General features: G+C 35.8%; 6 protein-coding genes across 6 annotated transcripts; 4 read left to right on the forward strand and 2 right to left on the reverse strand.

The window, feature by feature from the left end:
• The first annotated feature begins 35103 nt into the window (after nucleotides 1-35103).
• On the forward strand, nucleotides 35104-36279 carry LOC109610110. Its single transcript, XM_020028028.1, has 3 exons — nucleotides 35104-35201; nucleotides 35569-35834; nucleotides 36026-36279. Exons 1-3 carry the CDS (start codon nucleotides 35104-35106, stop codon nucleotides 36277-36279), a joined length of 618 nt encoding a protein of 205 aa, XP_019883587.1.
• A 4593-nt stretch (nucleotides 36280-40872) lies between these two features.
• On the forward strand, nucleotides 40873-42026 carry LOC105252873. Its single transcript, XM_011260498.2, has 3 exons — nucleotides 40873-41076; nucleotides 41406-41691; nucleotides 41788-42026. The coding sequence occupies exons 1-3, from the start codon at nucleotides 40873-40875 to the stop codon at nucleotides 42024-42026; spliced, it is 729 nt and encodes a 242-aa protein (XP_011258800.2).
• Nucleotides 42027-42917: 891 nt separating this feature from the next.
• Nucleotides 42918-69360, reverse strand: LOC105252871 (probable ATP-dependent RNA helicase kurz). The gene is made up of 17 exons (XM_011260496.2): nucleotides 69001-69360; nucleotides 67630-67806; nucleotides 67242-67538; nucleotides 66773-67118; nucleotides 66325-66560; nucleotides 63791-64142; nucleotides 61688-61928; nucleotides 61434-61611; nucleotides 61056-61288; nucleotides 58496-58716; nucleotides 50364-50609; nucleotides 50083-50272; nucleotides 44799-44939; nucleotides 44503-44706; nucleotides 43465-43683; nucleotides 43293-43390; nucleotides 42918-43125 (listed from the first exon to the last, which is right to left on the reverse strand). Exons 1-17 carry the CDS (start codon nucleotides 69007-69009, stop codon nucleotides 43049-43051), a joined length of 3465 nt encoding a protein of 1154 aa, XP_011258798.2. The 5' UTR covers nucleotides 69010-69360; the 3' UTR covers nucleotides 42918-43048.
• Nucleotides 69361-76840: 7480 nt separating this feature from the next.
• On the reverse strand, nucleotides 76841-87497 carry LOC105252872 (deubiquitinase DESI2). Its single transcript, XM_025415018.1, has 6 exons — nucleotides 87128-87497; nucleotides 79610-79812; nucleotides 78090-78162; nucleotides 77936-78029; nucleotides 77719-77860; nucleotides 76841-77650 (listed from the first exon to the last, which is right to left on the reverse strand). The coding sequence occupies exons 2-6, from the start codon at nucleotides 79733-79735 to the stop codon at nucleotides 77474-77476; spliced, it is 612 nt and encodes a 203-aa protein (XP_025270803.1). The 5' UTR covers nucleotides 79736-79812; nucleotides 87128-87497; the 3' UTR covers nucleotides 76841-77473.
• Nucleotides 87498-103700: 16203 nt separating this feature from the next.
• LOC112639833 lies at nucleotides 103701-104411 on the forward strand (the record flags this gene model as incomplete). The annotated part of the gene is made up of 2 exons (XM_025414997.1): nucleotides 103701-104140; nucleotides 104219-104411. Coding segments are annotated over exons 1-2 (633 nt in total), but the record flags the coding sequence as incomplete, so codon positions are not given.
• Nucleotides 104412-113691: 9280 nt separating this feature from the next.
• LOC112639853 lies at nucleotides 113692-114456 on the forward strand. Its single transcript, XM_025415022.1, has 2 exons — nucleotides 113692-114270; nucleotides 114336-114456. Exons 1-2 carry the CDS (start codon nucleotides 113782-113784, stop codon nucleotides 114408-114410), a joined length of 564 nt encoding a protein of 187 aa, XP_025270807.1. The 5' UTR covers nucleotides 113692-113781; the 3' UTR covers nucleotides 114411-114456.
• The last annotated feature ends 29723 nt before the right edge of the window (nucleotides 114457-144179 follow it).

Below are 144179 nucleotides of genomic sequence, written 5' to 3' on the forward strand. Positions count from 1 at the left end.
AGTGAATAATTAACAAAACAGTAATAAGGAATGGCTCATTATTAAACAATAAATCAGTCGTCAGTGATAAGCGATAATTTGACTGAGATTAATAATTCCTTGCAGAGACTTTAGTTCGCTATTAATTCCAGGAGAAGCGAAAACGAATCATACAAATCAAGTAGAAACGACGATTCACAATAATTTCGAACGACATACGAAAACGAGAAATACAATACAATTAATTCTGGCACGAATAATGTAACGGAATTCTGGGAAAATATCTGCTTGAAGTCGACAACTAATGCGAGAGCGCTACGACAATTTGGTTGTTTATCCGAGCCCGTTTTTATGGCTGGAGTTCGCGGGACCGAGCGAGACTTTACGGAATACCAAGGATTTTCGGCACGAAAATATTCGCGGATAGTAATCAAACGATAGTGTAATTTCGGTAGCCAGATCGACAACTTATCGCAACGGAATTTTCCCCGCAATTTCCTAGTTCGCGAAACAAATCGACAGCTTACTAATTCGACAACATAAGTAACCGAAGATACTGAATACTTTTGCGAAAACGGATCACGTATGCGATAGGCGAACGATATTCTCAAATTTCGATAGCCGACGGCAGACGGAGAATTTCCTCCGCCGATGTTTCGCCTCTTTCTTCCGCGCAATCCGCTCAAATTTCACTCTCACTATTCTGACGAGTATCTCGCACCGCGACCCATTCGGCAGATACAAATTATCGTTTATCACGCGCTATTCGACGGCGCAATAAACCTGACGAAGACGCAAATATTCTATGATCCTTTATTACGCTCGATGCAACCGCATAATAGGCGCGACAATGACGCAAATACTTTCATGCTCACACTACAATACAATACCAGAAACTCTCATATGCACTCTTAACAATTAACGACGACATACACGCAATTCGACATCAAAATTCGCCCTGAGATACGTCACGGGATATTCTACGCGGCAACGACAGCGGTACGACAACACGGGCGGTATTCGCTTTCGCGATCCTTTCGCGGTCGATATTCGACGGTCGATAGCTTCGCGTAAAGAACACCCGAAACCCGGAGAGAGATGAACGTTGCCTTATCAATTTAACGCCTACGTTACGAGGGTCCTTCCTCGGTCGCTTGCCTCCGGTCGCCCGACAAATTCACGAAATATCACCGTCTCGGCAAACGGCTCGAGCGGTCGCGAAACACGAAAAAGATGGCGACGGCGGCAGAACGGCCGGCACGCGGACGAAATCGCGTACATGGCTTACACAAAAGATGGGCAACCTCACCGATAACGCTTCCTCCTGCAGGGGATGGTCCTCGGCCTCGTCCTCAGCTCGGTTATCTCGATAGCGGCGACAGACAAAAGGCACACTCGACACGACAATCAACTAAGAGAGCGACTACTCGCTGTTAGCGCCCGCACCAGAATGATCCTGGGATCTCGCGGCCCAGGGTCGATAGCGGCGTCAATGACCGCTTAGTGGAGTGCGCAGCCCCGCGGCCAATCAGGATACGGCACGCAAGAGGTCCTAGCGCCTCGCGAGATCCGCGGCGCTTTTAGCGCTTCGCGCGCAATTAATTTAATTTGAATTATTTTATTGCTGTCGCGGGCCTCTGTACAAGGGCCCGTTGGAGGCTTCGCTGTCGTTTGTCCTCCTCGGAGGGTAGCGTTGATCGGACTTCCGTCCTCCACTCTGGGACGCGGGCGAATTCCCCTGGTATCGTCCTTTCAAGCGCTATTATCTCCTCCGTTCGCTGTCGTCAAGCGTCTTGCTGCAATCTTCCTTGATGTGCTTCCGGTCCTCCGGATCTTCTCCGGCGAGGTGCCCGTTGTCGTTTTGACAAACAAACAAAAATTCGATACAATTAATAAAAATCTTAACAAATTAACGATAGCGCTCGTCTCTCCGGGGATTTTTGATAACGCTCTCTCGAGATGGATTCTGGCGCGGCCGCTCGGCCTGCGCCCCGTAAAATTTCGGGGCGGATGAACGCGCTACAGGACGGCAACGTCACAATATATATATATATATATATATATACATATATATAAATTATTTATTTAATGCTATTATCTTTGCAGTAAAAACAATCGAAACAATCGAGATAGAAGAAGATGTGGAAAATATTAAAGAATTAAAGACATTAAAGAATAGAAAACTTTAGAAAAAAAAGACGGAAAAGGAAAAGTATAAGTAATGATTTACTAGCTAAGTTGAATAGTAGAGAAGAGGCCAAAGAACGCAGACATCTTGAGAAACAAGCAATTCAACGTGAAAGTATAATTGTTTTGAAGAATGGCATGAACGAGTTACTGAAAAAGCTCTGAGTCCAAGAAATACCTTAACTTAGAAATCTTCATCAACATATTAATTACAAGACCAAATGTTATATTACGTTTTAAATATTTTCCACTAGTTGAACCTGTGATATTCTTCGCTACACTAACTGTGATTTATGTATTACCTTCTCTTGTCCGATGGCTTCAGGACAAGCAATATACATTAAAAATATCTGTAAGATTAGAACATTAAGTACAAATTAATTAAGTATAAAAAGAAGTATAATTTTTGCTAAAGTTTCATCATAGACTATTGACTAGTAAAAGGTCAGGGACTTAATGTTATATTCTTTGTAACGATGCACCCCGTGCACCCCCTTAGATGCAGCGTATTCCCGGCATGCGATCCGCCGGAAGCTGCCACCCGGCAGAACATCCGCCGGGCAGAGGCAGGGGCGCAGTGCGCCCACATTTTTAAACTGTTAAAAGAACAATCCGAATACCGCCGAGCGTTGCCGACGGGCCTCGATCCGGACCGGCGAAAAAAAACCCGCGCTCGGCGCGCACCCCAAACCCCTCCAAGCGGGCCTCCAACCGTACCGCTTCCCGTAACCCGTTCGGAAGGGGTAATACCGCCGCGCGCCGGCGCGGGCAATTAGGCCGGTATAAAAAGGGCCTGTTCGGTGTAATAAACACCCTTTTTCCGATCCGCTGTCATCAAGAGTAGCAGCTCCGAAACCTAGACCGCTCCGAAAATTAAATCTCGCTTTTAGAAAAGGAGGTAGAATGAACTCTTCCTCCATCGAGTGCTCTCGATCTTCAAAGCCAGATCACTCCATCCGATCTTAATAAAACCGACCGAGAAACAAGGAATCAGAGAGAACTCCAATTCCGTCGAGAGATCTCGACTACCGGTCTAAAATCCGACCGCCAAAACGCAAGTGCATCCTCACGGGGTAGAGAATAGAGCTGCCTCGGACGAGTCGCTCTCGCCGGCACTGCGTTCCCGCAAAATCCATCCGCACGGGACTAATAATTTAAATCCCACGAAATCGCATCTATTAAATTCGTGGAACCTAGCGTACTTAGAAAGAAGCGCATTAAAAACAGGGCTTTCCCGGCGTACGGGCACAAAAACGATACGCGCCGCGTCGACGGTCATTGACCGCGCCCGAACCACAACAACACGGCGTAAATACCATTTAAAGGTATTAATACGATCGACACAACTTATTTCCGATATCCATATTATCGTATTCAAGCACTTCGGCTTTAATAATTCTCTCGCGGCACGCTACGACGTGCATCCGCGACACGATTTTAAATTGTAATAAACAACAACTTAGCGCCTCGCGCCGAATATCGCGCTCACGCCTAATTGCACGCGTTTCATTTATATACACGCGCACACACACAAACCACCACGCGCACATACACACTGTATCCCAGACATTCAATAAACTTATTTATTTTTTTTCCTTTTACACACGCTCTCGTTTATTGCAAGACCTCGAACCCGGATTTCCGATCCCGCTATCTTATACCGAATCACGCGGAAATCGACCTGTGACATCTTTTTATTTACACTCTCAGTATATTACTTGTTTTCATAATCTGAAAGTTTATAAATATTTTTATATTTAATTTAACATTTTATGTTTAAATACTACAATCTACCAAAGCCGATAATATTAATAGCATATGATATTCTTCCGGCTGTAATACAAAAAAATAAAAGAAACAACATTCTACACTACTACGAATTAATCAAAAAATTACTTGACCGTTATATAGTACAAACTATTAATAAAATTTTTAATGTATACAAGTCAACAAAATTTTTTAGTAATTTGTAGTAGTGTAAAATTTGCGTATTTATTTTTTGAACAAATATCGAGTTTTTAAATAGCGAGTTTTTGTTTTAATAAAACAATGATACAATTTTTTCATGTTTTATGAAATTTTATTGAACACTGCCCAACTCTGCACATATATATTGCGACGTTTATTTCAATTAGATTCAAAATGAATCGCGACACTCCTCGAGATGTTGGATGGGAGCGTGCGCGGGGGAGCGAAAACGCCGTCAAAAAAAATAACGAAATTATTATACTCGCGTTCTTAGGAACAGGGATGGAGGACGTTCTCGCGCAAGCCGCGGCGGAGCGGAGACCGTATCGATATATCGAAAAGCTGGGCGTCAGATGCGGTCTTTCACGCATCAGTTTTCGCGAAAAGCCGAAAGACGTTAAAAAAAAAAGAACGATAGCCTGCTTCGCCACGGGCCGACCAACTCGCCTAACGGTAGAGGGGAGGGGTTATTAGAGAAAGTTAATTGATTATGCGAGTCTTCGCGGAATTAACGGACGACAGACAAAACGACAATCGGCAACCAAGCGAGACGAACACTTAAATAAATTACGCGATTTGAACAAAAAAAGATAACAAGTTTATTACTAGAAAAATAAAGTAACACTACGAGTGAATAATTAACAAATCAATAATAAGAATTGGATCGGTTTTGAACAATAACTCAGCAAACAATAATAAGCGATAATTGAACTGAGATTAACAATTCCTTACAAAGACATTAGTTCGCTATTAATTTCCCGAAATGCGTGAACAAATCATACAAATCAAGAAACGACGGTCCACCATAATTTTGAACGAAATACGAAAGCGAAAAAGACAATATAATTAATTCTGGCACGAAAATTGCGACGGTATTCTGAGCCAGTATCTGCCCGAATCGACAACGAAAATGAGAGCGCTAATACAATCCGGTTGTTCGCCGGACTGAGCGAGACTTTACGGAATACTAAGGATTTTAAGGCACAAAAATATTCGCGGATATTATTCAGACGATAGCATAATTTCGGTAGTCAGATCGACAACTTATCGCAACGGGCTTTCCCCGCAATTTCCTAGTTCGCGAAACAAATCGACAGCTTACTAATTCGACAACCTAAGTAACCGAAAATACTGAATACTTTTGCGAAGACGGATCACGTATGCAATAGGCGAACGATATTCTCAAATTTCGATAGCCGACGGCAGACGAAGAATTTTCTCCGCCGATGTCTCGCCTCTTTCTTTCGCGCAAACCGCTCAAATTTTACTTTCAATATTCGGGCGATTATCTCGCACCACGACCAATTCGGCAGATACAAATTAACGTTTATCACGCGCTCTTCGACGGCGCACTAAACGTGGCGAAGACGCAGATATTCTATGATCCTTTATTACGCTCGATGCAACGGCGTAATAGGCGCGACAATGACGCAAATACTTGCACGCTCACACTACAATAAAATACTAAAAACGCTCAGACGCACTCTTAACAATTAAAGACGACATACTCGCAATCAGACATCCAAAAATCGCCCTGAGATACGTCACGGGATATTCTACGCGGCGACGATAGCGGTACGACAACACGGGCGGTATTCGCTTTCGCGATCCTTCGCGCACGTGGTCGATATTCGGCGGTCGATAGCTACGCGTACAGAACACCCGAAACTCGGAGAGAGATGAACGTTGCCTTATCAATTTATCGCCGACGTTACGATGGTCCTTCCTCGGTCGCTTGCCTCCGGTCGCCCGACAAATTCACGAAATATCACCGTCTCGGCAAACGGCTCGATCGGTCGCGAAACACGAAAAAGATGGCGACGGCGGCAGAACGGCCGGCACGCGGACGAAATCGCGTACGTGGCTTATACGAAAAGAGGCGACCTCACCGATAACGTTTCCTCCTTCGGGGATGGTCCTCGTCCTCGATGCGGTCTCTCGGCAGCGGCGACAAACACAGAAAATTCAACACAAGATAATAAAGAAACGGGGCGACTTAGTCTCGCGAGCGTCCGCTCAGAATGATCCTGGGATCTCGCGGCCCGGAGTTGATAGCGGCGTCAATGACCGCTTAGTGGGGTGCGCAGCCCCGCGGCTAATCAGGATACGGCACGCGAGAGGTCCTAGCGCCTCGCGAGATCCGCGGCGCTTTTAGCGCTTCGCGCGCAATTAATTCGATTTGAATTATTTAGTGGCTGTCGCGGGCCCCTGTACAAGGGCCCGTTGGAGGCTTCGCTATCGTTGTCCCCCTCGGAGGGTAGCGTGGGTCGGACTTCCGTTCCCTTTCCTGGGGCGCGGGTGAATTTCCCCGGCATCGTCCTTTGCTAATCGTGTTCCCATGCGCTACGATTTCCTCCGTTTGCTGTCGACGAGCGGCTTGACGCAATCTTCCTGGAGGTGCTTCTTGTCCGCTGGATCTTCTCCGGCGAGGTGCTCGTTGTCGTTTTTGACAAACAAACAAAAATGCGAGATAATTAATAAAAAGCTTTACAAACTAACGATAGCGCTCGTCTCTCCGGGGATTTCCGATAACGCTTTCTCGAGGTCGATTCTGGCGCGGCCGCTCGGCCCGCGCCCCGTAAAATCTCGAGGCGGAGGGACGCTCTAAAGGACGGCAACGTCACAATATATATATATATATATATATATATATATATATATATTGTTAATTACAAATTACATTTTTTTGTTCGAAGCAATTATGTGTTTTCTTCACACGAATTGATTCTTCTCATTATTTTGTACATAAAAGTATTAAGGTAAAATAATCGAAAAATGAATATTTTACAAGATATTTTACGGTTTATGTAAAATTAAAAAATGATTTCAAGCCTCATAATTTGGAAAGTATTTAATGAAAACTAACATAATTGTAGTGTTTTGGAGAGCTCTTGAGATGAGCTACAAGAATATGCAAAAGCATATAAGGTGTCCCATTTAAAAAGTTGGAGCTGACCTTCACGTGACCTTCGGGTGGCTCTTCAAGATTAAACTAATGACACCATCATATGTCCCCCTTGAAACCATACAACTTTTGTCTGAACAATTTTTTTATATTCGGCTTACCAACGGAGTTATTCAGGTGGCCTGTTTTAGATGCCTCACACTGTATATATATATATATACAGGGTTGGGCAAAAGTCCGGAAACGGTCAAATATCTCGAAAAGGATCAACTATAGCGAAAAATTGTAAATAGCAAAGTTGTAGGGCTTAAAAAAATGTACCTAATGATGACTAAAAATTTTACTTTGAGTGGAGTACGAAGATCGTATAAAAGTCAAATTGAATTTTTTAAATGGAACTGCCTACTTTTTATTGCATATTCTTATAGCTGACCTCGAGAGCTTTCCAAAACACTATAATAAAATATTTTTCCCTCAAGCATTTATCGAGTTATGAGGCTTCAAATCATTTCTTAATTTTACATAAACCGTAAAATATCTTGTAAAATATTCACTTTTCGATTATTTTACCTTAATACTTTTATGTACAAAATAATGAGAGGAATCAATTGATCTAAAAAAAAACACATAATTGTTCCGAAGAAAAAATATGTAATTTGCAATTAACAATTACATATTTTTTCTTCGGAACAATTATGTGTTTTTTTTAGACCAATTGATTCCTCTCATTATTTTGTACATAAAAGTATTAAGGTAAAATAATCGAAAAGTGAATATTTTACAAGATATTTTACGGTTTATGTAAAATTAAGAAATGATTTGAAGCCTCATAACTCGATAAATGCTTGAGGGAAAAATATTTTATTATAGTGTTTTGGAAAGCTCTCGAGGTCAGCTATAAGAATATGCAATAAAAAGTAGGCAGTTCCATTTAAAAAATTCAATTTGACTTTTATACGATCTTCGTACTCCACTCAAAGTAAAATTTTTAGTCATCATTAGGTACATTTTTTTAAGCCCTACAACTTTGCTATTTACAAATTTTCGCTATAGTTGATCCTTTTCGAGATATTTGACCGTTTCCGGACTTTTGCCCAACCCTGTATATATATAATATTACTCGAGGTTTCGATACAATTCTCTACATAGAGCATCGCGTCGCGACTGTTAGCGATTTCTCTATCTTCCATTCCTGTAATTTCTTCTCTTTCATTTTGTACATCATTCATTCCTTCATTCATATATTCATTCAATAAATTATCACTACTATCTATACATACATTATGCAATACACAGCAAGCTATAACTGTTGCAGGTATTATATCAACTCTGTTGATGGCAAGATATTTTAGTCGTCGGAATCTTCCAAACAATAAAGCAAATGCTCTTTTAATTGTTTATCTAGTTTTCGACACTGACTCATTAAAATGACGTTGCGCTCTCGTTAAATTTCCTCGATCAATGTATGGAGGAATACACCACTTTGAAACCGGATAAGCTTTATCTGCTAAAATAAATTCATTCCCGGGAAAATATTTTTTAACATTTTCACATATTAAGTGATATATATCAGAATTTCGAAAAATTCTAGCATCATGAACAGAGCCGGGGTAACCTACAAAGCAATCAACAAATTTCATATCAGAATCACACATTGCTTGTAATGTTATGGCGTATTAACATTTACGCGTATTATAAACGTCTGGATTTTTCGAGGATGCTTTTATTGGCACATATGTTTCATCAACTACTGCAACATCATCAATACCGGCCATTGCTTTAAATTTTTCTTTTATTGTTACAAGTTCTTCTTGCCTTAGCCAACAAATAACTTGAGACGATATAATATTTAAAATACCAATTACACGCTCAAAGCAAGCGAACAAGGTGGATTTGCTAATATCAAGTCTTTCTCGAACAGACCTGTCCACAGAAATACAGAACAATACTTATAAATTATTCAAATTACAACTGTTATAATAATACAAAAAAAACTATTATAGTAGTACACAAAAGTTGGTAGAAAGTTCGGACAACTAGGAAGTTTCCCGAAATTGCGGAAATAACTTACGATTGTAGATTTGTTATAACTTGTTTTATTAGAATAATTAATACAAATAATTTTTTATAGATTTTTTTCAGATTCCTATTCAGATGATTTATTATTTAGAGCAGATAAGAAATATTTGTATTATTTTCTCAATCGTTGTGACAAATTAGATAGATATTTATATGTATATTTACACGTTCAAATACATACCGATAAGAATCAGGAGTTGCTAAAAGCCAAATCACTGAAAGTAATTGCTTCTCTACTGACGTTGTTGGCCTACCAGTGTTCAAATTATTTTCCAAGTTTGGACCGAGAATTGTCAATAAAACTTTAAATGCGGTACGTGTAATCCGAAAGTGAGATTGGAATTGACGATTTGTATAATTTGATACAACTCTCTCAATATATCCCTCAATACGCTGTATCTTTTTCCTTTTAGCGAACTTCTATAATAAACAAATATTATAATATAAAACATTCTGCACAAACTAATAATAATACACATAACTAACCTTAAACTGCAATAACTATAACCTTTAATAATTCTGTAATTCACTATCTGATGAAGATGTTTCTGAATATTCACAGTCTTTTATAAGTTGTGTCCCCATAACTATTGATTGATTGATTGATTGGTTTATTGTCTATCCCCTCAGGGTTTACAAGGCGCTTTTACAGGGAGCGTTCCCGAATTCTTTACACCATAATCCCTCCAGTTTTTCCGACCTGGCCATTTTGCGACCCTTACATTCTAAAACCCTCTCCCTCCCCTCGAACCCTTACCTCCTCTTCACACCATCCCTCCCCCCTATAACCCTTTCTTTCTCCCTCTCTCTGCCTCCTTTCTCCCAGTCCTGCTTTCTCCCGTTCTTCCTCCTTTTTTTCTCTTCCTTCCCTCTGCTCCTGTTCTTCTTTTCCTTCCTCCTTCCTATCCTTCTCAGTGTTCTTTCTGCGTCTTTCTCCTTCTTCCTCTATCATTTGGTGCTCTCTCCTGTACATCTCTTTCCTGGTAACATACCTAGCAAATCCCTTGTGCCCTTCCTCCTCTCTCCTCCACCCTTCTCTCCGTACCCTCCTCTCTCCCCCCCTCTCCTCCTGGCCCTCATTCCCTCTCTACCATCCACCACCTACTCTTTTCCCTCTCTCTCCTTTCCTAACTCTCATCGCTCTCTCCCTCCGTTTCCGTCTCCACCTTATCCTCCTTCCACTCATTCCTTTCCGTATCCCATCCCCACGCTTTTCCTCCCCCACCCATATCCTCCTATTCGTCATTAATACCACCCTCCCTTTAGTCCTCTCTGCCCTCGCCCTTTCCACTAATTTCCACCTAACCTTCCTTTCCTCCATCGTTAGATCTTCATCTATCCCTATTCCCCAATTCCTTCTTATCTCTCATCCCTTTTCCAATAACTCCTTCCTGTCCCTCCGTTTCCCCATCTTTGCTATTAAAACTACCCCAGCTGTCTCCCTTCTCTCTATCACCTCACTCATTTCAACCCTTCTTCTTAGCTCTTCAGCCACAATTCCCTCCTTCTCTCTTCCGTACTTCCCCCTTCTATTCCTCTCCACACCACGTTCTTCCTTCTTTCTCTCATCATCATCTCCTCCTCCCTTTCCCTATCCCTCCTCTCTGTCTCTGACTCCTCTCTCTTCTCTCTTTCATTCTCTCCTTTCCTCCTCTTTCTCTTCCCTTCATTCTCTATCTCTCTCCTCTCTTCCTTTCTTCCTTTTTTTTTTTTTTTTTTTTTTTTTTCTCTTCTTTCTCGTTCAATTACCTCTCTTCCTCTCTTGCCCCTCTTCCTTCCTCTTTGTACTTTACTTCCTCTCCTCTCTTCTCTTCTTCCCTCCCTTCGCTGGCCCTTTTGCTCTTCCTTTTTTCCTCTTCTTCCTCCTTCACCATCCATCACTAATCTTCCTCCCCCTCTTCACTTCCCCTACTTCTTTCCCCCCGACTTTCTCCCTCCTCCTCTTCTCTCTTAACCTCACTTTTCCCTACTGTCCTCTCTATACTCCCCTCCCCCCTCTCTTCCTCTTCTTCTCTTCTCCATCCGTCACTCTTCCCTTCCCCTCCTCATCCTTTCCTCTTCCTCCATCGCCCCCCTCTCCCCCTTTACCTTTTCTTCCTTCCTCTCTTGCTTTCCCCCTTCCTTCCCTTCCCTCTTTTCTATCCCTCGTGGATTCGTCCACTCTTCCTTTCTTTCCGTGTTGCACCTCCACATTCCTTTCTTCCTCCCGTACTTTCCTTTCCTCTTCCGCTCTCCTCTCTTCTTCCCTCCGCTTCGCCTCCCTTATTGCGTCATCCTCTTCTTTCCTCTCCTTCCCCAGCCTCCCTCCTTTCCAATCCGTCCACTACTCTCTTCATTACTCCTACCAACTCCTCCACCGCTCTTCTTATTCCTCTCAACTCCTCCATCACACCTCCACTTTTCACCGGGTTCATCATCCTTGCCACTCTTACTTCTAACTCCACGTGCCTCTTGGCTCCGTCATATCACTCTTATCGACTTAACGATATCTCGATCATTCTTCCCTAGGGGCCGTCCTCTCACGCCATCTACCCTCTTTGCTCCACATTTCATTCCTCTATCGATCCATCGATCTTCTATTCTCACGCCCTCTCCAGTCACTTCTTCTCCTTCCTTACTTCTATTGCACCGTTCTCTTTCTCTCGACTTCTTCCTCCTACCCCTCCTCTCCACTCTCTTCCTTACTCAGCACTTTTTCCCATAATTGATCTCTTCCATATTTTCCCTCCTATTTTTCCTCCGTCACTGCCTCCATGTCCTCCTATTCCTCTACCCCTCCCCTCACTTTCCTTCAACTCTTTCTCCTTTTTATCACTTTTATCCACCTCATTTTCCTATTCTACACCACCTATCTTTTCCGACCTGTCATTCCTCTACTTAGCATGGCCGAACTCCCGTGTCCCCATAACTATTGCAGTAGCAATAATTATATATTTTTTTTTTAATTTTCTGCCATTTTTTTGTCCTTTTTCTTCAATTAAATGGCATTGATGAGTACTCGTTATTCAGCCAACACATGGTTCTCCCATTTTTTCTCAATCTTTACCCTAATCGTTCAGGCAGTTTTCGTTTCTCATCGACTGCTATATTTACCCAGGTGCTCACGTGACATTTCCTCGACAAATTAATCTCTATCCCGGGGAATAAGTTTCCGAACGTGCCCTTGATCACCAGTTTATAGCGTATATGTAGCGTGTTCGTTTTTATCTCTTAGCCGGGAGCGTTCGAAAATCAGCCGCAGGATTGATCGTTGAAAGAGGGATACGCTTGAATCACAGAAATCGTGGTAATCTATGTACAGGTTTATTTTACACGTCTATTTACATGGCCCTGAAAAGGGCCGTTGGTATGTAGGCGTTCGCGATAGGTTATTCGCGGAGTCGCTTTCGTAAAAAGAAGGAGACCCCAGGAGCTGTTGTTGTTCTCGTCCACTTCGTCTTTATGGCTCGTCTCTGGCTCCGTTTATGTTGCCGTTGTGCTCGTGGACGTCTCCCGTCGGAGTCGGACTGAGTTCCTGGTCACCGTGTCGTGGGTGTCGGTCGCTGACTTGGAATCGGCTGAAGGACAGGGTCTCCTGCAGGTCCGTCCACTGAAAAAAGGCAGAGAAATAGGCCTCGGAATGTCCACGATCGGCGGACATGTCGCGATCCTGAGTCACGTTGTAGCAGCGTGGTGGCGGTGGGCGGTCAGTCAATGGGGCAGCGAGCAACAATGAGATTCCTCCAGCTGGCGGTGGAGAAGTACTGGCCTGGGGGGGGGGGGGGGCTCACTGGAGATTGGGGTAGCTGTTAGAAGTGTCAGGGTGTGGGAGGAATACTCGGGCGGAGCTGAGCGATTTCAGCTGCGGGCCGGTCTTTCGCCGCCCCCCGCGCCCGCCCCCCCGCCCGCGATGAGACACCTCCGATTAGACACAGTACAATTGGACACAACTGGTTTTGATTGGCTAATCGTGCTTGATCGTGCTGGTTACCCTAGGCATCAGTTGATATGATTGGTTGTGTCTAATCGTACTGTGTCTAATCGGGCAATTCCCCCCACGATTCCGGGCCGGGGGAATCCCCTAACTACTCGCACCACCGTGCGCGTGTGGGTTGCCGTACGGGCGCTCGGCGTTGTACGCTAGTACGCCTTTGTGGCGTATGGCAGAATGCCACAGTCGAAACGACCGCATGGTGTAGGCGCAAAAACCGAGAGACTTCATATCATAATAACAAACAACAAAAAATTCTTTTAATGATGTTACCGCAGAATAATTAGGATATGCAACGGAAAGCATATGAAGCAGTACTCCCCTGTATTATAGAGTACAGGCGGACACAAAAATACGCACGTAGAGACAAGGAAGCCCCCATAAAACCGCAACAAAAATACACTTAAACCCATTGGAAACGTCATCGCTCGGTCGTACAATGTTGCTCGTCATGCCTGAACCTCCAGATTCCTCAGATATTGTACATAGACAGATTTCAAAATTATAAGAAAGAAGGCAGAGTGACACGCACAGTCACATGCAAAGGAATAAAAACAGAAGAAAGAAAATATGAAAAAAATTACGTATAGATGGAGAACCGGGATAGAGTCAAAAGATGGCAAGCCAGAAAGAGAGAAAAAACAGGAGCAAAATTCAAGAAGCAAGAGAGAAAGGCTGGCGTGAAACGTCATCCATGAAAAGTCACGAAGGACTGTGCGACAGTAAGCGAAAGAAATTTCTAGCCAAACGGGAAAAGGAGTGGGAAAAAAGGGGGGGAGAACAGGGATGAAGCAAGAATAAAATCATATAAAGTAGAATCACTCCGAAGAAAATTTTTTTAATGATGGGCAAATAGGCTTTGTCTAAATTATCAGTGTCATTCTGAATATTCAAACTATTGTTATGACAAGTAATGTGGATCATTTCTGAGATGATCCGTCTTAGGAAGGAGGGATCTTCATCTATTCTTTCTATTCTTACGTCATCCCAGTTAAACTCATGGCCAGCAAGTCTATGATCAAAAACCATATATAAAACCATATATAATTTTTTCTTTCCTAAGTTGATATCTTATGTTGGTTGGTCCTTAAAATATGGCCTGTGTTTCTATTGTAATTTGATCTCAATAATATTTCTCAATATCAGTAATATTTCTTTTGTTATTGCCAATAATATTAAACTACAATTCATCTCTCTATCTATTTCATAAATATAATATAAATATAATAAATATAAAAATAAATATGTATATATATACAGGGTGTCCCATTATAAAACATCCACGCAAATTACTCCGAAGATAAGGGTGATAGCAAAAAATGACCTTAACAAACGTTGTAGGATTAAAAGGGGGCCAACTGAGGGTGACCTTGACTTTGACCTCGCAGTTGATTTTCAAGGTCATTTGAAGGTCAGAGTAATTTTTTAAAATGGAAACCCCTACTTTTGACACCGGATTCGAAAAGAGCGGGAAATTTTACGTCAGAAATGATATTTTAAATTTTTTTGTGTGACCTTGAGAAGGTCAAATCAGGGTCAAATGTTGAAAAACTGCTTGCTGACTGTTTATTTAAATTTATGGGCGAAATAAACGTTATAAAGGTACCTTTAGCAGGTAGATCAAGCTCAAATGTGCCAACGACCGTGACCATTTTGACCTTGAGGTCAATTTTCAAGGTCATTTAAAGGTCAGAGAGATTTTTATAAATGGAAATCCTTATTTTTGACACCGGATTCGAAAAGAGCGGAAAATTTTACGTCAGAAAAAGTATTTTAAAGTTTGTTGGTGTGACCTTGAATAGATCAATTCAAGATTAAATATTCAACAAGCACTCAAAAGCTGTTGCTTACATGTGCTAACCTTACTTTAGCTTTAAAACCAGTAAGTATCGTAAGCTGTAGGCATCGAAGGGAGCCAATTAAGAGTGACTTCGACTTTGACCTTGGAGTTGATTTTCAAAATTATTTAAAAGTCTTCGTTTGTCGAAATAGGAACTCTTATTTTTGACCACGGATTCTGAAAGAGCACAAAATTCTGCGTTCAGGTGTGTGACCTTTACTAGTTAATTAAATTAATGTTAATCAAGTTAATTGACATTAACTTAATTAACATTAACTTAATTAAGATCAAGTGTTTAAAACTTCATTATTTTTATGGTAAGGCAAGTTTGTCGATGATCCGGCCACTTAAGGCAAGATTGGGAATGACCCGGCCACTTAAGGCAAGATCGGGAATGACCCGGCCACTTAAGGCAAGGTCGGGAATGACCTGGCCACTTAAGGTAAGATCGGGAATGACCCGGCCACTTAAAGCAAGGTCGGGAATGACCCGGCCACTTAAGGCAAGGTCGGGAATGACCCGGCCACTTAAGGCAAGGTCGGGAATGACCCGGCCACTTAAGGCAAGGTCGGGAATGACCCGGCCACTTAAGGCAAGGTCGGGAATGACCCGGCCACTTAAGGCAAGGTCGGGAATGACCCGGCCACTTAAGGCAAGGTCGGGAATGACCCGGCCACTTAAGGCAAGGTCGGGAATGACCCGGCCACTTAAGGCAAGGTCAGGGATGACCCGGCCAGTTAAGACAAGGTCGGGGATAAGTCTAGACAGTTGAAAAAACATTGAAAATTCCACGTTTACATGTGCATTTAGTCATAGAGTCCAAGTGTTTCAGTCACCATTTAATGAAGAAAATGCTCAAAAGTTTCACCATTTACTTGTTGATAATATTCTATTCTTCTTTCAAAGTTCCTAATAGTATTTAATAATACTTGACGTGGAATATTTAAGCAGGCTTGCGTAACCCTTTGAATCATGTCAGCTCTTGTAGTTGGTCTGTTGCGGTAGACTGTATTTTTTAGATAGCCCCATAAATAAAAGTCTGGAGATGTCAGATCTGGAGATCTTGGTGGCCATGCTATAGGGCCTCCTCTACCAATCCATCGGTTGTTGAACCTTTCGTTAAGAAAATCTCTGACAATTCTGGTATAATGTGGAGGAGCGCCATCTTGTTGTAGCCACATCCTGGCTCTTGTATGAAGATCAACATTTTCTAGCAAAAGTGGAAGTTCCTCTCTGAGCAACTGTAAATAAGTGTGTTGAGTTACGTTACCTTCAAAAAAATAAGGTCCAATTAGATATCCGTTAACAATGCCACACCATACTGTTACACTCTAGTGATGCTGATGATCAACTTCTTGCATCCAATGAGGATTAACAGGAGACCAATAGTGGCAATTATGGCGATTCAACATACCAGTACTCTCAAATGTAGTCTCATCACTAAAAAGAACATCGTTGAAGAAATTTTCATCATCAGTAATTTGTTGCGTTGCCCATTGGCAAAATGTTATTCTCCGTCGATGATCTTCCTCAGTTAAAGCTTGATTTAAAGAAATGTGATAAGGATGATAACGCGCAAGTCGTAAATATTTACTGGCCGTAGATCTTGGAATGCCCATTGTTAACTCGATTTCGTGTAAACTGACGTGAACATTTAAATGTACCATGGCTAGAACAACAATAAAGCGAGGATTATTTTCATAATCGTGTTCATTCAGTGCCCTCTTTCTTCGAACAAAATTTCCTTGTCGACCGCGTAGTTCAATGTCACGTATTACCGTATGATTAGGATGTTGTTTTTGAAGGAATCGAGCACGATACAGTCTTGCTGCCTCTCGATAGTTTCGTCGACATTCTCCTAAAATAAGAAGAATGTCAATAATTTCATTAGCAGTGTAGTCAGGCATTTTTTTAACGATAATAATGATCGCAAAAAAGAGTTTCAAATGTATGAGAACATTTTTCAACATACGACAAAATAAATTAGATGTTATTATATGTACATACTATCAAGCGACGGTCAATATTGGACGGTATTGGACGGTCAGGACAAGAATAAGAATAAGAGATTTCAGGCTTTGAACTTCGATAATTCAAAAACGGCATTGCTAATAATCCTTGTTTCTTTAAATGTATTTCTAGCATTATCCTGCACTGTATCCTAGTTTTTTAAAAAAATCGAGCAAGTATTATTGTCGTTACGAATTGATAAATCACTTGAGCACACGTCTTTCCTATACCTTACGTGTTAAAAGCTACTGAAACGCGTGAAGTTTCACGTGTGAGTGTGTGTGTGTGGAGCAAGATAGGCTCGCCGGGAGTCCAGGTTCGCATAAATAAAAAAACACGATTTTATGTTATAAATGCATGATAACTCGAATTCGGTATTGCTATTACCCTTATTTTCGGAGTAATTTGCGTGGTGGTTTTAAAGCTAAAGTAAGGTTAGCACATGTAAGCAACAGCTTTTGAGTGCTTGTTGAATATTTAACCTTGAATTGATCTATTCAAGGTCACACCAACAAACTTTAAAATATTTTTTCTGACGTAAAATTTTCCGTTCTTTTCGAATCCGGTGTCAAAAATAAGGATTTCCATTTATAAAAATCTCTCTGACCTTTAAATGACCTTGAAAATTGACCTCAAGGTCAAAATGGTCACGGTCGTTGGCACATTTGAGCTTGATCTACCTGCTAAAGGTATCTTTATAACGTTTATTTTGCCCATAAATTTAAATAAACAGTCAGCAAGCAGTTTTTCAACATTTGACCCTGATTTGACCTTCTCAAGGTCACACAAAAAAAATTTAAAATATCATTTCTGACGTAAAATTTCCCGTTCTTTTCGAATCCGGTGTCAAAAATAGGGGTTTTCATTTTAAAAAATTACTCTGACCTTCAAATGACCTTGAAAATCAACTGCGAGGTCAAAGTCAAGGTCACCCTCAGTTGGCCCCCTTTTAATCCTACAACGTTTGTTAAGGTCATTTTTTGCTATTACCCTTATCTTTGGAGTAATTTGCGTGGATGTTTTATAATGGGACACCCTGTATATACTTATACAGGGTGAGGCATCTAGAACAGGCCACCTGAATAACTCCGTTGGTAAGCTGAATACAAAAAAATTGTTCAGACAAAAGTTGTATGGTTTCAAGGGGGACATATGATGGTGTCATTAGTTTAATCTTGAAGAGCCACCCGAAGGTCACGTGAAGGTCAGCTCCAACTTTTTAAATGGGACACCTTATATGCTTTTGCATATTCTTGTAGCTCATCTCAAGAGCTTTCCAAAATACTACAATTATGTTAGTTTTCATTAAATACTTTCCAAGTTATGAGGCTTGAAATCATTTTTTAATTTTACATAAACCGTAAAATATCTTGTAAAATATTCATTTTTCGATTATTTTACCTTAATACTTTTATGTACAAAATAATGAGAAGAATCAATTGGTGTAAAGAAAACACATAATTGCTTCGAACAAAAAAATGTAATTTGCAATTAACAATTACATTTTTTTGTTCGAAGCAATTATGTGTTTTCATTACACCAATTGATTCTTCTCATTATTTTGTACATAAAAGTATTAAGGTAAAATAATCGAAAAATGAATATTTTACAAGATATTTTATGGTTTATGTAAAATTAAAAAATGATTTCAAGCCTCATAACTTGGAAAGTATTTAATGAAAACTAACATAATTGTAGTGTTTTGGTAAGCTCTTGAGATGAACTACAAGAATATGCAAAAGCATATAAGGTGTCCCATTTAAAAAGTTGGAGCTGACCTTCACGTGACCTTCGGGTGGCTCTTCAAGATTAAACTAATGACACCATCATATGTCCCCCTTGAAACCATACAACTTTTGTCTGAACAATTTTTTTATATTCGGCTTACCAACGGAGTTATTCAGGTGGCTTGTTTTAGATGCCTCACCCTGTATATATATATATATATATATATATATATATATATATATATACAGGGTGAGGCCCTGTATATATATATATATATATATATATATATATATATATATACAGGGTCTACCAAAAGTGTGGAAACCCCTAAATATCTCGGAAAATATACGTTTTACAGAAAAGTGTTTCCAACAAAAGTTGTAGGGTTTAAGAAGATCTATATACTGATTCTATCAGTTTGACCTTGGATGGCGTCGTCAAGGTCAGGTCAAGGTCACATTGACTTTTTTAAATGACACCCCCTACATTTGATTGCATATTCTTATAGCTTAATTCAAGAGCTTTCCAAAACACTATAATAATGTTCATTTTTATTAAGTACTTTGCGAGTTATGAGGGTTGAATGATAGAGTAGCGCCGGTATTAACATTATCCAAGGTGTACTACATGGAGGTTACTCGCTCGGATTTGCATCTGTTGTGTGTGTGATCCAGCTAACTAAGGCAAGATCGATTCCTCAACATATCCTCATATTTCGCTGAAGTCAAATTGCCAAAAAATTGCTCCATAAAACGTGTATGAAACGTCTCGTTAGTTCCTTCATTTACCGCTATGTGACGCACTACATGCAGTCTAACTCGCATTTAAAATTCAACTAAGAATGTATGTAATGTAATTTCTGCTTGCTCAAAGCTGAAGTTAGAAGGTGCTCGTTCTTTGATAGCTTTATACATTCTTAGTTGAATTTTAAATGCGAGTTAGACTGCATGTAGTGCGTCACATAGCGGTAAATGAAGGAACTAACGAGACGTTTCATACACGTTTTATGGAGCAATTTTTTGGCAATTTGACTTCAGCGAAATATGAGGATATGTTGAGGAATCGATCTTGCCTTAGTTAGCTGGATCACACACACACAACAGATGCAAATCCGAGCGAGTAACCTCCATGTAGTACACCTTGGATAATGTTAATACCGGCGCTACTCTATCATTCAACCCTCATAACTCGCAAAGTACTTAATAAAAATGAACATTATTATAGTGTTTTGGAAAGCTCTTGAATTAAGCTATAAGAATATGCAATCAAATGTAGGGGGTGTCATTTAAAAAAGTCAATGTGACCTTGACCTGACCTTGACGACGCCATCCAAGGTCAAACTGATAGAATCAGTATATAGATCTTCTTAAACCCTACAACTTTTGTTGGAAACACTTTTCTGTAAAACGTATATTTTCTGAGATATTTAGGGGTTTCCACACTTTTGGTAGACCCTGTATATATACAGGGTGGGGCATTTATCTTGAGACAAGATAATATCTCGATTGGAGTCGATTATTTTGAAAAAAGTTTTAGACAAAAGTTGTAGGATTTTTCCCGGGCAATCCGACGGTGACCTTAGATTTGACCTTGGATAGTCATTTGAAGGTCACATAAAGATTAGCTTCAATTTCTTAAATGGAACTCCCTATTTTTCATTACATATTCTTGTAGCTTATCTCGAGAGCTTTCCAAAACACTATAATTAAGTACCTTTTTATTAAGTACTTTTTGAGTTATAAGGCTTGAAATAATTTCTTAATTTTACATAAACCATAAAATATCTAGTAAACCATTCATTTTTCGATTATCTTACCTTCATACTTTTATGTACAAAATAATGAGAGGAATCAATTGGTGTAAAGAAAACATACAGTTGTTTTTAAGAAAAAATATGTAATTTGCAATTAACAATTCCATATTTTTTCTTTGAAACAATTATGTGTTTTCTTTACACCAATTGATCCCTCTCATTATTTTATACATAAAAGTATGAAGGTAAGATAATCGAAAAATGAATGGTTTACTAGATATTTTATGGTTTATGTAAAATTAAGAAATTATTTCAAGCCTTATAACTCAAAAAGTACTTAATAAAAAGGTACTTAATTATAGTGTTTTGGAAAGCTCTCGAGATAAGCTACAAGAATATGCAATGAAAAATAGGGGGTTCCATTTAAGAAATTGAAGGTAATCTTTATGTGACCTTCAAATGACTATCCAAGGTCAAATCTAAGGTCACCGTCGGATTGCCCGGGAAAAATCCTACAACTTTTGTCTAAAACTTTTTTCAAAATAATCGACTCCAATCGAGATATTATCTTGTCTCAAGATAAATGCCCCATCCTGTATATATATATATATATATATATATATATATATATATATATATATATATACAGGGTGTATCAGAGCGACCGTATCAGGCTGGTATTTCGAAAAATACACATTTACTTGAAAAATGTTCCGAAAAAAGGTTGTAGGACTTTAAGGGGCGCATTACATAGCATGGTTAGTGTGATTTTAAGCCTCATAAATCGAAAAATACTCAATGAAAAAATACTTTATTATAGTGTTTTGGAAAGCTCTCGAGGTCAGCTATAAGAATATACAATCAAAAATAGGGGTTTCCATTTAAAAACTTTTAATTGATTTTTCCGTGTCCTTAACAACACTATCCTAGGTCACACTAACCATGTTATGTAATGCGCCCCTTAAAGTCCTACAACTTTTGTTCGGAACATTTTTCAAGTAAATGCGTATTTTTCGAAATACCAGCCTGATACGGTCGCTCTGATACACCCTGTATATATATAAGTATTAATAAATATATATAAAATTAAAAATTTTATTTATATTTACTAAATATGTATTATATTAAAAATTTTATTTTATTTATATTACATGTATATTGAACTTGTTATCCCAGATAGTACACATATATCCAAAGGACCTCCATAAGATGATCATTAAGGATATTGAGGATATCCACAAATGATCCGTTTTACATTCTTCGGACATTCAGTGGACGTCCGTGATATATCTGTTTATGAAATTGGTGGACACACTTTAATCCCTAAATAATAATATAATTTATCTATTTTATATAAAATTGTACATAAAAATTTCATATAATAATTTTATTTATATTCGCATATTGCATTTTACATTTTAAATAGGTAATGAACAGATTATTTTTTTTATTTGCCGGACATTTACTTGTCCGACTTATAAAATCAATTTAATATCTGAAACTCTGAGATCAGAAATTAAATTGAACAGCATTGAGATCAGAAATTAAATTGAACAGTATATATTTTTAATCTTATTTGTTACTCTTTGCAAACTTTATATAATTCTCATAACTAAAACTTAAATACGAGAAAGATAGCGCATCGCATGTCGCATAGCGGTAAACGAACGAATTAATCCTTGCGTGCTCGCGCGAAACTTGACCAGGATCGGACATTTTGTGAACGTCCAAATATTGACCGTTAACGGATGTTTCGAATCGGATGTACGATGAACAGTCATTTCATGTCCATGAACGTGCGGACATAAAATGGACAAAAAATGAATGTCCATAAAATATCCTGTGCTGCTGTTTGGAATTTTAAATAGATAACGAATGGATAATTTTCATTAAGTAGCCAGACATTTATTTGTCTAACTTATAAGATCGATTTAATATCTAAAGCCTCTCTATTGAGATTGTATCAGAAATTAAATCGAAATAATATTTCTAATTTTATCTGTCACTCTTTGCAAACTTTATATAATTCTTATGATGAACTTTATAGAATTTTTAAGACTAAAACTAAATACGAGAGAAATACCGATCATAACGGTAAACGGACGTATTGGATAAATAAGAAAAAGAAGAAAGAGGAGTGAAAGCGAAAAATGACTCTTGTGCTTGCGCGCTTTACGCAGTGTTTGGTCATTGGGAGGGTGGCGACAGCGCATGCGTCTAGTAATAGCGCAGTAGTTTAAAATTGTTATCGCTTGAGTCCGGTCGGTCATACGCGCAATCTTAGTCCACGATTTGTTTTATATTCTTCTATCCAGTGCTTTTGTTAAAATCTCAATTCGATTTGTACGATCCGGAATATAACATTATTTATCTCACTGTGTGTGCCAAGTTTCTTTTACGCGAAATTCCCGAATTCCACCCTTTCCTAATACTTGTTCTTAACAGGTTATGGGTCCAGTATCGTGGGGCATTTTTCGGAAGTAGTGTCGTGTCGTGTTCGAGTGACTCAGGTCAATGCACTACGATAGAAAGACACACACTATTTAGTTTATACGTTTTTTGTGTGTAAAAGGAAAATTGGTCAAGAAACACAAGCAAACAAAAAAAATTTCGGATGAAATGACGACTCGCAATATATCAAAATTCGATGGCAACGATTTTAACACATGGAAATTCCAAATCACAAGGCTATTTATAGCGAATGGCCTGTTGGAAATCGTCGACGGTACGAGGAAGAAACCTGAGAAAGAAACACAAATAAAATTCTCGGAACACGAGAATGCAAAGCCATGTTCCTGATCTCTTCGTCAATCATTCATAACGTGTGAAACAGCTAACGAGATGTGGGTAAGACTCGCAAAAATTCATGAACAAAAATCGGCATTAAATAAGTTCATTCTGAATCAAAAATATCACGAGTATTGCATGGCACTTGAGGATTCTGTTGTCGAATACTTTACAAAAGCGCAAAATCTCGCGCAACAACTAAGGGACATCGGCCAGAATATCGATGATGTGTCGATAATGGCAAAAATTTTGGGAAGTCTCTTACCAAAATATAACGCATTCAGGACTGCATGGATGAAAAAAGGCAAACGCTTGATAATTTGATGGAAAGACTCATCAAAGAAGAGAGTCAATATTCCGTAGACGACGATGCTGCAAGTGCTCTTACCGCAATGAAAATGAATAAAAGAAAAACGTCAGAAAAAAAGAATAACTTGAAATCGCCAAATCAAAGCAAGAAAAAAGATGACAATCAATGCAAAAAAAGATGGCCACTGCTACTACTGCGGAAAAAAGGCCATACGCTGGAAAATTGCAGGAGCTGGTTTTAATCCAAGAATCAACCGATTGTAAGTAAATAAACCTCGATGAGTATTTGTAGTTAGCTTCTTATTTTCCTCATTTAGTCTTAGATGGAAATAAGCATCAGATAAATCTAGTTGTGACAAGATAGAACTTCCTCGAAGTTTTGCCATAAGTTTCTCTATACCTGGGATTGGATAATGCTCCGCGTTAAGTGCGTCATTTAATCCTGTTGAATAGTCTGCACAAATACGTATTTTCCCATTTGCTTTGTGTGCAACTACTATGGGAGCAGTCCATTCCGAAAAGTCGACTGGCATTAAAATTCCATTCTTAACGAGTCTATCCAGTTCTTCATTGACTGATTCTTCTAATGCGAGTGCGATTGAACGTCATGAAATATGTTTCGGTTTCGCATCTGGTTTAAGCCACAGATGTACTATCATCTTGGTGCATTCAATTGTCGAACTACTAAAAAGTTTGAATTGTTTATGAAGTGACCATTGTTTATGAAGTTACCATAATCGTATTTATCATTTGCAGATTTCCGATGACTCCTGTGTTATAGGTAATTAAGCCAAGTTCATCTATTACTTGAGAGCTAATTAGTGCAGTTTCTGAACGATCAAGTACGATGACTGGTGCTTTTATCATATAATTCTTGTAGCCAAGTTAGGCGTTAAAAAATCCTTGGTATGCATTGGCTGTCCTGAGACATTAACACATGAATAGTAAGAGGTTGGAGTTTTGGACAATCGATTCGTGTCCAAGTTTCTCTCCCGATCATGATTACGTCCGCCCCTGCCCGCATCCAATTGCATTTTCAATGGCTTGTTATTGATAGTAATATGCACGAATTTGCGATACCGATGTCCTGTGCCTAGAACACCTTGTATATGACAGTATTTATTTTATTTCATTGCTTCGAGCAAACTCTAGCAATATGTCCCGTTTTCTTGCAAAATCTGCATTCTGCTTTCTTAAAAGGACATCCCGTCTGTGTTTTGCGGAACCGCAGCCATGGCGACAATGTAGTAGAATTTGTCTTTTTTGTAATGCAGTGTAGTAGGATTTGTTTTCTTTTCGTAATATATACTTTTTTTTTAGGTGAATTCTTCGTTGGTTGGTTGACCGCGTTGATTTTTGAGAAGCGTTGTCCTTCAATGTGCATGACGTCAGCTGTGCGGTTCGCATGTGCGTAGCAGATTTTTCTAATTAAAAGTGCAGTTTTTCTTCTGATGTAACCTTGAAAAGGTCGCTCCGTGTAGTAGGTGTGATCGCTTAGAGCGAGAGCCGTTAGTAGAATTTTGAGTTGATCGATATTAAAATTATTGAGCTCAAAGGCATCTACCAGAATATTTATTTTGAGTATTTCTAGCCGTTGCGGGGAAGCACGAAAATTGAGAGCTTTAAAACGACGTTGAAATAACGTTTTATTATCATGGAACTGTTTTTTAAGATGTCGCATGAGATCTTCTAAAGACATCTCATGCGATTTCTTTGATGATAAACGATTGAGTAATTGTTGATACTCGGCATCTCCGAGAACATGAAGAAGTAACTCTTTAATCTCTGTCTCGGTTAAATCCTTCGCTCCTTCCGCAAAAATGCTTCTATGTCGTTCAAACCATAACGTAAAGGTTTTAACCCTTGTGTGCGCACCCGGTTACCCGGGTGCCCACCACTGCTCATTTTTGCATGTAAGTGGATTAAAAATGAAAATTTTGCTTTGTACGCCCGGATCGTCGTTATTTAACTCATTTTTAAGCAAATGGTGCATTTGGAGATTTTTAAGAATTTTTTTAAGCATAAATAATCTAGTTTAAAGTATACATATGCCGCGGACGCACCCGGTTACCCACCATAGAAAATTCAATTTTGAGTGAACTATTAGCTTTTTTTATTAATTTATTTGATTTATGCACGTGAAATGAGTTGCGTAATAATAGAATACATGAAAATTTATGTAAAAAACAAAAAAAAACATTTATTTATTGCATTCTATGCACTTGGCAAAAGTTATCGCATGTTCATCGCAAATAGGCCTATCACATTCGGAGCAGGTCTTTCGTGTTTTCCTTCTCTTCTTAATTGTTTGTTTGTAACAAATATGGCAGGAACCGATAACTTTCTTCCTTCCTGATGCATCTCGTTGAACTGACGGACCTGGATCAGCCTCCACTGGATTTACTGGCCGACCGATTACACTTTCAATAGCGATCTTGGTGCTATAATTTCTCATTATTTGCACGTTATGATATCGATCCTCAATCATTGGCGTTGCAAGTTCTTCGCTCAATTGGCGTAGAAATAACCGTCGCTGGTTGGTTTTTTTCGGCAGCATCTTATTATTTTCATAATAAATGAAGTAGGCAGCGAGTGAGGCAACGTCTAATATGTTGAAAAACATAACTACCGGCCATCTCAAAGTGCGACGTTGTGTAGTGTATCTACTAATCATTTGGTCCATCGTGTCGACGCCAGCTTTATATTTATTGTAATATGTGATAATATGGGGCTTCTTCTTAGCATCATCGCTCACAGCCATGTCGGAATGCATCGTTGATATTAGAATAATTGCTTTATTCTTCTTCGGTACGTAGGAGCACAGCTCACATCTATTCAGACCCTTCTTTAGATGTAAGGAGGGGAAACAGCTGGCTGCCTGGCAGCCTTAGTAACCGCGCGCTACCTGCGTCGACCTCGAAAATCCTGTTTTCTCTTACCTTTGTACGAGCTACAGCAGGCCAATTTATTTACAAATGCTTCGACCTCTCATTTTTTATGTTTATTTACTGAGATAAACTTTAAGGAAATCATTTCAATTGCATAAATATTGAAAAAATTGAAAAAATGAGAGGTGGGCACCGGGGTACCCGGGTGCGTCCGAACGTTGGTAAAGTTGGATGCGTACACAAGGGTTAAGATCATAAATTGTAGGATCATAAACAAATTTACCGAGCTATGTAGCCAGATTTGAAAATTGTGACGATTTTGCACTATCGTCCATTCTCAATATTCGATATGACAGTATCTTCGCCATCTTTGCTTTTGTGATTCACCGATCTGATGTAATGTCTGCTCCCTTTTGCGCAGTTTCCGCTAGCGCTTGAAATAATCGTTCCATTTTCTTGCAGGTTCAATAAGCCGCAGCGCCAATTGTTGTGTTTCTTGTTGATTTTGTATAATGTCTAAGGCCGTTATTGCCTTATTATGTTTATATCTTATATCCGTATGTGCCTTATTATTATGTCTTCAATACGCGAACAGTTCGAAGTAGTAATAGAAGATCCAAGCACGTCGTTTATGCTTTGTTCATGTCGACCACACCCATGCTTCTCCGACGGTCCGTCTCTCGGTCGATCTTTTAAAAACGTCTTCTAGTTGACGTGTCGTGCGAGCAATCGTTCGAGTGATTCTCTGAACCCCATCTGGTGCAGCTGTCCTTGGCTAAGAGATAAGCCGGCCGGCGCAACTGCCTGGCGCGATGATCACATCCTTTATTCTAAAAAATATATAAATGCATCGTCAATCAGTAGCGTAGTGCTTAGCGTCTGTCAAAGGACACAATATACCAAACAGTTTGGGTCGTTGGTCATCAGAGAATCCATAGCAATAAAGTGGCGAACGGCCTGACAAAGCTAAATACCCTCGACATCTCGGCTAGGCAGGTCGTCGACGTCCCTTTCATCATAAGCAAAAATTCTTATCAAAAATTCTCTAAGACAAGAATGTCTGGTTTCGTGGAGACAGATTCAGGGCTGTCACCAAGTCAAACTTTTACCTGAACCAATCCTTTTCTTAAAGGACGGATAAACTCCTAACTATGAGTAGAAGAAAACTCAATGTCTCTATTGGTTTACGGGCTCACGGGCCCTCCGAGCCTATTTATTTAATCTCGACTTGGCTGAGCGAAAAAATTGCCGTTTATATGGCGAAGAAAAAGAGGGCAGCATTCACATCCTATGTCACTGCCCTGCTCTTGCTCTTAGGAGATACAGATTCTTATGTTTCCAGAACCCAGCGATCTGCGAAACGTGAGAATGGGCGATCTACAATGATCTCTCTTTCTTGTAAGGGCAAAGTTGGATCGTAGGCATAACTTCAATCAACTACGGGGGTTATAGAAGAACTTTTAGATCTAAGTGACAATAGGGACTAACTATCGACATATAGAATGGAATGCTGATGGAAGGGAAAGGGGAGCCGCACGAGTAGAGTGAGAAGCAGATAATATGAGATCACGTTCCGTCTCTTTCTAATAAAGCCTGATTGATTGGTAAAAAATCAGCAGTACTGACGCTATGTCAAAACGTGTCTCGAGCCAAACCATAGCCAAACGGGACAGAAAACTAACTGGCAGTGCAGTAACATCGACAATCCGTGTTATAGCTTGTACAATGATTAATTATTGTATTTTGTGCAAGCGGAGTACTAGAAAAGCCGAAAATGCATCTGTTACTTTTCACTTGTAAATATATTGGAGGTTGACTATACTTCATCATGACTAGGGCTCTGTTATGGTATATTATGCTCCTACTTGGAAAAGAGACAGAACATGATCTCATATTATCTGCTTCTCACTCTACTCGTGCGGATCCTCTTCCCCTTCCATCAGCAGTCCATTCTATATGTCGATGGGACTAACCTAGTCCCACCCGTCTTTTATTACTACTACTATTATGAGTTTATTGAAACTGATCATGTACTTTGACGTAATCACATACGAGTCTTGTCTGAAGGAATATGTACCTATACCAACACTGCATGATTTAAACATAACATTACAATTTTAATATTTTGTAGTATCAAAAAAATTAACAGAAGATTTAACTAACTGAATTCATAGTAAAAAAATACATATTATAGATTACTGTTAAATAAATAATAATATATTAATATTATAATATATTAATAAATATGTGGCGGTACACACCACACGAGACCCAGTAATACGTTCCGCAATATAGCGCGCCGGCATCGAGTACCAAGCATCGCCTACGCGGCACGCGCCATCCTTGCTCTCATGTGAGCCAAAAGCACGCGAGCGGCTACTTACAACTGCGTGCCGAGTACCGGTCACTTCCCCTAGGCGTCGCACGCCAACTTTGCTTTTCCGTGAGCCAAAATCAGCTTACGGGAAATATAAGAAGGACCCCTGCGGAACAAAAATCATCACCCATGCATTATTCACATAAATCGTCAAGAGCAGCAAAAAAGTCGTACGAAAGAAGACCACCAAGCAACACCACGACGGCCAAGGAGAATGAAACCTTCTCATATAGAAGAGATAATCTCAAGGAAGAGGACGCAACCGGCTCCACTACAATCGGGGACAACCAGGAAGGTCAATGGATACAGGACGCTAGGAGCCCAACTCCCCGTAGCACCCTTACCGCCACGAGGAACCACTTCGACGGTCAGAGGTAGCTCCCGACTTGGGAAGGGTCTCCAAGACTTCACGCCACGCACCAGGAAGATCATCCTAGGAGTCCGGCTCCCCACGCCTATCATTAAAGGTGTCAGAAAGATCATATATGACCCTTCCTTAACGCCAAACAAGACGTCTAGGAGGGCATCCCAAGACCTCCAGCCACATTATCAACACCGTCAATCCTCGAAACGTCAGGAGGGCAAACAAAAAACCTGAAGATATACTCCTGCCGGCAGAGCAAACGATATCACCATCGCCTACCGTTAACGCCGGTTACCGTACACGAGCTGGCGACGATACCGTGGTATACTCCGCCACGCTTTTCTCCGAGACCATGATCGCCAGGAGACATCCAAGTACCAGGTATAGGTAACCAGTACACAGGCTCCCGCGGTTACCAGGACTACGTCCACGCAGACTTCTGTCACAGTACATACAATAGCGCAACTCTGGCAATTTCAGCGTGGGTAAAAAAGAACTGCACATGCGCGGACTTAGTATGCAACCAATTACGACAATATCCTTCTGTCTCGATTGCTCTCTCTTTTTCTCTCTTTCTAACTTATTATACACCACGGTCTTACATACAGGTCTGGAAACTTCGGTGGTGGGGGAGGTCTCACTTAGTGTGTCCATATTTCGGGAGTTCACGGCTTGCCTGTTAGGTTCGCTGCAATCTAGAGCAATGCGAGCGAGATAGACACAGATAGAAGGCAGTAGTTAGTCTCTCTCTCGCATTGCGACTTCTAGATCGCAGCGAACCTAACAGGCAAGCCGCGAATTTCCGAAAAACGGACACACTATGCGAGAGTCCCCCACCACTAAAAAAGGCCTGAGTTTCCAGACCTGTATGTAAGGCCGTGTTACAGGGCGAGACATATGACATACACTATACATCGGAACATATACTATACTGAGTGACTGATCTGAAATTGTATATTCCAAATGAGTTACCCAGTATAGTGTATGTTCCGATGTCAGATGTCTCGCCCTGTATTGTGTTGTGGCGACGCTAGTCGTTAGTTGATTACAGAACAGACAGACGAGTGAACAAGAATCAGAATAGCCAATCACGAACCAGGACACCAAGTCGCTGCTGCCACGGGACGTAGCAAGCAATATATAATAATAGGTGGAACTTCCGGATAATATAAAAATAGCATTCTTTTCACGAGTCAAAAAAATATAATTTTTAATACCTTAAAGAGCGCGTATTGTGACCTTACAGCATCCTAGTTCCCACAGGAGAGAATTGGTGACCCCGACGTGATCATCGACGCTATACGGATTCAGTACGACACGTACAAGCGCAGTGGACAAGCTTTACCGTTGAGTGCCTTTGTTGGTACGAGGAAAAGCGCCAAGCGAAACAACCATGACCGTCGTTTTGTTGATTCGTCACTTTCTCGCGCACATCGTGCAAGCCGCGATCCTGCAGTTTTTCGATCCGAACCACCCCGGACAAGCGAGTGCGGGAAAGCTTGAAAAACATTTTACAGCCGAGAAAGCCCAAGCATCACGTGGGCTAAGCAACCGGCTCGCCATCTTGCCTTCCCGTCTACTCCCCGCGCGCACAGTTTGTATACGAAAACATTCTTTCACGCATGAGTGGGATAAGTGGCATATATCCGAGAGAGCACGGCATCTCGGCGCAGCTTTACTCGCGCTAGGATAACCGCGTGTCAACGACCGTGCAATTAAAAACGATTTCTCTCCGGCGACCCATCATACCGACTGAACACTCACCGACCCGCGGAAGGAACAACGCCGCTGGGAATAACACCGTCGATGGTGCTCACGGTCCCTCAGGCGAACAGTCAGGTAATCGGAACGAGCAATCCGGACGAAATGTCCGGGCAGGCGACCTCATCGACCTAACGTCTCACGAGTTGCTTCGTTGCGGCCAACGCGATCCGGACGACCCCGCGGCCCAAGCATATGTGGTTCGAGCAATCAAGACGTGCACCTTTTGGCGCGACCACGCGAAGACATGGTTCAATCAATTGGAGGCCAAGTTCCGAGCTCACAATGTCCGATCTGATGACTTGAAATTTTGCCTTGTTGTAGACAACCTAAATAAAGATTCCATACTGGAAGTCGCAGATATCATTGAATCATCACCACTCACGGACAAATATACCCGATTCAAGGAGATGCTCATCAGCCGCCTCACTGACTCGGACGAAAAACGATGGAGGAAGCTGTTGACCGACATCGAACTCGGAGATCGCAAACCATCACTCCTCCTCCGAGAAATGAAGCGTCTGACAGGTAAGCGACGAACAATTATTACAGCAGTCGACGAACAATTATTACAAACCTTATGATTACAGCGCATGCCACTCAGAGTGCAAGAGATCCTCTCTGTCGTCGAAGGCGTTGGAAAAAATGGCCGACCTAGCCGACAAAGCCATCAAGCGGATCCCCTCAACGGCAATCAACATTCAAGCAGTCACAACTGAGTCGACGGCAGGAATAACTACTTCATCCGCTATCGAGAAATTCACGCAAAAAGTCCAGGATCTTCTCACTTTTGTAAAACGAGACCGTGGTTTCAGATCTCAGTCAAGAAGAGAACGAAATCGCTCACATAGCAGGTCACGCACTAAGACCGACACCAATAAATATTGTTATTTTCACACAAAGTTCGACGCCAACGCAAAGAAGTGCACCCAACCTTGTTCATGGACCAAAAAGCTGACTGCGGCGGCAGCAGCCGACTCGAAAACTAACAGGGCCGTCACATCGGGCGGTACATGACGGTCTCTGCGGAAGTAATCGCCTAATCGTCACGGATAAAAGAACCGAAATACGATTCCTCATCGATACTGGCGCTGATATTTCTGTTTTACCCAGAAGATTGTCCAACCGAAACTGTTTGCCGTCGACGTTTCAACTTTTCGTCGCCAACGGTTCAATCATTGATACCTTCGGAGAAAAAAGGATGAATCTCAACTTAGGATTCCGCCGAGAATTTTCGTGGATCTTCGTGATTGCCAACGCACAACCCATCATCGGAGCCAACTTTCTCAGACTTTCGGCCTCCTGATGGACATTAAGAAAAAGCGGTTGATTGACAACATCACTGGCTTACATCGAATTTGCCAGAAAATTCATGACAACCGTCTCACCAGCATGAGTATTTGCAATAACAACGACTCTTATGTTGATTTACTGCGAAAATTTCAGGAAATAACCACACCAAACAAAACCGTCAAGGCAGTCGAAACCGGGGTGATGCATCATATCGTCCCGCAGGATCCACCCGTTGTTGAACCGATGCACCGGCTTCCACCTGAAAAATACAAAGTCGCCAAAGCCGAGTTTGACAACATGCTCGTATCAGGTATCTGCGAGCGTTCCAGCAGCTCATGGGCCGCACCCCTCCACCTAGTCTAGAAATAAATCGGGTCAATGGAGACCATGCGAGGATTACCGCCGTAGAGATCGTGGTTCCGGGGAAATACGTGGTGGAGTGTACCACGGTATCGTCGGGACTGGAACAGGCTTCGCTGAGACCACAGGTGGTAGCGGCGTGATCGGTACTGAGCGGAGGACGGCCTTGGGTCTTTCGCAGGCCCTCTTAACGCCCCGTGGTTTGAAGACGTTGCTGGCCAGTCTTGGTACGCCCTCCTGGACGTCTTAGGCTCGGCGTCAAGGTAGGGTCGTAGACGATCTTTCTTACTTGTTGGGAGACGTAGGAATTCGGACCCTTAGTATGACCTTGCGTGAGCGAGGTACAAAGTCTTGGTGGTCCTCCACCAGTCGGGAGCTACTTCTGGCCGAGGTGGTCCCTCGTTGCGGTGAGGATGCCACGGTAGTTGGGTTCTCGGCGCCTCGTTACTTCGTCTGCCTGACTGCAGTGGAGCTGGTCGCGTTCTCTTCCTCGAAGTAATCTCCTCTACGAGAAGAGGCTCGTCCTCTTTTGCTGCCGTGGTTGTCGTCTGCTGGTCTCTTCCTGGATATACTCTTCTACTGCTGCTGCTTTCTTCTTGATTGATAGAAACGAGAGATGACTTTAGCTCCGCGAGGGTCCTCCTTATATTTCCTGAATGCTGTCTTCGACTTACGGGAAAAGCACAGTTGGCGTGCAACGCCTAGCGGAGATGCTCGGTACTTGGCGCGCAGCTTATAAGTAACCGCCGCGTGCTTTCCGTTTGCGAGAAAGCGAAGTCGCCGCGCGCTTGCGAGAAAGCAAAGTCGTCGCGCGTTTGCGAGAAAGCAAAGTCGTCGGGCGCCGAGTCAGCGCGCTATTGCGAAGAGACACTTCCGATTAGACACAGTACAATTGGACACAACTGGCTTTGATTGGCTAATCGTGCTTGATCGTGCTGGTTATCCTAGGCATCGGTCGATATAATTGGCTGTGTCCAATCATACTGTGTCTAATCGGGCAATCCCCATCGCGAAACGTATTATTGCGTGTGGCGTGTCATCAAATTCCAGTCGCCACAGCAGATTTCTTCTACCATTTACATGGTTGCAAAGTATTCTCAACGCTAGACCTCGTGCGAGCGTATCATCAAATTCCAGTTGCACCAGAAGATCAACCAAAAACGGCAGTCATAACCCCTTTCGGGTTATTTCAATTCAAGGTCATGACCTTCGGGCTTCACAACGCTGCCTAAACGTTTCAACGTTTCACAACGTTGGACGTTACTCGAGGATTGGATTCATGTTATGTCTATATCGACGACATCCTCATCGCGTCAAAAGACCATGAAGAACATCGCAAGCACTTGCAGACTCTATTCGAAAGACTCCAACGTTATCAAGTCACGATCAACCCTGCCAAGTGTCATTTTGGAAAATCATCCGTCAATTATCCGGGATACCAGATCGACAAAGACGGATTACGCCCGTTACCAGAACGCGTAAAAACCATTTAAGACTACCCTCAACCGCAAACAATCGCAGAGCTTTGTCGTTTTCTAGGCATATTCAACTTCTACAGACGGTTTATTAAAAATGCTGCACATACTCAAGCTTCACTTAATCAGTTCCTGCAAGGAGTTAAACGAAAAGACAAACGCCCAGTTCTTTGGACTTCTGAATCACTACAAGCTCTCAACGAATGTAAACAACTGTTAACCGAAGATGCTTTACTGATTCATCCTCGCGAAGGAGCGAACCTTGTGCTCACTACCGACGCTTCGGATACAGCAATGGGCGCCGTCCTGGAACAAGAGAAAGACAACACGCTTCAATCACTAGGATTTTTCTCGCGCAAATTCACAGCTGCGCAGAAAAATTACAGCGCTTACGACCGCGAACTTACAGCAGTCTACCAAGCAGTAAAGTATTTTCGACCTTTAATCGAAGGAAATACGATATTAAGAACAGACCACAAACCTCTCACGTTTGCCTTTCAACAGAAATCGGACAAAGCCACACCTCGCCAATGGAGACAATTGGACTTGCTTGGACAATATACGACTACGATCATCCACATTCAAGGGTCGAAAAATAACGTCGCAGACACGTTATCTCGTCTCAACATTTTAAACCTATCCACTGTAGTGTCCACCGCAGATATCGCCGAAGCTCAAAAAAAAGACAGAACTACAATTCATTCTTCAATCGGACATGGCCCTCCAATTAAAAAATTAAGAGTTGACGATTCAGAAGACACAATTTACTGTAACGTCTCCATAGCCGAAATCCGACCTTACATGCTACAGCCGCTCTATCGACGGATTTTCGACGTCGTACATAATTGCTCTCATCTCAGCGGACGCGCCACGAAGAAAGTAATACAACAACGCTTCGTCTGGCCTAATATGACAAAAGACATTATAGAACACTTGTCTCGCCTGCCAGAAGAGCAAAATTTCAAGACACATGCACACAGCTCCCGATCCCCGCAGGTCGTTTCCAACATATATACATCGACATCGATGGACCAATGCCTACTTCAGATGGATACAACCACTGTCTTACAATGACCGATAGATTCTCGAGATGGCCAGAGGCAGTATCCATCGCATCTACCACAGCCGATGACATAGTCAACGCAATCTGGTCGCCTTGGATCGCCCGGTTTGGAAACTCATAAACTTATAGAATAGACTGGCCCCTACCATAAGAGGCAGCGTTGAAAGATCTAAAGGACAGAGAGATGATTCCGGGTATCTTTGTCCTTCTCTTTTGTCTCGTGGTGGAGGCACTGATGGGATGAGTGAAAACGAAGCGAGCATGCGTGTAGGAGATGAGGGGAAAGCAGTGTGCATGTTCGCTTCGTTTTCACTCATCCCATCAGTGTCCCCACCACGAGACAAAAGAGAAGGACAGAGATACCCGGAATCATCTCTCTGTCCTTTGGATCTTTTAACGCTGCCTCTTACGGTAGAGGCCAGTCTATTTTATAAGTCTATGTCGGAACCCCTCATACGGTGACCACCGACAGAGGATCACAATTCGAATCTGCCATCTTCGATTCATTCATTAAATTACTGGGCTGTTCGAGAGTTCGCACGACAGCGTACCACTCAGCTTCCAACGACATCATCAAACATTGGCATCGATCGCTAAAATCAGCCATACCTTGCCACACCAACCAACAATGGACTAAACTACTTCTAGTTGTTTTGTTAAACTTGAGAACCGCCATTAAGGAGGATATCAAAGCCTCAGCAGCGGAAATGCTTTACGGAGAAAGCCTCAGGCTCCCAGGCGAGTTTTTACTCGATCATCGAACGCTCAATCGGACGTCATCACCTTTTGTGCATAACTTAAAAGAACACATGAGGACCGCACGACCTCAACCAAGCACCTCAACCAAGCACCTCAACCAGCACATCACCAAAAAAGAAAGACTTTCCTTTTCAAGAATCTCATCACTTTCTCACACGTTTTCATAACAGTTGATAGCACCAAAAAACCACTGCAGCCATCCTATGAAGGACCATATCCAGTTTTTGATAAAGTTTTCAAAGTCGCAGTCAAAGGTCAACTCATCACGGTATCAATCGAAAGGATTAAACCAGCCTATTTGGAAAATGGTACAAGGGATTCAACGGACCCTAACTTAGAAGCAAATCCTTCTACATCATCAACACCTAAGACCTACCTTGGTCCCAAAACTAAGAAGACTGTTACCTTTCCTTCTTCTACTTAATCTCTGAAAGGGGGGGTGATGTGGCGACGCTAGTCGTTAGTTGATTACAGAACAGACAGACGAGTGAACAAGAATCAGAACAGGCAATCACGAGCCAGGACACCAAGTCGCTGCTGTCAGGAACGTAGCGAGCAATATAGATGGAACTTCCGGATAGTATAAAAATGGCATTCTTTTCACGAGCAAGGTCTATTTACTACATTGTGTATTTGAGTCAAAAAAAATATAATTTTTAATACCTTAAAGAGCGCATATTGTGACCCTACAGCGTCCTAGTTCCCATAGTGTGTGTATAAAGATTAGAAAAAGAGAGAAAGAGAGAGCAAGCGAGACAGAAGGATATTGCCGTGATTGGTTACACATCAAGTCCGCGCATGTGCAATTCATTTTAATCTACGCTAACATCAAAGGTGCCGATAGAGAGTTGTGCTACTGTATATACTGTGCCTCTGTACAAAGATCGCGCCCACACAGACCATCACCAACACCAAAACGGTTAAGATCCAAAAAGGCAGCAGACACAGAGTCCGGATCACCACAGGAAAGAGAGCGCAATTTTTTTAAGATGCATTTTCACGTGCCGCTGAAACTGATCATTTGAACGATAAAAATGATCACGTGACGACTTTTGTCGCTAAACTATTACAGCGACAGTTTGTGCACATGAAAAAAGATTGCAGCGATAAAATTGTGTTGTAGAAAGCAATAATGGTAGTTTCTAAAAGAAGAAAATATTATAAATGAATATCAAATTATAATAAAATAATTCGACGATAACGTCAAATACAATTTGAAAATGATATCGTTTTTATTATATTACTATCGACATATCAGAAATAAAAAAGACATTATTGAAAAAAAAAATTTTGAGTCGCACCATTTTTTCAAAATCATGATCAATATGGATTTTACAAAGCTATTTTACCGAATGTGAGATTAGAAAGTGCAAGATTTCTGAATTATTTTCGTATTTATGTCATCAATGCAACTGGAAAATTTATTACATTTTTATTTTAGTACATATAATTAATACAGCATGGCAGCACTGTCAGCAATGTTATGGCCGCTCCCTAGTAACTTTGTACCGCGCACATGCGCACTAGCCCTAACGAATAAGAATATGTTGTTAGAGAGTCATATCTATATATAGATATATGCTGTGTTCTTCTCCAAAGATTAGTTAAGTTAAGTCGTATGTAAGTTGGTGAGAGAACCTGTTGTTGGCCTGAATCTCACGATCATTTTTCGGAGGTGGCCATTTAAACCTAAAGAAGAAGAAGAAGTTGGTGAGAATAAAGACTGAATTTTATACCAAAAAGGCATCCTTGTCTCGACCCAACCAAACGATATACCTAGGGTAAAGCACTAACCTACGCCACATAAATTGGTGATCCCGACGTGATACGAGCACGGATAAAAACAGAAAAAACAGCGTGCAATCACTACTGCGCATAACGTCCACAGCAGAAAACATCTTAAAGAAACAATAAGATGCCGATAGATAGATCACCTACAAGAGGACCCGAGGTAGAGAACGGCAGTGCATCTGCTAGTCGTCCCAGCGGCGATCAGTCACTTCAGAGAGACAGTTCCAATGGAGGAGTTTCGCTAATATCCTCTCGTCATGTGGAACTGCCGCCATTTTATCAAGCCGATCCACGCTTATGGTTTACCCAGGTAGATCTAGTATTTGCCAATTTCAATATAACTTCAGACACAACAAGATTCAGGTATGTCGCCACACAATTATCCGGAGAAGCACTACGTAGCGTGTCAGACTCCGTCCTTAACCCGCCAACCGAAAATAAATACGAGAATATTAAGCGACGTGTTATTTCCACATACGACGAGGGAGACGAAGCACGTCTCCGCCGACTACTCCGCGGACACGAGATGCGAGATGAAAAACCAACAGCTTACCTCCACCGTCTGCGAACTCTCGCCGGAAACCAGTGTGGGGACGCCGTCATACGTTCATTATTCCTTGAACAGCTGCCAGAACCCACACGAGCAATACTCGCAATTTCAGACACAAGTGATCTTCAACGCTTGGCAGAGATGGCTGACAAGGCACTTGACGTAATAAGGCCTACGGTAGCAGCAACCCAGATTGTCCCTACGAAAAGCTCAAGAGCGTATGAGAACTCAGGTACGCAACCCACATTAGAAGAGTCACTTAATGCGCTAACTTTGCAGGTTGCCAAAATACAGAAACAATTAAACCGCACCAAACGATTTCGTCGCTCTCGAAGTAGAGGAAGAGAGACTCACACTAGAGCCATCACTCCTACGCCAGACTATGCAAACAAATCTGAAATGTGTTACTACCACAATAGGTTTGGTGCTATTGCGAGAAAGTGCTAAACTCCTTGCTCATGGTCCGCAGGAGCCAAGTCGCAACAGGAAAACCAGTAAAGTCTCTATATATAGAGGCGGCTACGGGGATTAACGGAACGTCAAATCGCCTCGTAGCCGCCCCATATACGGAGACTTTACTGGTTTTCCTGTTGCGACTTGGCTGGAGAAGTCAGATTAAGACTTAACCTTAAACTGCGCAGAGATTTCGATTGGCAGTTTATTATAGCGGATGTACAACAGCCAATATTGGGTGCCGATTTTTTGAAACATTTTAAACTACTCGTCGATCTCGACAACCGTCGATTAATTGACTCGGAGACTGAGCTATACGTACTGGGAGCAATCACAACGTGCAGTACTCTAAACCTAACGAAAATCAGTCACAACAATTGTTTTAAAAGCATTCTGCAAGAATTTGATGAAGTCACACGTCCAATCAGAAGCCTAGAACCCAAACACGGTGTACAGCATCAAATAATTACTACTGGACATCTAATAGCAGAGCGTGCTAGACGTCTATCGCCAAACCGTTACAAAGCAGCTCGCGCTGAATTTCAAAGTCTCATCCAGCAGGGCATCTGTGAGCCATCCTCAAGCCCATGGGCCTCTCCATTACATATGGTCAGGAAAGCTGATGGAACCTGGAGACCGTGCGATGATTATCGATGGTTAAACAAAATCACAACACCTGACAGATACCCGGTTCTTCATTTACACGACTTCACACATCGCCTGCATGGATGTAAAATTTTTACGACGCTAGACCTAAACAAAGCATTCCACCAAATTCCGGTAGCACCAGAAGACAGACCAAAGACTGCCGTCATCACCCCATTTGGTCTGTTTCAGTTCAACAAAATGACCTTTGGCTTGTGCAACGCTGCGCAAACATTTCAGTGCCTAATGGATATCGTACTCCGAGGAATAGACTACGCATTTTGTTTATATCGACGACATCCTAATTGCATCCATTACACCAGAGCAACACGCAATACATGTACGCGAAATTTTATCACGACTGCAGCAACACGGATTATCAATCAACGTGGAGAAATGTACCTTCGGAGCAGAGAAAGTCCGTTACTTGGGATACATAATCAATAAGGATGGGATCGCCCCTCTCCAGGATCGCATAGTCGCAATCAAAAACTACCCAAAGCCCAACACAGTGAAGGAACTACGTAGATTTCTTGATTTCATCAATTTTTATCGCCGAATGCTTAAAGGTGCAGCACTTTATCAAGCACCACTTCATAAGCTCGCGAGTGTTACAGGAAAAAATGACAAACAGAAGATATCCTGGATACCAGAGACACAAGAGGCTTTTAAACAATGTAAGAGACAACTAGAAGAAGCCACCCTCCTTGCGCATCCAAAAGAAGGAGCACCACTAATTTTACAAACAGACGCCTCAGATACGGCGATCGGTGCCGCCCTACAGCAATTTCAAGGAGATAAGTACGTACCCTTGAGTTTCTTTTCGCAAAAATTAACAGAAACACAAAAGAATTACAGTACCTATGATCGTGAGCTTCTAGCAATTTACAAAGCCTTAAAGTATTTCCGCCATCTTGTAGAAGGTCGTGAATGCATCATAGCAACGGATCATAAGCCATTAATATATGTCTTCCATCAAAAATCGGAACGAGCATCTCCGAGACAGTTGCGACAATTAGGTTACATTGCTCAATTTACTACTCACCTAATTCGCCTACCTGGGAACAAAAATACGGTTGCAGATGCGTTGTCCCGCATCCAAGAGATATCCATGCCAGTAATCGTTTCAACTGAAGACATCGCACGCGAGCAATTAGAAGATGAACAACTTCAAGACCTTATAACATCATCAAACCTACAGCTACGCAAGCTACGTTTGGACGACTTCGAACACACTATACCCAGCTAGCCAAGCTTGATATGACATATTCAGCAAACAAATGCATCGCATGTATTATTATATATTTGCAGTATACTTGCTGACATCGAGATACAATGCGTTACGAATGCAGCTATATGTCTGCTTCTACATGCAATCAATTAACGAAGCAAATGGTCTGCAATATTGATATTACATTGTCTACACAAGCTTACGTTGTCAGCAATATGCTGACATGTTGCAATTAATTTTTTTGTTATTAGCACATGAATTCATGTGAGTTCAACGTAACAGACATAATGCTGTCTCACCTTGTCTCTAGTTTCTTAAAATTAGTTGCTTCAACAATTATTGGCAACATGACAGCAACCTCATTGCATTTGGCTATCTGGGTATATTGTGATGTTTCCACTAGAGAAATACGTCCATACATACCTCGAATTCTACGTCGCAGCATATATAACACCGTACATCGCTTATCGCATCCAGGAGTTCGAGCCACCAAGGAGTTAATTGCGCGTCGGTTTATCTGGCCGAATCTCAACAAAGACATCGCAGAATGGGTGCGTGGCATGCCAGCGCGCGAAGATCCAGAGGCATAATAGAAACCTTCCGGAACACATCCGAATTCCGGATAGCAGATTTTACCAAGTACACCTCGACATCATTGGTCCACTGGCACTGTCTCACGGATACAAATTCTGTCTGACCGCAATAGATAGATTTACCAGGTGGCCAGAAACCATCCCTATCAGAGACACTAATGCAGACACCATTGTAAACGCATTCTACGCAAATTGAATCTCCCGTTTTGGCGCTCCAGCAATTGTGACCACAGATCGCGGTTCTCAATTTGAATCTAGAACGTTTCAGGCTCTCATTCGGTTGATAGGTATACGTAGAACCAAGACCAGCTTACCATCCCGCCTCCAATGGTATGGTGGAGCGATTTCATCGTTCTCTCAAATCAGCCATCCGCTGTTACGCAACTATCGAATGGATAGACGTCCTTCCTACGGTCCTGTTAGGCTTGCGAGCTAGCGTGAAAGAGGACTTAAAAACTAGCGCAGCAGAGCTAGTCTATGGAACCCCCATCCGTCTCCCAGGAGAATTTTTTATAGACGAGGATCCTCCAGAAGACCCACAAATATTTATCGAGAAATTACGCGAACGCATGCGTAAGATATGTCCCACACCAGCAGCACATCACATTAATTCAAAGGTATTTAATTACAAAGATCTTTTCACTTGTTCACATGCATTTGTTCGAGTAGATGCAGTCAAAAGGCCTCTCGATTATCCGTACGAAGGCCCTTATGAGATTGTGGAAAGATTATCTGACCGAGTCTTCAAACTCAATATAAAAGGAGAACAAGTAACAATTTCAACAGAAAGACTGAAACCGGTATATCAAGAAATAATACTTGCAGAAGATACCACGCAGCATACATCAGCTCAGCAGCCTTTAAAAACATACCCTCCAGCGAAGAAAAAGGTCACTTTCACATCCTAGACAAGTCTAAAGGGGGAGTACTATGGCCGCTCCCTAGTAACTTTGTACCGCGCACTAGCCCTAACGAATAAGAATATGTTGTTAGAGAGTCATATCTATATATAGATATATGCTGTGTTCTTCTCCAAAGATTAGTTAAGTCGTATGTAAGTTGGTGAGAATAAAGACTGAATTTTATACCAAAAAGGCATCCTTGTCTCGACCCAACCAAACGATATACCTAGGGTAAAGCACTAACCTACGCCACAATGTATCAGCGTTTGACATATCGTTTGAGCGATAATGCTTTGTAGTTGAACCGATCTAAACTACAAAATTGTAGCTGCTGGATTACGAGCGACAAATCTGTCGCTTCAATATTTGTTCCAGCGGTATGTGAAAATGCACCTTTATATTTACGCCCGTTGGGACTCCCCCTATAGACGTTCTCGCTACCAAGGTTCGTGGGAGAGATATATAAATACTCTTCGCACCCCACGCCTTAATGTATATTAATTAGATACAGAATAAATGTTCTTTTTTACCAATCCTACCGTGTAATCAATAAGTAAGAACCAATCATACTCCCTGCAGTTCCCTACAAATATATTACTATATTAATAAATATATTACTAATATATTATATTAACTATTTTATAATATACTGTTTTTTCACATTCTTATATTTAATTTACAATAGTTTACAAAGTTGACAAGATAACAAAGTTCATGTAAATATGATGTCAATACGTAAACAATTCATGTAAACATAATTTTGAAATTTACGGTATAATCCTGGTTTTTTCAAGTTTATTCAATAATTTTATACATTGATGATAACAGTTCGAAATCGCATCAAGATGCAAAAAAATGCGAGTAAATTTAAATTTAATCATTGACAATAGATAAAATTAAAGGCACCGATTTAATTTACATATCTAATACAATAATTAAGATACATTTTATCATTATATTATAAAAAAATTCATATATAACAAATACTAAGAAATTATGTAGTTACAATCTTAATATTATGAATTGTATTATAAAGGTGGCCATAAAATAGCTATTTCTGCGTGCGCTGATTCCGGCAGCCATTTCTGATAGGGTACTAATAAGACTGAAATTAAAAGATTTCATATTTAATCAAATATGTTTAAGCAAGTATTCAGTAAGCAAATATGTTTAAGACTCCGGCATCTACTTAAAGTATAAGATCATTATATATGACGATATATCAGAACGAAGATTACTATTAAAATTCTGAAAATTCACATTTAAACTCACATTTCTTATCTGTACTCCACATTTGCAGCAGTTTATCCTTGGACATGATTTCGTACGATAATAATGCTTGTACTATTGCTTGAGTGCGTGGTATTAGTCTGGAGAAGTCACAGAATTAATAATCTGTTTAATAGACATAAAAAAATATAAAATAATAACTATATATTATTACTTGGCCCAAGATTTAGTGACGCTGCTCGGTGTCGTTAATAATGATGGCACAAATCGTTTCAATTTAGGGCATATTTGACCTTGTAAGAAGAAAAATGTGAACCACTTGATACCATCCATTGTCAATGGATGCTCTATATCCATTAATGGAAGTTTCCACCCTGCTCTTCCAAATGTGCCGCTTACACGACAAATAATTTTTCCTGTTTCTCGATCATACCTGTAAATGATTAAAAAATCTCAAATACAATTATTTTTATATAAAAAACATTCTCTAATTTACATTTTAAAAAATTTATTTTTTCATTCCTCTTTCGTTCATCTCTATCTTTCATATAATTGAAATGTAATTCCAATATTTCAGTTCGATTATCTTTCTTTCGGTATAAATTTGTTTTTTTCACTTGCAGATTATTGCTACACAGATATCATATAAAATTATGAAATATAGATATTACAAGAATAAAATTCAAATTTTATTTATTGTAATACAAACTGTTATGTTTATGTTAATTTATTGTAATACAATATTAACAAAGTAAATGAATAAAATTTACATAAGCATCTTTGCTAAAAAAATTTTTTTAATTATACTATAAAAATGTCTTGATGTTGCTCGTATTACAAAAATTTCGGAGTGCACAGTGCTAGAGAATTTCATTTCTTGCACTGTTTTTTTACTATGTTTTCTCACTATGTTTGCCACGCAAATATGCTTATAGTGAAAATACAAATAAAAACGCAAAGTGCGCATTTTTATCCTGTGCAGAAGCATACATATGTTACATTACATGTTACATTCCATATTTGTAATAGAATAAAAAACAAATTAAGTTTTTAGAATGAAAGCTTAGATAATCTTAAAATAGAAGAATATTATTATATCAAAAATCATATAATAAAAATAATTATAGAAATTAGATGAAAAATATATAATATTCGATAATATAATAAATACAAACATTTTAGATTATGTAGATATACAGTTGGGAAAAAATGATAATTGTAATAAGACAAATAACAATTATAAGAAGAATACCTTGGTGGTGGATCAATCAATGGTTCACTGAGGTTGCACAATGTAGGTGCAAATTTTGGTAACCATTCAGGTTCTATTGCTGTGACATTTCGCATATAAATCTTATTTGTTTCATAAAGCTCTTGGTAAACTACCCAATCCGGACTGGTTTTCCATAAGATGCATGAAGAATGCATGAATATAGGTTCCTCCATTTCTGCTGTTCTAAAATGTAAAAATATAATAGAATAAATTGGAAATTATTTTGAATTAATTAAAATATTCATAATAGTTAATATACTTAATAGTTAACATACTTATAGGCGTGCTTCCACTTAATTTTGTTGTGATCTTCTTTTATCTCATCAAATGACACCTTTTTCGCGATTTGATCCGCCATACCCGCAAGAACTATCTGACGGAGTAATTTAGCTTCGATGTCAGTTGGTAGCACCATTCTATAAAAATTCTTTCATATATATACAGGGTGTCCCATTTTAAAAGTTCCACCCTCATAACTTTTTAGGATCAATGTTTGAAGGAAAATGACTCGGATAAAAGTTGTATGGCTTGAAGGGGGACATAAGATGGTGCCATTAACTTGACCTTGAAGAGTCACCTGAAGGTCATGTGATCATCTCCAACCTTTTAAAATGTAAAATATCTAGTAAAATATTCATTTTTCGATTATCTTACCTTAATACATTTATGCACAAAATAATGTGAGAAATCGATTGGTGTAAAGAAAAAACAGTTATTTTTATGAAAAAACATGTAATTATTAATTGCAAATTACATATTTTTTTCTCGAAACAATTATATATTTTACAAAATATTTTACGATTTATGTAAAATTAAAAAATTATTGCAATCCTTATAACTCGAAAAGTACTCAATGAAAAAATACTTTATTATAGTGTTTTGGAAAGCTTTTGAGGCAAGCTACAAGAATATGTAAAAGTATATAGGGTGTCCCATTTAAAAAGTTCGAGGTGATCTTCACGTGTCCTTCAGGTGATTCTTCAAGGTCAAATTAATGGCACTATTTTATGTCTCCCTTCAAGCCATACCACTTTTATCCGAGTCATTTTCCTTCAAATGTTGATCCTGAAAAGTTATAAGAGTGGAACTTTTAAAATGGGACACCCTGTACACACACACACACACACACACGCACACGCACACGCACGCACACACCCGTGAGAGGGAGGGAGGGTATTTTAAAAGGATTATTGAAATATGTAGAAAATAAGAATTACAAAAGTATATATATGCGCGCGCGCGTGTGTGTGTGTGTGTATACAGGATGTCTTTGAGCACTTCATCACGCACTTGTAAGGAGATAGAGCGTAGTAAATTAAATAAAGAAGTCCTATTCCATGTAACGATTTTTGCAATAATAATAGAAATATTAATTATTAAAATCGGACGAATGAGAGAAGTGCTCGAATTAGCATGCAGGCAACGTCTAGCACAACTCACTGTCAGACGTTGCCTGCCGGGGCGCGGCAATATATACAGGGATATTTATATCAGAATATATAATATAGATTTTATAAATTAAAAAAAATTTGATAATGCAAATTTAAAGAAACACAAAATTGATCAAATTAGTTATATTTTAATATTGCAGGTTGCATTACGAGAAAAAAAAGTTCAAGGAACTAGGATCGAATCTTGGACCTGCAGCATAATAGTCTCAGGCTCCTACTGCCTTTTCGATAATCGGTCAAAACTCACCGGTATACAAGATACCGGTATTTTTTCGATCGATTTTCTTCGAAAACGACTTAGCATTGGCCTCTAACATTTTATCCGAGTACTTTTTAAACAGAGTACTATATTGCAATAAAGTATAATTTAATTCGGTGTTCCGAGAATCGTGCTCTTCCCCTGTCAGTTGTAATGTTTTAGTAAAAAAAAAATTACTTTTAATGTTACTAAAACAAGATAGAATGTAATAAAACATTTATTTTGTAATATTTTTTATTAAATTATTAATAAAAGCAATAAATTTATTTTAAATTTGCAAAACCATAAAAAAATTTAAATAGAAAGATTTTAAAATGCTTAAAATGAAAAAAATTTTGATTTCTACTATATTTATAAATACAGCTAAATTTATACTCTTTTTATACTTTCAATTTTATGTTTCAAAATTTTAATATAATAATTTTAAATTTAAAATTCTTCTAAAAATGCATGAAATTACAAGGACAATTATTTGGATTAGGATATAGAATTATTTAAATCACAAATTTCATGGTACGGAAATAGTTAATGATATCATTGATTAATTTTTTAGGAAAATGGAATGGTTGTGATTAGCGCATGATCATTAACCCTCTCCTCCAGCGATAATTATAATAAATAAATTATAATTATAAATTATAAATTTATGTTATCCAAATTTAATATACGAATATTGATTGATGACTGAAAGTTGAACATTGAAATTGATGTGAAAATAGCAAAGATGTGCATTGTTTGAAATAAAATTACATTTAAAATAGAAATATAAAATGTAAAATATCTATTTTATAAAATATGTTTTCATAAACCATTTTACATTTTTATTTAAATGGTTTTTATTACCTGCTTTTTTTTATTTCAGATGCATTTTCTTTGCAAATTGTAAAAATTAATTAAGATATACAGAAAAATCTTCCACTTCTTTATGTCCGAAAAATGTAATTCTTATTTTGATTTACAAGGGGAATATCAGGTAGTGAGATCACGAATTTTGACGAACTTTAAATGTTTTAGAGTTAACCCTCCCCCCCACTATTTCACAGACAAGTGGCATGATGCAATATTCAAGTATTCACGAGAAATCTGCATTGAAAATTTTGTGCGCCTTTTATACCAAACATATTTGAAATGTTTGGAGGTAGGTAACCGTAGCGGATGAGGAATCTGACAGAAACACGATATGTAAATTTTTACAAAGTGTACATTTAACATAAATTAGATGGAATCGTCGAAGTAAAAAAATTATTATTTTTATCATTGAATTTAATTTTTTACATTAATAATTATATTAAATATAATTATAAAATAATATATATACCGAAGAAAAAATATGTAATTTGCAATTAACAATTAAATATTTTTTCTTAAAAACAACTGTGTGTTTTCTTTACACTAATTGATTACTTTCATTATTTTGTGCCTAAATATTAAGGTAAGATAATCAAAAAATGAATATTTTACTAGATATTTTATGATTTATATAAAATTAAGATATTACTTTAAGTCTCATAACTCGAAAACTACTCAATGAAAAAATACTTTGTTTTGGAAAGCTCTCGAGATAAGCTACAAGAATGCAATAAAAAATAGGGATTTCAATTTAAAAAATTCAATGTGACCTTGATATGAGCTTAACAACTCCACCCAAGGTCTAACTAATATTCCTATCTTCTATCCCCCTTAGAACTAAACAACTTCTTTCTAAAAAGTTTTCTTCTAAAACTTGGTTTTGAGATATTTGAGATACTTGGTTTGAAGATATTTGAATGGATGGATTAAAATGACCCACCCTGTATATATAATATATTATAATTATTATGTATATTTATAATTATTAAATATAATTTATATATGTGTGTGCATGTGTGTGTGCGTGTGTGTGTGTGTTAATTATAATTATTAATATTATAATTATTAAATATAATTATATTCTTAATGACCATTTAAATGTGATTTTGGAGATTTTTGTTAAATATCGATATTAATCAAAATGATATTATTCGTACGATTACAGACAGAAATGCGGCGTAAAATGTATTAATATAAAATGTGCATTAATATAATTATTAATATAAAATATTATGTTTAATGATAAAAATAATAATTTTTCCACTTCAACGACTCCATGTTGCCTAATCATTCACATTAATGTATATTTTGTAAAAATTTACATTTAAAAAAGTTAGAAAAAAGCAGGATTTTTCGAACCTGCAACATACATTGTTCCCGTTCGCTGTTTCATCCGCTATGCTAAGCTTATTACCCACAAACCTCTTAAATATGGTATTAAAGACGCGTGAAAAACTTTCAATGCAAATTTTTTTGTGAATACTTAAATATTGCATGGTGTCACTTGCCTATGAAGTAGTGAGGTTAGCTCTAAAAACATATTTAAAGTTCGTTAAAATCCGTAATCTCGTTACTCCGTAATACTCGTTGATATTCCCCTTGTCAGTAAACGATTTTTTAACGGAGGAAGAATTTGAATGAAGTACTAAATAATTTAAAACTTCCGTTTTTTAAAGAAATAGATCTGTAATTTTTGAGCGAATGTCAAATCTTTGAAGCCGATAGCCGAAGCATACAAAATTTACAGGGAGAAAAAATATATACTCTGGAATGCTGTTGCCTAAATTAATGAGAATCATCAAAATTCTTTCGTATCTGAAAATGGAAGATCTTAAATATTGCAGGCATATAATTAAAATAATAGATAAGAATTTAAGACAGCAGTTTAACTAATTTTTGCTTTTCGAATCAACAGCAAATGATGCCATTTTGGCATCAATGATTCATCCCTTCTTTAGAATAAAATAGGTACCGAAAGACAAAAACGAATATGTAAAAACATTATTCTTAATAGAAATAAGATAATTGAAACAGAATAAAAATAATAAAATAGTAACACGGAAAAATGAAAAGAAATAAATAATATTTTATGTTCCAAGATGATTCATTAGATTTATCATCCATAGTAAGACAATAAAAGATTTGAAAGACCTTCATTATTTAAAAGATGGAGATACATTACTTTAATGTTCAATGTTAAAATCTTATCCAACATTGAAATATTTCTCAAATTCAACATGCTTCCCGAGTTTAGCGCTTGCAGAACTTTTCTCGTATAGTGATTTAAACTTATGAAACTTTATGGAAGGAAAATGGAAGATTCCTTTTTTCAAAAAATGCATCATGTTCTATTTCTAAAGAGCATAATATACGACAAATATTTTTATAATTCCAAGTTTATGTAAAAATTAAGAATGAAAAATAATAATAAAAAATATATAAATAAAAAAATAAAATTTAATATAAATAAATCTATGTAAAAATAGAAAATAAATTATTTCCATTTTACGAAACCATTTCAAAAATAGCTATTTTGTATTTCCTAGTACAAGTGAGTCTAAATCTATGTTGCATTTTGTATTTTAAAATGTAAATATTTCAATTATTTTGCATTTTCTATTTCAAATGGGTTTAGACACCCATTTTGCACATCTCTGGAAAATACAATTCAATAAATATTTTTAAAATATGAAAAATAATGCTAAAAATAACTGTTAAATTTTCTATCGTTGCCGTTATTAAAAAATGTAACTTACATTACTATTACAGTTACAGAAAAAAATGCGTTATTAGTACATTTCCAAAAAAAAAGACTATAACAATAACGATATTACAAGTAACACGTTACTTCCTAACCTTGATAAGCATATAATAAATATAAATAATGAGCAGAGCAAAAAAAGAGAAATTTTATCTGGAAAAAGTTGATCCAGAATAAAAAAAAGTTCAAAACATACAAAAACTCTAAAATAGAAAAATTCGATTACATATGATACATACTTTGGATCAATACTTAGATTTAGATCAGAAATGTTTAAATTAATTTCATTAGTGAGTTGCTGCCTAAGTTTTCTGATCTCAGCTATAGCTTTGTATCTTAAGCCAGTTTTTTCACAGAAAGAGAACAGTTTTCTTTTAAATTCTGCATACTCGGCACATCCGATAACTTTTATCAGAACCATTAGATCACCTGTATATAACAAAAATCCATATTTTTGTATTTATTATATATAGTATGTGTATGTGTTTAACAGTTATAAAATAACCTCGAAATTACATACCAAGAAGTAAACTATTGCCTGTGCCACTCCAGCAACGACGCATTGATAGCCATTTATGTTTAACCGAACTTTCTATACCAAATGTCTCTTTGAGCACTTCTTGAACACTAAGAGCTGCTACCATGCATATTGTATATTTTAATAAGTTATGTTGATGTGATAGTGCTAACATTTTGCCATAGCGTGGGATAACCGGAAATGTGGCAATACTACGTCCAAGCAATGTCACTTTTGCACAGTACAACTCTAAACAAATGAATTTATTGAATCTATAAATATATTAGACAATACAGGGTGTCCCATTTTAATGCCCCACCCCAAATAACTTTCTTATTTTTAATTTTAGAAAAAGATGTTTCAGACAAAAGTTGTATGGTTTCGAGGGGGACATAAGATGGTACCATTAATTTGATCTTGAAGAGTCACATGAAGGTTACGTGAAGATCATTTTCAATTTCTTAAATGGAACACCCTATATATTTTTGCATATTCTTGTAGCTTATCTCGAGAGCTTTCCAAAACACTATAAATAAACATTTTTTCATCAAGTACGTTTCGAGTAATGAGGCTTGAAATCATTTCTTAATTTTACATAAACCATAAAATATCTTGTAAAATATTCATTTTTTGATTATCTTACCTTAATACTTTTATGTACAAAATAATGAGAGAAATCCATTGGTGCAAAGAAAACATACAGTTGTTTTTAAGAAAAAAATATGTAATTTGCAATTAACAATTCCATATTTTTTCTTAAAAACAACTGTATGTTTTCTTTACACCAATTGATTTCTCTCATTATTTTGTACATAAAAGTATTAAGGTAAGATAATCAAAAAATGAATATTTTACAAGATATTTTATGGTTTATGTAAAATTAAGAAATGATTTCAAGCCTCATTACTCGAAACGTACTTGATGAAAAAATGTTTATTTATAGTGTTTTGGAAAGCTCTCGAGATAAGCTACAAGAATATGCAAAAATATATAGGGTGTTCCATTTAAGAAATTGAAAATGATCTTCACGTAACCTTCATGTGACTCTTCAAGATCAAATTAATGGTACCATCTTATGTCCCCCTCGAAACCATACAACTTTTGTCTGAAACATCTTTTTCTAAAATTAAAAATAAGAAAGTTATTTGGGGTGGGGCATTAAAATGGGACACCCTGTATAATTAGACAATATTCCATTAAAATAATAATATGTGAACAGAATGTCTCATGAAAATTGCCAACTCTCGTAAGCGGATAAAATGCACTAAATTGAAGAAAAGTCAATTACTATTTTGCAATTTTCGCAATAATTATTGAAATATTAATTTAAAAAGATTGACAAATAAGCGTGTATTTCGCATGGCTAAACTGTGAGATGTACGTTCCAGATTGTCAACATCGGCAGTGTTGCACGGCAACGAAAAATTTGGCTGTGCGTATCCTGATTTTTGTCTTTTCGTTGCATATACACTCGCTGCTAATCTCTAGAGCTAATCTCATATATTCTATAGTCGTGCGAAATGCACGCTAGACAATCTTTTGGGTGTTCTTTCGAAAAGGACACTTCCGATTGGGATAAAAAACTTTACACTACATAACTGCAAGAGACCATAGAAGTCAATTGTCAAGATCGCACATATGAGTTTTCACTTGATTAAAAATGATAAATAAACTATTACTCAAATTAATAAAAATCTAGAACAAACAGAAAGCCTCAATGAATTTGACCTTGATATGATAACCCTTCGAGGTAAGAATCCATTCAAAGATTTTAGCCATCGTTGTTTATTCAAAAGTTATTAATAAAAAGTTTTATAAATAATACTAGGACTGTGAATTAATTTTGAGGGATTTACAATAGATCGCATAACTTATGCTACATCGCATCGGACACTTCTGTAACTATATTCATGTCAAAGCTCTGTCATTTACTTTACTTTTTGTTATGGCTTTACTTTTTATTATGTGTCATTTTGCTGAAGTGTAAACAACATATTTTTTTTCAGCTCCGTCGAATTACGAGCCAACAAAACACCATTTGCGGGAAGTTTTTCTTTTCCTGTTTAATTCAAAGAAAAGTGCTGCTGAAAGTCATCGAGTGCTGTTGGAAACTTACGGTGAATATACTCCATCAATAAAAACGTGTGAGTATTGGTTTTGACGTTTTAGAAGTGGTGATTTCGATACAGTTGACAAAAAACGCCCTGGTCAACCGAAAAAGTTCGAAGATGAGGAATTGGAAGCATTACTCGACCAAGATTCATGTCAAACGCAAGATGAACTTGCTGAATCGTTGAATGTTAATCGCACAACAGTTTCCAAACGTTTAAATGCACTCGGTATGATTCAAATGCAAGGAAATTGGGTGCCATACGAATTGAAGCCGAGAGATGTTGAACGGCGATTTTTCACGTGCGAACAATTGCTTCAACGGCAAAAAAGAAAGGGTTTTTTGCATCGTATCATCACTGGCGATGAAAAATGGATACGCTACGATAATCCTAAGCGTAGAAAATCGTAGGGTTATGCATCAACATCGACGGCAAAACCGAATATTCATGGTTCGAAGCTCATGCTTTGTATTTGGTGGGACCAGCTTGGTATTGTGTACTATGAGCTGCTTTAACCGAATGAAGCCATTGGTGAACGCTACCGAACACAATTGATGCATTTGAGCCGTGCATTGAAGGAAAAACGGTCGCAATTCGAGCAAAGACACGATAAAGTAATTTTTCAACATGACAACGCTCGACCACATGTTGCTCGTGTAGTCAAAAAATACTTAGAAACGCTGAAATGGGATGTTTTACCCCACCCGCCATATTCACCAGATATTGCTCCATCGGATTACTACTTGTTTCGATCCATGGAACACGGCCTGGCTAAGCACCGCTTCCAATCTTACGAAGATACGAAAATTGGATCGATTGGTGGATAGCATCAAAAAATGAGTTGTTCTTTCGACGCGGAATCCATATGCTGCCAGAAAGATGAGAAAAAGTAGTGGCTAGCGATGGACAATATTTTGAAAAATAATAATGTACACAATTTTTCACAATAGCCTTGAATTTACAAAAAAATCCTTCAAAATTAATTCACAGTCCTAGTATATATTTTTTGGACATCATAATTCCAAACCCATGTGGGGGAAACCATACAATAATAGAAATGTCGAAATCTAATTTGCGTAATATTTTTATTTATATCTTTTAAACCAGTGCTCGGAATATTAGTTGCCCTTTTCGGGCCGAGATCTGAGGCGATGCCTACGATTCCCCCACTACCGCCCGCGGCTAGACGGCCGATCCGCCGATTGCGCGCAACACTATGGCTGCGTTCGCTTTGTACGCTTACGCGCTGTGAGCATCATTCTGTCTTTATTGCACATCGAATATCAAACGAAGATAGAGCGATGTTTTCAGCGCTAAAACCGTCAAAACGAACGCAGCCTATGTCTCAGCAGCGTCCGCCAAGCATCCTGTTTCGCCAAATCGTCACTAAAATTTTCGTTATAAAATAATTTTCTTTTTATAATTCTTTAAATACTAAAATTTGTATTATTATAATATATTATACAGGGTGTTTCAAATCATTCGTATCACCCATTTAAAAACTAGAGAAGTGGTTATTTAAAAAAAGTAAAAACATTTTCTTTATAAATCGGGTGCGCTCCATCGAAATATAATTATTTCGGAGAAAAATATGTAATTTGCAATTAATAATTACATATTTTTTTTTTTAAATAACTATGTTTTTTCTTTACACCAATCGATTCTTCTCATTATTTTGTACATAAAAGTATTAAGATAATCGAAAAATGAATATTTTACAAGATATTTTATGGTTTATGTAAAATTAAGAAAATGTAAAATTATGTAAATTATATAAAATTATATAAAATTAAGAAATGATTTCAAGCCTCATAACTCGAAAAGTACTTCATGGAAAAATAATTTATTATAGTGTTTTAAAAAGCTCTCGAGGTAAGCTACAAGAATATGCAATAAAAAATAGGGGCTTCCATTTAAAAAAATGCACTTCCGATCTGAATCGCCTATTTCCGGCTGGAACCAGAAATTGAAAATATCACCATTCGATGGAGCGTACCCGATTTATAAAGAAAATGTTTTTACCTTTTTAAAATAACCACTTCTCTAGTTTTTGAATGGAGAAAAATCAAAATAAAGAAAATGAATTAATGAAGATAAGATATGTAGCTTGGTGCAGGAATATTTTATATCGTAAAAGATCCTAGGTCCTAGAAAATCGCATTAAATTTTTTGGTTTCCTCTTCCATTTTTATATATTTCATATCTTACGATATAAAATAATCCTGCACGAAGCCACATATCTTTGAAATGATTCTTATCTTCATTATTTTTCTTTATTTTGATTTTTATTGGAATAAGCCTACTGGGGAAACCACTTAAAAAAAACGCATCTTTAATAGTTCCTCATGAGTGATGTGGAAAATTATTATCTCTCAAAATTAATATATAATAATTATTATACAGGGTTTACCAAAAGTGTGGAAATCCCTTAATATTTCGAAAAATACGCATTTTTTTAAAAATGTTTCAGGCAAAAGTTGTATGGCTTGAAGGGGGACATAAGATGATGTCATTAGTTTGACATTGAAGAGTCACCTGAAGGTCACATGAAGGTCACATCCAACTTTAGGCGCGTTTTCGTTTTGCTACCACGAACAATCAGAGGCAAACAAGACCGTTTTCGTTTCTGGTTGTGACATTATCGATGCAATCACGTGAGCCGTGGTAGCTGCTACCGCGCTGCCATGGTTTCGAAGATGATAGTGCGGTTGTGGTAGGTTGTTTGGCACGAAGTGCGAAAAGAGAATAACTGTAACGGGTCACCCACTCTTCATTAGCAATTATTCCTATTTTGAAATGAGTTATTCTATCCTTCAAAAAAGAAAGGACAACCCTGCTTGTGGGTTGTAATTGACAAATATTCACAATGTGTTATCAATCACTTCCATTATACAAAATAACACAGATAACCTCACATTTGGATCCATCATAATCATGACACATGAAGCAAACCGCTAACGCGTTTGCGCATTGCCTGCTCGAAACGTTTTTATTCTCGATTACTATTTGTGACATCATATCATCAAACACGAGTCAACCGCTTGTAGCGAGATAGCAGCAACGAAAACGCGCCTTTTTTAAACGGGATACCCTTATGCTTTTGCATATTCTTATAGGTCATCTCGAGAGCTTTCCAAAATACTATAATTAAGTTAGTTTTCATTAAGTACTTTCCGAGTTATGAGACTTGAAATCATTTCTTAATTTTACATAAACCGTAAAATATCTAGTAAAATATTCATTTTTCGATTATCCCACCTTAATACTTTTATGTACAAAATAATGAGAGAAATCAATTGGTGTAAAGAAAACAATAATAGTTTCGAAGATATAATTAAATATAATTAATAAAATATGTAATTTGCAATTAACAATTATATATTTTTTCTTAAAAATAACTATGTTTTGTCTTTACACCAATTGATTCTTCATATTATTTTATGCATAAAAGTATAAAGTAAGAAAAGATAAGATAATCAAACAATGAAAGGAGACCTTGCTCTGATCTTGACGATGCCACTCAAGGTTAAACTCATAGCGCCAGTAAATAAATCTTTTGAAATCCTACAACTTTTATCTGAAACATTTTTTTCTGAAATGCTTAGTTTTCGAGATATTTCACCATTCCAGTACTTTTTATGCACCCTGTATATTTATATTTAACTTGTAAAAATAGATATTTATTTACTTTGCGCTCCAATTATCATATCTTACCGGCTCTTGCGAATTTTTAATTATTAATTTAATTATTTATTATTTAACTTGCACTTTATTACTTATCACTACTCAAAATGTTAATGACACATGCCATTAATATCGCAAAATGTCGCTAGCGTAATCTTCTGTCGAGAGTAGGAAACGTACGTTTTTTCTTTCTGTGTGTACATGTGCGTTGATAACGGTGATGATAAAGAGGTTTCTTAATTGAAAATTTTCATATTTCGACTTTGCGTCATGATATCTCCATTTATCACGCAGCAAAAATAAAGATATTTTCTTTATACAATTCAAACTCGCTCTATCGATTAAGCCTAGTAAGAATTCGATTCATTCAGCCGTTATTGAAATCCAATAATCTGAGTTACTCTCAACTGTCCGACTCGCATATAGATACACGGAGTACCTCGCTAATACTTCGCATGAACTTGGCGCGAGACACTAAGTTTGTTTTTTATTCCTGCACTGACTGAACTAGTTCAGAAAGGGTCACTAAAGCATTTTTTATTCCAGAACTGGTGTAACTGATGTTGTTCGTTATTCCAGTATAGCTGAACTGAGTGCACGAGTTCATTGTACTGGCTGACCTAAGTCTGGAGGTAGAGTGAGCAATGCAGAGCATTGTTTTTTATTTCTGCACTGATTGAATTTTCAAATTTCAGTTCAAATTTCAAGCAATAAAATAACTGTCAAAATCTATCAAATGTAAAAATCTTAAAGATTAAATAAAAAAGATTTTATAGTATCTAAAGATATATAGTATAAAAGATTTTATAATATTTAAAGATTAATATCTCAACATCTTATATAGAGTGTCTCGTTTTAAAAATTCCACGCTCATGACTTTTTTAATTTTGATTGTAGAAAAAAATGTTTCAGACAAAAGTTGTATAACTTGAAGGGGGACATAAGATAGTGTCATTAGTTTGACATTGAAGAGTCACCTGAAGGTCACGTGAAGATCACATCCAACTTTTTAAACGGGACACCTTATATGCTTTTGCATATTCTTATAGGTCATCTCGAGAGCTTTCCAAAACGCTTTAATTAAGTCAGTTTTCATTAAGTACTTTCCGAGTTATGAGGCTTGAAATCATTTCTTAATTTTACATAAACCGTAAAATATCTAGTAAAATATTTATTTTTCGATTATCCTACCATAATACTTTTATGTACAAAATAATGAGAGGAATCAATTGGTGTAAAGAAAACACATAATTGTTTTGAAGAAAAAATATGTAATTTGCAATTAACAATTCCATATTTTTTCTTTGAAACAATTATGTGTTTTTTTTACACCAATTGATTCCTCTCATTATTTTGTACATAAAAGTATGAAGGTAAGATAATCGAAAAATGAATGGTTTACTAGATATTTTATGGTTTATGTAAAATTAAGAAATTATTTCAAGCCTTATAACTCAAAAAGTACTTTATAAAAAGGTACTTAATTATAGTGTTTTGGAAAGCTCTCGAGATAAGCTACAAGAATATGTAATGAAAAATAGGGGGTTCCATTTAAGAAATTGAAGGTAATCTTTATGTGACCTTCAAATGACTATCCAAGGTCAAATCTAAGGTCACCGTCGGATTGCCCGGGAAAAATCCTACAACTTTTATATGCAAAAGCATATAGGGTGTCCCGTTTAAAAAATTGGATGTGATCTTCACGTGACCTTCAGGTGACTCTTCAATGTCAAACTAATGACACTATCTTATGTCCCCCTTCAAGTCATACAACTTTTGTCTGAAACATTTTTTTCTACAATCAAAATTAAAAAAGTCATGAGGGTGAAACTTTTAAAATGGAACACCCTGTATGATTAAATAGAGTTAAAATATAATTAAAGTTAAAATCGCATTAAATCAATCGTTAACCAATTACAAAAGGTAATATTTGATTAATAGTAAAATAGTAAAATTTAAAAATTAATAGGTATAATAGGTTAAAAATTTATAGCAAAATTATAAAAATTAAAATTTTTTAAAATTTATAATATAAACATTTTCATAATTTATAATATAATTAATATTATATAATATACGAATAATAAATAATAATATTATTAATATTATTTTATTTATTTATATTTATTTATTTTATTTAATATATGACGCCATGTTACTCTTGCACTTCGAGCGTTTTTTATTCCCGCCTATACTCTCAATTCTCGCTTGCACTGATTCAGTGCAAGTTCAATTCTTCAGTTCAGTCTAGTGCAAGATTAAAAAAACAGACCTATTGTCGTGTCTCTTGATTTAACAATTTTATAATATCTAAATAATAACAAATAACTGTTTAATTACCTTGTTTTTTCGGAACTGATTGCAATGCTCCAAGTACTGTAAGCCGTTTTTCTGCAAACTTCAATTGTACAATATCCGGTGGCGTAGGAAATGGAAAATTAACGACTTTATCTATATTCATCGCCTTCATTTGTAATAACAAATCATCCACTGGCTTTTTACATATTTCTGATTGACTATATTCTTCAAATTGGTCATTGTACACAGCCGATGAGTATAATCTATACAAGAGAAAGTTTTATATATATATATGAAGATTTCAAAGCAAGAAATTAAATTCACAATATGAGAGAGGGGGATAGGGGGAGAGAGAGAGAAATCTAGTTTAAATAAAAAAATTTCATAAAAAGGGTTAATATTTGAAGGGTATTTAACTTTTTTCATTTGATGAACGAGACATCAATTATAATCTTGTATATCTAATACTTAATATTAATTTAATTAATTGTAATAAAATAAATTTGCAATACACAATTATATGAATATTTAATTCGGATATTAATGGTATATTAATGGATATGGTTGTGCATCGATTATTCAATAGTGATTTTAACCCTTTTAGGAGCACATTTTTTATGTGAGATCAACAACAAAGATCATGATGGTTTTATAGGTTTTTGGGGTCACTGATTACGAATCTGGCATCATAACTTCAAAATTCAAGTTGGCGGATTCAAGATGGCGGATTATATCTTAGAAATATTGTCTCTCTCAATTGAAAGCCCGAAAAAGAGTATTCCCAAAAATCAAGACTCGATACAAAAAAGTGACCCTATAAAATTCTCAATACGTAATTCCAGACAAAAATAAAAAATACATAAAGCGTGTTAGCATGGAAAGCCAGAAGAAATTCTATAATTCATGGATTTTTTCTCAAAAACTACACATCTAATCGAAAAAACATCAAGAACTACTTTCTTCTTCAAATTATATACAAAATATGATAAGATTTTTTAAAATAGAAAATTATCAGATTTTAGATGTTATCCGCCATATTAGAGCCGCCATCTTGGATTTCCAAAATCTGAGGCCGACATTGTGATCAGAGACCCCGAAAACCTATATATGTGCAATTTGGGGTTGATTCAACAAGACCTGTATTCAAAACTGATTTTTTTCCGAAAAAATAGTGCTTTTTTCATATTGATTATTTATTAATTAATTATTGTCAACTCTCCAGTGAAAAGTGATGGAAGATTACAATATATAGGTAATCAGAAGTCTAAGGAACTTGATTGCATGCATATAACTGTCGTAATACATTCATAATGAGAAAGATACTAAAGATAAATAGGTGTATCATATATGATACATCGTCCCTCAAAGGGTTAAGACAAATGTGCATTTCTTTTCATTGGTGTAGATTATCAAATAGCGTTACGAATATCTATTATAAATAAGAATTGATAATAAATATATAATTTGGTTAAAATTTGTAAAAAGTCTATTTTAATATATTAAGACATCTTTATACATGACGTTTCAATAAAAGTGAGCTCTCGTGAACATGTAGAGCAAATCAAAATAATCCTACATATTCTTATAACATTTTTTTTTGCAATGCACCTTTACTGAGACTTATATCTTTAAAGTTAAAATTTGGAAAATATTTTTCTTAAATACTTTTATATTATTCTGTAGATTTTTACAATTTGTAATAATTTTTTTATATTAAGTAAAGATCTATAAAAACATATAGCATAATAAATTTCTTCATATATTGAAGAATCAAAGATAGATCACCTATAAGCCTTCTATCTTGTAAAATTTTGAAGCTGGTACTTTTATTTTATCTTGAAATATACTTCCACACACACAGATTCTCTATATTTTTTTCTAAAAAAAGAATACTATTGTTTCATTTCGTCAAAACTATTTTCAAGATGAACACATTTAATTGATAATGATAATAATAAAATGATGTAAGAGATGCAAAAAAATTTTTATGGGAACTTATGAGATTATTTTTATCTATTCTACACTTACAAGAGAGATATACTCTATGAGAGATCCATCTTTATGAAAACATCTTCTATATGTATAAAGCATTCATTTGCAAAATAATAATCACATGAAAACTAAATCTTATACATATTGTGAGAAGATTTTCCATATAACAACAGAAGAAATTTCCTATAATTCTTTTTATTTTATAAAGCTATTACAATTCTGTAACTTTTAACGACATATAATAATAGCAATATCATCGTTAAAATTACAGAATCGCATATTAGTCCTTTATTGATATTATGCTAAATGGTAATGTAAAAAGCAAGAAATCACTATATCTTTTTTCTTGTAAATTACACTGAAATAATAAGTTTTTTTGGATGGAATCGCGCATGTTTGATAATATGAATTAGAAAAATATATCAAAAATTTTCTTTTTTAAATTATTTTTTTATCTTAAATTTAAATGAATAAATAATTGTAAATTTTGATCATAAGATTATTTTCAGTGAAATTAATTATTATATCCTTCAAATTGAAATTAAAATTTTTCATATTTGAGTTCGAGAACTCTTTCTAATATATATGATATTTAATGGTAACGAGATACCTGTAGCAATGACCAGGTCGAGTTCTTCCAGCTCTGCCAGCACGCTGTTTGGCTGATGCTTTGCTCGTATAGCAAATATGATATGTGCTCACACCAGTCACTTTATCATATAGTCTTGTTTTACAACGCCCACTATCTATAACATATCTGATATTGGGAATTGTCAACGATGTTTCTGCAATATTAGTGGATACTACGCATAAACGACATCCTTCTGGTGGCAATTCAAACACCTAAACTCATTAAAAAATCAATTTATTATTAATTTAATTCTAATTGCTACAATTTAAAGAACATTTTATTGTAATTATTTCATATGCGTGATAAATATAACATATATATATATATATATATATATATATATATATATATATTTACCTTAGCTTGTTTATGACTTGGTAAAAGAGAATAAAGAGGTAGAACCCACAATGGTTGTGTATTTGTCATCAACTTAAAATCAATAATTTCATCCTCATCTTCATCTTCGTCTAAATTATCTCCATCTTGTACATTGATTAAATCTTCATGTGTGTCATCAATAAGAGTTGTCGAATAACTAAATATAAATGTTTATAAGATAAATTTTAGAATAATATGAAAGATTAGAATAATTATAATATAAATATACATACTCATCAAGATTAATAGTCGGAAATATAATTTGTTTCTTTCTCCTCTGTTGATTATGATGTGCTTCTTTAGCATCAAAATCATTATCGGAATCATCATTATTACTATGTTCATTATTCGTTTCTTCTTTCAATGATATTTCGTTTTTTTCAGAATCTACTAATTTAGTTTTAAGATATTTATTTTTCTTTAATGGAAATAATTTACGTAATTTACGTACGATCATCTGTACCTCTTGCTGACCTGCAATTAATAAGTTGAAAAAATATATTAGTATAAAAAATGTATAATAATAGATATACATGTATATAACATGTGTGTGGGGGAGGGGGGGGGGTGTGTGTGTGTGTAATAAAAATATATAAAGAGAATGTCTCATTACTATTATTATTATAAAAATATTATTATTTATCATAAAAATATTATTAAATTTATTTAAACTATATATACTTATTATAAAAATATTACATTACATTAAATTTTTTTATTTATACATATTAACTTATTAAATTATTATTATATTTATAATGTATAATAGTAGTGTCCATTTCTTTCTTATAACACAAAATTACACACATATAAAATCTTTATATTTTTATTACTTTGTTTTTTGTTTTGTATTTTTATTATTTTATTAGCCATCAAGAGACACGGTAGTGTCTCGCGCCAAGTTCATGCGAAGCATTGCGCGGCACTCCGTGTATCTATACGCGAGTCGGACAGTTGAGAGTATACTTAGATTATCGGATTTCAATAACGGCTGAACGGATCGAATTCTTACTAGCCTTAATCGATAGAGCGAGTTTGAATTGTATAAAGAAAGTATCTTTATTTTTGCGCTGCGTGATCTATTAACGGAGATATCATAATGCAAAGTCGAAATATAAAAATTTTCAATTAAGAAACGTCTTTATCATCATCATCATCATGGTCGTCATCAACGCACATGTACACAACACATAGAAAGAGAAAACGTCCTTTTCCTACTCTCGACAGAAGATTGCGCTAGCGACGCTTTTCGATATTAATGACATGTGTCATATGTGTCATTAGTGACATGTATCATTAACCGCATTTTGAGTAGTGATAAAGTGCAAGTTATAAATAATAAATAATTAAATTATTAATTAAAAATTGGCAAGAGCCAGTACGGTATGGTAATTGGAGCAAGGTAAATAAATGTATATATCTATTTTACAAGCTAAATATAAATATATATAATATATTAATTATATATATATATATATATATATATGTAATGTATATTATATCTACTTATTCTATATATATTTTTATATAATTTTTAAAAAAAGGTAAAAAAAGGGCGCCAAGTTCATGCACTAATTGTATCCAACTGTCATATTGTCTACAAAAATAGTGATATAAAAAAATTGCGCCAACTAAGAATAAAAATTTGTACAAGATAAATAGTAAAAAAAATTTTAATTAAAAAAACTTGGCACTGCCAATAAAATTGGCATATATTCCAATTAAATATGTTTAACAGCAAATATAATTGCTGGACATTTATTATTAATTCTCTTAAGATCTTCTGGATTTGTAAATTTAGACTTTTAAGCTGAACAATATATTAATAAAATTGGCAGCGCCAAGTTTTTTTAATTAAAATTTTTTTTACTATTTATCTTGTACAAATTTTTATTCTTAGTTGGCGCAATTTTTGTATATCACTATTTTTGTAGACAATATGACAGTTGGATACAAGTGCATGAACTTGGCGCTCTTTTTTTACCTTTTTTTAAAAAGGTAAGTTTTTGAGGATTTATATATATATACATAGAATGTGTATATGTGTGTATATGCGTACGTGCGTATGTGCAATCGTGAAACAATAGGGTCTATTCTTTTTTGTTAAATTGGCTGCAGTTCAGAATTTATCTCGTTCTTTTTAACGTGAAGTAAAAAAAATAAACTCTGAACTAATGCAACAGTTCAATTAAAAAGAATAGACCTAATATTTTTATTTTATACTTGTGAGAAATATAAAAGTGAAGAGTAATATAACTGAGTAGTAGTTAGAGTTGAGATACAGAATTATTTTTCTATAATGTGTGAAAAGATAAATAAGAATTTCATATACTTACCTGTTAAAAAAATTAATATACCACCTTCTGGTAGACGAGTATGTATTTTGATTGCTTTACGTAATGTTTCATTGATATAATTTTCGTTTGTTCTTCTGTTGAAATGTATTGTTACAGGAAATTGTCGTGTTTCAACTGTAATTACTGGCGGTTTTGTTTTAAACAACTTCATATTCTCTACAAATTCCTCCACACGCAATGTAGCAGACATAATTATCAATTTCAATGAATCATTGCGTTTATTGCGAAGCGGAACAATCCTTGATAATAGACCAATCAGAATATCGGTATATACGCTGCGTTCGTGTGCTTCATCGAGTATAATGACAGAATATTTTTTTAATAAAAAATCCTATAACAAAGAGATTATGTAAATTATTTACATTATTTATATACATAAAATGCTAAATTTATTTATTTTCAAAAACATAATTTATTATATAATTCACGGCAAAATGCAGAATAAAATTCTATTTATAATTTTATATATTGTCTCTTAATGTATATGTGTATTCTTATACAGGGTGTCCCATTTTAATGCCCCACCCCAAATAACTTTCTTATTTTTAATTTTAGAAAAAGATGTTTCAGACAAAAGTTGTATGGTTTCGAGGGGGACATAAGATGGTATCATTAATTTGATCTTGAAGAGTCACATGAAGGTTACGTGAAGATCATTTTCAATTTCTTAAATGGAACACCCTATATATTTTTGCATATTCTTGTAGCTTTCTCGAGAGCTTTCCAAAACACTATAAATAAACATTTTTTCATCAAGTACGTTTCGAGTAATGAGGCTTGAAATCATTTCTTAATTTTACATAAACCATAAAATATCTTGTAAAATATTCATTTTTTGATTATCTTACCTTAATACTTTTATGTACAAAATAATGAGAGAAATCCATTGGTGCAAAGAAAACATACAGTTGTTTTTAAGAAAAAAATATGTAATTTGCAATTAACAATTCCATATTTTTTCTTAAAAACAACTGTATGTTTTCTTTACACCAATTGATTCCTCTCATTATTTTGTACATAAAAATATTAAGGTAAGATAATCGAAAAATGAATATTTTACAAGATATTTTATGGTTTATGTAAAATTAGGAAATTACTTCAAGCCTCATAACTCGAAAAGTACTCAATAAAAAAATATTTTATTATAGTGTTTTGGAAAGCTCTCGAGATAAGCTACAAGAATATGTAATGAGAAAATGTAGGTTCCATTTAAGAAATTGAAGGTGACCTTCATGTGACCTTCAAATAACTCTTCAAGGTCAAACCAATGGTACCATCTTATGTCTCCCTAGAAACCATACAACTTTTGTCTGAAGCATTTTTTTGATTTTTCATTATTTTCCGAAATATTTGGCTGGGGAAATTAAAATGGGCCACCCTGTATATATAGGATAGGCCATTTTAATTCTACGCACTGAAATATCTCAAAATCCATAAGTTTAAGTCAAAAATGTTTTAGACAAAAGTTGTATGGCTTGAAGAGGGACATAAGATTGCCATTAGTTTGACCTTGAAGGTCACGTGAAAGCCTCCAACTTTTTAAATGGGACCCCCTATATACTTTTGCATATTCTTGTAGCTGGCTCAAGAGCTTTCCAAAACACTATAATAAAGTATTTTTCCCTTGAGTACTTTTCGACTTTGTGAGGCTTAAAATAATATCTTAATTTTACATAAATCATAAAATATCTAGTAAAATATTCATTTTTCGATTATCTTACTTTAATACTTTTATGTACAAAATAATGAAAGGAATCAATTGGTGTAAAGAAAATACATAATTATTTTTAAGAAAAAATATGTAATTGTTAATTGCAAATGTGTTTTCTTTACACCAATTGATTCCTCTTATTATTTTGTACATAAAAGTATTAAGGTAAAATAATCGAAAAATGAATATTTTACAAGATATTTTACAGTTTATGTAACATTAAGAAATGATTTCAAGCCTCATAACTCGGATAGTACTTAATGAAAACTGACTTAATTATAGCGTTTTGGAAAGCTCTCGAGATGACCTATAAGAATATGCAAAAGCATATAGGGTGTCCCGTTTAAAAAGTTGGATGTGATCTTCACGTGACGTTCAGGTGACTCTTCAATGTCAAACTAATGACACTATCTTATGGCCCCCTTCAAGTCATACAACTTTTGTCTGAAACATTTTTGTCTTAAACTTATGGATTTTGAGATATTTCAGTGCGTAGATTAAAAGGGCCTGTGTGTATATGTACATATATATATATATATATATATATATATATATATATATATATATATTGTATTTGTATGTATTTTACATATTCAATTGTTTTCTGCATTACATGACATAAAATTATGGCTGTGGTCGGAAAGACACTCTGAATGCTTTGTTCTATATTCCATGAGAATAAAGATAGAATGATGTTTCAAAGCAGTGCAGTCTTGACCGCAGCCTATAAATAAAATTTTGTCTCAAATTTTGCCACAAATCATTTAAAGTTTATTTCACATATTACAATGTTGTTACTTACATTTTGAATTTCTTTCAGCAAAACACCATCAGTCATATATTTGATCTTTGTTTCTTCAGTAACATTTCCCTCAAAGCGGATTAGATATGAAACCTGTTTTTCGGTAAGATTCATTTCTTCAGCTACTCGTTTGCTCATTGACATTGCTGCTACTCTTCTTGGTTCAGTTATTCCAATTAATTTATTTTCAGCATATCCAGCTTCATATAAAAATTGAGGCACTTGTGTTGTTTTGCCTAAAAAAATATATATACATATATATACATATGTACATACATATATACATATGTATGTATACATACATATATATATATATACACACAAATGTAAGTAATTTAAAAAATATACTTATAGCCTAAGTTATTATCTAATATTAGCAATATTATTATTTAGGAAATTAGTAATAACTTTCTTATTATAATTATTCGTCAAATTTAATTTTACTCACCACTTCCTGTTTCTCCAGTAATTATGGTTATTGGATTTTCATTTATTGTTTCAACTATTATTTGTTCTTCTGTAACAATAGGTAGTTTTAATCTAGTTGCTTGTATCTCTGGCTTTCTATTTACAGGTACAAAAACAGTAGATGAAGAAATTTTAGAAATAGCTGTTTGCTTTCCTACTGATTTTTTAGATTCCTGAGATTTAGCTGGAAGTATTTTCTTTTGCGTATTTTTTAGAAGATTCTCATTATTTTTTTCATTTTCCATAGAAATAGCAATATTGTCAGAAACATGTGTTTTATTTTCATTTTTATTGTTACAATCATTTTCATTGCTGCTATCACTGGACTAAATAAATATTATGTATTACATTTATAATTATATTAAATATTTAACATATTTACAATTATATTATTTTTTTATTTCTATCACAATTTGACAAATTTTATCACTTGATTACTTGAAACTTACTTCAAATCCAATCATATTTGAATCAAAAGTAGTTTTGTTTTGTTTTGCATGGTCCAAACTAATGGTAACTAATCTTTTCTTCTTGCTACCTTTGATAGAATTTGCACAAAAAGTTGCCTCTGTTATATCACTTTTCTCTATTTCATTTTTCTTACATTTTAATTTTGAAATAGGCATTTCTAATTCTCGAAAATGACGCTTTAAACCTTTATTTTGCAAAGATGTTAAACTTGTATATTGTTGCAACTCATCTGAAGATGCTTGTAATTTCGCCAAATCTTCTAACAATGTTGTTCTCTGTGTTGTATATAAAATTAAAAAAATATCTTTTATAATAAATATGTTTAATTTCTTTATTTTTACACATAAAAGAGTACACATAAAATACCTGTAATTTCTTCTTTTTTCTCTCTATTATGTTTTCTAATTGTTTCCTACGTTTTTTTGATAACAACTGAGTTTTTACTTCCTTATTTATGTTCTTTGTTTTTATTTTTTTTGAAGGTAAGACAAATGTATTACAATTGTCATAATCATCAGCACGATGCTCAATATCTACCACAATCTGTAATATGTTATATTAATATATTTAAGATAACATTAAATAATCTGTATGATAATCAATTAACTATGTGGAATTTCATAAATTTCAAAAAAATGTTGTATACATATATATTTTATTAAATAAAATAAAAATATAAAATAAATATTCAATTTTTCATCCTATTTTTAAAACTCTTTTTGATAAAAACTTTATTCTTTTTTTGAAAATATATTTATTTGTAAAAAATTTGTGTAAAAAAATATATATGTATGTATGTATAAAATATACAGAGTGTATGTATCTGAAATGATGCACTAAATTTTAGGAGCATATTCTAGAAATCAAAATAGGACTTTTTTTTCTTATGAACATGGGTTCGCCTGTATATGTTATATATGTGCATACATATAAGTTATAGTCAAACTATATAATTTAAATATATATTAACATGTGTTATATATGTGTGTGTATATATATATATATATATATATATATATATATATATTTGTATATTTGTATATAAAAATATGCTATTTATATAACATGATTGTTTTTGGAAAATAGGAAATGATAACATGGATCGAAAGTAGAAAATGATGAGTGATAATGAAAATTGCTTTATGCAAAAAATATTATAAATTTAGATCTTTTATAAAATCTCATCTCATACATGAAAAGTAAAGTTGTAAACTTGCTAGGATTATATAAATAATATTTAAACAATTATATTAATTACATGCTACTTTGTACAAATTTATAATTTTTCATAAAGACCTATGCACTATTTTTTGCCTTCCATACAAACATGCCTTTGTAAATTATTTGAATGCTATTTCCATCAAAGTGCACGTTTATATTCCATTATTTAGACATTTCATCAAAGTGTTATTTAGAACTGTTGATTATTCTTTTTGTACGAGCGAGGATGATTTTAACTTTTTTAAACCTTTTTTTTGCAAAAAAGACCATTTTAATAAATGTATTTTCATCAAATTTGAGCAAAGTGGATTAAACATTTTTCAGCATCATTTTAATAGCTGATAATTTTGTTCATAATGTCAATTAACGAACTTAATTATTGTGTTTTTATATAATTAATATCTTATTTATCTATATACATTATCCGAACAGGTAAATTATTAAAATTTCTCGAAATCAACGAGAAAATATTCTATATATTTATCAAAAAATAATTATAATTAAAAATAAATTTACCTCCTTCATAGCGAATTATTGATTTTTATATTTACGGCAGTCCTCGATTTTCAATTATAAACTTTTTTTTTTATTATTTTACAATTTACAAATCCAAAGTAGATGTACAAAATACACACTGCTTAATACACGTGCTTTCCAGTAATGGGTCTATTCGTTTTAGCTGCATTGCTGCACTAGTGCAATTAGTTAGAGTGAAAGAAAGTATGTATGTCTTTTTCTAAAGGCAGAAGCATAAGGAAATTGATTGGTCCCCAAGTGTATGCATAAGAAAATGAACCAATCAATTTTTTTATGCTTATGGTTATGCGCTTATGCAAAAGTGTGTGCTGCGGCCTTAACTTATTGCACTAGTACAGCAGCTAAAACCAGAGAGAAGACTGAGAGGGGTCACGCTGCCCTTTTTTAGGGAATGCTTTTTGCCCGCCATAAAGTGGCGCTAACTGGATCCATTTTACGGCCAGCGGTACTACGTGGCCGGATCCATTTTTCGCTGCCACGGTAAAACGACCGATTGGTTCATGTCCGTGCTAGATCCATAATTGTGGATCTTAAAAGTACGAAACATATCATACATTTATTAATTTTTATTACATATTATTAACAGCGCGTGATCTTTTTTTACTTTAGCACATATTATATAGTAATATATATGTATATGCGTGTATAATATATATAAAATTAAAATGCTTATTTTATTTCACATAAAATTTAATGTTTTAATAATTTCAATAAAAGTATTTTAATAAAATATATATGTGTATATTACTCCAATAATAAATATTACCAAAATGAAAAAAAGATCATACGCAATAATGTTTCGTACTTTATTTTGAGATTCACAATAATTAATGAATCTAGCACGAACATACAGTCGTTTTATACACTTATATGTATATGTATATGTATATGTATGTATGTATGTATGTATGTAATATATATATATATATATATATATATATATATATATATATACATATAGTGTACGCGGAAGTATGTGAACAAGCGAGAAGGTAATAAAAGGGAGCGAAATGGCAATAAGAGTGAGCGAGATAGGAATAGAACAAGCAACGAAGACTCGAAAACCGAGTCTTTCTTGCAGTTTGGCATACTATTTCTCTCTCGCTCGCTTCTGTTATTGTTTCACTCGCTCTTACGTACTCATATACTGTCATATTCATCTCGTTATCAAGCCTGCCGCTGGCAAGCAACCGGTGACAAATTGTGAGAAATAAATTAATCATTTTAAGATATATTTATAAGGGTATGCGAATAATTTTCATGGAACAATGAAAATTTTGCAACAATGACGACAAATTTTAAAACAACATCAAACGCGGTATCAATCGGATAAATGTAGTTAAATATATATAATCAAAATTTTTATTATCAGACCAATTAAAAATTATTCGATTTATGTCGTGTTTGATATCATTTTAATCGCAAGAATCTCAATAATTCATTTAAAATTACTTTCATATCGATAAAATAAAAAATAGGAGTTTCAGTTTTTAGTTTATAATATCGTAAATTGCGAATGGATAGAGGAAATGAAGAAGCCGATTGTAAGAGACTTCGGAATTCTTTGATGATAGGTCATTTCGCTCGCTCTCGATTTCGCTGTCACTCTCGCACTTGACAGGTTGTAAAGATAAGCGGACTCGGCTTCCTCGCGAATGTAAACATCTTATAAAGTAAAAACTGAAACGCCTATTTTTTATTTTATCGATATGAAAGTAATTTTAATGAATTATTGAGATTCTTGCGATTAAAATGATATCAAACACGACATAAATCGAATAATTTTTAATTGATCTGATAATAAAAATTTTGATTATATATATTTAACTACATTTATCCGATTGATACCGCGCTTGATGTTGTTTTAAAATTTGTCGTCATTGTCGCAAAATTTTCATTGTTCCATGAAAATTATTCGCATACCCTTATAAATATATCTTAAAATGATTAATTTATTTATTTCTCACAATTTGTCACCGGTTGCTTGCCAGCGGCAGGCTTGATAACGAGATGAACAGTATATGACAGTATATGAATACGTAAGAGCGAGTGAAACAATAACAGAAGGGAGCGAGAGAGAAATAGTATGCCAGACTGCAAGAAAGACTCGGTTTTCGAGTCTTCGTTGCTTGTTCTATTCCTATTTCGCTCACTCTTATTGCCATTTCGCTCCCTCTTATTACCTTCTCGCTTGTTCACATACTTCCGCGTACACTCCGCGACAACGATTCGTTCCGCCTCTAACCAATCAGCCACTGCCATGCTGCCAGCTGATTGGTCACTTCTACGCTCCCCTTGCCCCGCGAGAGAGGGGCCGCGGAACAAATCGTCGCGCAGTGTACACTATATGTATATATATATATATATATATATATATATATATATATATATGTATATATACATCTTATAATCTGCACTCAACAATGTAAATTGCAATAATTCTCCAAATTGAGTAGTATCCATTTGAAAATAATTTCGAAAACTCAAGTCTTCCAACATTAATATAGGTAAAGTAATAAAATAATAAAATCCATTACGGCGACGTTGTTGAAACAATTCAATCACCCAAATCCTTTTTTTTTATAATGCCGCTTTTCTTTCAAAATTTTATTAGCCCAAATTACAATTGCACTAGCTGCTGCTGCAATTGCAACTTTTTGTCAAAGTGTTTCGTAAAGTTTCAATATTATGTTTTTAAATGGTTTTCTCACATTTTCTGTGCCATTGATACAATTTTTGATTATATGACATTTTTGATTATTAAACTCAAAATTTAAATTAAACTGTTAAAAGCTCAACTCTGCAATATTATTTTTAAGTTATAATTTGTTTATGTACTACTGCTGTCTTCCTTAAATGCCCTGTTGACATGTGATCTTGCCGGCCAGTGCTGCTGCAGCTATTCCTTTTCATGAGCAGCAAATATGCTTTAGTGAATTTTGATCACGTGACTGATTTGCTGCTGCTGCATGCTGCGTATAAAAAGACACCTTTACACTGTAACAATGGCTGTGTTCAGCAAAAAAAGCGCTTTGCAACTGTTGTAAAATTCGTAAATCTGATTGGTATAGGCTCTTAATTTTGGCTAAATCTAAGGGCATACACCAATCAGATTCACGAATTTTACAACAGTTGCAAAGCAGCTTATCTTGCTGAACGCAGCCATCAGCCGCATTCAGCAAACTCAACAGTTGGGTAACATTACTAAATTTTCCGATGTAATTCGACGCTGATTGGTCGGACCTGAAAGTAGAAACCAATCATATTCGATTGCTACTTACCGTTAAGTCCGCTTAATGCGACCATTGGTTGTAACATTTTACACTGGTTGAAAAATGCCCAAAGAAAGTAAAGCCCTTTGCATAATGCTAGGCAACAGGCAATAGAAATAGGGAATAAAAACTATTTACTAATAAATATGAGGAACAGAAAATATTCGCCATTAGGAGTAAAGAATAGATACTATTTCTGTTCTTATTGCCTGTTGTCTAGCATTGTGCAAGGGGCTTTACTTTCTTTGGGCATTTTTCAACCAGTGTAAAATGTTACAACCAATGGTCGCATTAAGCGGACTAAGAAGATATATTTCCCTTTTTACCCATTCTAGAATCGTTGCAATCGAATCGAACATTCGTCGTGCGATCGCGTACTAATTATGCACATTTGTATATCGCTGTTTTTAGATCATGAAAGAGAAAATGATATATTTGCACTCTAATGTTGGCTTCACTTTTCAAGCAGTATCAGCAATGGGTGCTTTCCAATTGTTTAACACATCTTAACACAAACATACACAGGAAGGCACAAAGTGTAGCGATGTGCACGACTCAATTGGAACAAAGTTAATGTGCGACTTTCGAGTGGAGGGTTAGGATTCTTCATAACCATGTCCATCTTGATATTTTTTAATCCATGCTGAGGGTGATAGCATCGATATATAAAATGGATTGACCATTGCGTGTAGACAGGCGTCAGCCCGCGGTGAAGAGAGAGATACTACATGCGAGGCCTATGTCTGTCTCTTTTGCTAGTATCTCATTGGTAATTTTGCATAATATTATATAATATATAAATAATATATAAATAAAATATATAAATGCATATTATATTAATATATAAATATGAATGAAAATTTAATCAGTAATATATCTAACCTGCAAATAATATGCAAAAGAGACAATTTTATTTTATTTATTAAATATAATAAAAAAATTAATTGTACAAAAACTCATTAATTTGAATTACTTACTTCAATGATACTTTTAATATTTTTATTGTCCATTTTTGTATTTGTATGGTGTACTTTAATGGTTGTCTTTTAATTAAAAAGGATAAAACGAAAAGAAAATTGCCAACATAATCGCCGTCAGTCTGTAACCGCATATTTCATTTGTCCCTAGAAAACAGAAGGTTACACAAGTTGACTAGTAGCCCTCGAGCTGAGTACGGATGTGTAAAGTTGTGTCGGCAGTTACGGCAATTGGAACGCGACTTGTGTCGCCGTGTGCATAAAAGTGTCTAGGGATATCTCAATTGGAAAGCACCCAATATATGCTCTCTGGGTGTTTACGACAACTAATCGGATCTCTGAACGGACTGACCAGTGGTACTCAGCGATAGACTTCCTAAATTTTCCTAGACTAATCCGGATCAATGTTGTGTCTCTGGAGGAATCGAATTAGATTAACAGTCATCGAAAGAAATTGCGTTCAAGCCGATCGAAAAAATTGTGAAAAACATCATAAGAAAATATGGAAGGTACTTTATTATTCTTTTAATTAATATATATTTATTTATCAAATATGTATTAATAAACAAATGTATTTTACTGGAATAAGATGTTTTCTATAAAATAAGAATAACTCTAAACCTCACTTTATTTTAATTATTAATATAATAAACAATATTAATTTGCAAAATAATACTAAAAATAACAAAATGTATGTATGTAGCAATAACTAAATTTTACCATGAATTTCTTATTTATCTTGTAATTAATTTTTGAAAGTTTATCAATTAAATATGTAATATGTGAAGTTTTTATTCGTTACAATATTACTTAGACTTTTCTTATTTAGAAAACATACATAGAAAATAATAATAAAGTATCTTCTATATTTTCTTATAATGTTTTTCACAATTTTTTCCATCAGCTTGATCGCAATTTCTTTCTGACTGTTAATCTAATTCGATTACTCCAGAGACGCATCATTGATCTGGATTAGTCTAGGGAAATTTAGGAAGTCTATCGCTGAGTACCATTGCATCACGGATCCGATTAGTTGTCGTAAACACTCTCTTGTAGTGTTCTGATCATAGACATAGGCCGGTATTCATAGTCCGATTTTATATTTAAGATTGTCTTAAGTCTGCTTCGAGGTTAATTTAAGACCTCCTTCAACCAATCAAATAGCTGCGTAGCATTTCAAGCTCGAACTTAAGACGATCTCAAATATAAGATCGGACTATGAATACCGGCCTAAATATAGACCGAGCATCCATTGTATATAAGCGTTAAGCATACGAAAAGAAAGACAAAAGATGTAAGATGAGTTTCTTTCTCTTTTTAATGCCGGAGAAGTCGGGAGCACTTCTCATCTCCTCGCCCCTCCATGACGAACCGGCGCGAGGAGATATGGAGAAGTGCTCCTCTCCGGCATTGAAAAGAGAAAGAAACTCATCTTACATCTTTTATCTTTCTTTTCATATGCTTAACGCTTAAAGGTGCGGCCTCATTGACGCTAAAAAGTAGCGTCAACCATTGGTTGAACAAAGAGGTAAGTATACTTACCTCTTTGTTCAACCAATGGTTGACGCTACTTTTTAGCGTCAATGAGGCCGCACCTTAAGACGTCTTTAGATGGAAGCGTTTAGCGTCAAGCGTTGAGCGTCAAAAACACGTGCGCAGCACCCTTGCGCATAATTCTAAACAGGCAGATTCCAGCATCTTGACGCTAATACAATGTTTAGTAATAAAAATTTAATAGATACCGTAGAGATAAGTAGATTGTATATTCTTCATAGAAAATGTATTAATATATATAATATATAATAGATATTATTATACAATATATATTATAGAATTGCGCGATTAGCAACGTAGTACAACATAACCAAACATAGAAGGAATAATTGGCATAAGTATGTCTTCTAAACATATATTATTACAACATGAATATTATTTATTACAATATATTCTTTGTATAAGATATAACGTGTGGAGTGTGCACGTTGAAAATCAATAAAAACAATATTTTTAATCACGAATGCATGAAACATTGGCATAGGCACACTGCGCTTGTCACACTTTTCGACGCTTTAACGCTCGATGCTCAGACGCTCCCATGTAAAGGCACCTTTAAGGTGCAATTTCATTGACGCTAAAAAGCGTCAATGAAATTGCACCTTTATACAATGGATGCTCGGTCTATACTTACTATGTCTATGGTTCCAATATTCACTAATTTACGTCACGTATACTATAGATTTTCAGTATTGGCAGTTTATGTCGGAACCATTGAACTATATAACATACTGGAAGCCGCGCTACCATAGAAAGTGGCCGATCCAGCCTGTTAGACAAGGAGGCGCTAAAAGATGATGCGTTCTTTGTTTCTCTAATTCTTCTCGTATTACAATCGATTCGTCTAAAGTTCTCACACCATAGTAGATAAAACAAAACTGTATGTATGTACTATCTTAAAATATATTTTGCCTCTGCATTGATTGATCAGATTAAATGTGCAATCAATTCATATTTTGTATTACAAAAATTTGAACAAATACGTATTATTTGAACAAATACGTATTACATTGCACATGCTACATTTCTTTAGACTAATGTTTTCAGCTCAGGTAATATGTAAGACAAGGACAGCATGACAACTTAGCATCTGTCTCTCTCGGCTCGGGAATAATAAACAAAACGTATCTTTGCGCGGCTTCCAGTATGTTATATAGTTCAATGGTCGGAACGCACATGGACGTAAGAAATACTGGACAGAGTGTATTGTTGCGGGGGTGAAGCTCAAAGGGTGAGGGGAAAGAAATGTCTACTGCAACGGAATATGAGGCATGTAAGATGGCGACGGATATTAATTTCACGAAGTGTGATATTTTTGAATTTCTTAATATTCAAAAATGATTCGGAATAACACAGCGATTTCAGATGATAGATGATTTCACGGAATCTCTCATATTTTATTCGATTTACGTCCGTGCGACGTGAAAATAGATCTAAATCTGATGCATCTAAGATGGCCGCAACAATAAACCCCTTACCCCTCAGATTTCACTCCCCTCGTCTAAAAGAGTACTTTATGCTCTGTCCAGTATTTCTTACATCATGGGAACGCAATCTTTATACGTATATAGTATAGCTACTTACATTGTCAATACAGGTTGTCACTTTCCACATGCATAGTAAACATAATGTACATAACGAACATAACGCTCTATATAGCCTCAACTCTAATATAGATAATAATATAGATCTGCTATTAACCTATTATATCGATTTGTTTTTGATTGAATTTATAGACTAAGAACAGATGAGAAAATACGTATGTATTACAAACTTGAATATGGAAATTTCATGTGATATTATTAACTTCAATTACTTATAATAAAAAAAACATTAACATTATCCTAGTAGAATTTCCGATTCTAATTCATTTTCAGAATATGCTATTTAAAATATTTACAATAAAACATTCTATACAAGATATAAAATCTATACATGTATGTGTGTATGTATATATATATATATATATATATATATATATATATATATATATACATACACACACACACACACATACATACACACATGTATAGATGTGTATACACACACACACACACACATGTATAGATGTGTGTATACCCACACACAAATTATAGAAAGTAATTAGATCATTAAACATTATTGCATATTTCTTACATATAATTTATACACACACACACACATTTATATATGACGTTCATTCATCATACTTTAAAACTTATTAGTGCTTTACAGCTTCAAATATGAAATAAAAACTTTTGTAAAAAAATTAATTTTAGTAATTATTCTTTTCTAGTATAACAAGTTTTGTTTTCATTAACATACAAGTTCCTTGTGTTATAATTTGAATTTATATGTAATCTATTCATTATGTAACTATAGTATCTTGACTGTATTATTCAACAAAGAACACATGCGACATTGCAGATTGCCATCTTAGGAGATGTGTTGCAACAAAGGCAATCTTTTTAGTACTAATTGTTAGCAGTCGCATTCAAGTGTACAATATCAAATTTGTACCTTGCTTTGACGGTTTAGTTTCTTAGATTTTCAAATCTTGGCAAAGTCATAGCTCTAATTAATATTTTTTCCATCCATATTTAATATTACCTAGAATGTATAACTTCTATGGTATTTTAGACCGTGCATTTTAACGATATTAACTAAATGTTACAATGAAGTATCCGATGGTGGTGTACTTTCGTGATGACTAATTTGACTGAGAGAATGTTGCAAAGCATCAGGCGTTAGCCATTCCTTTGGTAAACAACGTTGTAGAAAGGGTACACATGAACTGAAATATGCTAAACGATTTACCCAACCAGGTATTTCCTGTCCACATAGAATCTGAAATATATTGATTTTCATTATATTGTTTATACTATATATCTATGTTGTTAAGAAAAATAATATACCAGTGTAAACTGACTGCTGAAATGATTACAATTTTTATTCATCAAATGGTAACGGTCCCCTCTAAAATCTTTACCTAACTCTGTAATAATTCTTGAAACATCTTCTTCTGTGAAATCTGTATATCCAATATGAACAGATTGTCTATAACATAACCATATAATACACTACAGATTTTAATTTTAAAGAGTATCTTTATATAAAAAATAAAAATTGTACCTATATCTAAATTGTTCGCCTAATTCTTCGGCTACCCTTGGTGTGATTTCAAAAATACCACTTCTTGGTTGAGCATGACCACCATATGCATATTCTATAGCAGAAATACATTTCAAATTCCTATTTCATAATTGATAATTTTTCAAATATATACCTGTTCCATATATTTCCACTCCTGAATGAAATACACCAAGACCAATAGGTGTAGTATATTCATTTATCCAGTACTGAAATAGAACATCGAGAACATATATATATACAGGGTGTCGCGGTTATCTTCCGTCATCTTTCAAAGACAGATTCCTGGGATCATTTGAAGACGATTTTTCCTCAGCGAAAATGTCAATGAAGGCCATCATTTTTTGCATGTTCCTGATTTTTGTCATCATATATCTTTGCAATTAAGTCTTAAATTAAAATTCCACTAAAGTAAACTCTATTTAAAATTAATCAACAAATGTGGTTTTGTTAATATTTTATTTCTACAAAGCTTAGTTTACGAAAAACCCCTTATTTCCAATCACTTATAATTCGAAAATTATTAGTGCCTCGACATCTTCGTTGAGGAAAAATCTTCAGATGATTCCAGGAATCTGTCTTTGAAAGATGACAGAAGATAATTGGGACATCCTGTATGTATATATATATATAATTCAGATATATATATATATATATATATATATATATACATATATATATATATACACAGAGTGTTCTTAAAAGGTCTTGTCAAACTTTAACCATAGATGCTACGTATCAAAATAAAGCAAATATCCATATAAACATTGATCCGGAAATGCCCCCTTTCTGAGATAATACAGGGTGAAGTCACGTATCTTCATAGGCCTATTTGGCTCAATAACTGTAGTAATGATTTGCATTAGATAAGCTCTTGCTATAAGATATTGCTTTGTTTTGATCTGTGGTCCACAGATTCTGACAGTAAAGAAGTTTACTGTACGTATTACGTTAAGTACGTGCTCACTATTGCTGCTCATGATAGCCACTTTGAACATCTTATCTGCAAATCATTACTACAGTGATTGAACCAAATAGACCTAAGATACGTGACTTCAGCCTGTGTTATCTCAGAAGGGCGGCATTTCCGGATCCATGTTTATATGAACATTTTGCTTTGTTTTGATACGTAGCATCTATTGTTAAAGTTTGACGAGACCTTTCAGGAATACCCATATATATATATATATATATATATATATATATATATATATATATATATAAGGGTGGCTCTCATGACTAGAAGCGCATGCCACCATCATATTTCAAAGTCTATCCACCGCTCCCTTCTCACTCACTGCTTCGCCGTGCGCTATCAAGATACAGTGAGACCGCCTTCGCTGCTACACGCTTCTAGCCACGCATTGGTCGATCTTTTTTAATTAAAATCTCGAAATTTTACGTGGTTTTTGTAAAATAATAAAAGATTTTTTAGTTCAGTTTAACGAGATCTATTTATGGCTTTACTTTGTCCCGAGATACCGAACAGCCTGTGTATGTATGCGTGTGTGTGTGTGTATGTGTGTATATATATATATATATATATATATATATATATATATATATAAACTAAATTTATAAAAATTAATAAGTAATAACAATAAATAATTCTTAATAATATTTATTTGTTGTAATATGTTGAAAATGATAGCTTACCATATCATAAACATTAAGAATGATTGGCTCACGTGCCATTTTTGGAATCAATTCCTCACTATCTTGTGGATAACCCAAACAACTGGGAAAAGAGAGATTACAATTAAGGCCTGAAGAAAACATCATTGAAGGATCTTTGTAATCCACAGAATATAGTTGATTATTAATATCCTCTCTCTTTTTTTATTTCTTTAATACACCTCCTAACAAATAAATACAATCATATTATTTCATAAAACTTCTAAATATAAAAGATTATAATTATCAAATTAAAATTTATTAAATATTTACATAAATAAAAAAAAATTATATATTTTGTTTTGTTTTGTGTTAATAAATGAAAAATATTGTAAAATAATTTTTTTAATTTTTACATATTTTGAATAGGACATTAAAGAAATATAATATATAATATATAATATCATATATTTAAATATATATTTACATTATTAGGTATATAAAATATTATATTAAATATTACATATACTATACACATACACACAGATATATATATATATATATATATATATATATATATATATATATATATACAGGGTGAGGCATCTAAAACAGGCCACCTGAATAACTCCGTTGGTAAGCCGAATACAAAAAAATTGTTCAGACAAAAGTTGTATGATTTCAAGGGGGACATATGATGGTGTCATTAGTTTAATCTTGAAGAGCCACCTGAAGGACACGCGAAGGTCAGCTCCAACTTTTTAAATGGGACACCCTATATGCTTTTGCATATTCTTGTAGCTCATCTCAAGAGCTTTCCAAAACACTATAATTAAGTTAGTTTTCATTAAGTACTTTCCAAGTTATGAGGCTTGAAATCATTTTTTAATTTTACATAAACCGTAAAATATCTTGTAAAATATTCATTTTTCGATTATTTTACCTTAATACTTTTATGTACAAAATAATGAGAAAAATCAATTGGTGTAAAGAAAACTCATAGTTGTTTCGAAAAAAAAAATGTAATTTGCAATTAACAATTACATATTTTTTCTTAAAAATAACTATGTCTTTTCTTTACACCAATTGATTCCTCTCATTATTTTGTACATAAAAGTATTAAGGTAAAATAATCGAAAAATGAATATTTTACAAGATATTTTACGGTTTATGTAAAATTAAAAAATGATTTCAAGCCTCATAACTTGGAAAGTACTTAATGAAAACTAACTTAATTATAGTGTTTTGGAAAGCTCTTGAGATGAGCTACAAGAATATGCAAAAGCATATAGGGTGTCCCATTTAAAAAGTTGGAGCTGACCTTCGCGTGTCCTTCAGGTGGCTCTTCAAGATCAAACTAATAACACCATCTTATGTCCCCCTTGAAACCATACGACTTTTGTCTAAAACTTTTTTCAAAATAATCGACTCCAATCGAGATATTATCTTGTCTCAAGATAAATGCCCCACCCTGTATATATATATATATATATATATATATATATATATATGTATGTATAATATAAAAAGTTTATGTAAATATATATATATATATATATATATATATATATATATGTAAAAATTAGGATCAAATGTAAACGATATGTTAATAGGTTGAATAAGTAAAGCTAAGAAAAAGTTCATATAAACTTATATCCGAAAATGCTTTATTAAATAATTATAATCTTTCAAAGATTAGTAGCCAATTTTGTTTTTGTATTAGAAACTTTATTAAAGTTTCTAATACAGACAAAAGTTACATACATACAAAGTTTCTAATACATACTAAACAGAAACTTATTAGAAACTTTATTAAAGTTTCTAATAAGCTTCTGTGAAAAACTTTATTAAAGTTTCTAATAAGCTTCTGTGTTTCTAATATAGCCTTAGGCTGTGTTTACATCATGTATACTATAGATTTTTAGTACTGGTAGTTTATATCAAAACGCAACTTAAATAGACTTGCTGACTTGGAAACAAATAACTTTCAGTTATTATTTACATGTCTTAATGTATAGAATCTATAGATTTCTATCACATTTATTTCTATTAGATTTTAATATGTTTAATAATATAATTTTAATTTAAATTATTGTGAATTTATTTTTACAATTACAGTGAATAACTGTTTTTTCTGAATAATATGCATAATATTGTTAGCAATTCTGCCTAACAAGAGTTATAAATACAATTTTACTCGCTTATTTTTGAACATTTAATTTTGAAAATTTAACTCTTTAATAAAGCACTTTTAAATATAAGTTTATAGAAACTTTCTTTATTTATTTCCATTAACATATAAAATTTAATTCTGCTCTTTATGGATATCTGATATATTATATTTTAATTATTTACATATAAATTATAATTATAAGTAAATTCATTATAATTATAAAATTAATTATAAGATAAATATATTAAAATCATGTATGAATATATTATTATGTAATTTAATTATTATATGTAAACATATTTAATATTATATACATTTTATTATTATATATTTTTATATTATTTTAATTATTATATGTATATTTAAAATGTAATATTAAGATGTTTTCTATATATATTTTTCATTATATTTCTTTAACTCAAATCAATTAACCAACCAAATCAGTTTTGAAATCAACTTTTCTTTAACAAAAATATCAAATTAACATTTTATTTTCTATTGTAGTTTTCTAATCTTCAGTATCGTATATTTTTATAGTTTAAATTTTATTAAATCTTATTTAAAATTAGTTATAAAAAATAATAAATCTTTAATCTATTTATTGCATACTTTATAGTCTTTAATTTATAAAAACGTTTTTCTTCCAATCACTTAAAAATTATTAATGCGTTGATATTTTTTAAGGAAAAATTAATATCAAAATTAATTAAAAAATATATCGTTAAAAAATGATGCATAAAAAATAGGATATTCTGCATAAATATTCTGAATATAATACAGAAGTATAATATCCCAGGTAGCAAGTACACGTCATTTTGACACGTCATTTTCCAAACTGGTCATTTATGGTCAAGTGTCATCAAAATGACTAATTTGCTACATGACTTTATATTGACGTCTTGATATAACATTATTTTGACGTCATATTTCAATCATGAACTGACAATTATTATATTATTGATGTGATTAGTTAGTACATCGATTCTATAAAAAAATCTTTAAAAATTTTTTATATAAAATGACTTTCGCGATCAGACTTTAACAATTTTTCTTTCAAGATATGCATTTATCTGTGCACGACTCATGTTGCTTAACCACTCAAGTATTCATTAAATTAGTGCACAGTGAAAATATTAGCTATATCAATTGAGTGCAATTAAAGTATCGAAAAATATATTTTTTTTATAATACAGTTGATTGGTAAAATATATTTTTATAAAGGCAACGAAAGATATTATTTGTTAAAATTTTACATGATATTAGATATAAGTTTTTATTTATGTTTAAAATAATAATAACAAATATAAAACTTATGACCTATTTTCTTACCATATTTGCGTTTTCCAGCGTTTTCGAATAAAGCAGTTTAACCGATCTAGATTCTTCTGAAGAATAGAATAGCTGTAATTGTTCAATGATGCTCTCAAATAGGTTAATCTGCTTTATTTGACAATGCTATTAAATACATTATTATGCTAAGAAAAAGATGTCAAAATACATTTTACGACGTCAAAATGTGGTACATGTCATGACGTTAAGAATCTATGACATACGTCACTTTTACGTCATAAAAATGTCAATTCGTGATGTCAAGAATAGTCAGTGAATGACCAATTTGAAACGTCAAAATGACGTATGCTTGCTACCTGGGAAGATCTAGTAAATAAAAAGCAATATTGATAGTTCGCAATTTTGAACTGCAACAAAATGGCATAAATAGTGTCCACATTAAAAACTTATGTTTCGTTGATAAAATCTGCTGATAATAGAACATATTGTCAACATAACAACTTAATAGTAGCAGAAATTGAGCAATCTGCCAATATAGATTTATTAATGTTATCAATGTACCATTGACAAACTTATTATATTTATTTATTGTATTTTTGCTAGCATTCTGTCAACACATACACACACATATACAACATATGATAGGTCTTGCATCGATTCTTTATATATGTCTTTTTGTTAATAAAATTAAATATCTTAAAAAAATAATGTTAAACTATTGCTATCATTTTAAAGATTGCTATCAATTTAAAAAATATTTATTAAAAGTATATTAGAACATGTTTAAACATATTTAAAATATATCATTTTTGTACTAATGCTAAACTAATTACAATTATTTAACAATAAGAATAGTTAAAAATTTCTCTATTATTCTTTTTTCTTCAAATAATTTTTTGATACAGATATAATAATATGCAGACACAAATTATTTATACAATTAATATTTTGTTTCATATATTAACATACTGAAGAAAATAACAATTATAAATATGTTTGGAATAAAATTGAAAAAAAAAACATATTTTTGATTAAATATAGTTTTTTTAACATAATTAATTTTTATATTAATAATAATATATTTTCATATAAATATATTTTTCATTAATATATTTTATAAATTAATATTTTATATATATATATATATATATATATATATATATATATATATAAGTATAATTCTCCAAAAAATATTAATTAACTCAGTCTTCTATTTTATTTTTCTAATAGACATAATTATTGATTTTCTTTTGTAAACAGCAAATTGTAAACTCAAAATAAATTTTCAATTCAAGGTAATTTTTTTTAGATTTATATCTACTTGAAATTTGATGAAAATAATAGAATTTAATAACAAAATAATTTTGATTAATAATGACTTGCTAATTATTCATTCATATCTATTTTCTTAAATGTTTTTCTTACATTATTGAAATTAATATTTATTATATTGATAACATTTACACATAAAGGTTATATTAAATAAGTAAATTAAATATTGATACATGAAATTATATATGATACATCTTGTATATAAAAATACCTTATTTAAATCATTTTTAATTCAGAATATATCATTACAAAAAAGAATTAGTTAACAATAAAAAGATTTTATATTGTAATAAAAAATATGTTATATAAATTAATCAGTTATATGTATCTCAAGGCAAGATAAATTAGTTATAAATGGATTATGTCTTTTATGAATAAAATTATAGATAAGTTTTTCCAATAAAATACTTTGCTTTTGTTAAAATAAAAATAATCAGAAGATAACTTCTTCTCTATAAGTAATATAGATATATTTAATAGTATATCTTTAATATATTTGTCTAAATTTATAGTTAAACATAAATTAGTTACATTAATGCATAAAATATAATTAAAAATATAAATAGATTTCTATACATCTAAATATTATTTAAACAGAAAATATATTTATTTCAGATAATATATATCTACCAATTTTATATTAATATTATACTAAGTTTATTAATTTTATTATACTAATTTTATTATACTAAGTTTATTAATTTTATTAATATAAAACTTTTATTAATATTATACCAAATTTTTTACATATTTTAAATAAGTATAAAACTTTTTTTGATTATAACATAACTGATTAATTTATATAGGGTGTCCTATTTTAATGTCCCACCCCAAATAACTTTCTTATTTTTAATTTTAGAAAAAAATGTTTCCGAAGTTACAAAAGTTGTATGGTTTCGAGGGAGACATAAGATGATACCATTGGTTTGACCTTGAAGAGTTATTTAAAGGTCACATGAAGGTTACCTTTCTTAAATGGAACCTACATTTTCTCATTACATATTCTTGTAGCTTATCTCGAGAGCTTTCCAAAACACTATAATAAAATATTTTTTCATTGAGTATTTTTCGAGTTATGAGGCTTGAAATCATTTCTTAATTTTACATAAACCGTAAAATATCTTGTGAAATATTCATTTTTCGATTATCTTACCTTAATAATTTTATGTACAAAATAATGAGAGGAATCAATTGGTGTAAAGAAAAAACAACACATTACAGTTGTTTTTAAGAAAAAAATATGTAATTTGCAATTAACAATTACATATTTTTTCTTTGAAACAACTATGTGTTTTTTTTACACCAATTGATTTCTCTCATTATTTTGTACATAAAAGTATTAAGGCAAGATAATCGAAAAATGAATATTTTACTAGATATATTACAGTTTATGTAAAATTAAGAAATGATTTCAAGCCTCATAACTCGAAAAGTACTCAACGAAAAAATATTTTATTTTAGTGTTTTGGAAAGCTCTCAAGATAAGCTATAAGAATATGTAATGAGAAAATGTAGGTTCCATTTAAGAAATTGAAGGTGACCTTAATGTGACTTCCAAATAATTCTTCAAGGTCAAACCAATGATACCATCTTATGTCCCCCTCGAAACCATACAACTTTTGTCTGAAACATCTTTTTCTAAAATTAAAAATAAGAAAGTTATTTGGGGTGGGACATTAAAATGGGACACCCTGTATAACATATTTTTTGTAAAATAAAATCTTTTTATCATTAACTAATTTTTTTTGTAATGATATATCCTCAACTGAAAATGATTTAAATAAGGTATTTTTTATATATAAGATGTATTATATATAATATGTATCAATATAATACGTAATATAAATATATGAACTAACATGGAACTTATCTGGTTTTCTGAAAATAAATATGAAATAAATATAAAATAAATATTTTTAATTTATATATTATTATATATTATATATTTTAGAATAAATTAAACATTAATTATATAGCTGTCCTTATTAAATAACTTGTTTAATTGATATTTTCTATATTATTTTATCCAAAAAAATTATATAACACAAATATATAAGGATAAATATGATAAAATATGATATTTGTGTAGATATAAAACAGAATCAACTAGCACACATAATATTTTGTAATTAATTATTAAATTTATCCTCTTTTAATATTATATTATATTACTTTTATTCAATTTATTTCTTTTTTTATTTCAATATTTTAATATTGTATTACTCATACAGCACAGACCATTGTTACATTGCAGCAATATTGTAACAATATTGCGATGTTGCTGCAATGTAACAACAATGATCTGTGCTGTATGGGTAGTAGTCTTTTCGTTACTATTAAGTATTGCATATTATTTTGATACAATCATCTTTAATAACTGGAAAAATTTATTAATTTTTATATTTGTAATATATGAGAATATTCTTCGTATATATTAGAAATGATCTTCGAAATATATTAAATGCAAATGTCACATTTAAATAATTATTTACTTTAATATATATATAGAAATAAGAAATAATACATTATTTTTTAATAATAAAATTATAAATTCGTTGAAATTAGTGCTTTATGTTTTATATTTAAGATATTGACAGCTTGTCAAACGATAATAGTTTGTGTTTTCTACTATGAGATTAAATCATACACAAACAAACTATTATTAAAAAATTTCTTAAATACTTTCTTAATGATTATATATATATATATATATATATATATATATATATATATATACTTCTGTGAAATTATTAAATGCCACTTACTCTTTACTTAATTTTTTGTCTTAAAGAAAAACGATTTGTCCGTTTTATTTTCTACACTTTCTACACTTAAATTACTTGCTCGCTCACTCATCGATACATGATATATCCATTTTATTTTAATTGAAAGTTCTAAAAAGTGCAAGCAAAGAGAGCTATCCAATAGAATATTCCACTTGAAAGTCACATTAAACCGGTATCAGATTATCCAAGAAAGATTATTGAAACTAAAGGTTGAAGATCGGATGTCGTTCAATCGTTTGATCATATCATGATTATGATTTGTATTATATCTTGTAAAATTACATTTAGGAAGAAATTGCGCTATCCTTGCTTGTACATTTAGTGTCACCATGCTTTTACACATCGACTTAATAATATATAGACGTAGCACTAGCAGCCAATGAGCACAGGCATAAGGGCCAGTATTCATATTCCGTCCTTAGAACTCCTGCACACAGGACGCGGCAACGCATGGCTCGTTTATAAAAGTTATAAGGCCATTCTACAATGGCCGTAGCATAAGGTTGTAAGGCGTAAGACTCAAGAAATTGACCAATCACAGTCAAGTATTAAGAGAATACTCGATTGTGATTGATCAATTTTTTGAGTCTTTCGCCTTACAACCTTCCCTGCCGAAAATGGTCGATTAAAACCGATTAAAATAAAAAGTAATTCGAATCGATCGGGATTTCTGCACCAAAAATACGGTATTAAAATCGATTGAAAATAGCCTGCCGAAAATTGTTGATTAAAACCGATTAAAACAAAAAGTAATTTGAATCGATCGATTTCTGTATCAAAAACGGTAGAGAACCTCTAAGAGAGAGAATGGACAACTGATCAAGCTTTTTCATGATTGGCTGGCAGAAAATGTATCAATTTTAGCTATTGCGACGCCAATGCAAAATATGATACACACAAATAGGTTAATATATATGTGTCATGTGTGTCCTATTTGTGTGTCATCATATTTTGCATTGGCGTCGCAATAGCTAAAATTGATACATTTTCTGCCAGCCAATCATGAAAAAGCTTGATCACATGTCACATGATCAGTTGTCCATTCTCTCTCCTAGAGGTTCTCTAAAAAACGGTATTAAAGCGGATTGAAACCCTAACAGCACAGATACTGAGAATGTTCGGAGAATATCGCAAAAGTACAATGCATATATTCTCAGAACATTCGAGATACATAGTATGATCAGAGAGAAGACTGAGAGGGGTCACGCTGCCCTTTTTCAGGGAATGCTTTTTACCCGCCATAAAATGGCGCTAACTGGATCCATTTTACGACCAGCGGTACTACATGGCCGGATCCACTTTTCGCTGCCACGGTAAAACGACCGATTGGTTCATGTCCGTACTAGATCCATAATTGTGGATCTTAAAAGTATGAAACATCATACATTTATTAATTTTTATTACATATTATTAACAGCGCGTGATCTTTTTTCACTTTAGCATATATTATATAGTAATATATATGTATATGCGTGTATAATATATATAAAATTAAAATGCTTATAATATATATAAAATTAAAATGCTTATTTTATTTCACATAAAATTTAATGTTTTAATAATTTCAATAAAAGTATTTTAATAAAATATATATGTGTATATTACTACAATAATAAATATTACCAAAATGAAAAAAAGATCATATGCAATAATGGGTGTGTTTCGGGGTCGCATCGCTACAGTAGCGCTACAGCTTTTTTGCTACAATTGTAGCAGAAAAAAATGGCGACCGCTACAATTGTAGCAGAAAGTCCTGAAACGTACTTTTATAGCGCTACCCAGACAGCACAAAAAGGCCAAAAGATGTCTTAAAGATGTCTAGAGGACTTTCTAGAAGACGTTTTTAAGTCGTTTTTTAGATGTTTTTTGGACATGTGTGTTGTCTGGGTACTATAGCGCTTTAATAACGTGAAACACGCTTATGTAGCGAGTAGATGTAGTAGGCCGGTTCTAACCCAGGTCCTCTGAGGGAGGTGAGGTGCGAGGGGATCTCAGCGGAGCGGGGGTATGACGTCACGCGGAGGTTGGGGGGGGTCACGTTAATGACAAGCATAAACAAAAGAGCGGTATTCTTTTGAAAAGGATTTTAGGCCTAATCCTTTTTTGGGTCTAATCCTTTTTTGGGTCTAATCCTTTTTATTGTTCTTTTATTTTATTTTATTGTATTTTATTATATTTTATTATATTTTATATTTTATTATATTTTGAAAAAGATTTTGGGGACCTAATCTTTTTTATTGTTCTTTTATTTTATTTTATTGTATTTTATTATATTTTGAAAAAGATTTTGGGGACCTAATCTTTTTTATTGTTCTTTTATTTTATTTTATTGTATTTTATTATATATTTTTATATATATTTTATATATATTTATATATATTTATATATATTTTTATATATATTTTTATATATATTGTATTTTATTATATATTTTGAAAAAGATTTTGCGGACCTAATCCTTTTTATTGTTCTTTTATTTTATTGTATTTTATTTTATTTTTTAAGGAAAAATTTTATTTTTTAAGGAAAAATTTTAATAGCGCTAATGATCGGCTGCTTTGTCTGGGGATTACTCGATTAGACACAATACAATTGGACACAATTGGCTTTGATTGACTAATCGGAGGTGTCTCCCTCGTTTACATATCAGCGCCGATGTTCGGCTGCTTTGTACTCTCGAGGTACACCCGTAATAGATAATTCCAGGTTTTTTTTCCCGTTCGACGTATAAACAATAGAGATTAAGCGGACAAGCTTTCAGAGATTATCGGGGGATACAAAGAAAATTTTCTTCCAAATGGAATACTATAGAAAACCTTTTATATTCTTTTTTTTTTTTTTTTACTCTTATACATATTTTTATGACTTTATTTCATAAACTTACATTTTTGAGATATTTCAGTCCAACCTTTTCAAGCAATCTGTGTAATATAATAGCGCATTTTTTCTACGATCCTAGGTACATTTGCAAGAAAATTTTCTTTCGTGTCAACCCCCAACAGTCTCTGAAAGCTTGTTGGTCGAATATAAGAAGGATCGAAGCGCAGCAGATCATAGTACATCATTTGAAAACGCATCGACACGTCGGTAGCAAAAAATAGTGTTCTCTCGGAAAGTGTTTTGTCAGAAAAAAGATAGTGTTCTGTTAGTCTTCTGTGATATATATATTGTGTGATAATACATAAAATGGAAAACGAAGACGAAGATCGCGTGTTGTCGTCCGACAGTGACTGTATTAGTGACTGCAGTGAGGATAGTGACTCTGCACTAGTCAGATCAAAAATAGTATCTATCGCAGAAATTAATGCATTAAGCGGACGAAAAAAATATTGCACGATATCCTTTTATTACTCGACTGGCGGCGCTTTAGCAGTATGTGCGTCCTGTATGATTAGGCTGCAAGGTGTAGACCCCATAGAGATGTATGCCGTACGAAAACATGTGATTCAGACATTGGATGCAACGGATGGACGATACTATTCTAATTGCAGAGATCCGTTATATCTAACATTTCCGTGCAATATGTGTCCACAATGCACGTGAAAAAAAACATTAAAAAAGTGTCCACAATGCACGTTGTGAAAAAAAACATTAAAAAAGTGAATAAGACTAAAGTGTGCGAGCAACGGAATAAAAAATTAATGAACATGTCGGTGGTGGAATATTTAAGAAATCGTGAACTTGGCGGAAGAAATTCTCCAATCGCGACCTCCCATCTAAAATCGTATATAAAGATTAGAAAGAGGGATATACGAATTAGAAAGAGGAACAAATTAGAGGCAACCATTTGCCGAGATTGCTGTTTGCCAGGCGGAAATCGAGAAGCGTGTTCCGAAAGGATGCGAGGAATCCATCAGCATAACTATCTTGAATATATGATCAGTTATGATTCTGATTCGGATTCTGATCAATAATTGGAGGTAGGTCGCATGTGTAGGTATTTATTATCAAATTATTCAAATAATTAATAAATTTTTTTTTATGTGCAGAAAGAGTCACCACTCTTCCACCGGCCGCTCCACCATCGCCTCTCATCGCCGCCCCACCATCGCCTCTCATCGACACCACCACCACCACCATATCGTCGTTGCCATCGCCCTCCTATTATATTATATATTATATATTCAATTATATATTATTCATTTTATATTTTTTGTATTCTTTTTATACTTTTATAATTGTATTATATAATTGTATATTGCGTATTTTAAATTCTTTAAAATTTCATTTTGCACACTATGTATATAATACACATTTATATTTTAAATTCTTTAAAATTTCTTTTGCACACTATGTATATAATACACATTTATATTTTGTATATTTTAAATTCTTTTGCACACTATGTATATAATACACATTTTATTTTATTTTATTAAAAATTAATTAATATAAAAAATCTTATTTATTTTCCAAATTCCTCTCTCCCTCTCTTTTAATTGCTCCATTTATTACTAAATTATAAGAAAACTATTAAAAAATTATATTAAATTATCAAAAATATTTTCATTGTGTGATATCTCTTCTCTCACGTGCACCGTATCACTTCTTCTGTCTCTTTCTTTCTTTCCGAGTGTTTGCTCTCTCATGATAATTCTCTCGCAAGGAGCTATGCATGAAAGCTGGGACGGGAGAGCGCGCCAAACGCAAAGAAAGTACACCATGATATAGATTTATAACTATTTATTCTGTTTATATATTTAGTATACAAATATAATTTTTGTCTTACATATTAAGAATTAAAAGCTAAAGATGCCAGCTCGCAATCGACGAGTTCATGCTTGTTGAAAACATCACTCGCGCGTATTACATATGATACTTCTTTCGGATTCGTTACAGTGGACGCGATATTGCAGAATTGTGTAAATTTAACATCAACTGTTTGGATAATTTTATCTAATCGATCAAAAGTTGCATCTATGCATTGATCGAGATCGAACATACGATGTAACGTCGATTCGACCATCATCATGCGTACATCCGAAGTTTCGAGACTTATGAGTTTGACATCGTTAATCGTACGAACTCTCACTGTTAGCGGTCCAACGCTTATAAAATTGTAGTCATCTTTAGAGTCGTTCCGAAGTAAATTTTGAATATTGTGACGCTGTTCGTAGAGTCCTTTCCATGTTTCGAGAGATAATATCAGTTCCTTTCCTCGATGATCTCCTATGGCAATCTCCATGTAACTCGGTGGACCCACGTTGATACCAATTTCGAGGAATTTGAATTCCGTAGCTGTCAATGCGTATCGTCTACCTAGTATACGAGTCGCACGACGCTCCAACGAAATGCTATAGAAAAATTAAAATTAAATAATAGTAATAATAATAAAATTATAAAAATAGAAAAAAGTTAAATGAAACTTACTCGTCACATTTGTTCTCAAACGAAGTTTTATTACGACTCGGCACGTAATTATTATTCACGCGTCTTCTGACGTCGCTGCCGCTACTGCTTCTTTCGACGTAGTACATTTCTTTGAAGGTTATGAAAAGTGAACCATGAGCGGTTAACGCGAGACTGATCGTACAGGAATTAACCGGTTATACGTGACGCTCATCTTCCAAAAGTATGATGTAGTGGGGGGATCAATGCTTCTAACGCTTTGAATTTTAGGAGAAGGGTGAAATAACGCTCAGATAAAATATTCTTAGAAACGCAAGGAAAGGTCTAGGGAGGGGGAAATAAGAGATAAAACACATATTAATGTTTACATATTTGTTTTATTTTCTTGCAATTTTTTCTGGCGTTGCGACCACCAGTTAAATATTTTAAATACATTTTGTAATGCGCAATTCTTAACATGTTTTCCACATCGCATACTATTGATAATATCTAATTTATTTAAAGCATCAATATCTTCGTAATCTGCATCCAAGGTTTCAATAATATAGCCATTTCCCGCATCGTCTAGTATATCGGTCAACCATTTTCGCTTTTCAAGTCCTTTAACGTATACGACAGACGATTCTTCTTCTTCTTCTTCGTGTATCGTACCAACGACAGCTGTTGTAATCGCACGCTGAGCCAAGCCATACGGAATGTTTCCGTCTTCCCGTTGTAATCCGTGATGATTTCTAATCAGCCATGAGACTTGACATCGCTCAGATTTTGTAAGCGTGTGCCACGGTACGGGACTTGCGAAAAAGTAATGCGATAGAACGTATCCCTTTCTCAAGACTGCCGCTTCCCTCACGACAAAATTTTTCCCAATGATAAATCCTTGCAGATCCACAAACGTTGGTACGGACATGATGAGATCTCTATCTCTCTCTCTCTTCGATACGCCAGTCGAGAGGAATGACAAAACTCTAAAACCATCTCGCAAGACTTTGATTTATATCATGCTCCTCTTCCCCCTCTCTCTTGTGTCGATGTTATCGCCTAGGTGATTTTGCGTACAACGTTGGTCAACGGATTGTATTGGATCATGCGATCGTGTATGATGAGACAGTACGCAGTGGTATTCGGCGGCACATTCTCCTTACACTCGAATTCCAATCTCACATCCACAGTTGCGCTCTTAACCGATTCGTTTTGTCGAGAACAATCGATAATCGCGAACGGACCGTATTGTATAAACTTCAGGATGCCGAGACTCGGCTCGAAATACTCGTGTCCGTAATAATTCTTGCAGAAGCGTGCGTACGTATCATACAGAATGGCATATCTGGTTTTATCTAAATCCAGATTCATATCGTCATACGGATAATATTCCGAATTCAGATAGAGTTTCACGTTGATCAGTTTGCAGTCGTCGAATCGACTCACATCCTTAGACATGACATTCTTCCGACCTGTCTGCAGAGCGAAGATAACGTATCGTGGTTTCTCCAGCTGAGTCGCAGTCTTAATGGCCCACGAATGCTTGGTTGTAAGCTGCAATAGCGGATACTCGTACAAATCCCACGAGCGAAAAGCCATGCTGAGATATCGTCCGCTTTCCAGAGCACGCAGCATCGACAACTTTTTGATTTCGCTCAACAGCACGTGAGGCATTCGCCATTGTATCTTGAATATGTCGATCACAGGCTCCTGCGCCGAACTTTCATGCAGACAATTGTTGTCGTTGCGCGATCGTATCAAGATCAATTCGTGACGAGCGTTAATCACCACGCGTCTGTAATCCTCGCAAAATCCTAGCAACATGTAGAGCGGTACGCAAAAATTGAAATGTCCATGCGTGTAGGAAAACGGCTCCCAGCCAGCATTTTTCAAAATCACCTCTGTAGCGGATGATACTGTTGCATAGTTTTTGAGCGTAGTAGTTATTCCTACGTTTCTATTGCGATCAATCTCAACACCGTCGAGTTCGTATCGAATCTCATCGAACATGAATGCGATGAAATTATTTCCCAGTATCACTTCATTTTCTCCTTCAGCTGGTGGTTTGTTTTTCGTTAGTTTTCCCTCGATGTATAGGAAACTCTCATGCGGCAGCGTATACAGATCCTGTTGTTGTATGGGTATTCTTATCTCGTCATTGTGCCCAAACGTTGTATTGGCGAACGGGTTGTACGTGTGAGTCTCGATCTTGACGATACGATCGTCAAAGATAGGTTCGTCACCGATGTTGAGGATATCGGTCATCGTTCAGCTGTTTCGCACCGCGAATCCCAAAGATTGCAAAAACGCAACGTTCGATGTGTTGAGTTTCTTTTTCTCAGATGATTGGATATTAGCGAACGTCGATGTTGTTGTTGTTGTTGTTGTTGTTGGTGTCACTGATTTCGTAAAGATTGTATTATCTCTCACGTCTTTCGATCCGTTCAACACGAGCATCTCATACGTACGTTATCGCTGCAACCGTCGTATGTGCAATCTTACGGTGATCTCTTCTCCTCGAAAATCGAGCAATCGTCCGTTTTGGTCGACAACGCGTAACGTTAAATCCGTAATGCTCCGCGCGCGACGCATCGGCAGGTAAATGATCTGCGCTGGCGTTTCCGATATCTTATATCCCGGCGGTACCCTCGGTGAAAATTCATGTATCGTATGAACGAGTTTGCCGTTGTTGTACGCACCCGCGGTCACGTTACATTCTACGCGGATAATATTAACGTTGATAATGTTAATCGGCATGTTCGATTCATACCATTTTCCCGACTCGAGAATACGATTCGAGAATCCTAGCAGCGATCCAATATTGCCGGGTTTGCTAAAGTTTAATCTGTATGCGCATTTGATCTCGCTCCTCATCGTATTGTAATTAGTGCGGAACACTATCGGATATTCGTCATCTTCATTGACACCGTTGTCATCTTCATTGACACCGTCGTCAATGTGTTTCGTATTGTAATTAGTGCTGAACACTATCGGATATTCGTCATCTTCATTGACGCGATGTTGCCGTGAAATTGCATGTTTCAAAAATTCATGTATATCTCGCAACTCATACGATCCCTCAGGAATCGTAATTTCCGTGTCGTCTTTGCCAAAGTAAAATTTATTATTCGAGGAATTCACATTCGGTATCGTGTGATAAGTCTCAAAATCCGTTAGACCGAGTTCGTATGCATCGTCGTCCAAATCTACGGCGGGAAAGAAGTTTGCCGTGAGAACGCTACTCTTCCCACTCAATGTGAATGTCATAGACATGTCGGCAAAACTGTTTAACGAATACTGAGTTAAATAGCGCAATATCAGTCTTTAAATTCGCACGCATCGACCGTTCGAAGAAACTGCAAGCACAATTGTCCACAGATGCTCTGATCGTAAGTTTGAACAGGTGTGTAATTGTACTGTATCTTCGTTACGTTTCGTCCGAAATATCGCACCAGTTCATTCGGTGGTCGAAGATTGCCGAAACTGTCGAAATATATAACGCGATTTCTCCTCTTTGCGTACGCTACCCAATGAGTACCTGGTCCTTCGACGCTATCCAAATTTACGATGCCGCTCTCGTTTTGATAAATACAACCGATCGGTAAAGAGTTGCGCATGAAAACACCTCTAAAATATGGAATGCGCATACGTTTTGCTAGTTGCAGCAATTGTATGTTGGTAGTTGCACCCTGCGGCATTTTTAGCGTCTCTTTGACGTTTTTTTTTTTTTCTCGGTGAGGCTCCTCGTCCGTGTTTGTAAGGAGCGAGATATAATCCATGACCTTCCATGGCGCGATTGTGACATAGCATCTCCTGCAACTGACGTTGCGCGGCTTTTCTGTCGTTCACCACCTTCGCTACACCAGCCGCTCCACCGATCAGGGATCCGAGCGCTCCCAACATTGGTAGAATCGGCAATATGCCGCCGCATTTCGCTACCGGAAGTATCCGTTTCTTCGCCGTTCTTTTCTTCGTCTTCGTTGTCTTCAGACCCATACCGAGCTTCGTCTTAGCTTTCATCGCTGTCCAGACAGCTGTAGCTGCAGCTCTCTCACCAAGAGTCGAATCTCTCGCAACGATGCGATTCCGCGCTTTCTCGGCGAGTATCCTATCCGCAGCGTGTCTCTCGGTGAGATCGTTGCTTCGAGAGTATGCTATATCGTGTTCGCGACACGCAGCGTCCAATGGATTTATACCTCGATCACCTCTGGCTAATCGCTTCTCCAACCGTGTACCTGGCCCGCAAAACTGATAGTCGGGAATATGTAATTCGATCGGAAGTGCGTTTATCGCGTGATTTAATAGGCCTCTACCTATTTTCGTTGACATTCGCTGCAATTCTTTATCAATGGCGCCGGACCGTCGATGTGCGTTTCCTGCCACGGCTGATTGTAGTGTTTGTAACAGCGACGATACGTCTGAACCTCCGGATCCGCCTTTATATATTCTGGAAGCTTGTCCCACACGTAGTGAACGTGATCACCACACATTCGCAACAGAACAGCTTTCGACACAAATTGTAGCTGTTCGACGCTCAAATCGCAAATGTCGGAAGGACTTGATAGCAGAATGAACATTTTTTCTCTACTGAGCAACTCGTGATTTCGCGCACCTATAAATAGGCAGGCGTTCGATCCAATCAACAGTGTTGAAAAAAATGAGATTCGTACGACAACCTTTGACGATTTACGTGAGAAATTGCGATAGCAGATTACGATTAATGGGGGACAACGCGGAGATGCGCAGGCACGGTACGATGCTACCGACTACTATACGCGCGATCATATGCGGACCCTCGAATTGTGGTAAAACCAACGTTCTGATAAGTCTACTGGAAAGTCCGCACGGTGTACGTTTCGAGAATGTGTACGTGTATTCGAAGTCATTGCAACAGCCAAAATATCAATATCTGGAGAATTTGTTGACGCCGATCGACGAAATCGGCTATTTTACGTTCTCGAATAACAGTGACGTCATTCCACCGAGCGAGGCACATCCAAACTCGATTTTCGTCTTCGATGACGTGGCGTGCGACAAGCAAGATACGATAAGAGAGTACTTCTCAATGGGTCGTCACTCGAACGTCGACTGCTTCTATCTTTGTCAGACGTACGCGAGAATACCAAAACATCTTATACGCGACAACGCGAACCTGCTGATCTTGTTTAAACAGGATGGTACCAACTTGAAACACGTGTACAACGATCATGTGAATACCGACATGTCGTACGAGGATTTCAGTGAATTATGTCGTACTTGTTGGCAACAAAAGTATGGATTCCTAGTGATAGATAAGGACAGCTCGCTTACGAACGGGCGATACAGAAAAGGATTTAACGTGTTCGCGATACCGCAAAACGATTAGTCGCTGCCAACATTTTGTCGAGAAGGGTGAAACGCTCGACATTCCGTCAACATGGCTGAAAGCGATAATATTCGTGAGCGTGAAAAGATTGCGAAGGAGATTGAGAAAACGAGCGAATCGATCCGCAAGAAACATCGCGCTTTAAAGACCGGTAAGATCGACGACGATATCGCGGTCAAGACCCATTTTAGACCTATTATCGAGCCACTACAAAAAATCGCCGACAACTCTAGCTTTATCGCGATGAAAAATGAGCCGGAGAGTAACACTGGCGCTATAATTAAAACATTACCCATCAAGCGGTATAAGGAGAAAGAGGAGGAGGAGGAGGAGGAGGAGGAGGATGCGACACCGAAAAAGAGGAAACGATTGAAGGCTAAACGTTTATTGACGCCGCGTACATTGGATGAACCGCTGCTAACCTCTACACCGCTGCTAACCTCTACACCGCTGATAACCTCCACACCGTCCGGGACAACGAGAACCGTACAATCCAGGATACCCAAATTACTTGATGAGATCGAAGAAGTTCTCGAAAAATCCCAAAAAAACCTGTTTCAAGAGGAAGTTTTCGAAACCACGGGCAACCCGCTCGAAACATCCGTTCGAAACAGATTACAAACGTCGGAAGGTCAAGAAGTGTTACGAGAACACTTGGGATCACTGGGACAAAAATACATAGGTGCTCTTCTTAGCGGTGACGAAAGAAAAAACACGATCGATCACGTGTACGGCGTCTATTTCGACGAGAATGGAATGCGTCTCGGTAACAAACGATTTGACATTGACAAAGATGACTCTATAATCATAGACAAAGTGAGGTATATTGGTACACCAGGATTATACGAGTTGATCTTCAAGAGAATTCCCGACGATGTCATATACACTGAGGACGATATGCAAAAATATAAGAGCATATTGATGATGACGAGTGCGCATAAACGTCAATATGATGCGCAAGGTCAATTAAAGAGCAACAAGGGATACAAGTATAAACAAATAATCGCGCCGTTGATGTCGATCGAATCGAAAAAGAAAAAAACGGGAACGGGAGTATTCACGCCTCGCGCGATGACGCTAACCGACAATAAGATCGATTACGTGCACTGGGACGATCCCAACGAGCTAGTGGATCGCCTACGATTGCTCGACGCTTCGCGCCGAGCTGGTCACAACGCTCACGACAACGAGATCCTGTCGATCATAGAAGAACTTCGCGAAGCTGGCCTTATTATAAATTAAACGGTGTCTCGACAAAACTAATCAGTCGATCGACGTTACTCACATCGAAAAAAAAAATGCCTATCAACAAATTTGGATTATTCGAACGGAGAAATGAAGAAATCTGCACAAGCGATCATTTGGGTAAATTGGCGACAAGTTACTTGCGTCGAAACGCTCTGTGTCGCGTCGCTACGGACTATGACGCGAGGTCGCGCAAGATTCGTCGTGTAGCGCAACCTGAGGCTGATACCGATGCAGTCAACAAACTGTACATGGAACAATATGTTAAAACGTTGAAGAATCAACAGAAAGAATCAGACGAAAAGCTGATTGCGTTCGAGAAGGATATGCAAGCTTTGCAGATTGCGATAAACGAACTTTGACGTGCGATTAACACTAATTCAGAAACGGCTATCAATCTATAATGAGCTGTAGTGAACAGTTTAGGAGCAGCTATTGTACAATTATTAAACATCTACAAAGACTTATCGAACGGCTACAAAGGCTTATCGAACGGCTACGAAGGATTATTGAACTACAATGAGTGACAGCGATCGAAGAGGAAACGACCTCGAACGGGTCAGCAACGGCTATTGAACGGTTATTGAACGACTATCAAACGACAGTGAACGGCTACGAACGGTTATTGAACGGCTATTGAACGGCTACGAACGGGTCAGCAACGGCTATTGAACGGCTATTGAACGGCTATCGAACGACAGTGAACGGCTACGAACGGCTATTGAACGGCTACGAACGGCAGTGAACGGCTAAAGAGTGACAACGAATAATAAAACGCATGGTGATACGTATCGTTTATTTGATCGACGAATCGAAACAACGATGGATCGACGATTGGGAATAATCGAAGAAGCGAAGAAACAACATAGTTTAGAGAAACGGCAGTTGGTGAATGAACTGCACGCACCGGCGAGAAAAAATTTCCCCCGAAGACACGTTATAGTGCGGGGATACGATGACCTGTGGCAAGCCGACATCGTCGAGATGCGTCCGTACTCTCGTTTCAACAGAGGTTACAACTACATACTCACTGTCATCGATGCGTTGAGCAAGTACGCGTGGGCTGTACCACTCAAGAGTAAAGGTGGAAGCGAGACAGCTGACGCTATCGCCGAGATAATTCGAGATAGCAAAAGGTGTCCGAAAAATATACAGACCGATATGGGGAAGGAATTTTATAACGTCGACGTGCAACGGCTCATGCGAAAACACGACATTAATCATTATTCTACATATTCGACATTAAAGGCATCGATCGTTGAGCGATTCAATCGCACGCTGAAAAACGACATGTGGAAGATGTTTACGCTAAACGGATCTTACAAGTGGATCAACGTGTTGCCGGAACTCGTATCGAATTACAACGCGCGCAAGCATAGAACGATCGGTATGCGGCCCGTCGATGTTACCCCCGCGATCGCTGAAAGACTCTTGGCTACTGTATACAACCATGTAAATATCGCGGGTCCGGCGAAATTCAAAGTAGGTGATTCGGTACGCGTTAGCAAGTACAAGACAGTTTTCGAGAAAGGTTACACGCCAAATTGGACAACCGAGGTGTTTAAAATTATAAAAGTGCAGCATACTAATCCCGTAAGCTATCTACTTGAGGATTATCGCAAAAAATCTATCGCTGGAGCGTTCTACGAACACGAGTTGCATCGCGCGAATTATCCGGACGTGTATCTCGTGGAGAAAGTACTGCGGAGGGGGGTGATGAGGTTTACGTGAAATGGCTGGGATTTGACAATTCGCACAATTCTTGGATACATAAAGACAATGTGATTTAATTAATTAATTTAATTTTCATAGTGTTTATTTTTTTTAATTTTCTGGAAAAAATATATATGTATAACATTATAATATTTGAAAAATAAAAATATACATAAAAATATATATACATAAAAAATCCTTATCATTATTCCTTTCTATAGTATATGTATTTTTAATAAGTTATAAACATAATAAGATGCATGAAGAACACATAAAATATATGAATATAAAAAAATCCTTATTAATATTCCTTTCAATAGTACATGTATTTTGTTAATAAGTAATAAGATGTATGAAATATACATTACATAAAAATATATACAATAAAAATCTTTATTAATAATTCTTTATAGATATAGTTTTATAGCACACATTTTACATTTTATATTTACATTTACATTACATATTAACAATGTACTATAATGTCCCCACGGGTAAATGTATCTGTGGTTAGGTACGATATACGCATATGTCGTACGGACTCAAGCAATTTCGTCTCGCAGATCGTGTTTATACTTGGTGCTTTAGATGTAATACACGAACTGTTGGCTGGTCATTTCAATTTTCTTTTCAAACATCGCGTGTAATCAATAAACGTTATTCGTTCTAGCGACAAGTTGCTCTTGACGCCTTTAACTTTTTTTCGTGTCTTTTCTTTCCATCCACTCGTAATGGCGTACATCTTTGCTCTGAGTCCGACGAATTCGGTCATTATGGCACCGTTATTTTCATCCTTCATCAGGCCCGGTAACTTTTTATTTTCAAAGCGTATACCGTACGCATTGTCTTACCGCATAATCGCTCGTGTTCAAATCTGGCAAGTATCGCGGCTTCAGTTTCATACACATCAACGCACTCAATGTGATATATCAAAACTCTCTGTGTCAGGTAAAACCATAATCTTACATTTATCAGCGAATACATTGGCGTCATATACTCGTGATGAAAATTCATCAACAAATGTCTTGGAATATTGTCGAGTATGCACATGCCCAAATTATCGGTCTTGTAGAATGTCACCTCGAGTTTAACGCAATTACACAGCGATTAAGGTTTTCTGAAAAAACCTCTGCTTGTGGAAATTTGGTTTCGCGATCATCGCTTCTGCACTGTACTGGCCATTCCCGCATTTTGTTAATAATTTTACATCTCACGATCTACGCACATTTCTCATCGTTTACAAAACACGCATTATTCATAATTTATATAAATTTTCTCTGAATCGTTTTTCCGCCGAGTGTTCTGAAATGTGTATTTAATTCGATATAACTGCGAAGCATGGAGATTGTGCGTAAATTGTATACGTCGATGTATGTTTTGTTAAACGAAGGCCGTGACGCGTACACTGCTTTAGGTTTACGGTACTGTATGCACGTAACCTTTATCATATAATACGTTGCAAGTAGTTTGAATTCCCGCCTTACCGGGCGGCTTTGTCGCGCGTTGGACAAAACGGTAGATCAGATGTGCGTATCGTGGACAGATGTTCGCGGTATTCGAGATCGACTCCGAGGATATACTTTGCTAAATCGAGCGCCGATGTACGGCTGCTCCTGATGCAATCACGTTAAAATTTTCAAATGTACGTGACACAATATGTGAAAAAAATAACCCACCAAGGTTAAAATGTGTATCATCCCTAGACAAAGGATTTAGCTGAATTTGCTAAAATCGAGCGCCGATGTACGGCTGCGCCTGATGCAATCGCATTAAAATTATTCAAATGTACGTGAAAATAGTGAAAAAATAACCACTAAGGTTAAAATGTGTATCATCCCTAGACAAAGATTTAGCTGAATTTACTAAAATCAAGCGTCTATGTACGACTGCGCCTGGTGCAATCGCATTAAAATTATTCAAATGTACGTGACAAATAGTGAAAAAATAACCACCAAGGTTAAAATGTGTATCATCCCTAGACAAAGATTTAGCTGAATTTAGTAAAATCGAGCGCCGATGTACGGCTGCCCCTGATGCAATCACGTTAGATTTTTCAAATGTACGTGACAAATAGTGAAATTATCAAGGTTAAATTGCACACGGTACTACGGGCAATTTTTTGTAAGATGAAATCGTTCTAGAATGTTCGATGATAAAACAATGCATGAGACAATATATAAATCATGATAGAGAGACGCACCCCACCAGTAGCTAAAGTGCATCAGACCTGTCATTAGAAACGCTAAATTTTGCAAGTGTACGTTAGCAATATGGAGGAGCAAATTTTGCGAGAACAATCCGCTTTGCTTGATTCGTTGGAAAACTACATTGTGTGGGAGCAACGATGCGACGAGTACATCGAGTCGCTGGAAGAGCAAAGTCGAATCAAACGCCCGCGATTATCGATCGGATGTCGACAATCGCTGATTGCTCAGATCGCGCGCTTCGAAGGGTTGAAAAATTCGGTACGTGGACGTTTCGTACACGCGGGTGCCGGATGTAGTGCGCGTCAAAATGGACTTGTGTGGCGCGAAATTGATACGGCGTTCGAGAGTCGCGACTGGTGCGGTGATAAACTATAATCACATCGAACCGCGCCAATTTCTCGATGACGCCAAAGACATTGTGTTGGAACATGTGCAGGGCGCTTTAAAAAAACACAACAGTGTAAAAGTGAACACTATATTCAATGGTGAATTTGTGGCCGGAGATAAACACGCGAATAAAAGTGTGAATACGAGAAACTATGAACTCTTTCGCACATCTGATTTATGCGAGTGGTACGAACAGCGCGTTATCGAGTCCATCCTAGCGTCTCTGGAAGAGTTTTAGGAACGTGATAGTGGGTGGGCATTGTCGCGAATACTGAACTTGACTGTAAATATTAACAAGTACAATCCCATGCGCGCGGGATGTCACATCAAGTTACCGCGGGAGATTATGATGAAGAGAGCGGTGGTTAACGTGCAATCAAAGGATAATGCGTGTTTCGCGTGGGCAGTGGTCGCCGCTCTGTATCCCGCCGAAAGTCATGCGGAACGGGAATCATCGTACCCGCATTACACGACAGTGCTGAATCTCCGGGACATTGAGTTTCCAGTGACTGTTAATCAAATTAAGAAATTTGAACTTGCAAATGACATTTCAATCAATGTGTACGACATCGAAGACAAAAACATTGTCCCGATACGTCTTTCGCAGCAGAAACGGGACAAACATGTGAACCTGCTGTACACTGAAGACGGCAACAGCGTGGGACATTTCGCTTGGATCAAAAATTTATCCCGGCTCGTGAGCTCGCAATTGAGCAAACACAATGGTCAAAGATATATCTATGATCGGTAAGTTTATTTTATATTATTTGAAAATTATAATTTATATAAAAAATCTTATGATAAAAAAATTTTTTTCTTTTACAGATGCCTTCATTATTTTGGTTCGGACGACAAGTTGCAGTCGCATACGGTCGACTGCGGAAAGCTAAACGACTACGCTGTCCGATTGCCGAGCGACAAGGACAAGTGGCTCGAGTTCAGCAACCCTAATCGGAAGGAGCGGCTTCCATTTGTGGTCTACGCCGACTTGGAATGTGTCCTGACCAAGACGAAAGAAGAAAAATTATATCAACGCCATCGGGTATTTAGTTTAGCTTATTATGTACATTGTTCGTACGACGACTCATTATCAACGTATCATTCGCGTCGTAGCGTCGATTGTATAACATGGTTCGCCGAAGACCTTAAAAATTTAGCAATTCGCGTTAAGAATATTTTAAAAACAAATGTCCCCATGGTAAATTTAACGTTCGAAGAGTGGGAGAAATTCCATAGCGCCACTCGTTGTCATATATGCGAAAAGCCGTTTACACAAGACGATACACGCGTTCGCGATCATTGCCATCTGACCGGGCGGTACAGAGGTCCTGCACACTCAAATTGTAATCTAAATTATAAAGATTCTTTTTGCATTCCGATAGTGTTTCACAATTTATCCGGTTACGATTCTCATTTTATCATCGAGGAAATAGCCACAGCGTTCGAAGGGAAAATCGAGTTATTACCGATAACCAAGGAAAAATATATTTCGTTTACTAAAAGTGTTGATCTTAAAGAAGAAGAATCAAAAAATCAAATAAAATTACGTTTCATCGATTCATACAAATTTCTCGCATCGAGTCTCGATAAATTGGCATCATTTTTGGACAAAGATAAACTCAAAATTTTAAAATCGGAATTTCAAAATTTATCAACAGAAAATTTCAATTTGTTAACGCGAAAAGGCGTATTTCCGTACGAATACATCGATTCCGTCGACAGGTTGCATGATACGTGTTTACCACCGCGCGAATCGTTTTACAGTTCCTTGACTGGTGAAACTGTATCCGAGAGCGATTACGCGCACGCCGAGAACGTCTGGACACGATTCTCCATTCGGACGCTAGGCGAATATAGCGACTTGTACCTCAAAATTGATGTCTTGTTATTAGCCGACATTTTCGAAAACTTTCGAGATAAATGTATCGAAAGTTACGGACTCGACCCCGCGTATTATTATACTCTCCCCGGATACACGTGGGACGCCATGTTGAAGCATACAAAGATCACGTTCGAGTTGCTTACAGACATCGACATGGTTATGTTTATCGAACGTGGTATACGCGGCGGCCTGAGCCAATGTTCGGGTAGATACGCTCGCGCTAATAACAAGTACATGGAGTCGTACGATCCATCGAAACCATCATCGTACTTGATGTACTTTGATGTAAATAATTTGTACGGATGGGCGATGTGTCAACCGTTGCCCTATGCGGATTTTCGATGGATCGACGATGTGTCAAATTTTGACGTATCATCCATCGCGCTAGATTCGCCTACGGGCTATATCCTCGAAGTGGATCTCGAGTACCCGCAACATCTTCACGATGCGCACACTGATCTACCGTTTTGCCCGACACGCGACAAACCACCTGGCAAGCGAGAATTCAAGCTACTTGCAACGTTATACGATAAGAAGCGTTACGTGATACACTACCGCAACCTGCAGCAGTGTACGCGGCACGACCTTCGTGTAACAAAAATACATCGAATTTTACAGTTTTCTCAATCTCCCTGGCTTCAAAATTATATAGAATTAAATACACATTTCAGAACGTTGGCTAAAAATGATTTCGAAAAAAATTTATACAAATTAATGAATAATGCGGTATTTGGTAAAACGATGGAAAATGTACGCAATCGTGTCGATGTAAAATTATTAACAAAGTGGAACGGACGATACGGCGCAGAGGCGATGATCGCGAAACCAAATTTTCACAGCAGAAGCGTTTTTTCGGAAAACTTAATCGCTGTGGAATTGCGTAAACTCGAGGTGAAATTTTACAAACCGATTTACGTGGGTATGTGCATCCTCGACATATCCAAGACATGTTTGTACGAATTTCATCACGAGTATATGGCGCCAATGTATCGCGACAAATGTCGAGTAATGTATACCGATACGGACAGTCTCATATATCACATCGAGTGTGCGAATGTGTATGAGAATATGAAGCGTGACATTGTTAGATTCGACACGAGCGATTATGCGGTGGACAATGCATACGGTATACCGCTTCTAAATAAAAAGGTACCGGGTCTGATGAAGGATGAAAACAACGGTGCCATAATGACCGAATTCGTCGGGCTCAGAGCAAAGATGTACGCGTTACGAGTGAATGGGAAAAAGGATACGAAGAAAGTCAAAGGTGTCAAGAGCAACGTTGTCGCGAGAACGATAACGTTTGACGATTACACGCGGTGCTTGAACGAAGAGATTGAAATGACGCGTCAGCAGTCGTGTATACGATCTAAATTACACCAAGTATACACGATTCGCGAGACGAAAATTGCTCTGAGTCCGTACGACGACAAGCGATATATCGTACCCGATACCACCGATACGCTACCGTGGGGACATTATCAGATACCGTTGTAAATAAATCTATATTTTGTTTATTGTATATTTTGTACATAACCATGTATATATTTTGTACATTTTATATTATATATTTTTATATTTATATATTTATATTTATATTTATATTTTAATAAATTTTATATATTTTATACGCATATTTTATGTTTCAATAAATGTTTACAATACATTATTTTTATGAATCCAAGAATTGTATGATTTATCCATTCCCAACCATTTCACATAAACCTCATCACCCTTTTCTCGCAAAATTTTTTCCACGAGATATACGTCGGGATTGGCGACGCGTTGTAACTCGTATTCGTAGAATCCTCCAGTGATGGGATTTCCCCGCGAATCTTTGAGTATGAATGTCGCGGGATTAGTTTTCTGCACCTCGATAATCTTAAAAACTTCGGTCGTCCAATTTGGCGTGAAACCTTTTTCAAAGATGGTCTTGTATTTGCTCACGCGTACCGAATCGCCTACTTTAAATTTTGCCGGAGCCGCAATTTTTATATTGCTGTACACCGTATTTAAAAGTTTTTCGGCGATCGTCGAACGGTCATTGACCGGAAACGAACGGTCATTGAACGGAAACGAACGCTCGTCGAACGGTCATCGAACGGTAATTGAACGGTCATCGAACGGAAATGAACGCTCGTCGAACGGTCATTGAACGGTCATTGAACGGAAAATAAACGACCGTCGAACGGAAACGGACGCTCGTTGAACGGTCATCGAACGGTAATGAATGACCGTTGAACGGAAATTAAAAATGGATCGATGAGCTATCTCGACTCGTTGCAGAGTACAATACGCGAAAACATCGCACCATCGGTATGAGACATGTCAACGTCACTCCGGCGATCGCCGAAAAACTTTTAAATACGGTGTACAGCAATATAAAAATTGCGGCTCCGGCAAAATTTAAAGTAGGCGATTCGGTACGCGTGAGCAAATACAAGACCATCTTTGAAAAAGGTTTCACGCCAAATTGGACGACCGAAGTTTTTAAGATTATCGAGGTGCAGAAAACTAATCCCGCGACATTCATACTCAAAGATTCGCGGGGAAATCCCATCACTGGAGGATTCTACGAATACGAGTTACAACGCGTCGCCAATCCCGACGTATATCTCGTGGAAAAAATTTTGCGAGAAAAGGGTGATGAGGTTTATGTGAAATGGTTGGGAATGGATAAATCATACAATTCTTGGATTCATAAAAATAATGTATTGTAAACATTTATTGAAACATAAAATATGCGTATAAAATATATAAAATTTATTAAAATATAAATATAAATATAAATATATAAATATAAAAATATATAATATAAAATGTACAAAATATATACATGGTTATGTACAAAATATACAATAAACAAAATATAGATTTATTTACAACGGTATCTGATAATGTCCCCACGGTAGCGTATCGGTGGTATCGGGTACGATATATCGCTTGTCGTCGTACGGACTCAGAGCAATTTTCGTCTCGCGAATCGTGTATACTTGGTGTAATTTAGATCGTATACACGACTGCTGACGCGTCATTTCAATCTCTTCGTTCAAGCACCGCGTGTAATCGTCAAACGTTATCGTTCTCGCGACAACGTTGCTCTTGACACCTTTGACTTTCTTCGTATCCTTTTTCCCATTCACTCGTAACGCGTACATCTTTGCTCTGAGCCCGACGAATTCGGTCATTATGGCACCGTTGTTTTCATCCTTCATCAGACCCGGTACCTTTTTATTTAGAAGCGGTATACCGTATGCATTGTCCACCGCATAATCGCTCGTGTCGAATCTAACAATGTCACGCTTCATATTCTCATACACATTCGCACACTCGATGTGATATATGAGACTGTCCGTATCGGTATACATTACTCGACATTTGTCGCGATACATTGGCGCCATATACTCGTGATGAAATTCGTACAAACATGTCTTGGATATGTCGAGGATGCACATACCCACGTAAATCGGTTTGTAAAATTTCACCTCGAGTTTACGCAATTCCACAGCGATTAAGTTTTCCGAAAAAACGCTTCTGCTGTGAAAATTTGGTTTCGCGATCATCGCCTCTGCGCCGTATCGTCCGTTCCACTTTGTTAATAATTTTACATCGACACGATTGCGTACATTTTCCATCGTTTTACCAAATACCGCATTATTCATTAATTTGTATAAATTTTTTTCGAAATCATTTTTAGCCAACGTTCTGAAATGTGTATTTAATTCTATATAATTTTGAAGCCAGGGAGATTGAGAAAACTGTAAAATTCGATGTATTTTTGTTACACGAAGGTCGTGCCGCGTACACTGCTGCAGGTTGCGGTAGTGTATCACGTAACGCTTCTTATCGTATAACGTTGCAAGTAGCTTGAATTCTCGCTTGCCAGGTGGTTTGTCGCGTGTCGGGCAAAACGGTAGATCAGTGTGCGCATCGTGAAGATGTTGCGGGTACTCGAGATCCACTTCGAGGATATAGCCCGTAGGCGAATCTAGCGCGATGGATGATACGTCAAAATTTGACACATCGTCGATCCATCGAAAATCCGCATAGGGCAACGGTTGACACATCGCCCATCCGTACAAATTATTTACATCAAAGTACATCAAGTACGATGATGGTTTCGATGGATCGTACGACTCCATGTACTTGTTATTAGCGCGAGCGTATCTACCCGAACATTGGCTCAGGCCGCCGCGTATACCACGTTCGATAAACATAACCATGTCGATGTCTGTAAGCAACTCGAACGTGATCTTTGTATGCTTCAACATGGCGTCCCACGTGTATCCGGGGAGAGTATAATAATACGCGGGGTCGAGTCCGTAACTTTCGATACATTTATCTCGAAAGTTTTCGAAAATGTCGGCTAATAACAAGACATCAATTTTGAGGTACAAGTCGCTATATTCGCCTAGCGTCCGAATGGAGAATCGTGTCCAGACGTTCTCGGCGTGCGCGTAATCGCTCTCGGATACAGTTTCACCAGTCAAGGAACTGTAAAACGATTCGCGCGGTGGTAAACACGTATCATGCAACCTGTCGACGGAATCGATGTATTCGTACGGAAATACGCCTTTTCGCGTTAACAAATTGAAATTTTCTGTTGATAAATTTTGAAATTCCGATTTTAAAATTTTGAGTTTATCTTTGTCCAAAAATGATGCCAATTTATCGAGACTCGATGCGAGAAATTTGTATGAATCGATGAAACGTAATTTTATTTGATTTTTTGATTCTTCTTCTTTAAGATCAACACTTTTAGTAAACGAAATATATTTTTCCTTGGTTATCGGTAATAACTCGATTTTCCCTTCGAACGCTGTGGCTATTTCCTCGATGATAAAATGAGAATCGTAACCGGATAAATTGTGAAACACTATCGGAATGCAAAAAGAATCTTTATAATTTAGATTACAATTTGAGTGTGCAGGACCTCTGTACCGCCCGGTCAGATGGCAATGATCGCGAACGCGTGTATCGTCTTGTGTAAACGGCTTTTCGCATATATGACAACGAGTGGCGCTATGGAATTTCTCCCACTCTTCGAACGTTAAATTTACCATGGGGACATTTGTTTTTAAAATATTCTTAACGCGAATTGCTAAATTTTTAAGGTCTTCGGCGAACCATGTTATACAATCGACGCTACGACGCGAATGATACGTTGATAATGAGTCGTCGTACGAACAATGTACATAATAAGCTAAACTAAATACCCGATGGCGTTGATATAATTTTTCTTCTTTCGTCTTGGTCAGGACACATTCCAAGTCGGCGTAGACCACAAATGGAAGCCGCTCCTTCCGATTAGGGTTGCTGAACTCGAGCCACTTGTCCTTGTCGCTCGGCAATCGGACAGCGTAGTCGTTTAGCTTTCCGCAGTCGACCGTATGCGACTGCAACTTGTCGTCCGAACCAAAATAATGAAGGCATCTGTAAAAGAAAAAAATTTTTTTATCATAAGATTTTTTATATAAATTATAATTTTCAAATAATATAAAATAAACTTACCGATCATAGATATATCTTTGACCATTGTGTTTGCTCAATTGCGAGCTCACGAGCCGGGATAAATTTTTGATCCAAGCGAAATGTCCCACGCTGTTGCCGTCTTCAGTGTACAGCAGGTTCACATGTTTGTCCCGTTTCTGCTGCGAAAGACGTATCGGGACAATGTTTTTGTCTTCGATGTCGTACACATTGATTGAAATGTCATTTGCAAGTTCAAATTTCTTAATTTGATTAACAGTCACTGGAAACTCAATGTCCCGGAGATTCAGCACTGTCGTGTAATGCGGGTACGATGATTCCCGTTCCGCATGACTTTCGGCGGGATACAGAGCGGCGACCACTGCCCACGCGAAACACGCATTATCCTTTGATTGCACGTTAACCACCGCTCTCTTCATCATAATCTCCCGCGGTAACTTGATGTGACATCCCGCGCGCATGGGATTGTACTTGTTAATATTTACAGTCAAGTTCAGTATTCGCGACAATGCCCACCCACTATCACGTTCCTAAAACTCTTCCAGAGACGCTAGGATGGACTCGATAACGCGCTGTTCGTACCACTCGCATAAATCAGATGTGCGAAAGAGTTCATAGTTTCTCGTATTCACACTTTTATTCGCGTGTTTATCTCCGGCCACAAATTCACCATTGAATATAGTGTTCACTTTTACACTGTTGTGTTTTTTTAAAGCGCCCTGCACATGTTCCAACACAATGTCTTTGGCGTCATCGAGAAATTGGCGCGGTTCGATGTGATTATAGTTTATCACCGCACCAGTCGCGACTCTCGAACGCCGTATCAATTTCGCGCCACACAAGTCCATTTTGACGCGCACTACATCCGGCACCCGCGTGTACGAAACGTCCACGTACCGAATTTTTCAACCCTTCGAAGCGCGCGATCTGAGCAATCAGCGATTGTCGACATCCGATCGATAATCGCGGGCGTTTGATTCGACTTTGCTCTTCCAGCGACTCGATGTACTCGTCGCATCGTTGCTCCCACACAATGTAGTTTTCCAACGAATCAAGCAAAGCGGATTGTTCTCGCAAAATTTGCTCCTCCATATTGCTAACGTACACTTGCAAAATTTAGCGTTTCTAATGACAGGTCTGATGCACTTTAGCTACTGGTGGGGTGCGTCTCTCTATCATGATTTATATATTGTCTCATGCATTGTTTTATCATCGAACATTCTAGAACGATTTCATCTTACAAAAAATTGCCCGTAGTACCGTGTGCAATTTAACCTTGATAATTTCACTATTTGTCACGTACATTTGAAAAATCTAACGTGATTGCATCAGGGGCAGCCGTACATCGGCGCTCGATTTTACTAAATTCAGCTAAATCTTTGTCTAGGGATGATACACATTTTAACCTTGGTGGTTATTTTTTCACTATTTGTCACGTACATTTGAATAATTTTAATGCGATTGCACCAGGCGCAGTCGTACATAGACGCTTGATTTTAGTAAATTCAGCTAAATCTTTGTCTAGGGATGATACACATTTTAACCTTAGTGGTTATTTTTTCACTATTTGTCACGTACATTTGAATAATTTTAATGCGATTGCATCAGGCGCAGCCGTACATCGGCGCTCGATTTTAGCAAATTCAGCTAAATCTTTGTCTAGGGATGATACACATTTTAACCTTGGTGGTTATTTTTTCACTATTTGTCACGTACATTTGAAAATTTTAACGTGATTGCATCAGGAGCAGCCGTACATCGGTGCTCGATTTTAGCAAATTCAGCTAAATCTTTGTTCCGAAGATGATGATGTCATCGCAGCCGTACATCGGCGCGACCAAATTGGATGAAATTAAAATGTTGCGTCAGCAATAATCCCCTCTACATCGCAATTTGGGATACTATTTGAATTGATATTGATTCTAATACGATTGCAGTATTGCATCAATCGCGCGTGTGAAAGGTTCGCCGCTGAAGAAATATGAATTTCTACGTCTCGATTCGAAACGGTGAAACTCCACCGTGTAAGAAGCAGAAATGCGACACGTAAGTTTAAATCGTTTAAAAAATTTTTTACTTATTGATTTTTAATATTGTTGTCTAATTATTTATATTTTTATAGTATTCAGCCTCGTCGTGCGGCTCGCATACTTGGAAGAAGGTACGCTCTAACCCCGACGTCGTACAAGTATTTGGACATTGGAATAAGCGTTGGAGCTGTATCGTACGTGGAACTGATTCTCGGTGATAATCGAGGCAATCAAATAGTGTTACCCTTTTCAACGTGGAATTTGTTGATGCGGAAGCAAGCAGACGTTGAACAATTTCTACAATCGACTGCTCCCCCATTAAGAATTGGAGATTTAATGATTGAAATGTGTCAATCGAAAATTGTAAAACTCACATTATGCGAAAATTCTTTGTACATGAAACCAGAAACATTATTACATTTATTTAATTTTGAAAATTGTATCGATCATATGCACAATTGGTTATGCGAGAATACGTATCTCGTAAATGAAAAATTTAAACAATTTGAAACTGTATTACAACGTAATAATATTACTACTGTATGCGATGCTGTAAAAACGATACGTGAGAGTGATGTCTTTGACAGCGAATCATTGATCGATTGCGAATTATTAACATGTGCTGTAAATGATATTCTTACGATGCGTGCAATAAATAATTATTTTTATTCCATCTATGAATTTTATTTCTTTCCTTCCATACGAATAAGAATAGTCGACAATTTTTCTCAACACGCTCCTTCAAAGATGTAGAGAAATGCTGAGGTAGATGAGACGCGATGCTCTAGTTGGAATGAGACGCGAGATATTAAAAAGATATATAATGAAGAGGAGTCTGCTGCACTAGAGTATCATTTCTTTCGTTGTTCTTTGCGTTTCATTAGTCTTGTGTGTGTGTTACGTTAGTGCAATGGCTGAAGAAAACGTAATCATTGGTAATGAAGATATGGATGATAATGATGCTGAAGAAAACGTAATCATCGGCAATGAAGATATGGATGAATATGATGTCTGGATGGATCCCGTTGGTGGAAAAAATTGTGATTGAGAGAGAAAGAAGAGCGAAATGGAAGAAATTATATGCGAAAGAAGAATCATCTGATAAGGAACCTGATTTCGATTTTCGAACTAGTGATGTTGATGAATTACTTCAGTATGAGCGGGAACAACTTTCGAAGAAGAATCTGGAAACCTCAGTCGTTCAATTTATAAGAAATCGTGAGCTCGGCTTGAAAAAACCCCGCACAATTTCGTTGAACAGATTTCTCAAAACTCGAAAATATTGGGCGAACTCAGTTAAAAAATGTGATACAAGTTTTTGTTTTGAATGTATACATGCGGAAGATCCTAATCACACTAAAGTAAAATGTTTCGGAAATAGACTTTGTGAACATCTTGAATTATGTAAAGGTATAGACAAATTCGAAGGAGATGTACATGAGAATATGCTACGACATGACTTGGAAACGTTGAAGGTAAAAATATTTTTGCTAATGTGTAATAAATTTAAAACATTTACAATTATTATGTTTAATTTCAGAGTTTACGAGAGTACATGAATGGTCGACGAGAGGACCAGGAGCGGAAGTCCCTCAGCCCGACACATCGCCCCTAGTCTTCCAGGAGTGACCATCCCCTGACCCCCACCTCCGCATCCCCAAATTATTTTTATTATAATATATTTTATATTATTATAATCTTAATTTTAAGTACATACACACACACACACACACACACACACACACAAAATGTATAAAAACACACACACATTTTTAATAAATTTATGTTTTATATTTTGATGTAAAAAAAAAAATCTAATTATTTACGCACCTCTCCATGCGTTCCCATCCTTGCATCTCTCTTGCGTCTCTTTCGCGCTAGTTTTAAGTATCGCTATCTCTATCATACTTGTTAGTTGTAAGTCTCGCGATATTATCGTTTTCTCTTGCACGCGTCGTCTTCGCGCTATCGTTCTCTCTCGCACGCGCTAATTGTAAGTCTCGCGATATTATCGTTCTCTCTCTTGTACATGTCGTCTTGGCGCTATCGTTCTCTCTTTCATATGCGTTCTCTCTCTCACTCGCGTTGTTCTTGCGCTATCGTTCTCTCTCGCACGCGTTGTTATTCTCGATATTATCGTTCTTTCTCTTTCGCTTAGAATACTCGTTGTTCACTTACCTTTGCGTCGTCCTTCTCCCACCTATACGTCGTCCTTGTCCCGCGTTAACGCCATCCTTGTCGCACTCGTAGCACTGTCCTCTTCACACACTTTGCACTGTCCTTTTCCCATACGTTGCGCTGTCCTTCTCACACGCCGTTTTCTTTCCGCTGATCCCCCTTCACCGCGCGGACCCCCTCGCCCATCGGTCGCGCCGCGGATCCCCCTTCACTGCGCGGACCCCCTCGCCCATCGCTCGCGCCGCGGATCCCCCTTCACCTCGCGGCCCCCCTCGTCTATCGCTCGCGCCGCGGATCCCCCTTCACCGCGCGGACCCCCTCGTCCATCGGCCGCGCTGCGGATCCTCCTTCACTGCGCGGACCCCCTCGTCCATCTCTCGCGCCGCGGATCCCCCTTCACCTCGCGGACCCCCTCGTCCATCGCTCGCGCCGTGGATCCCCCTTCACCTCGCGGACCCTCTCGTCCATCGCTCGCGCCGCGGATCCCCCTTCCCCGCGGGTGACGTCACCCACCGCGCGCCGCGGTTCCTCCTTCCCCGCGCGTGACGTCACTCCCCCCCGCACCGCGGTTTCCCTCACCCCCCCTGAGAGGTCCTGGATTAGAACTCTCCTATAACAACTACTGACCTCTAACTCACAAGGAGAACACCAGAATTGGCCCCCTCCGATTTGGCTGAATTTTATATATATTATAGTTCAGCCCTCCAACTAAATCGTGGTAAAAGGATACGATGCGCCTCTCAAGCATTCGCGAGAAAAACGCGTTCAAAGATTTCTATGTTGGTAATGTACCGAACGGTTAGTGTTGTTTGACGAGCAGCGGCGTGGTGTAGTGAGTAAGGCGTCAGACTAGAATGTTGCATGTTGCTGGCTCGAATCTTACTTTTATAATTTTTTTTTATTGTATTATATTGTATATGTTTTATTTTTAATATTTAATTCTAAAAATTAATGTACCAAACAATTTTACAAAATTTAAAATTACAATTTAATTAACACACACACATATTTAATATTAATTGCAATTGCATTGTAAATTTACGTTATTAAACTAAAATTTATTTGTTATGTAATACATATATTTGAAATTATATTCTATTCTTAAAATAATTTTTAATCTTGCCGTCACAAGTTTCGTTTTCCCCTTGGCGACGATACGATACGAATGCTACCTGACAAAACTTGTTTTCTTTGTGTGGTCGTGACACTATAAGGTTTAAACGGTTTTAAGACCATTAGACTCATTCGCATCGAGTAAGAGCTAACGTTTACATCAGAGCATGCAGTGCAGTGTATAATTGATTGTGAACAAAATGCAAGAATCAAGAAAAAAATTTTATATAAATTGCATGATAATTTACAATTAATAATAAATATGTGTGTGTGTTAATTAAATTGTAATTTTAAGAAACGCAACGTATAAAAATATAAATAATATTTTTAAATTTTGTAAAATTGTTTGGTACATTAATTTTTAGAATTAAATATTAAAAATAAAACATATACAATATAATACAATAAAAAAAAATTATAAAAGTAAGATTCGAACCAGCAACATGCAACATTCTAGTCCGACGCCTTACTCACTACACCACGCCGCTGCTCGTCAAACAACACTAACCGTTCGGTACATTACCAACATAGAAATCTTTGAACGCGTTTTTCTCGCGAATGCTTGAGAGGCGCATCGTATCCTTTTACCACGATTTAGTGGGAGGGCTGAACTATAATATATGTATATAAAATTCAGCTAAATCGGAGGGGGCCAATTCTGGTGTTCTCCTTGTCAGTGATGCCAGATTCTGGCCCTTCGGTAGCATGGAAGGGATAATAGAAGGAGACAAAATGATTTTCTCTCGCTCTTTTCTTGCAGAGAAATGTACATTCGCTTGTGTGAGTATGACGTCTGTAAGAGTCAACACAAGCATACCGGGACACCTTTCCTGCCGGTGCGTGTACAGTAAGCGGCAATGATTCTTTCCTAAGCGGGGCAAAGAGAGCGTAAAACTAGCCAATCAGCCACTGCCGCGCTGCCGGCTGATTGGCTAGTTCTACGTTTCTCTTGCCCCGCCTAGGAAAGAATCGTTGTCGCTTATTGTATAATAGATAGGCAGGGATAGCACAACGCATGATATTAATAACTCCTCTAGACAATATTATTGCATAATATTATTCATCTTTTGAAATTTGACTTAACTGGTCAATAAACAAGAAATGGACAAACGAAAAACGAAATCATGATTTGTAATCATGATTTGATTTAATGATGCGACGAGTCTCTTATTTTGAAAATTGAGTAACTTGTACTCATTTTTGAAAAGAATCGAGTCTTGACTCGAGTCGAGTTATTTTGAGTACTAGATAAAAAATATTGATTCGATAAGCTTGATAAAATTAAAAATCTTAGTACTCCAGTACGGAACCATTAAATATCGATTTTAGTAACGAAATTAAAAGTAGAGCGCTCCAATTTTAATAATTGTTTCGCTAAAACTTTTAGAATACTTTATAATTTTAGTCAACTGTTAATAATAGTAAGTGCATAGTTTTCTTATCATGCAACAAAAATTATAAAAGTAACAAATAGAAAAAAATACAAGTTAATTATTAATCTATGATATAAAGCTATCAACTTTAATTAAATAATTTTTAAGTACAAGAAAAAGGGTTATTATATGCTCTTTTGGAGCATATAATAATATAAGTCCCAATCTACAATAGGTAATTTAAGCCCTAAGCCTTAAGAAATTGACCAATCACAGTCGAGTATTCTCTTCATACTTGACTGTGATTGGTCAATCTCTTAAGTTTTGCGCTTTAAAATCTCATTGTAGTCGTCGCTTTATAACTGGTTACTTGATACTTGAAACGCATCATTTGATACTTGGTAGTCGGTTCGTAATTTCAGACTCGAGTTGATTGTGATCGATTCTCGAGTTGATCGAATACTTTTAAGAATTAAGTTTATCGATTTAGTCTATTATTTTTTTCTAGTCTATTATTTATTTTTTTCTAGTTTATTATTATAATTAGTGATGCGACGAGTCTAGTACTAGACTCGTCGCATCACTAATTTTCTTATCCTTAATCTTTAAGCTATTTCTTTAAATAATAAACAAAAAAGGATCCAAAGAACAAAAAGAATTACAAAATTTCTACGTCCATATCATAGTTCTGGGTAATGTTAAAGGAAAATTTTCTGCTTGTACGTTTATATTCATTCATGTTGTCAATACTGCTTTTTATGATAACTCAAGGGAAATCCTTTATGAATACCCTTGCTCTCGGGTGAGAGGTTATGTGGAAATCCCGACCTGACCATTAGCGGTCGGTATCCACTAAAACCTTGAGGTGACCTTCCATGCACAGGAGGGGCAGACGGGGACTCAATGAGCAAATATTTCAGCATCCCGGTCTGGTTAGTCCCCGTGCTTACAACTTAGCGGTCTTGAACTTACTGTCCGGGTGTCCTCCCGGAGAGAGCGGATATTGTCTTCCCCTCCATCCAACTTGTGGGCGAACGGAGCCATGCCATCCGCCCATCTTCCTAGAGGTCTTTTCGCTGACCACAGCGAGCTCCCGCCCGTAGTGACCAGGTTCTGAGGGAAAACTCATGGGACTATATTTTTTTTTCGACACCGCGGTATCCATGAGGAGGGATAAGTATCCCCTCCTTTATCTTCTCCTCTACTGTTGTATTGTCACATGAGGGAACCAATGTGGCTCCTTCTATTCACCCGGCTATGATCTATGACCGTGAGAAGGGAGGGAAACATGAGTTCTGCTCTCCTCTTCTTGTTTTTTATCGTCGGAAGGTGCCTTGCAAAGGAATTTTCCTCGTACTGTTACTGGTTTTCCTCCCACATACATCCCTTTCTTTCTCTGGAGGCCTGCCCCGGCCCTATATTAGAGTCTATCCGCCACTGCTATTTGGTGTAGGGGATTTTAGTATATTCTAAAGAGATCTTGGGGAATGTGGTCATTCTACGGCGTTGTGCTCGTCGGTGTCGTTTTCATACGGAAGACCAGTCGGAAGCCAGCATGTACGCGCATACCTCCACCGGCACTTATTTGGTCACTGAGCGACTTTCAGGCATCCTCCGTAGCAATCGGCATTTCATTCATCGAGATACCAACATCGCTCTGGAGTCGCATATCACTGTGTTAAAAAGCAGCATTAGGTGTGAGGTCTGGATAGCTCAGTAGTCTAGAGCAGTTGCCCGGAAAGCGAAAGATTCGGGTTCGATTCCCGATCCAACCATTTACGCCTCACATATTTTTCTACTCTGCGAATATTGTTTCCTAGCAATTATTCGTTAGACTGAAAAATGTGTAAATGCTCTCTCCACAGAATATGCGTCAATGCCGTTGCCACAGATGGATTCTGTCGCTCGTTGACCAAATGGACGTAAAGACACATCCGACCTTCTCCCACATACATCCCTATCTTTCTCTAGACTACACCACCCTTTTAATCTCATTTTTCTCCTGGTTGAGGGGATAAGATTCCCCTTCCACGCCTACTTCTTCTTACAGTTGGGAAAGGAGGGGATGGTGGGGTGCGTCCCCGTCAGACTTTTCCTCCTTCTTCTCCTCTTCGTTTTCGCTTTCGCTGTTGACATTTTGCGCGGCGGCGGCTGCAACAGTCGCAACAGCTAGTGTCTCCTCCTTCTGGAGCATGACTATTTCACAGAAAGAGACGGTTGCCTCATCGCGCTGCCGATCATCCTCGTCTCGAGGACCGATAGCGAGAGCTCTCTTGCCCCACTACGTGGGTTAATTCACGCAGTTCCTCCTAAGCCGGACACTCGGCCAGGGTATGCTGCACCGTGTCTCTCCTTTCCAGACAGTGGTGGCACGCTGTGATCTCTTCACGGCCTATTCGACACAGATACTTACGAAAGCACCTACTCGATGAGCATCTCTGTCAGCCGATACGTGACCTCCAACTGAGCTCTGTCCAGCCATCTTGCTAGACAGAGCCGGATAGCCCCGAAAATCCTTCGACCCGCTGTGTTTGAGTCCGAGAAGTGATCTCACTTCCCGATTATTGACTGCCGGGCATGGAGCCGGATGGCTTTCTTTGTTCTAGAACGTAAGGGTATCCTGGCTTCACCCTGGAACCTGAGTTCCGCGCTCCTGCTAATATACTTCAGCATATATTTGAGCGAGAAACTCCAGGGATGGCCACCTCGCGAGGATTGTGCCGGCCGCGTGAAATGTCTCATCGTCCGATATGCTCGCACGACTCTCGCAGCCGTGCTCAACGCGCCGGAACAAATCCTTGGCTGAGAGATACAGGCGACGGACACGACCATCCGGGCCTTCAAGGTTGGGCAGAAGCCGGCCTAACGCGACTGTTACATGCTCCATCCTAGGGGCTAGAGCGTTAAAGTGATGCCCAAAGCTCCACTTGCCATCCAGCAGGAGACCGAAGTACTTGAGATGGTCTTCCACCAAGATGGAAGTCCCTTCGACTTGTATGTGGGACTCTAGCGGTACTCCGGAGGCTCGGCTACAGAAAATATAGTCTCCGTTTTCTTTACCGCCATTTTAAAACCCATATTCTTGATACAACGCATCACGCATGCCATCACTGTCTCGGCCTTGGCCACTACATTCCCACAACTTTCCCCGGTAACCATCACGTTGTCAATACTACTCTTAGACTTGAAATTTCATAAATCTATGTTCAGAATTGAAATCAACAACATCAAAAAACCTCAAATACACTATTTTCAAAAAAATAAAAATTTTTTATATTTAAAATATAATATAATTATATAATATAATTATATAATATAATATTATATAATATAATATAATATTATATAATATAATATAGTATTATATAATTATATAATATAATATAATTATAATTTCCCTGCCGGGGAAAATTACTTTTGTGACTCTGAAACAAATCTCAAAATTCTGCGTGAACAAAATAAATAATAAATAAGATAATAAATATTAAATTATTAATAATAATTAATAACTTATTATTTTCATTTTATTCGAAATTATTTTGTCACTTTATTGAAATGTTTAAATCCATTAATCTAGAATAGGTTAGGTTAGATTGGATTATGTAATGCATAAGACAGAGAACGATGAGTGTGACAAAGATAGATATATCAATAATGACCAAGAGAAAAGTGCCCAATTGAGGCCTGTGTATTTAAGAACTTTGAGCTGAGCCGCCGATCGCGCGCGAAACGCTATGCCTAAGGAGTGTCCGCCAAGCGTTCCATTTCGTCAAATCGTCATTAAAATTTTCGTTGTTAAATAATTTTTCTTTTTATAATTAAATACCAAATATAATTAAATACCAAAATTTTTATAATATATTATTTTTTATAAATTATTATTTGTATCATCTGTTATACATACATATTATACATGCATGTATGTATAATATGTATGTATAACACATATTATAAATACATAAGTAATATATTATAATAATAAAAATTTTAGTATTTATTTACAAAAAAAAAAATTATTTACCAAAGAAAATTTTAATGATGATTTAGCCAAACAGCTTGGCGGACGCTCCTGAGGCATAGTGTTACGCACACGCAGTGTTCTGATTAGGGATTCCGTGCGCGCGCATGCGATGCTAGTAGAATATCTTATATTAGTAAAAAAGAACACTGTTACCTAGCTATATAAAAAGTATGAAAAATTTTTGTGTACATACATATATATACAGGGTGACCCATTTTAACTTAGGCAGCCAAATAACTCGAAAAATAAGCACACTACGAAAAAATGGTTAGAATCAAAATTTCGTCATTTCGAGGGGGACGTACAATGACGTTAAAATCAGCCCTCCTATCCCTCCCCCTGGGCGGTGAGGGGGGCAAGTTTGAAATCTTAAATGGGAACCCCTATTTTTTATTGCATATTCGGAATCTTTGGCTAAAAACACATACAATTTGTCTGAAACATTTTTCTCGATTGACAGATGGCGCTGTAATCGACGAAATTCAATTTCTTCGATTTCTCTTACTGAGAACCCATGCTTACGATTCTGCAATAAATTAACAATAAAAATACTACGTTTTCATTGTTAATACTCGAAATTAGTCTTAAAACAAACTTTTCATTATTTTTTATTACTCATTAATTACTTCTCAAGAAACTGCTTTTAGCGTAACCCAGGAACAACGACGTGGACGTAGCAGTTTTCTGTTCCCTTCGGGGTGCTTGATTAACGTGAGTCTCCTCGCCTCTCACAATTCGGGGTGCTTGAACGTGTGGTAACCCAGCCAGTGAAGGCAAGGTCGTGTGGTGATCCAACCAGTTAAGGCAAGGTCAAGTAGTGATCCAGCCAGTGAAGGCAAGGTCGTGTGGTGACCCAACCAGTTAAGGCAAGATTGCATTGTTATCAGCTCTCTCCGCATGGAGGAGATGCTCAAAGTGTGCACCATTATTTTCTAAGGATAACAGTAATCGACAGCGAAAGTTACGTTGTACATTTTCTAGCATTAAAAGAGTTATAGCTTCACAAGCTCTTCTTATTCTTTCCATCATATTCAATCTTGTCGTTGGAGCTTCACTATACACTGCATCTTTAACATATCCCCATAAAAAGAAATCAAGGGGGTTCAAATCCGGTGATCTCGGAGGCCACAGAACTGGTCCACCCCGCCCTATCCACCGATTTGGGAACCTTTGATTCAAAAACATCCGTACAATACGAGCATAATGAGCAGGAGCACCATCTTGTTGATACCATAAATTTAGTCTAACTGCAAGGGGAACATTCTCTAGGTATGCTGGCAAATCATTTTCGAGGAATTCTAAATACATTGGACTATTAATTGGACGTTCAAAAAAATGAGGTCCAATGACTTGGCCATTGCAAATGCCTACCCATACATATAAACTCCAACGATGTTGATTAAGCACCTCACGATACCAATGTGGATTTTCTGATGACCAATAGTGGCAATTATGCCTATTGAGACTACCATTGCTGATGAATGTTGCTTCATCACTGAAACAAACATTACTAAAAAAATCTGGATTCTGATCTAACATCTCAAGAGCCCATCTACAAAATTGTACTCTGAGTACGTAGTCGGTCTCACTTAATTCCTGTACCAGAGTAATATGATACGGATGGTAATTGACTGATCGTAACAATCTATGTGCCGTAGTTTGAGGGATTTCCAGTTCTCGATCTATTTGACGGGTACTAATATGGGGATTTTGATGAACCATAGCCAAAACTGCGAGCAATCTAGGGTCATTATTATTATGAAGTCTATTCCTTCGCCTTTCGCGATGAAGTGGATTATTACGAGATCTCCTTTCAATGTTTATAATTTGTTGATCAGTAGGATGGCGGCGATTTGGGAATCGCTCCGCATAAGTACGGACAGTAAGTCTGTAATTTCTACCACATTCACCAAAGGTTATAAGATTATCGACTACTTCTGTAGGCGTATAATTTGCCATTTTACCAGAATTTTATCAGAGTACAAATGTTAAAAAAATACATAAACACTTGTGACTTTGGCACTAAATGGACAAAATTTTGGAGGGATACTTAGAGGAACTTCATCAGATGGAAAGTCCAAAATGTCTCGGTACTTCGGACCATTCAAGTTGCCTAAAGGGCAGGTTACGCTAAAAGCAGTTTCTTGAGAAGTAATTAATGAGTAATAAAAAATAATGAGAAGTTTGTTTTAAGACTAATTTCGAGTATTAACAATGAAAACGTAGTATTTTTATTGTTAATTTATTGCAGAATCGTAAGCATGGGTTCTCAGTAAGAGAAATCGAAGAAATTGAATTTCGTCAATTACAGCGCCATCTGTCATGAATCGAGAAAAATGTTTCAGACAAATTGTATGTGTTTTTAGCCAAAGATTCCGAATATGCAATAAAAAATAGGGGTTCCCATTTAAGATTTCAAACTTGCCCCCCTCACCACCCAGGGGGAGAGATGGGGGGGGGCTGATTTTAACGTCATTGTACGTCCCCCTCGAAATGACGAAATTTTGATTCTAACCATTTTTTCGTAGTGTGCTTATTTTTCGAGTTATTTGGCTGCCTAAGTTAAAATGGGTCACCCTGTATATGTATATTACACACGCGCACGCGCGCGCGTTTGTGTGTATGTGTAAATTTTGTAGAAGATAATATTATTGTTCTTTGTTATATATTCTATGTTAATATCCTATATTTATTTTACAGGGGATAATATTATAAAAGATAATTACAATGTGAATAAAGTAATTCTAGTTTCTGGAAAACACTATTACGCACTTAATAATTATCGAGAAATTACTGGAAATAAAAATGTAGCAATTATTAGAATAGAAAGTTTGTGTCCGTTTCCTACCTACGAATTATTGGAAGAAATTAAAAAATACAAACATGCTACAAGTAAGAGAAATTTAATTATTTTAACTGAAATATATATATATATATATATATATATATATATATATATATATAAAAGATAATATTGTAACATATTTCTCTCTCTCTCTCTCTCTCTCTCTAAAACATTTCTTGCAGATATATTTAATTGTAAATTATTTTTGAAGTTTAAAATAGTCATGGTATTTTCAGCTTTCATTTGGAGCCAAGAAGAACCGCGAAACATGGGCGCATGGAATTTCGTTAAGTTACGTTTCGAAACTTTGTGTGGACGACAAGTAAGTTATATTGCACAGAAATTAGTTTAGAATTGTGCGTGCGTGTGTGTGTGTGTGTGTGTGTGTGTGTGTGTGTGTGTGTGTGTGTGTGTGTGTGTGTGATATTAAAATCTTGTAAAATTGTTTTATAAAATTTATCAATCCTATCAATGAATATATAAAATGAGATAATAATCGTAAATTAGATAGAATTAATTATTTATAATTTGTTAATTTAATAATTATTTTATTTTTATTTTTATTTTATTTTTAGTTTTATTTTTATTTTATTTTTATTTTAATTTAATAATTATGATTAAACCGGTATTTAGCATATCTTAACAAAATGAAATTTAATTTTACGTTTATCAAAAGATTTCAAGTTAGTTAGTGTTTGACGCCAAATATAAAAAAGTATATAAAAATAATAATTAGATTAATTATATATAAAATAGGCAACCTTACAGATGACCTTGATCTTAATATGTGTTAAGACCTCAGTTCTTCTGATGAAAATTCATTATTGAGCGGTCATGCTTCCTTAAGAAATTATAAAGCATTGGATTATAATGAGGATTATAATAATTTTCTTCAATATACTTTTATTTTTACTTTCAATAAATTTTTCTTTTATGGTAGGGAAATACATACCCTCACCCTTGATGTGTATGAAGCTAGCATATCATTTTGTGGAAAATCATAAATAATTAAGAATTCTGGTTTTATTTACAATAATTCTAGAGTTTTCAAACTAGTTTTTTAAATAAATAGTTCTAGTAATTAAAACAAAGAAAATGCCTTAGGACAAACTGATATGCCAATTTCATGCAGCATATCACTTTGTTCTATATATTTTCGTTTATCTTAATAATTATTTAAATTTAAAAGATTTATAGTTCTACAAAGTTCTAAGAAGAGTATTGCCTTCTAAATTAAAAAAAATATTAAATAAAATAAACAAATCTCTTATCTATAGATGTATAGAGGTAATATGCTGGACGTATTTCGACAGCTATTTATTTTAAAACAGTCATATAGTTCTGAACATGTTCATTGCATTTTCAAAAAGTTATGATGATAAAAATAGTTACAATTTTTTTAATAAATTTTTTCTTTTAAGCTATTTCCGAATTAGAATCCTTGTATAGAATTGAAGAATGTAATTTTTCTCGTTGTTAACGTAACCCGAATCCAACGACATGGACATAACGAGATAATGGTTCCTCCTTTTTTTATTTTTATTTCGTTTGTTTTTTATTTTTTTATTTTTATTTTTTTTTAATTTTTTCATCTGTATTTATTTTTTTTATTTATTATATTTTTATAATTATACAGGATGTCTGAAAACTTTTCGTGGTCTTGAACGACTTTTCAAGGTCAAACCAATGACACCATCATATGGTTTCCTTTAACTATACAACTTTTGTCTGAGGCATTTTCCGCTATCGCCCCTACCTGAGGAGATATTCCCGTGGACGGATTAAAATGGCCCACTTTGTATATATATATATAGGATGTCAGGAAATTTTTCGCAGTATTGAAGTGTGAAGGTAGATTGGCTCAAATTAAGAAGGAAGATCTACTACTGTTTAGCGATATTTGCAATAATTAACGCAAAATTGATTAAAGAAGATCAGCCAATGTACGTGGCTAGAAACGCGCGGCTGCGAAGGTGGTCTCACTGTAACATAATGGCGTGCGATGATTGGGGAGGGGAGAACCCTTCGCCGCGCACCTACATATTCTTTGCTCCTTCCCTCCTCAATCACCACTTCACCGCGCGCCACCATTATGTTACAATGAGACTGCCTTCGCCGCCGTATACTTCTAGCCACGCGCATTGGTCGATCTTCTATAATTAATTTTTCATTGATTATTGCAAATATCGCAAAATGGTATAGGACTTTCCTTCTTAATTTGAATAAATCAACCTTCACACTTCAATACTGCGAAAAATTTTCTGACATCCTGTATATACAGGGTGATCCCGAAAAGCTTTCCGTCTTTAAAATGACATTCCTGACACTATTCTAAGACAATTTTTTCTTTATCAAAATTTGATTTGAAGCGTAGTTTTTGAGTTATAAGCAAAAATAGTTAGTAAATCACGCGTCGGGTACAGAAGACAGGCAGGAGCGGCCTGGCGCGCCACGAGTGCGGGCGCAGTTGATCGCCCGATAGGTGATTACCACTGCATGAGTCACTATTTTATTTTATAACATAAAATTATGCTTTAAATAAAATGTTGGTAAAGAAGATGTCTTAAAATTACATCAGGAATACGTGTTCCTTAAAATAATGTTAATTATTAAAAGTTATTCTGGATCGCCGACCGTCGAACGCTGTAATCAGCTGATTGCTACATGCGTGTGTATGGCGTGTGTGTGCGTAAGAGAGAGAGAGAGAGAGAGAGAGAGAGAGAGAGAGAGAGGAAGAGGATAAGAGGGACAGACATTCACACACACGCACGTACGTACGCATACACTTTTTTCTCTTTCTCTTTCTCTCTTTTACAACACTAATACACTCTGTCATTCAGTCACTCATTCTCTCACTCACTCACTCACTTACCTGCATATTTATTGCTCACTCACCTTGTAGCAGCATAGCGAATCTTCATGCTACGTATTGTTGTTAATTGCTGCATGGTTATGATTGTTAGAGATGCGCGACACATCGAAACTTTCTCGCTTCGAAACACTCTTACACTCGATTGACACAGATTACGCGATAACGAGTTTACTGTTTATTCATTCACTCGATTCATATCGTTTCATCGATACCAAAAATTACTTTAAAAGAAACGCGAATGCAAAGAGCACATGACTCGACGCGAAGCGACGGACCGCGGAGACTGCGCGACCACAAGGATTATGTTGCCAGAAACGCGATACACGACATCTAACAATAAATGACTTGCGCGTGGCGCGTGATTGACGCGAGATAAGACGAACGATCGGCTAAAACCTTCACATTGCGAATACGGTAGAAAACAGGAAACGTATAATGATATTTAAAAAAATTATTTATTATAAATAATAACTATTTCTAATCTGAATAAATAATTATTATTTTAAGAAGAAGTTGTGTAAATGTTATTACATTTTCAAAACTATGTATTCGCAATGCGAAGGTTTTAGCCGATCGTTCGTCTTATCTCGCGTCAATCACGCACCACGCGCAAGTCATTTATTGTTAGATGTCGCGTGTCGCGTTTCTGGCAACATAATTCTTGTGATCGCGCAGTCTCCGCGGTCCGTCGCTTCGCGTCGAGTCATGTGCTCTTTGCATTCGCGTTTCTTTTAAAGTAATTTTTGATATCGATAAAACGATGTGAATCGAGTGAGTGAATAAACAGTAAATCGTTATCGCGTTATCTCGTTATCGTGCGATCTGTGTCAATCGAGTAAGACTGTTTCGAAGCGAGAAAGTTTCGATGTGTCGCGCATCTCTAACAATCATAACCGTGCAGCAGTTAACAACAATACGTAGCATGAAGATGCTACAAAGTGAGTGAGCAACTGAGTAAGCAAGTGAGTGAGTGAGTGAGTGAGAGAATGAGTGAATGACTGAATGACAGAGTGTATGAGTATTGTAAAAGAGAGAGAGAGAGAGAGAGAGAGAGAGAGAAAAGTGTATGCATAAGTGCGTGCGTGTGAATGTCCGTCCCTCTTACCCTCCCTCTTTCTCTCTCTCTCTCTTTCTTTTTCTCTCTCTTTCTCTTTCTGTCTCTTACGCATACACTCCGCCATACATCGCGTGTAGCAATCAGCTGATTACAGCGTTCGACGGCCGGCGATTCGGAATAACTTTTAATAATTAACGTTATTTTAAGGAACACATATTCCTAATTATAAGACATTTTTTTCTTTACCAAAATTTTATTTAAAGCATAATTTTATGTTATAAAATAAAATAGTGACTCATGCAATGGTAATCACCCGTCGGGCGATTAGTTGCGCCTGCGCTCGCGGCATGCCGGGCCGTTCCTGCCTGCCTTCTGTACCCGACGCGTGATTTACTAACTATTTTTGCTTATAACTCAAAAACTACGCTTCAAATCAAATTTTGGTAAAGAAAAAATTGTCTTAGAATGGTGTTAGGAATACGTAATTTTACAGACAGAAGGTTTTTCGGGATCACCCTGTATATACAGAGTGAGCTATTTTAATCCGTCCACGGGAATATCTCCTCAGGTAGGGGCGATAGCGGAAAATGCCTCAGACAAAAGTTGTATAGCTTGAAGGGAACCATATGATGATGTCATTGGTTTTATCTTGAAAAGTCGTTTGAAAGTCACGTGAATTGTTAATTGCAAATTACATTTTCTCTTCGAAACAACTGTGTTTTCTTTACACCAATTAATTCCTCTCATTGTTTTATACATAAAAGTATTAAGGTAAGATAATCGAAAAATGAATATTTTACTAGATATTTTATGGTTTATGTAAAATTAAGAAATATTTCAAGCCTCATAACTCGAAAAGTATTCAATGAATAAATACTTTATTATAATGTTTTGGAAAGTTCTCGAGATATGCTACAAGAATAAGTAATAAAAAATAGAGTTCCATTTAAAAAATTGAAGGTGACCTTCACATGACTTTCAAACGACTTTTCAAGGTCAAATCAATGATATCATCTTATGGCTCTCTTCAAGCCATACAACTTTCGTGTGAGGCATTTTCCGCTATCGCCCCTATTTGAGGAGATATTCCCGTGGAAGGAAAATACCTGGGACACCCTGTGTATATATATATATATATATATATATATATATATATATATATATATATACACACAGAGATCCTTAATATCAACCATGATTGATATTGACCACGATCCTGATAAATCACAATTGATATTGACCAGTCCTGATTGACCACGATATTGACCACGTTGCGATTGTCCCCTTGCCTACCGGCGGAGTGGCAGGGGAGTCGGAGGCCTCCTTAATAATGAGAGGAATCAATTCGTGTAAAGAAAACATAGTTATTTTTAGGAAAAAATATGTAATTTGCAATTAACAATTACATATTTTTTCTTTGAAACAACTATGTATTTTTTTGCCTTGATCGGCCAGATCGTGCCTTCATCTTGCCTTGAGCAGCCGGATCATGTCCCGATCTTGCTTTGACTGGCCGCGTTGTGCCCCGATTTTGCCTTATAACTTAAAAAGTACTTAATTATAGTATTTTGAAAAACTCTCGAGATAAGCTATAAGAATGTGCAAAAATATACAGGGTATTTCATTTAAAAAATTCAAGATGACCTACAAATAATCCCCAAGATCAAGTTTAAGGTCAAGTTCAAGGTCACTACAAGATAGTACTTTATGACCCCTACAACTTTTGTTCAAGTCATTTTCCGAAAGTGCGTTCTTTTTGAGATAATAGAGGGGTCTCATACTTTTCGAATACCCTGCATATTACAACTCTCGCACATCCTACACGCATACAAGTTTATGAGCTAAAATGTTTGTTTTCTTAATATTTTCGATACACACGAATTTTCTTCCTACACACTAAAAAACATATAAATCATCAATATTCTCCACATAGCCCAACTCGGAACATAGTTTTTCTTATGAATACTTAAATATTGCAGCGTACTACATGTCCATGAAGTAATGAGGAATTAGTTCTAAAATATATTTAAAGTTCGGCAAAATCGGTGATCTCATTACTTGATACTCCTCTTGTTAGCAGAAACAGAAAACGCTGAGGTATTTTTGAAGGCTTGCCATGGCCCTATTTAGAGTCCATCCGCCACTGTTATTAGCACAGTGGGGGTATTAGCAGAGAGAAACCTGAGAGCGGCCACCAGCCTCGACGGGCACATTTCTCGATGCTTGACGCGCCGTCTGACAAAGTGGATGTGAACTATGTCCATTACGCTCGGTAACGAAACATGGTTTGTGTCTATGATATGGGTTCATGTCCGAACTATTCAGAGATGGACAGTCGGATAAGAATCGATAATTCATCGTTCTGTCTTTGTCTCATCAATGACAGACCACGCGACTGCCACGCGACGAGCTTACGATTTTGCTTTCCCCTTTCTCTCGTCGCGCTTTCACGTTCTTTGTTATGATGTAATAACGAAATGATCTTCACATAATCCTAATTTTTTAAGGGTATTGGCAGACAAGTTTTCCAACTTTGTATGTCCTGTAACAAAAATACAACATATTATGAAAATTACGATTACATGCTTACTTCAAGCTGCCATAGCAATTGGTATACTGAATGTTTGGTAAAAAAAAATTTTTTATGTCAGGCGTGTTGGTTATAATCAATTCGATAAAGTGCTACTTCATAATAGCGCGTAGCAGTGCAAGTAAGATGACTGCTTGTCACGGCGCTGACCCGAGTTCGAATCTCCCTGCTGTCGTTTTTTTTATTTTTATTTTATGAAATAATAAACTAACAAATAATATGTATTGAATTTGGGAGCAGAAAAGGCAAAAAATTAATAAAATAATGACAATTATTGCACAAAAACATACTTGTATTGCCTATCCATGTATTGCATCTTGTATCCTTCTGCATTGGAAATCGGAATAGCCGTTTCCTGTGCGAAAATCTCCCATTCTTACATTCTTTACTTTATTTCTGTACACACACTTATCATAATAACTATCTATAGGGCACTGACTCGACATAGTGATTGTTTATTATAATGCAAAACAAAAAAATATAAAAATAAAATTTAAAAAATTTAAAAATAGAAATAAAAGAGAAATACAACACGTGATAAAAAAATAAAAAAATTACACAACCAACACAATAAAAGCATACACGCACGTACGTGTACACGTAGAAATATTTACAGATAATGTGTCGCGTTATATAAAAGAAACGATAATACGTGTTGCAAAATACACAGATCTTACAGATCGTTAAAAAAATATAAATTTAAAACAATAGAAGATATCTGTTATGCACAGATAATGAAGTACCACAGAATCGAATGTCACCTGTAAAGCTCACTGATTGATTATTTCCAGCGTGTTGTCGCGCATTACTTGTTTCATAGCATCAAATAGTCGTGAAATCACGACAATGAAACGTAATTCTTTTATATATTAATAAAAGATTAAAGAATCTGTTTATTGTTAATGTAAAGTTATTTTGTATATCATCATACAAAGAATTATAGTTTCACAAACTGATTTATCTATCTTTTTGTTATTATTTTCAAAATTAAATATAATTACATAAAAAATGATTACATAAAATTAATCATTCGAATTATCGATCTCATCAAGACATGAGCTAGGATGATATTTATGATGAAAACATGAAAAACATAATGTAATACAATATCTAGCGCATTGGATGCTGTATTATGCCGTATATGTGTGAGCAATCTTATTAAAACTTTATTTTTTTACAAGAAAATTATTCACATCATTTGATACACTAGATATTATATTACATTATGTTTTTCATGTCTAACACTAACACGCAAATGCATCAAAGTAAGATATCATTCGCATTGATATTTTTTTAATGAATTAATTATTTTAAAAATATATAAAATAAAATATTACTATAATAATATGAGAGTTGTAAGTATTTATGAAATACAGATATAATTATTTTAAATAAAAAGAAAAGGTTTTATTAAAAAACATTTTTAATAAATGTCTTTATAATAAATAAATAAATTTGTCTCTATATATTGGGCGCCCGAAGTCGTCTCGAAATCCTATCCGAATTATGTAAAATGTAGCGCGTGAAATATGAGACGGGGCCGACAAGGGATAGAAGGAGACATGAGCTTTACGATAGAAAATCACCGCTCGCCTCATGCCTACCGCCGCGTGATTTGCCATCATTGGTGAGACAAAAGCAGAACGATAGATTATCGGCTCTTGTCTAACTCTCATGTCCATCTCATGTGAATAGTTTGGATATGAACCATAGCTCGGACATGAACCATAGCTCAGATACGAACCATGTATTATTATCAACTGTAATGGATGTAGTTGACGTCCACTTTGTCAGGCGGCGCATTAGGACAATGACAATGTGCCCATTAAAGTGAGGCCGCTCTCAGGTTTCTCTCTGGTATTAGTATTTACTAGAGGGATCTTGGGGAACTTGGTCACTCTACGGCGTTATGCTCGTCAGTGCCGTTTTTTACGGAAGACCAGTCGGAAGCCAGCATGCGGTGCACGCAAATACCTCTACCGGTACTTTGATCAGCGAGCGATCTTTTTAAGGTTCCTTCATCAATTGGCATTGCATCCATCGAGCAAGACACCAACATCGCTCTGGAGTCGCATATCATTGTGTTAAAAAGCAGTATTAGGTGTGAGGTCTGGATAGTTTAGTGGTCTAGAGCAGTTGCCCGGAAAGCGAAAGACTCGGGTTCGATTCCTGATCCAGCCACTTGCGCCTTACATATTTTCTAGTCCACGAATGTTGTTTCTTAATAATTATTGGTTGGGCTGAAAGGTATGTGATCCTCTCTGAATGCTCTCTCCATAGGATATGCCTCGATGCCATTGCCACGGATGGATTCTGTCGCTCGTTGACCGAATTGGGCATATAAACACGTCTGATCTCGTCCCACATACATCCTTATCTTTTCTATCCTATCTTTTCTCTATCTTGGATATGCGGAAGAATCGGATTCATTTTCTGGTTTCCTCCACTATACTAGTGAGAGTCGGAATTTTTTGACCTTCTCAGGATTGAAGATCGACAGAATATGTCTTTAGTCTGCCCAGTCCTTCTTATATGTGGGTTAATTACTCAGGCCGGCACAAATAGTATTACTCCTTTCGAGCGACGATTACGATACAATACAGGATGCTTGAAGGGGGCGTCGAATGTCCGACATATATTCGACTGCTCGGGACCTTCTGACGGTCTGCGGTCTTCACTTTTCGGTATTTTGCCGAAGGATTATGGTCATAAGGCGCAGATTTTTGGATAATTAAAAATATGAGTGCACCGCACCGCTGCCTCTATCCGATAAATATTCGTCAGGCGGCAGTTTTCGACAGATGGACGGCCAGAAATTTCGGAACAATATGTCTTTTAGGGCGCATTGGTGTACCCTAAAAGACAGTTGTAACTCATTTCCTAGGAGGAATACATATATTTTGATTCCTAGGGAATCAGAAAATTATTTGAACGATTGCAATTATAACATGATAAGAAAACTAGCGTCTACGAGCCACAGAGGATGGTAAATGCCTGAAAAATTCTTTTTAATTGTACGCGAAATTTTAAACGAAAAACACGGCATATGCATATATTTTACTTGGTGCATTTAACCAAGATATAGATTCTCATTTTTGAGAAATTCTATACAACCCTCTTTACCCCCCTGAAGAGACGTAGACGAGAAAAATATCGGGGCGAAGTCGCTGAATCGGGAATCGAACCCGAGTCTTTCGCTTGCCGGGCGACTGCTCTTACCACTGAGCTATTCAGCCCCACACCGATACTACCCTCGTCTATATGTTTATAACTATGGACAATGAAACGCGATCATTTCAGCTAGCGCGTGAATTAAATTAAATCGAAAGGAATTAGGCTCGTTATATATTCAATAACATGATAAGAAAACTAGCGTCTACGAGCCACAGAGGATGGTAAATGCCTGAAAAATTCTTTTTAATTGTACGCGAAATTTTAAACGAAAAACACGGCATATGCATATATTTTTCAGGCATTTACCATCCTCTGTGGCTCGTAGACGCTAGTTTTCTTATCATGTTATTGAATATATAACGAGCCTAATTCCTTTCGATTTAATTTAATTCACGCGCTAGCTGAAATGATCGCGTTTCATTGTCCATAGTTATAAACATATAGACGAGGGTAGTATCGGTGTGGGGCTGAATAGCTCAGTGGTAAGAGCAGTCGCCCGGCAAGCGAAAGACTCGGGTTCGATTCCCGATTCAGCGACTTCGCCCCGATATTTTTCTCGTCTACGTCTCTTCAGGGGGGTAAAGAGGGTTGTATAGAATTTCTCAAAAATGAGAATCTATATCTTGGTTAAATGCACCAAGTAAAATATATGCATATGCCGTGTTTTTCGTTTAAAATTTCGCGTACAATTAAAAAGAATTTTTCAGGCATTTACCATCCTCTGTGGCTCGTAGACGCTAGTTTTCTTATCATGTTATTGAATATATAACGAGCCTAATTCCTTTCGATTTGATTGCAATTATGATCAATAGATAGTACATCAAACTACTACAAGATAGTATACATAATATATCTCTCTTCTACTGCCTCATTTGCGTGTATTTAATCGATTATCGTATATCATATTTAAATTTATATAAGTTTATATACCCAGATAGCACTAAACATTTCTATGAACGTCCTATGAATATTCTTTAAGAATGTTTCGAATATTCTATAAGACATTCTTATATATTTATAGTATGTTTACAGTATATTCGAATGGCACTACTTTAAATGTTTTTCGAATGTGACTAGAATAATCTATCGAATATTCTATGTAACATTTTATGTATATTCATAGAATATTCCATATATGTCCTAATAGAATGTTCTATAAATGTGCGTAATATATTACACAGAATATTCTATACTCATTCTATAGCCCAGATTCTGAGTTCTCTTTTATTGATAAAAGTGCTTCTAAAAGTGGCTTATAGTCAATGAAAAGTCTTATAAGCCACTTTTAGAAGCACTTTTATCGATAAAAGAGGATTCAGAATATGGATTTATGTATTTACATTAAAATAAAATAAAGTCTCTTCATAAACATAAATTATTATTTTCAAAAATAGCTAAATTTCACCTTTTTACAAAAAAAAACAAAAAATTAAGTAGAAAATAATATAAGTTGAAAATGTTAAAGTATTAATTTTTTCTATTAACGGATATTATCTGTTTTTTAATCTTAACACTTCCACATTATCAATTTCTTTTGTATTTTAAGTAATTTTTGTTCTTATAAAAAAGAATTTAACTGTCCTTTTGAAAATAAACAATTTCATGTTTTTTAGAACTGATTATTTGATTATATATGTTACAGAAGTTTACATTACGTAATTAATAAATACATAAAGTAATTTTAAGTTCATTTTTTTATTTTAAAAAATAATTTTTAAAAGTTTTTACACATATTTTTATGAAACAACATATACACATATTTATTAATATTTATATAAATATCATGTAAATATAAAATATATTATATTTATAATGGAAATAATACTTTTGAATTTAATACTAAAATTCATAAAATCAAAATTTTTTAACAAAACAGAATTACCGAAGATTACCGAAGATTATGTCTAAGTGTCTAATATTTAAGTATACATATGAATCTTAAACTTGACTTTAAAAAAAACAATTCATAAAAATAATTATACATTCCAACAAAAGAGAAAACTAGAAAAAAATGATTATTGTTTATTTCTAAAAACTTGAAGTGTTTTAGAAATAAACAATAATTATTTTTAAAAATGTCAAATAAATGATTTTTTATCTTTTGTACTTAACATTGCACTTAAGTTGCACTTAAAATAAAATTATCTTTTACTTGCGAATATGCATTCAAAATAAAATTGCACTTAAGTTGCACTTAAAATAAAATTATCTTTTACTTGGGAATATGCATTCAAAATAAAATTTTTTTGTACTTGTAAATCTTACGAATTTTTTTCTTTTGTTGACTGTTTCTGTCGTTCGATAGATTTTACAAACCAATATTTTATTACAGCCTCTATCATCGCTTCTGAGCAGCCATGCGTTTTTTGTACAGCAGATAATATTGCTGAGCAAATTCGAAGATTAGAAAAGTTACGTTTTCCTTTAAAACCTATCCAACTATAAGTCTTAGACAAATCATTAGATAGTATTCTTGTTAACACGCGTTTCACCATCTGTTTGTAGGATGTTCCTCCGAATATGACCGCTTAAAGGCTTGTTCGTAGTGCGTAATATTATTAGAATATAGCTTGAACACTGTAAGAAAGAGAATTTTACATGAAAAATAAGAAAATAAATATATACAATATACCCAGCAAACAAGTAAGTTATATAATTGTTATTCGGTGTTTGCTGAGTATGCATTTTGTGTGATTTTCTTCAAGCATAACCTTAAATGTACTGAAATATATTTATCTTGAACTGTTAAAAGAATGTAAAAAAAATTACTAAAAATATATGGAAAAATATTCTTAAGTTTTATTTAATTTTTGATAAAATAAAATTAATAAAAGAAAAAAGATAATTACCTCTAGTTAAAACGCTATCATTTCATGTAAAGTACATGGCAAACATGGTCAAACACTTAACGACGCACATGACGACAAAAGACGAAACCGCTCACGAATATGGCCGCTTAAAGGCTTGTTCGTAGTGCGTATGGTCTTAAGGGTTCTTTTACACTTAATTTAATTCGAATTTCATCTATACTGCACATGCGCAATAAAATGTGCAATGAATAAATTCAACCAATATTCTAAGAATATTCTTCTCTATTAGAAATATATTATTTACGATTTTAACATTCTACGTATATTCATATAATATTCAATTCGAATATTCTAAAATTAAGAACATTTGTACTTTATAAGAATATTCATAGAATATTGTGTGCTATCTGGGACATAAATATATAAATAATTTCTCTTACTTTTTCCAATTCATTAGAAAAAAATAATTAAAGAAATAATTGATATAATTGAAATAATTGAAAAATAATACAGGCCTGCGAGGTTCAATTACAAAAAGCAGAGTATGTAAATTTGATAGATTTAGTGACGCTGAAAACGAACCTGGCTGCAGAATTTCCTCAATAACACGTCAGGTTTTTCAATAATTTGTAATTGAATGGTCCAAAAATCGCTATTTTGGCCAATTTCATTAATTTATTGTGGGGAAACTAAATTTTTTGAAATATTTCTATCAATGACATCGTATAGTACTCATTTTCACCTTTCAAATCCACTTTCGATTATATCGCCGCATGATTTTTTTTCAGCGTCACTTTTAGCGTCATAAAAAATTTATCAGATTCACCTACTCTGCTTTTTGTAACTGACAAAAGCTCAAATTTCACAGGCCTGTGTAATTAGAAGAATAATTTTTGTTTTGTTACGATTATTACCAGACATCTTGTATTTTTAAAAGTATATATTTTTTTAACATATGCAGCTTTGAATACCTTTCATGGATTTAGCATACGTTATTTATTTATTTCAAAAAGGATTAGATTCTTTTAAAGTTCTTATTCTAAATATTTTATTTATCTTCTCTATAACGTAATATATATTATAATAGATTATCATTTTCAGTTAAAATACTGTGGTCGAAAATCCATGGCGGCACCAGCTGTAGGAGATGGACAACTACATCAACAAGAAGCAAATGAAGTTATTGTTAAACCATTTACAATGAAATAATGACAATATATATAATTAAAAAATTAATTAAAAAGTGCCAAATAAGAGCCAAACTACGGTAATTGGAGTGCAAGGAAGAAGAGAAAACTCTTTTTTCTGTTAATTATTAATATATTTCAAAATATTTGTTAAATATATGCATTAAACACGAACGTTTCGGATTTTTTAAAAATTCATCTTGCGTGATATTAATATTATGTGTTAAAGAATATCGGATAATAAATTAATATGAATATGAAATATGAAATTATATTAATCATTTCGCAATTTACATGCAGATACTACAATGCTGCATGCATTTCGCAGTAATCTGGCGAATATATTCTCCCGAACAATTCTGATCATCATATACTACAGTATATTATTAGTGTGAATTAATTCGGTCCATCTGGCGGTCAATTGCTGTACTATGTAATTTTCTAACCTCTAATGTCTGTAAAAAGCTTTATAGTTTAGTATTGACATCGGCAATAATATTCAGTTGATAAATGTTTGAGTTTATAACAATTACATCGTGTTTATCTGATTCGAAAATGTCGAAATTCGAGCCCAAAAAGCATTCCTTTCCGGGAAGTTCTCATTTTCTGTTTTCATTTGAAGAAATCAGCCGCTGAAACTCATCGAATGCTCATAGAAGCTTATGATGAAAGTGCTCCCACCGATAAATCATGCAGAGAATGGTTTCGACGTTTCAAAAGTGATGATTTCATTGTCGATGACAAACCTCGTCCAGGTTAGCCGAAGAAGTTCGAAGACGAGGAATTGCAGGCGCTAATCGATGAAGATTCATGTCAATCGCAACATGAGCTCGCACAATTGTTGAATGTTGATCGATCAACGATTTCTGTGCGTTTCGCAGCCATGAGAAAGATTTACAAAGGAGGAAGATGAGTGCCATACGAACTGAAAGAAAGAGACATCGAGAGGCGAAAAGCCATATCTGAAATCTTGCTTGCCAGGCAAAAAAGAAAAGGTTTTTTGCATTGTATTGTGACTGAAGACGAAAAGTGGATATATTTCGATAATCCCAAACGAAGGAAATCCATTTGCGACCCAGGAAAACAATCCATATCGACACCAAAGCGAAATATTCACGGCAAGAAAGTAATGCTCTATATAGTGGGAAGGGTGTAGTGCATCATGAGCTATTAAAACAGAGCCAAACCATCACTGCCGAACTTTACCAACAACAATTGATCCGTTTAAACAACGCATTGAAGAATAAGCGGCCGGAATATGCAAAGAGATACGACAAAGTTATCTTTCAGTACGATAACGCTTGGCCACATGTTAGAAAGATTGTGAAGGCCACCTTGGAAGCACTTGGCTGGGACGTTTTACCTCACCCGCCCAACTCTTGCATCACTTTTGTACATATACATATACGTCTATACATACACACACTCACACCCACACACATCACACACACACACACGCACACACGCACGCACGCACGCACGCACACACACATATACATATACGCATATACGCATGAACGTACAAATCATTGCATTATCTCTCCCTGATGCACGATTTTCCCTTCTCGTCTAAGAAAAAATTCCAGCACTCTCTATCGTGATGCTTGTGAACTAAATTTGCTGCTTTTTTCACTTTATTTTACCGACATCTCGAGCACTTGTGGATTGAAATTTTCGGAAGAATGCCATTTATTAATTAGGCAATTAAATTCAGTTTTTATAATTTTACAATGTTCTACGGTGCAGTACACAATCGTGAAAACTACTGTTTTATGCATAAAAGCTATAAAACTTTTATAAGAAGCTAATATTTGTACAAGTTGACAGCTCTGACGCCACTGTTGCTTTAACATAATCGATAAATAAAAATGCAATTTTATACTTATTTTCTTTCTCAATATAAAATCTCGTACTATATAGAGTTTTCACGTGTCCGTTTGCGTGTATACTTCAATTCTGGAGAAGAATTTTTAATTCTATACAGGCAATAAAAAATGGTACACTTCCGAAAATTACGGTGTTTTCGTCGATAATACAGGCGACTCTGGCATCCTCTTAAGTTGGTTTATATTAAATAAAAAACATTATAATATATTTTTAATATATTTTTATTAATATATTTTATTAATATATTTTTGTCTTCATTTTGTCTCTGCTTCTATTATAAATGTATAATTTAATTTTTTAATATTGTATTTATTTCTGTAGAGAGTAGGGGCGCATTCAGATTTTGACAGAAAAGTAGAAAGCTAATCAGAACTCACGTTAATAATAAGCAATATATGAGAAAAACAAAAAGTAGATACTGTTACTATTAGCGTAAGTTTTGATTAGCTTCTGCTTTTCTGTCAAGGTCTAAATAATGCGTCCTAATTGTTTACTTTGACATCAAACAGACATCAAAATGACAATCAGGATCATCATCAAAGTATGGGACGTTTTGCAGTCAAATAGCCATTCTTTTGCCGTCATTTTGATCACTCTTTTTGATATCATATTCTTTGTCAATTTGATAACATTTTGACATCATTTTGGTTAGATTGTTTTCACTGGAATTTTATTAATGATGTAATTATTATGGATTAAAAATGAATGAAAGTTATATTATTTGCAAATTTTGTGATCAATATTTCAAAAAGAACAAACTGCCGCCAACATGTAAAACTAATAAGCTCGAGGTGCTACTAGTATCAAAAGAAATAACAACATTAAATGAACGAATTCTTATACAACGAGCAAAAGCATTCCAAATTGTGCAAAAAGCGCATACGTAATGAATAAATAATAAATAAGAATTTACCTCATAGAGAAATGATTTCAAAAATGAAAAGCAAAACATTTCATTTGCCATTGCAGTTAAACGAAATCTTAAAGAAGATTTGTCCTTCGACTGAATCTATTAATTTAATCATGAACTACATATATTAATTCGTGGTACTCCAACTAAAGCAAATATAATATGGGAAAAATTAATCGATGTAAAAAAAGTATGGACTGCCTTAATATGGTTAAAACAAAATAATCCTATATATGCAGATTGTTACATCCCTCGCGCTAAATTTTTACCCACCCCAGATAAAATAACTACAATACCGATACCAAATCGCGACCACATCGCCTTAGGCTAAAAGCATAACATTTACCGATCGACCCACAATCAAGTTCACGAGCACGTCGATAGATGGCTAAAACGCCACCTCCCACCACCAGAAAACACCCCCCACTGTTTCAATCCTTTCCATCCCTGACCCGCACGAATCGAGGGACCTCGGGACCCGAGGCTCGGGTCAATCCCAAAATCCGACACTTCTATTTCGAGCGTCGAGCGAGCCACTTCTCTTCCAGAAGTGCTCCTCAGACCCGCGGTTCTAATTCCATTTCTGATTGCGTTGCTATTTCCGATTGCGTTGCCATTTTCGATTGCTTATAGTGCTTCTGCTTCTAACTCAATTTCGACTGCGACACTATTATTCCGTATCATCATATCCAGCGTCCGCGCCGATAGCTCTCGAGCCGGCTCAAAATTGTAAACCCAGCATTGTAAGTAACTAGAATATATTTGTGAATTTTATATAACGTTGTCCATTGAATACACCTAGTCCCTGTTCGCAACTCCTTCAACGATTTAGCGCAGATCTTACAACATCATTTTATAAACCTAGTTTCGACCATCAGAGACTAGTGATAACACGGTACCTACTTCACGGCACGGTTATCCCTATCTTTTAAAGCCCGCCGTTTGGTGCTAACAGCACATCCGGCATTCCTATCCTCGAGTAAACTCCGGTGCGAATCGCACGTTGTTCCTAACATCCATCATATTCCCCATGGTCGAACCCAGTGCAGCTATATTAATTCAATTTCTTCTGTAAATACCAAAGGCAAGGAGAAGCGGATTCAATCTTTGTATTTATTCCAAAGAGTTAGTACATATGTTAGACTTCCAAAAATGCAAATATAGGCAAATAGTTCTCGAATTTGTACAGGCATTTTCGAATCTGTTACTTCCTCCAGCGTTTTGGCCCAAAGATCGTCAGTTTCTATTAAATTCCTCGCCACTGCTGCATCCTTAAATGTTTCATAAATCACTCCGTTGACAGTTCTCAAATCGTCAAAAGATTTAGCTCCAGCCACATGTAGGAGAAAAAGACGTAAAAAAAATCTTTCATTATCTTTTATGCTCACTGTGTATAACCTTGAAATTATTATTTCAGCACCTTTTTTGCGTGACTTTCACTTAGTTTCTTTCTTTTCATATACATAATGAGAAGGAATATCTGTATAAAGAAAATGCACCAACGTAAACCATGCAGTCAACGTAGTATCTCTTCAGAGCTATCTTTGATAAGCTTGCTCCTCAATTCCTTCTCGGAAATAAACTATTTGGCGATCAGGCAAATGAACTGCCAATCTTATTACGATGTGAAACTTCATGAACAGATCGTATCCATTTAATCTCCACATTGTTTCTGGAGCACTAACATGTCTTGCATCCAGGAATGAGTTCACTTTATCTATTCGAATGAATCTTGTGTCATCTCGTGCCTGGATTTCAATTGCAGCACAATCAAATCCTTTATGAATATATTTATATAAATATTTTACGCTCTTCACTGATGAAAATATTTCCAGATTGATGTGTCGATTATATTTCATAATTAAATATGGTGAATATAACATCAGTCATTGATTATTTACCTCTTTATTTCTAATATATTTTTTCCCTAAATCTCTTCGTTGATACATGGGATATCCATTAGTTTTTTCCCTAAATTCTTTTGGAAAACCTTTTGAACATTTTCTATCGTCCCCAATGCAAGGATATCTCAAAGAGGGATCTCCACATGGACCGTGAATCATGTGTTTCAAAACTTTTGCATTTAATTCTGAATATTTTTCTTCGTCAGGGATTTCAACTCATACCATCATGTCAATGATCTCTTGAAGTCGAGGCTTATCTTTATCACTCAACATTGCAAGTAAATGCAAATGTGGAAGTCCTCTTTTTTGAAACTCTATCACACCTGCATAAGCTATAATATTTTCAAAAATTTTATTTCGAATTAAATCCTTTAAAACCTAACCTTTTTAACATCCAAGTTAAATATTTTAAAAATACTTTTGCGACTATATCAGGTCAAAACTCTATTAGACATCAAGGTTATCCTTAATTTCGGAACATTAAGGATTGCAAGTCATCGTAAGAAAAATGTTCGATTTACCGAACTTTCTAACCAAAGACATCTTGATATCTTTCTTGCATATTCCTTGGACTGCCCGTAAATGAAGATGGTAATATTATAGGTATACCAACTGTAATTCCTTCATTTTGTGCACGATTATCAAGGTGATCCATTAATCCTGAATAAAGTTCAGCTCTTAATTGAGGTTGATTCAATTTAATATAATTAGTGTATTGGCTTCAGTTTTCATATAGGCATCAAGTATAAATTGACATCTCAATTTTCCTGCTCTTTTGAATTGGCTAAATTCGGCTCTTAGTGCCAGCAGATGAGCATAATAATCCATTTGAGTTATTTTTAATCTGGAATATTTAGGATTATAAGATTTCATTTCCGAATGCCATCCGTCGTTACCATAGGGATATAACAAAGGATAACACATTAGATCACACATTTTATCTATAATTGATATTTGTTGAACATCATTTGAATTTTTATTATAAATTTGAATGTCTCTTTCAAATGATGGCTCACCATCAATATTCTTAAAAACCACCGCTATTTCAAAATTATTTTCAAATAAAACCTTTTATATATCTGTTAAATATTACTAAATGCTCGTATGTACGAATCAGATAAAAACTTCTAGGGCTCTACTCAGTAACTTTATAAAGACAATGTCGCTTTTTATATGTCAAAATATATACGCAATGATACGTAAAAATAGCGACATTGTCATTATAAAATTACAGAATAGATCTACTGATAATATTACAATACAATATATAATATAATAATATAATAATATTCGTACTTTAAAACTCGAATTATATCTTTATTTAACATATAAATATTATTAAGAAAATAACTAATAATAGATGATTACTTATAATCTTTTATCACTTTTAATAATATATGAGAGCTCTCTCTTTTTCTATGTGTTTTTTATTACAAAGAAAAATGTGACATATGACCATCATT

The sequence above is a fragment of the Camponotus floridanus genome, unplaced genomic scaffold (genome assembly GCF_003227725.1).
Source record: "Camponotus floridanus strain SB8 unplaced genomic scaffold, Cflo_v7.5 scaffold93, whole genome shotgun sequence".
Lineage (NCBI taxonomy): Eukaryota > Metazoa > Arthropoda > Insecta > Hymenoptera > Formicidae > Camponotus > Camponotus floridanus.

What these genes read in the sequence shown, in the direction of transcription:
- LOC109610110 (XM_020028028.1), top strand. Translation starts at nt 35,104, where the DNA reads ATGACCGATAGATTCTCGAGATGGCCAGAGGCAGTATCCATCGCATCT. An exon ending in TGGTCGCCTTGGATCGCCCG is followed by an intron (nt 35,202 to 35,568) that starts GTTTGGAAACTC and finishes GACCACCGACAG; the next exon opens with AGGATCACAATTCGAATCTG. An exon ending in AGAAAGCCTCAGGCTCCCAG is followed by an intron (nt 35,835 to 36,025) that starts GCGAGTTTTTAC and finishes TTTTCATAACAG; the next exon opens with TTGATAGCACCAAAAAACCA.
- LOC105252873 (XM_011260498.2), top strand. Translation starts at nt 40,873, where the DNA reads ATGACAGCAACCTCATTGCATTTGGCTATCTGGGTATATTGTGATGTT. An exon ending in ACAAAGACATCGCAGAATGG is followed by an intron (nt 41,077 to 41,405) that starts GTGCGTGGCATG and finishes TTCGGTTGATAG; the next exon opens with GTATACGTAGAACCAAGACC. An exon ending in GAAATTACGCGAACGCATGC is followed by an intron (nt 41,692 to 41,787) that starts GTAAGATATGTC and finishes TTGTTCGAGTAG; the next exon opens with ATGCAGTCAAAAGGCCTCTC.
- LOC105252871 (XM_011260496.2), bottom strand. An exon ending in CGACCTGGTCATTGCTACAG is followed by an intron (nt 58,717 to 61,055) that starts GTATCTCGTTAC and finishes TCTCTTGTATAG; the next exon opens with ATTATACTCATCGGCTGTGT. An exon ending in AATCTAAGTATTGATCCAAA is followed by an intron (nt 44,940 to 50,082) that starts GTATGTATCATA and finishes GAATTTTTATAG; the next exon opens with AATGGTGCTACCAACTGACA.
- LOC105252872 (XM_025415018.1), bottom strand. Translation starts at nt 79,735, where the DNA reads ATGATGTTTTCTTCAGGCCTTAATTGTAATCTCTCTTTTCCCAGTTGT. An exon ending in AGTGGAAATATATGGAACAG is followed by an intron (nt 78,030 to 78,089) that starts GTATATATTTGA and finishes TTTCTGCTATAG; the next exon opens with AATATGCATATGGTGGTCAT. An exon ending in GGCGAACAATTTAGATATAG is followed by an intron (nt 77,861 to 77,935) that starts GTACAATTTTTA and finishes GTTATGTTATAG; the next exon opens with ACAATCTGTTCATATTGGAT.
- LOC112639853 (XM_025415022.1), top strand. Translation starts at nt 113,782, where the DNA reads ATGAAGATATGGATGAATATGATGTCTGGATGGATCCCGTTGGTGGAA. An exon ending in ATGACTTGGAAACGTTGAAG is followed by an intron (nt 114,271 to 114,335) that starts GTAAAAATATTT and finishes GTTTAATTTCAG; the next exon opens with AGTTTACGAGAGTACATGAA.